Raw genomic sequence first — 144,179 nt, 5'->3', positions numbered from 1 at the left:
CTCTGATTTTGTCTCTATCTCTCTCACAAAGCCATCCTAAATAGAATTCTATCCTTTTTCAGAAAGATTCCCTAAGAAGGACATTCCAGCAAATTCCCCTCAATTACCTGTACTCATATCCAACAATCCCCAATAAATAGCTTATGATCTCTGTACTGGATAAGCCTCAATGAGTTTCCAGGAGCCTCACCAATCAATGCTGGGAAGTTAAAGTTCCAAAGTCCCCTTTGCCCTGTTCCCTCTACCAAACTCAGACATTTCCCAGATGATCTCAGCATGACAAGCCTGCCATAGCCAGCTAAGTGTGACTAGTCCAGCTAAGATCAACACTGGTAGTGGGGAGTTGGGGGATAAGTGAAGGCTGAAAAGTGGCCAATGGCTCACGATGCCCTAAGGCCAAGCTGGGTCACTCACCTCTTATAACTAACAGCTTCTGTCTTGTCACTCAGTACTTTAGCTGTACTTCTTTTCCTCCTCCAGGGCAGGTCCAAAGTGTCAGTCTAGTTGGAGTCTACCAGGTCTTAATAGCATCCTGGGTGTGGGTCATGGCCAGGAAGCATATTTCCAAGGCAGACGCTTAAAATGACTTGTTTAAAACCTCCTAGAGGATGGAAGAAACCCAGCTGGACTTCATGGGCAGGCAGTACCAGGAAGAGACTTACCCTCTGGCAGGGCAGAGCTAGGGGAAGGGGTGTTGTGTTCCCCCAACCCCCACGCTGGGATGTATCCAGACTGAAAATTCACCATCCCTCTGGCAAGAGCCTGGGAGCTGGGCAGGGCTCTCTCGGTCATTCAGAAACAACTGGCATCTGTTTTTCTTGGGTGTGGGAAGGAATCCTTTTGTTGAAGGCATGCTTGGCATTTTCTTGTCCAGAGGCTGGTGCAAGAGATCATGAAAGGTCAGGATCTCATTCCCCTAAAATATAGTCATAGGATCAGAGATTCAGAGCTGCAAGAGACCTTTGAGGCTATTTTGTCTGGCACCTTTACTTTATAGGTGAGGAAACTGAGGCCCAGAGAAGAAATTATATGCCCAAGGTTACACAAGTAATGAGTGGTACACACATGTACATATGTGGATATTGTCTCTAACCAGGTATTTCATTGGCATAGGAAACTCCCAGTGAGGAAATTTCTTCTACCGATGTAGAATGGTCAGAAATACTGAGAGGTGAAGGGACTTACCCAGAGTTATAAAATCAACCCATGTTAAAGTTCCTGAGGCCCTTTCCTTAGATTGGCAAGTCTGTGCCCAGGGTTACCATTTCTACCATTTTCCAGGCCATCCATGCTTATTTCTCTCATGCCTCCTCTTCCAACTCTCTGGACTTATACATCTTTTTCCCAGCAGCCTCTAAAGCCCTGCTCTCCTTCCTTCTCCTACCCCCTTCTTGTTTCCTTTTCTTTTCTTTTTCAGTATGATTTTAGAATTAAGTGTATTACAACTCTTTGGAGCTAGATAATCCATATGTCACATCTATGGCAACATTCTTTGTTAGCCTTGAATATGAAGATTTTCTAGAACACCCCATTTCCCAGTCATCCTGAATAAATGAGTCTAGCAAAAATGCAAAGTTCTATTAAGCCCCTACTTGTAAGATTTTCCTGTGATGTTCAAAACTTTATGTCTTTTTTTTGATATTATTGTCAAAAATTTCCATTTCCTTTTCGAAGAGATGTTCCACCTTCCTTTTCTGTGTTCTCTTCTCTCCTTAGAATGTCAGTCTAAGTCCCCACTGAGGGCAAGGACGGCCTTTTTCGTCCCTATTCCCAGCCTTAAGTACGTGACTGGGGCACAGCAAGCACTTAAGAAATATTTTATCTGACTATCCCTGTGTCTTATGTGGTAGAGCCAGGAATTAACCTCTGTCTTCTGGATTCCCCAGAAAGCACTATACTATGTGTTTCACAGATATGTACATATGTACATGTGTGTGTCTAAGAAAACAGTGCAATGTTAGACTTTAATAACTTAAGCCATTCCATAAGCATTTATTATATGCCTGCTGTGTGCCAGGCACTGTGCTAAGCACTGAGAATACAAAAAGATGCAAAAGATAGTCTTTGCTTTCAAAGAGATCATAATCTAAAGCAGAGACAACGAGCAAATAGAGATGCGCAAACACAGGATGCTGTTAGAAACAATTCTGTAAAGAACAGAGGGAAGACACTAAAATTAAAAGGAGTTGGGAAAATCTTTGGCATTTTAATTGAGACTTAAAGGAAGCCATGGAAGCCAGAAGGTAGAGAGGAGGAGAGGGAGCATTCCAGGCATGGGGGACAGCCAGAGAGAATCCCTAGAGCCAGAGATGGGCAGTCTTGTTTGTGGAACGGTGGGAGACCAGGGGCACTGGGTGTGGGGTATACAGAAAGAAGTAAGGTGTAAGGAGACCGGAAAGGGAGAGAGGGGGCAGGTGGTGAAGGGCTTGGAAGGCCAAAAAGAGCATTTTGCATTTGACCCTAGAGGTGATTCATGGAGTAGGGAGGGGTGGGGTGTGACATGATCCAATCTGCATTTTAGGAAAATCACTTTAGTGACTGGATAGAGGATAGATTAGAGTGAGAAGAGACTTGAGATAGGCAGATCCATCAGCAGCTATTGTTATAATACAAGTATGAGGTGATAAGGGTCTGCCCCAGTGTGGGGACAGTGTCAGCAGAGAGAAGAGGATGTAGGGGAGAGATGCTGCAGAGATGAAATTGACCAGAGATGGTGCTGAGGTGAAACTGACCAGAGATGTTGCAGAGGTGAAATTGACCAGAGGTGTTACTGAGGTGAAACTGACCAGAGATGGTGCTGAGGTGAAACTGACCAGAGATGCTGCAGAGGTGAAACTGACCAGAGATGCTGCAGAGGTGAAACTGGCAGGCATTGGCACCATCTTGGATATGGGGGTGAGAGATAGTGAAGAGTCCAGGATGACTCCTAGCTTATGAGCCTGGGGCCTGGGAGGATGGTAGTACTCTTGACAGCAACAGAGAAGTTTGGAGAGGGGAAGGATTTAGGGAGAAAGATCATGAATTCTGTTTTGGACATGTTGAATTTAAGATGTCTACTGGACATCCAGCTCAAGATGTCTGAGACACTGCTAGAGATAAGAGACTAGTGATCAGTAGACTCTACAGATTCTGTAGCCCATGGTTGCTGAATCTATAGATTTTATTTCTATAACATCTCTTGCTTTGAAGTCTTCTCCAAACTAATCCAACAGGCATTTGTTGTGTTCCTTGGGTGCCAAGCACTATGCTACATGCTACAGTCTTCTTCACTCTAGGACCTTCCCAAAGGACCCTGCATCACCTCCAGATCCAGGATTCTGACCCCACCAGACCCACTGCTAACTGATACTCTCCTCATGAAACTCACCCAGCCCATTATATGGTTCTGTGTGATCTTGCCTTTTGTGAGGTGGGTCTCCTGGGCTTCACAGGGCACAAAATTACCACCTACTAGGAGACTGATCCTCCAGGGTTAGTCTAATCACTGGCCTCCATCCACAGACCTCTCTCTAGCCACAGATGTTTGGCCTGGATTCCTTCCTCAATGGTTAGCATATACTCTTCCCCTCATAAGCAGCCAAGTGACACCGCAGTACATGGAGAGCTGGGCTTGGTGTTAGTAAGACCTGAGTTCATATTCCGCCTCATGCACTCATTACTTGTGTGACTCTGAGCAAATCACTTAATCTCTGTTTGCCTCAATTTCCTCAATTGTAAAATGGGGAAAATAGTGCCTACCTTTTGCAAATGAGACATTTTCAAAAGAGTTAGCACAGTGTCTGGCATACACTGGTTGCTATATAGATGCAGTTCCCTTCCTCCTTTTCCCTTTTCATTGTCTTCCCGTTGCAGAGAGCAATTTAAATAGTGTGAACCTCAGAGAAAAAGAGGTTGTTGGGTAGTATTGGTAAGAAGGAGAGCCTAGAAGTAGTAATAGGAAGTAAGGAAGATCCCACCTCCTCCATCACAACTAATGAGTCAACAGCATGACTAAAAGTGGAGCCAGTGCTGGAAAGGGAGGGCAGGGAGGCTGTCATTAGGAGAGAGCCATATCTCAATGAGAGACAGTAGATGGAAGGAGTGAGAAGCAGATGAAAGAAAGTTTGTTAATTGTGGAGCAGGAATTCCAGAGGACAGGTGGAAGGAACTGGTTAATCTGGAGTAGGGAGTTTGGTTAAGTAGGGGAGTAGGGTTAAGGGAGATGTGGGTGAGGAAAAAAGCATTGGGATGGGGAATAGGATTTGTCCAGTTCTACAATAGCTGGAGGCTCAGAATCTCCCCATTTTACAATTGAGGAATTGAGGCAAACAGATTAAGTATATTATTTACTATAGTAATACAAGAATTACATCCAAATAAGGAGATAAATACCTTCATTGTATGGTCAGATCATTTTATTTGGGACCTGATTGCAACAGAAAAGGGAAAGAGAAATACAGGAGGAAGAAAATGAAGCATTGAGTATGGTGTCACCTCTACCATGAAGCCTTCTCTGATCACCCCAATTCAACTCAATTCAATAAACTTACCTGTATGCCAAGTATACAAAACCTTTGGGATACAAAGACAAAAATGAAGTAGTCTTTGTCCTCAAAGAGCTTCCATTCTACCCAGGGATACAATATGGATACAGGCGAGTAAACAGAAGATCACTTGAGGCTAGAAGAAACACATAGTTATGGGGATCAGGAAGATGTTAATGGAGGAGAGAGAATCTAAGATGAGCATTTAAGGAAATAAAAGTCCTTGTACAGCATACAGGCACTGCTCAACTGGAATTCACAGGGGTTGCCAGCTTGTACCACTCACTAAACTTTTCCAAGCCATTGTAGTTTTCTTGCGTTTATTTTTAGGGAAACATTAACTGATTATTATTACTCATTCTTACATTCATTTGCTCATCAAAACTCCACCTTGAATCCCAGAGACAATGTCACTTTTGACTCTTGTCTAGTTCTTCCCAGTGAAAAATGTACAAGAGATATGGAGAATAAAAGAATCCATGTACATTACCAAAATTATTAGAACAGAATTAAGTAAAATTACAGCACACATCACCAGAGTGATCAAAACAGAATTCAGTAACTTAACACCTCTCCTAGATCACTGCTTTGTCATGGCAGAAGGGTTTATATAGCTCAATGAAACTATGATCTCTGCCATGCAGGATTACCCAAGATAGATCATAGTGGAGAGTTCTGACAAAAGGTGACCCATTGAAGAAAGAAATGGCAAACCACTCCAATACCTTTGCCAAGTAAACCCCATGGACGGTATTAAAATGATAAAAGATATGACACCAGAAGATAAGCTCCTCAGGTCAGAAGGTATCCAATATACACTAGTGGGGAAGAGTGGAGGACAGTGAAAAGTAGCTCCAGAACTAATGAGGGGTCTGGCCAAAAGCAAAAGGAAGCTTAGCTGCAGATGTATCTGGTGACAAAAGGGACGACCGATGCCAAAAAGATCAATATTGCACAGGAACCCAGAATGTAAGATTTATGAACCATGCTAAACTGGATGTACTTAAACAGGAGATAGAATGATTAAACATCAACATCTTGGGTGTCAGTGATGAACTTAAATGGATGGGAATACTACTGTGGGCAAAAATCTCTTGGAAGAAGTGAAGTAGCCCTCATTAAGTCAATAAAAGGGGAAGAAAAGCAGTGTTGGGGCATAATCTCAAAAATGACTGAATGAGATCTGTTCAAATCCAAGGCTGTTTAACATCATTGTAATACAAGTCTCTGCTCCAACACCAATGCCAAAAAGGCCAAAGCTGATCAGTTCTATGAAGACATACAACATCTTTTAGAACTAACAGAAATAACACCCACCCAAAAAGAAGTCATATTCATCACAGGGGATTGGAATGTTAAAGAAGCCAATTAAAAGATAATTGGAATAACAAACAAGTTTGACCTTTGAGGACAAAATAAAGCAGGACAGATTCTAAAAAAGTTTTGTCCAGATGACTCACTGATCCTAATAAGCACTTTTTCCCCCAACAGCTTGAAAGATAGCTCTACACATGAACATCACCAGATGTTCAATATCAAAATCAAATTAATTATATACTTTGCAATCAAAGGTGGGGAAGCTCTATACAGTCAACTAAAATAAGATCTGGAGTTGACTGTGGTTTAAATATTGAATTTCTTATTATAAAATTCAGACTTGAAGAAAGTGGGGAAAAATCACTAGATTGCATAGGTATTACTTAAATAACATGCATTATGAATATGAAATTTAAATGATGAGTAGATTTAAGGGATTAGATTTGGTAGATAGAGAAACTGAAGAACTATATACAGAAGTTCACAATATTTTATAGGAGGCAGCAACAAAAAAAATTCCAAAGAAAAAGAACAAGAAAGCAAAATGGTTGTCCTGTTGATAAGGCTTTACTAATAGCTAAGGAAAGAAAAGGAAAAGACATACCCAACGGAATGCACAACTTCAGAGAATATAAAGGAGATACAGGGTTTTCATAAATGAGTAATACAAAGAAATAGAAGAAAACAATAAAATGGGAAAGAGGAGAAAACTCTTCAAGAAAATTAGAGATACCAAGGGAACTTTTTTCATGCAAAAAATAGGCATACTAAAAGCCCAGAATGGTAGGAACTTAACAGAATTAGAAGAGATTAAGAAATGACAAGAATATGCAGAAAAACGGCACAATAAATATCTTGACATCACTGATAACATTGATGGTGTAATTACTGATCTAAAGTCAGACATCTTGGAGAATGAAGTCAAGTGGGCATTGCTAACAATAAAGCTAGTGGAGGCGATGGGATTCCAGCTGAGCTACTTCAAATCCTAAAAGATGATGCTGTTAAAGTGCTGCTCTCAATATGCCAGCAAATTTGCAAAATTCAACAGTGGCCACTAGATTAGAAAAAAATCAGTTTATGTCTCTAATCCTAAAGAAGGGCAATGCCAAGGAATGTTCAAATTTCCAAACAATTGCACTCATTTCACATACCAGCAAGGGAATCCTTAAGATTCTGCATGTTAGGCTTCAACAGTATATAAACCAAGAATTATCAGAAGAGCAGGCTGGTTTTTGAAGAGGCAGATGAACTAGAAACCAAATTTCCAACATTTGCTGGATTATGAAGAAAGCGAGGGATTTCCAGAAAAAAATCTACTTCTGCTTCATTGGCTACACTAAAGTTTTTGACTTTGTGGGTCACAACAAAATGTGTCAAGTCCTCAAAGAGATGGGAGTACCAGATCATCTTACTTGTCTCCCAAGGAACCTGTATGTGGGTCAAGAAGTAATAGTTAGAACCAAACATGGAAAACCTGATTGGTTTAAAATTGGAAAAGGAGTAAGACAAGGCTGTATATTGTCACTTTATTTTACTTATATACAGAATATATCATGAGAAATGAGAGGCTGGATGAATCAAAAGCTGAAATTAAGGTTGCTGGGAGAAATATCAACAATCTTAGATATGCAGATGATACCACTCTGAAGGCAAAAAGTGAAGAAGAAAGAGCTTCTCTTCTTAGAACAAGTCTCCTGAGTCATCAGCTCTTCTGGTTCAATAACCAAGTAGGGGGCTCTCAGCAATGAGTAATTCATGGATGAAAGTCATCTCCTGAGAATTCCCACATGATCTGCTGGAAGCAAGCAGAAAATATCTGCAAATTCTAGGATGGAGTAGAAGAGATCAAAGGCATACTTGTAACAGATGAAGATGAAGTGGGAATGTGTTCCAAGAATGGATAAAAGCACTATGTGAAGACAGAGATGGGAAATTGAATACCAAGGTCAAGAAATGGCAAGAAGGTCATTTTGGCTGTAACATACAACAGCTACAAGTAATCTTTCCTATCTCAAGTTTTCCTAGTATCTCTTTCCCCCTAGCTTTCTCCAAGGGAGACTTTAATTCTTGCCACTAGGGGAAGCTGAGGTTGGGGCCAGAGGCTAGCAGTCAGTCTGCTTTCCTCAGAGAGAGGGAGTAATACACTAGAATTATATTTATCTGCTCCTTAAATATTATTAGTTTAGGGGAAATAAATTTAAAGTTCCGGCTAAACTTCTGGCCACTATTCTTTATGAGGAAGGAAGGCCCCCCAAGCCTTATAACCAAGACTTAACTTCCTATCTGCCAAATACTTGTTCCACAAGGAACACATGTAACAAATAGCAAAGAACCTCCTTTATCCAAGTTGATAGCAAAATGAAAATCAGAGAAAGTATAAGTATGTAAATATATACCAGACAACATTTTATGTTTCTACTGGGAACAAGGTATTTCAGCTCAACATGACTCCTTGATCTAACAGAAGGGTCAAGTTCCTCACTTTCTTTATTGTAGCAAGCTGAGTATAGGGACGTGATAGAGGCTACCAGCTCCTCTCACATCACCTTCTTCTCAGAGTCTTTCTCTCCCTTTAGCTACTTGAAGAAAGATCAGAATCAGATCTTTCTTGAAGATAGAAACCAGAAGAGCATTGACTCTCTCTTCTTACTCTTGCCACATCTCACACAGGTATGGGGTATTGATCTTTGACGAATGAGGAAGGAATCCCGTCCCAATGCTTAGGTGTATACACACACACACACACACACACACACACACACATACACGCATGTGTATATACATATATACATACATTTATGTGTATATATACATATGGAGAGATATGTATATATACATATATACGCACATATACCTACATGCTTATATACATACATACACATACACACACCTATCACTAAGGCCTAGCACAGTGCATTGCACATAGTAGGCACTTACTGTGAGGATTGAATTAAAGTGTCCCACCAGGATTCAGGAAAGCAGTGTGAATCTGCCTCCTGCTTAAGGACCTGAGGAGGGAGGACCCACAGGGTCAATTGAAATTGAGATCAGCAAAACAAGAACATCTGTTCTGTCCCCATCCTGGCGGCCACCCCTGCTGGGCTCCAGCTGGCCCTGTTCCTGCTCTGACTGAGCCAGTGGGAACCCAGCAGGCCAGGGAACACCCCCTCTTCCTAAATTCTGCTTCTTTCCTGCCTGATTCCCAGATGACTTCTTGAGATCTTAAATGCATTTCTGTTTGGTAAACAAGCTGCCACCTACAGACATGAGAGTACCTATGGGAACCATAGGATTTGTAATTCTTGGCAAGACATGGGATGAGGATAACAGATCATCTACTGAGCTCTCATTTGTAAGAGCTCATTGTTAGAGATAGCCCTTTCTGTTTGCAAAATGCCTCCCTTACACAAAACTGGCCATGTGAGTATTACTGTCATTCTGTTGTTGTACAGTTATGTCTGACTCTTTGTGACCCCTTTTGGGGTTTTTGCCATTTCCTTCTCCAGCTCATTTTACAGATGAGGAAACTGAGGCAGACAGGGTGACATGACTTGCCCAGGGTCACACAGCTAGGAAGTGTCTGAGGCTGGATTTGAACCTACATCTTCCTGACTCCAGGCCTGGTGCTCTACTGTGCCTTCTAGCTGTCTGTCTTTCCTTTTAGTTAAGCTACATAACCCACCCTTTAAGGCACATTCATTTTAATGGAATGTATGTGTCATTGCAATGCTGATAACCATTCAAGCTTGCCAACCAGTATTCTTCTAAATCTATGGGGTCAATAGGCTCTAGGCCAGAAAACAAACACAAATAGACAAGTATGGTCCATAGCAATAACATGGCCTATGTTGGAAGATGATATCTCATGGGGTTCTTGACTTCTGAACATTCTTGACTGAAATTGTAGCTGACTAAAACTTTCATTAAGGGAGGTCTCTTTCAATGCTACATCTATGAACCCATGACCTGGTTCTGAATCTCTTTCCCACAGCACTCACTGACTGGGTCATCTCGGGCAAATCTCTTCATTTCTCTAGGTCTCAATTTTCTGTTAAATGAAGAGGTTGGAGTGGATAAACTTAAGCTTGGATTTGGGGACATGGATTGACCAATATCTTGCAGGCCAGCATGAGCAATAAAGCTCATCTTTAACTTGAGGAAATGATCAGAAATAGAGAAGCTAAATAGCAAGTAAGGGGTACAGTAGAAAGAGCATGATGTTTGGAATCAAGGAACCATGAAACAGTGAAAAGATATTGACTAAGGAGCCAGGTTCAAATCCTACTTCTGACATTTACTACCTGTGTGACTTTGGGCCCACTTAAATTCCCTAGGACTCAGTTTCTGTCAAGTGAGAGTGGGTGCACTAGATGACTGCTGAGGTCTCTTCCCCTTCTCAATCAATAAGCCTTTGACCTAGATTTGAATCTCTACTTCATTTATACCTGTGTGACCTAGGCCACCATTTCATCTTTCTAAGTCTCATTTTCCTCATCTGTAAAATAAAGAGTTTGGATAAGGTGATCTCTGAGTCATCCTCCAGTTCTTCATCTAGAGTCCTATAATTCTAAATTCATTAAATATATCCTCAGGAAGGATGACAGTAAAATTTCCTATCCATGAGCGGCTTTCCAAAGGGTTAAATGCCTACTTGCTGGATATGAGGATGTCATCTTGTCATGAACAGGTCTGGTGATGGACTTGGAGTCAGGAAGACCCATGTGAAAATCTTATCTCAAGCTATGTCACACTGGATGAGTCACTGTCCCTTTTCGACTCAGTTTCCTCATCTATATAAAATGAAGCTAATGTGGTATCATCCAGGTCACTGGGTTGCTCTGAGACTCAACCAAGATAACACACACAAAGTACTTTGCCAACTTTTAAGCATTATGTAAAGGTGAGCAGTGTTGGAGAGGGCATTCTTCTTCTTGGACTGGACAGTGGCTAAGTTCCCTTCTCATCTTTGATACTGGGATTTTATGAGAGTCAAGAACAGGGGATAATAGCTGTATCTCATAATTCTATATCTTGTTGCATTTCCCTAGAGCTAGAGTTTTGTTGTTTTTTTCCCAGCTTGCAGGTAAGGAAACTGAAACAAAGTTGATTCAATTTTACAAATATCTATAAATTATATACAAAAACATATGCATAATATGTTTATGTCATATACAATATAATTACTTATAAATATATCAGTAATATATAATCACATGTAATATATCAAACTATCATATGATAATACAATATGTAATATTCGGCTGGGAATATAAAATGTTCTATATAATCTAATATGTAATCACATTCTACATCAATACATAATCATAATCATGCACATAAATGTTATAAAAAGTAGAACAGTGTTTGCCCTAGGAAAGTGACTTCAACATTTCCATCTCTCATCACCATCCCTTTGCCCATCCTGACCCGATGCCTGGAATCCCCTCCCTCCTCATTTCTGCCTCTTAGAATGCCTAGCTTCCTTCAAAGCTTAGTTCAAGCTAAGCTCCTCCATGAGACCTTTCCTGTTCCCTGCTCGGCTGCAATATCCACATCCTGAAGGTAACTTGTATTTACTTTATAAATAGTTCTATACATGTGTGCTATGTAATAGCTAGAGGGCTTGACTTGAGGACTTTAGGAAGAGGACCGAAGTTCAAATTCTTCCTCAGACCCTTACCAGCTATCAGGACAAGTCCCTTAACCTCTCTGCCCCTCAGTTTTGCCATCTGTCAAATGAGGAGCCTGGATTCCATGACCACAAAGGTCTTTGTCAGTCCTAAATAGACGGCCCTATGCTGCCTCTTTCAGTAGAGTAGAAGCTCGTTGACAATAAGGACAATTTCATTTTTGGATTTATATCCCCAGCATACAGTAGGTACTTAACAAATGCTTGTTAATTGATTATTAAGCATCCTTCTGGATGAACACATTGCAATTCAAACCTAGATCTCCCAATGTCAAGCACTGTGCTATTCCTCCTGTGTCACGCTGCCTTTAGAGTTGGTTCCAGAAAGAAAAACACATAATTTTCCAAAGCAATATGGGATAATAAATAGCTACATTTGTGCACAGGAAAAGAATTCCGGGATCCTCCTGAATGACAAGCCCAAGATGAGTCAGTAGTGGAACAAGTGAGAGAGAGGGGAAGAGAAAAACACTTGCATGAAGGGTGACGAATTTTACGGGGAAAGTGCCAACCACTCCAGGTCGCTTAGAGTGGCCAATTTGCAAATGTCTGCTGCCATGCACTCCCAAGTGTCTTGGGTATAAAACCATTTAGTGGAGGAGAATTTTAATGTAACATAGATTAAATTCTGATATAATTTCCAAATGCTCAGTTGCTCATTCACTGGAATTTTCTCCCCAGGTTGGTAGTCCCTGGATATCTTTAAGTAACTATCAGGATCCCCTCGAATGGCAGAATGGACTTTCTTGATGGTAGAATGCTAAGTACATGGAAAGTAGTGTAGACCTTGGGGGAGGAGCATGGTGGGGCCAAGAGACAGAGAGGGAAACACCTCAATTCTTTGTCACAGCTTATCTTGAGTACAGAGGAAGAGTGGAATCGAGATGGACAAATACACTTTTCTGGCAGAGAAGACTGTGACACCTCTTGGCATAAGTGAGACCAAGGGGCAAAAGACAAGAAGGTCAGGGTCACGGTCAAAGCAAAGTGTCCTTGAGCAAGGAGGAGGCAAGGGGGAAGGGAGGAGAGAGAAGGGGAGGGTAACTCTTCTCCTGACCAGTCAATATAGGGCTAGACTTGAGACCAGGAGTCCTGCTTCTGTTACCTCCTAGCTGCTCGACTCTGGACAAGCCACCCCACTTCAGTTTCCTCATCTTAGAACAAGGACAATGATATCCGTGGCCCCCATCTCATAAGGTTGTTCTGAGATCCAAATAAGTCATGTAAATACTCTACAAGCTTGAAAACATGGTGAGAATGTTAATTATCATTTTCCAATCCAGTTCCCAATGACACAGAGAGTAACTGAGTCATCCTAAATTCCTGAATTTCTCAGCTAATGTTCCTCATTAATTGAGATTCCCAGTTAATAAGACCCTCCTGGTGGCTGCAAACAGAAAAGCATTTAGGAACAGTTTTATTACTAATAATACAACTGGCATTTATATGACAGGTGAAGATTTTCAAAATGCTTTACAGCTTTTGTTTTATTTGATCCTCACAACAACCCTGTGGGGTAGGTACTATTATCCCCATTTTATTAATGAGGAAACTGAGGCTGAGGGATGAAATGATTTGTCCAGGGCATAGCTACTTAGTGCTTGTGACAGGACTTGAGCTCAGAGCTTCCTGACTCAAGTCCAGAGCTCTATCTCCTGTTCTAACTGCCTCTGTTATAGTGTCGGCTCCTTGACTTGCTCCTGGGTGCTTTGTGAAGGGGCACAAGGGTGCAGCCAGTGGCCATTAAAGGCCATATATATATATATGTGTTGGAACCGTGTTTTTGCCAAAACTTCTAAGTCTTGGGCATCCAGAGTCTGGAAGAAGCTGTGGGTGCAGCTGTGTGGTAGTAAGTCTAATATACTATATGATATAATATAATGTAATCTAATGTAATGTAACATATTACTATATATAAAACTATAATACATATATATGTGTACACATATATGTATACATAATGATATATCATTTTATGTATATATATAATGATATATATACACAATGCCTGAGTAAAAACTGCCCACAGAAAATCATGCTCCTTGGTGAGGCTGATCCTCTGTTTGTATGTCTAAGGCTTAGTGAAATATGGCCAACACAGGATGAAAGTCTCATAGGATTCTATTGATGTAGAGCTGGGTGGGGCTCCCATGATCTTCTAGTTCAGTTCTATTGTTTATAGATCCAGAGAGGCTACAGGTCTCAAATTCTGTATGTGGTGGGAGGTGGGATTTTAAACTGGATTCTCTGACACTATATAGCTCTTTCAATGTATTTCATATGAAAAAGAGTTGGGGGTCCCAATGGACTGCAAGCTAAACGAATTATAGGCATGACTCTCACTGAAGTAGGCTCAGGGTAGAGAAAGAGAGGAAGGGAAGGAGGGAGGAAGAAAGGTTGTTGCTGTTTGTCTTTCATTCTCAAAGAGGACACGACATCAGGAAGGTGATGCCATGACTTGCAAATGAGCTGGATTTAAGTGAGGGAGGGCTATACAAAGCCACCAGCCTCACTTTTTTCCTCAGGGTCCAGTGGCAAGATATAGATTAGGATGACTGGAGATGGCTCCCAGGAGGAAGAAAGGAAAGAAGAGTGAGAAAAGAGAAAGGGAGGGAGGATTTGTTAAGTTCCCACTATGTGCTGGTCATTGTGCTGTGTGCTAGGGACACAAAGGAGGGCAAAAGACAGATGCTATTCTGAAGAAGCTCACAGTCTAATGGGGAGACAACATTCAAACTACATACAAACAAGAGGGCTTGAAAGTCTGGTGCAGAAAGAAGCTGGAACCATCAAAATTTTCTTGGCAGGAGAGGTGCAGGATGAATGTGGTATTTAAGGAAAATTGATCAGACCTGTTTTACTAAGGCCAACATGGCCCAGTGGAAAGCACTTTGGTTCTGGAGTCAGAAGACTTGGGTTCAATGCTTAGTTACTGCCTGTAAGACTCTGAACAAGCTACTTGAACTCTCTGGGCCTCAGGGTTCACATCTGCAGAAGGAGTGGGCTGACGCTGATGGCCTGTGAGGGCCCTTTCAGTTCTGGATTGCAGATGCCTCTGGGCCAAAATTGTGATCCGTTTCCCCTTCTCATCCGTTTCCTCTTTCTGTCCAGGTGGCAGTCCAAGAGCGAGTAGACTCCACTCAAACACTTTCTACCAAGCTTCTCTCCTTGGGTATCTGGCATATTTTCTAAATATGCAATACTACTCTCCCCTGCCTCCCTTCATTCACTTGACTTTTGGCTTTTCTGGGAGAAGGCCATGAAGGAAGAAGCAGGAGAGGAGTTTTTGAGATGAATAAGGAGAAAGTGAGTAGGTGAGTTGGAGGGGTTTAGATTAGGGAATTAGAGCAGAGGTCAAATTTGGGGAGGAGAAATCTGACAAAGTTTGGAAGGAGAATAACCTCCACGCCCGGAGGCTGGGTCAGGCTCTGCTCCTAGGTTGTAAGAGAGATATGAATTATCATCATGCTTGCAGATGACACCAAGCTGGGAGGGAGAGTAAATGTGTTGGACATCAGAAGCAAGATACAAAAGGACCATGGCAGGTCAGCCAGTGGAATTGAATATAGGAAGATGGAATCCAATAGGTAGAAATGTAAAGTCTTGCCCTTGGGCACAAAAACTCAACCTCACAATAGAAGATGGAAGAATCATAGACAGACAACAGCTGTTCTGAAAGGGATGTGGGTGCTCAGTGGCCTGCAAGCTCAGTAAGAGTCAGTAGGATGTGGTAGCCACTAAAGCAGATGGGATGTTGGGCTTTAATGAGAGGCATACCTTCTGAGAATAGCTGAGGAAGGAAGAGTCACTTTCAGCTGGAAGGACTGAGGGGGTAGTTCTGGGGGCCCTTCATGGAGCCCTTGGGGAAAGAGGATTTCAACAGGAAGAGATGGGGAAGACAGAGCACATTTCAGGGTTAGGGTGGAAGTATAGTTGTCTAGAGGAAGGTTTAGAGATGAGTGAATAATGATAACTGCATTTTTTAGGGGTTTAGGGGTTTTTAGGGTTCCAAAGCACTTCCCATACTTTTCCACTTGCTTGCATCAGATCATTTATCCAGTGAGTAAAATTCTGGACTGGGTGAAATCCCTAGAGCCATGGGCAGTTTGGGAAGGGTCTCACTCCAAGCACAGAGATTCCGAATGAGTCAGTTCTACTCAAGTTTAAGGATAAAATAAACTATGTGATTGACAAAATTAGGGACTAGTGAGGAAAGTAATTGTTAAAAAGGTCTTTATTTCTTTGTCAGTTATAAATTGCTTCTCGTTTAAATATAGTAATTTGCAGTACTAATTGATGGTTACATGTAGCTGTTTTTAATAAAGAGTTCTATTTCTTTTAAAAACAACAAAAAAATAAAAATTTTAAAAGAGGCTGCTGAGGACACAGTTCCAGAGTTTTCACAAAAACTCAACCTCACAATAGAAGATGGAAGAATCATAGACAGACAACAGCTGTTCTGAAAGGGATGTGGGTGATCAGTGGCCTGCAAGCTCAGTAAGAGTCAGTAGGATGTGGTAGCCACTAAAGCAGATGGGATGTTGGGCTTTAATGAGAGGCATACCTTCTGAGAATAGCTGAGGAAGGAAGAGTCACTTTCAGCTGGAAGGATTGAGGGGATAGTTCTCAAGGAGGACTTGCATTCAAGGCATCACAACATGGGAGAAAGTGCACTGCATTAACGTCAGAGGACCTGCGTTTAAATTCTAGTTCTGCTTGATGGATACTCTTCGGCAAGTCACTTATCTCTCTGGGCCTCACTTTCTTCATCTGTAAAATGAGGGGATTGGACCAGACGAACCCCATCTCTGAATCTGATACTGTGAACTAACCACAATGAGGTCCTTGGCAGCAAGGCAGCCCCTCGGAGAGAGTCCTGCCCCTGGAGTCAGAAGAGTTGGGTTGGAATTCTGTCTTGGACAGACAGACAGACACTTTTGTCCTCGGACACTGCCGCCACCCCAGTGTAGGTCCTCGTGACCTTACTCAGGGAATGTTGCAAGTCCCTTAAGCTATAAGTTTTAACAATAACTGAATAATAATTAATGATTAATTAATTATCATTATAATAATTAATTAATATAATTAATGATAACAATAATAAGGATAATAAAACAGAATTGTTGGGAGGATCAGATGAGTTAAAGTGTTCTGTCAATTCTAGCTACCACCACTATCATCATTCATAAACACTGCCCAGAAGCATGATGTCAACGGCCACCAGCTTACTCATGGGATTAACGAGTGGCTTTTTGTGAGCTCAGCTTTGTCCATTCCAGAGCAATAACTCCGGAGATCAGTTTGTGGAGATGATGGAGGGTTTCCATTTGGATTTGGTCCCAGAGCTGAGGTCTTTCTCAGATATTTCCCCATCTCCTAAAGAGAATATAACTTTCTAGCTACAAAATCAAAATTACAAATTGCCTCGTCAAATTGAGTTCTAATCCCTTGGTGTGACTGGAAAGCATGTGTTAATAGCCCCTGCTTCTCCTCCCTGAGCACCGTCCCATGTTAAGTATATTTGACTCCCACTCAGGGAATCTCTGCTTTCACGGCCCCAATTTTGGAAGTTTAGAAATGAAGACAACTTGGAGTCAGATCACCATGTACATTGACCCTGGAAGTAGTCTCCCAAAGGTATCATTCCTGCAAAAAAAAGCCAACAAAAACAGTAGGACCTTGTTTTCCTTTACAAATAAGAGATTCTGGGTCCTGGATGGCCCACTCACCATTATTCCCTCTAGCCCAGAGGCTCTTAACATTTTATGTGCGTGCATATCATGGTTCCCTTTGGCAAGCAGTCTGGTAAAACCTCTGGATCCCTTCTTAGAATCATGTATAAAATAAAATGCACAGGATTGAAAAGAAAACCAATTATATTGAAAAACAGTTATGAAGATATTAGAAAAAGTTGATGGATCCGAAATGAAGAACCTCTGTCCTGTAATGTACATTGTGAGCTTCTTGTGAGAGGGAATCATTTAACTGGAGTTTATATGTCCCCAGGGCCCATGCTATGCCTTGTACACTTTAGGTGCCTAATATATGCTTGCTGAGTGAAGTAAAATAGAAAATAGCCTGGTAATAGCACAAAGGATTATTGGAAAGTCTTTCAGATGGACAGGTGAGGGGAAAGACTGGAATTGGTATGAGTGATGGCAGACTTGACCTATTGAGCTCCATTTGCTAGAAATGTTATTCCCCTAGGACAGTTACTTTGATCACTATTAAGGGTCATAATTCCATGGCTTATTGAATTGGAATGATTCGAGTACTGGCTTTCCCAAGGACTCTGTGCGAATTAGCCTCTCTGAGGCTCTTTTCTCATCTACAAAACAGAATGACCTAGAAGAGTATGAAGGTTCATTCTAGCTTTAGACCTATGATGTAGCTATGAATTCAAAGGAAAGCACCTTATCAGCCCCTAAAATGAAAAGGCAGCATCATAGGGGGAAAGAGCTCTGGCACTGAAGTCAGGTTCAAATTCTCCCTCTTCTTATAACCTGGGTGAATTTTCACAAGTCACTTCTGCCTAAACCTACATCCTCACCTCTAATATTTGGAGCTGGACTACATGGCCTCTGATGTCCCTTCTGTCTCTAGAGTTACAATCCCAGGAACTTGAAAACTTTCTGCTTAGATTTTTGGTTTTTATGGGTAGAACTTGGGGTCTGTTTAAAGTTAAAATAAATGACAGGTGTACTTTTTTAGGAAGGGGTTGACAAGAATTACATGATCCATCAAAAGATAACTAAGATGCAGCCATGCTTTCCAGGTTCCTCTTCTCATTGACCTTTCTTCTGGATGAAAATACCAAATAGAAAGAATTTCCAGGCTGGTTTTGTCCTCTTTTGGACAAAATGGGGCACATGGAACATTGAGGGAGGCTCAGTGTGTAAAACGAAAGGAACAAGAATTTACTGTACGCCAAGCACTGTGTTAGTGCTTTATAAATATTACTCTATTTGCATCAAATGGTTGCTTTTTCTACAAAAAAATCCAGTGTCTTTCCCTGTGACCTCCCAAGGCCCATTCAGTAGAAATGGCCCCTGTGGTTCTTCAGTTGGGGCAGCTGGAGGTACAGTGGATGGAGTCCTGGGTCTGGAGTCAGGAAGACCTTAGTTCAAATTGGACATCAAACATGTATTAGCTGTGTGACCCTGGGCAAATCTCATAACCCTATTTACTTCAGTTTCCTCATCTGTAAAATGGGGATATAGTCATGGAAGCAACAAACACGAGCTTGGACAGACTTCAGGAGATAGTAAAGGATAGAAGTGTTAGTCTGTGAGGTCATGAAGAGTGGACACGACTGAACGACAAAAATTAAGGGGATAATAACAGCAGCTACCTAGCAGGGTTGTTGTGAAGATCAATTGAGAGTTGTAAAAAGAGCTTAGCATAGCTCCTAGCACATAGCAGGTCTTATATAAATTTTTACTCCTTTTCCTTCCCCTTCAGCTCTGTCTAAGGCACTTTTAACTAAGGGGCAGGAGGAATCCTTATTTCCTCCTCAGAGGCCCCTTTCCTCCAGATGTCAATTGATCAATATTTATTAAGCTCTTACTATGTGCCAGGCATTGTGCTAAATGCTGGGGGTACAAAGAAAGACAAAAAAAATGGTCCATGCTCTCAGAGAGTTCAGCCCCATGAGGGAGAAAAAATAGTGTACAAGCAACTCTAAACATACAAGGCTGATAAAGAGGTGATCAGTGGTAATCTTGGAAGGGAAAGCACTGGCAGGTGGTTTGAGGGGGAGACTCTAGGTGGAAGGCCTTAAGGAAGGCAAGAGGCTGAGGCTGGTGAGGGGGAGCATTCACAGCATGGTAAGATGACTGATGTGAAGGCAGAGAAATGGGATGGAATGTCATGTTGGAGGAACCATGAGGAGACCTTTGTTAGCTGAACTATAGAGCGTTGAAAGGGGAGTCAAGTAGGAAGGTGGGGAAAGTGAGCGTTAGCCAGATTTGGAAGGGTTTTCAATGACAGGATTTCATAGTTGATCATGGAGGTGATCAGAGTCACTGAGGTTCACTGGGGGAAGTAAAGGGATATGGTTAGACTTTGACTGTATGTGCTCCTGACTCGCCACTTGGGGGCAGCTTCCCACCAATTCATTCCAGCTGCTCGGAGCTGAGCATTCAATCATGTCCATGGCTCTGTTTCACTCTTGGCTCACCAAACCAGTGTAGAAAGACATTTTCTAAAGTGTTCCTTGGATGAAATCCTGCTTCCCAGTTCTGGATCTTGCATCGTCAGTATTTCCAAGCTTATTGGAAAACCAGTTGAGAAGTTCTGAAGACATGGAGAGAACCATTATTTATGACTGTGCCCTCTGAAATTGAAGTCTTCCTCACTAGGGTTTGCTTCTCAGAATGAAGAGTAATAGACTCAAGCTTCACAGCTCCAACAGGGACACAGAGTTCCCTGTCTCTGGAGTCTGAGGCTCGAGTTCAAGTCTAGCTTCTGATGCTTCCCATATGGGTGTCCTTGGAAAGGTCAAAATGATAACTGCCTTCCCTAGGTCTATGATTTTATGCCTAGAAGATGGCTTTGTTTGCTTTCTGTTCACCAAACTGGTTAACAAAAAGGGATCCTAGATTTGGAGCGAGCTGGGACTCCATAGGTCATCAAACCTGTCATTTCAGGGATAGATATCAGAATGCGGCTCTGAACCCAGGTCCTCTGACTCCAAATCCATCACTATTCCCACTAAATTAGGCTGACACATTCTCACCACTAAAGGGAGGCCTTGCTCAAAGGCCATGAAGGACAGCTTCTGCTACAAAGACAGAGAGTATGGTCCTAGCAGCCGATAGGGAAGGGACAAAAAGTCCAACCACACAGGAAGGAATGAATCCAAATTCCACATTGATGTAAATACAGTCATCAGGTAAATAACAAACTTCCTGGCTACCCAATTCTGGTACCTCTTCCCTTTGTCAGCACCAGAGGGCAGCACACAAAGATGCTAAAGATGGGATTGAAAATGAGGTCAACCGTGACTTATAATGGGGAGCTGGAACCAAGGGGAAAATCCTGAAAATACTCTCCCTAAGCTTTTCTGTTCTGTCTGAAGCAAATTTAAAACCAGAGGAAATCCCGACCTTGTTGAGGAACTTACTGATTTTACCTGAATGTGTATGGGGCTGTTTTCTTTTAATTCACTCATATTACTCATTAAACCTGCCCTCCACGTGTCCAGAAGTTGGGAAGTAACAGCCCCAGTAAGCATTGCCCAGCTCAGACAATCTCTAGAACATGGTGCTCAGGTCTAGGCACCCCCTTCAGTTAAAAAGGATGCTGACAATTTGGAACTATGACCAAAGGGCTATAAAACTGTGCATACCCTTTGATCCAGCACTACTACTTCTAGGGCTGTATCTTAAAGAGATCATAAAAATGGAAAAAGGACAATGTACTAGGATTATGTACTAAAAAATATTTATAGTAGCTCTTTCTGTGGTGGTCAAGAACCGGAAATCAAGGGGAAGCCCATCAACTGAGGAATGGCTAAACAAGGTGTGGTATGTGAATGCAATGGAATACTATTGCGCTATAAGAAATGATGAACAGGCAGACTTCAGAAAAACCTGGAAAGAGTTATATGAAGTGATGCTGAGTGAGGGGAACAGAACCAGAACATTGTCACAGAAGCAGCCACAGTGTGTGAGGACTGACTTTGACAGACTTATCTCTTCTTAGCAATGCAAGGTTCTAAGACAACTCCAAAGGCTCGTGATGAAAAATGCTAGCCAACATCCAGAGAGAGAACTATGGAGTGTGAATGCAGATTGAAGCACACCACTTGTCCCTCTTTTGTGTGGTTTTGTTTCTTCTTTCTTATGGCTCATTACATTGGTTATAATTCTTCTCTGCAACATGACTAATGTGAAAACGTGTAATGTAAATGTACATGTATGGCACGCTGTCCTGGGGCGGGGGGTGGAGCAAAAGAAAGAAAATTTGGAACTCAAAAGCTTATGGAACTGAATGTTGTAAGCTAAAAATAAATAATTAAAAAATAAAAAGGATGCTGACAAGCTGGAGAGTGTCCAGAAGACAACCGGAACAGTGACAGTCTGAGGACCCATGTCATGGGAAGAAAGTAAGGATGCTTAGCCTGGAGGAAAGGAGACTTCACATTACAACGATGAAATAGTAGAGGGACTATTATGGGCTATTGCTAAACCCTCAGACCAATGGGTGAAAGACCCCAAGAAGTTGCTTTTCTCTCAATTATCAGAATTGTAAAAAAAAAAAAAATGGAATGAATTTTTTCATGAGAGGAGGTCTCCATTAATGAAGGCATCTAAACAAAGGAAGGCTTGGGGTCAGTGTAAGAGAATCAGTAGCATCTAAGGAACAGAGATGATTTTGCCTTTTTATTCCTGTGCCATGGACAATGTCTAGCACTTAGTAGGGGCTTAATAAATAATCCTTGTGCAACAGAAAGAGCACATGTTCTGCGGTCAGAGGCCTCTGAAGTTTGCTGCTTAGATCTTGAGCAAATTAAATTCTCTGGGCCTCAGTTTTATCAATCAAATGACAGGGTTTGGCAATGGTCTCTAAGGTTCTGTCTGGTTTGGGATTTATGAGCCTCTGAATTGGGTTGAATTGAAGATTAGAAGAGACTGGACTCTAAGATTCTACACTCCTTTTGTGTAAAATGTAGATTAGAAATAAGACTTCAGGGTTGGCAACTCTTCTTCTGGACAGAGAGGAGTTAACCATCAACCCTTGAAAAAGAAGCATGAAGTAGTGGCTAGTGGTGAACCTAATGTTAGGAAAACCTGGGTTTGAATCCCACCTTTGACAGTGGCCATGGAACCCTTGTGTCTCCTCTCAAGGCAGCCTAAGTGTAAGAATGTAGTTTATTGGATTGGATTAGGAAAATAATTTATTTGTGAAATTAACTTGAATCCTAGTTAACATTTTCAGGAACAAAGAACCAGGGAAGTTTTTTTCCCCCATATATTGTACTCTCTGAGAAATTCCTAATTCCATACATGCACCATGGCTAGTTTTGGACCCTCCTGGCTTAGAGGGAATGTCAATAGTAACAGTTTCCCTTCCAAACAACAACCCTGAGGCTCCTGCCCCTCTCAAAGTGATTCATTTATTTTTTCTTTTCTATTAAAGGGGTCACCCCCTGACTACCCTCTAAAGAGGCCTATTCACTGAATGGGCATTACCTCACTTTAAGCGAGTACCTGAAAAGGCCTTAGCCTAAAAGGCCAATGTCTCCCAGTGCATCCTGGGTCATCTCCAGTCATCCTGATGAATATGTGATCACTGGATCCAGATGGCTCAGAAGGAGAAAGTGAGACTGGTGACCTTGCACAGCCTCCCTCACTCAAAACAAAGTCAAATACAAGTCACGTGATCATTTCTTTGATGTCATGGTCCTCTTCAAAAACAAAGGACAGACACAACCATGGTGTAGAAAGTTTCTCCATTTGTCCTCTCAGCTTTACTCATTTTGAAACTGGAAATGCTGTCATGGGTCTCATACTTTTTAAGGCAGATGCTGCTTGCATTGGGGGGCCTGAGATGGTGGCATCTTCATTTAAAGCTAACATGTACGCTGTGCCTATGGTCTGCAAAGCACCGCACAAGGGTTGTTTCATTTGATTCACACAACAACCAGGGGGAGGTGGGTGCTACTGTCTCCATTTTGGAGATAAGGAAATGAGGCTGAGGAAGGTTCATACATCCTGACATGAACATCTATGTTCACAGAGAAGTAAATAAAGGCAGATACAAAGAAAATGCCTAGTGATAGGGAATGGTTGCAGAAAGGGATAACTGAGATCAGGAAAGGTCTCATTAATGAGGTATCACTTGAGTTGGCTATAGAAGGGAGTGAGGGGTTCCAAAAGGAAAAGATGAGAAAACACGGAAGGAAAGGATATCCTGTGCAAAGGTGTGGAAGGGGGAGATGATAGTCATCTATGTAATATACGTGAAGTATCTGGCAAACTTAAAAGCACCACATAGAAGGGCTATTATTACTTTCGCTGTTGCTCTGGTGTTCGGCCATGTTCCCAGACTCCTCCTTCACTACTATGAGGACCTCCATCTAGAGAGAGTAGGTGGTTCACCTGGTTCACACCTGGAGCTCTTAGTAGTCCAAACATCCTTCCTCCCCAGGACTGCCAAGTCGACATGAGGCAATGACCACATTCCAGAAGCCCATGCAGGGCATTTTAATTACATAAATCAGAAAAATCAACATTCCCTTTCCATTGCCACCACCCACTCACTCACCCAATAAAACAGTAGAAAACTTGGCTGCCCATCAAGACAGCTAGAAGAGAACACAGCCAATCTATTCCATCAGGAGGGCAGAGAGGAGAAGGAAAGAGAGTTTGGCAAGAAGTTGGGGGGGAGGGTCTTTTTTATTAACATAGACTATCCAGTTCACTGGTGCCAAGACACCAAACGAAAGGGGAGTTGCTGAGATGTCAAGGAAAGCTTCACTGAGTAAATAATGCATTTCAGCTCCATCAACCGATGTACTGAAATCAGCCCCACTTCCCTTCAGTGTGCAGGGTTCCACAGGAGCTGGGGGGGCTCCTTTCCAGAAACATTTAGCAGAGAATCTCCTTGGGAAAAAGCACCACCCTCTTCCCAGTCACAGGCGGAGGATGCTCCTGAGGTGTAAGGCAGTAGGAATGAATGGCATTTTCTAGAGAAAAATAAGGAGAGGGACCTAACCCTTTGGGATCCTTTTTCCCATCCCATATGGATGGCCTCTATCCTGTAGTATTAAAGCTATCACATCCAGGCTCAACATGGCAAGTGCAGAGGCCTTCGCTACCTGGGCACAGACTCTTCCAACATCTTTACAACATGCTAAGGCCTCTCTATCTCCCAGCCCTTAGCATTAACATTTAGCAGCATTTCTCTAATATGGTTTATTCTGAACAATAATGAAAACATCTGTCTACTCTAGCAGGATATAAAATTTAGAGCCAAAAGGGACCTTAGAAGTCGTCCCATCTGACCTCCTCATTTTACAGATGAGGAAACTGAGGCAGTTAGAGGTTAAGGGACTTGCCCAGGGTCACACAGCTAGGAATTATCTATCTGCAGGAAGGGGGTTTGAACTTGGATCTTTCTAGCTCTTAAACCAGCGCTCTATCCACTATACCACTCTACCTCTAGTAAAGTCGCTTCATTTGTTTCACTGTTTTTATATCTGAGATGTGGCCTTCAGTACTTGAGATGATGTTCAGGTACTCTGTGTGAGATGCTGAGGGGCCCAACCTTCCATGAAAGGAAAGAAGCTGTGTGCCACAGGAGAAAGCTCCTATCTGGAGCTTAAGGTTCCCATGTACAACTCAGTCCCTAAGGCCTGAATGGATTTTATTCATTCCCTCCTAAGCAGATGTCAGGAGGTTTCCAAGGGATGCCGTCTCCATCCTTAGCTATGGGCATCCTGGGAAAGGGGAGAGCTGAGCAGCAATGGAGGAGGGAGGGGTCCTTATGCCTCTCTTCTCAGAAGGCATGAAAAAAATCTTGTGGAGCTGGAGGAAGATGAGATAACATTCCTCCCCCGCCCCCCGCTCCTCCAAAGGATGAAAAGGAAAACAGAACCCCAGATAACAATCTGACAGACCCAATGGGAATGACTGGCTTTGGCTACAAGAGTGAAGACAGAGGCGGAGCTTCAGTGATCAAGACGGGGCCACAGTCCTGGCAGGCCTCCAGTCCTCAGGCTTTGTGGCTTGGCAGCCCACTGGGGCACCATCCCACCACTGCCCATCACTGCCTCCCAGAGGACGCCATGATGGAAAACCATAGACCCATTCCAAATGAGTTACAGGTTAGAGAAGTCATCCAGGACTTGGTACCTGGACAGCCCACTCTCATTTACGGGGTCCAGGAAAATGTTGAGTCTTTTTTAAAACTCTTTGAGACTTCTTTCCTAAGTGGAAGAGGGCCCTATTTTTTGGTCACCTCTCTATACAGATTCATTTTAATATCCACTCCCTGGGGTAACCAAGGAAGGCACTCCAAGTGATCTCGATTAGCTTCTAATTTGAACACAGCACCGATACTACACACACAATTTAATGAACAACCACATCCTCCTGTTCTTCCATGCTGTAGGCTTCTCAGGCTTTTTTCACTCCAATAGACGCCATCTTGTTGGAAAACAGTGAGTAAACATATGGCCAGATTTTGTTGGTCTCTGTCCCAGAGAAGGAGTGTAGGATACCTCGGGTCCTGAAAGACAGAGTTCACAACAAAACAAAGGTACATTTAGGTTTACTTTCAAAAATGACGCTCTTACACCTTCCCTTGGCTGGAGGAATGGAAAACTATGGTTAAGAAATGTTGATGAGTTGGGTTGGTTTTCCTGAATTGTTTTGGGGAGTTTTAACATCATTTGTTCCAAGGCAAGGCTCTCTAGGAAGGGGAGAGGAGGATGTATTTGATATGAAAGAAACATAAAAACATTTTGAAAAGAAAATTATATTACTGTAGAGCTCAGGTCTTTAGGATAGAAAACCCCAACACAAACAAGGCCACTATGCTGGCCATGCATTCTTTAAAGTCAATTCAACTCAATTCAATAGAGAGATATTAAGTTTTTACTAGATGCCAGGCATTATGCTGAGGGGTGGGGACATGAAACCAACCAGTCTCTGCTCACCTTCTTTTGTTTGTTCATTCATTCAACAAGCTAACCTCATTGAAGATGCATTTATTAAGTACCACCTCTGGGCTAGGCACTGGGCTAGGTGTTAGTCTGGATACAAAGACTGAGTGAGTCCAAAGGGTTTCCATTACAGACCTGAGTTCAAATCCTGACTGCCACTTACTAACAATCTGACCACAGGTCAGTCACTTAATCTCTATGGATTTTAGTTTCCTCATTTGTAAAATCAGGGGATTGGGCTGGATGACTCTAAGATACCATGATCCTAAGTAAATACCAAGGAGAGGTCAGAGGAGTGGGACCAGACCTCCGCTTTTGCTGATATATACAGACATTCAAGATAAGGAAGCAGCCTCCAAATCCAGAGCTTTCCAGAAAGCTCTGGAGTAAGGCACTAAGATGACCCTGATGGGAGTTAATCTTTATTTCATTCCCTAGAGACACACAGATTCCAGAAGCCCACTCTCCCTACTTAATGGAGACCCTGAGCAGGAAGCAGCCAGGCACAGGAGGAAAGCATGCTCCCACCACTTCATCATTTTTCCCATTTATAAAACAAAGTGTTAGCAGAGTAGATTTCTAAGATGCCTTGATTCTGTGGCTCTAAGAATGGGAGAGCTGGAGGGTGGCTGGGAAGTCACAATCCTTGTCACTTAAAAAGAAAATGGGAACAAGCCTAGTTTTAACGCTGGATAAGACCAAGTTTATGGTGATAGCTACAGAAAAGTAACTCAAAAAGGAGCTGTTGTTGTCAGTCATGTTTAACTCTTCATGACCCCATTTGGAGTTTTCTCAGCACAGACACTGAAGCAGTTTGAAATTTCCTTCTCCAGCTCATTTCACAGATGAAGAAACTGAGGCAAACAGGGTTAAGTGACTTGCCCAGGGTCACACAGCTAGCGTGTGTCCGAGGCCAGACTTGAACTCTGGTCTTCCTGACTCCCGGTTTGGCACTCTATCACTGTGCCATCTAGCTGCCAAGCTCAATGGCTACTCTATACTTTCATTTAACCCTTCCAACTACACAAAGTTTTGAATACTCTGAATTTAAAAGAAAGATGTAGGTTTATAGTGATCGGGATTAGGAGACAGGAGAGCTAGAAGTTAATATAAAATTAATTTGTCTATTTTTACCTATTTCTTTTCATTTGTATTTGAATTCTGGACTTTAAGAAACTGAAAGGGAATATGGTAAAAGAATAAAAATAGCCCTGGATTCAAATCCTGCCTCTAACACTTACGAACCTGTGACCTTGGGAAAATCCTATGTCTCTGAGCCTCAGTACCCTCATCTGTAGAAATGAACGCCCCCACCCCCACCTGTGGCACCTTCCTCCCGTCTGGTCCTCCCTCCCATGTCAGACGTGAGGAAACTGAGGACCAGAGAGGTTACATGATAGGCCCAAGGTCACTGAGGCAGGAAAAGAAGCCAAGCCGAGACCTGAATTCAAGTTCCCTCATTCTAAACCCACTGCTTCTGAGAAGACAGAATCTTTGGAAAGGTCTTCACAAACCCTGACAAACTAAATGAATGTGCTATTACTAACTATTATTGTCAATTTCACATTTCCCTGCCTGGCAACTCAATTCAATAACCATTTATGAAGTGCCCACTATGTGCTAGGCACTTGCTAGGTGCCAAGCAAAGCCTTTGTCAGCTTCTCAGGTACATCTCTGGCTGTGGGAGGAGCTCCAACTGGCACCTTTACTGATCTGACCATTGTGCTGCACCCTTCCCAGAGTTCACTCCTCTCTGGAGGAGATGGAGATGCCTAGGAACAGAAACACTCACTTGTACAATTCTATAACGGGCTTTGCAACCTCCTTGTACTGTCTCAGCTTGGCAGCAACAGCCTCGGGTTTGTCATCCTCTTGCTGGATCAAGGGCTCACCAGTGATGTCATCGATTCCCTGGAAATGCAAGAAAAAGCAGGTGAAAGGTACCTGGCTCCACTCTGCGTATCCAGCACATTGGCAACACACTTGGGGATGGGGGAGGGAGGTGGAGCATAGGGTAGGAAGCTGGGGATCAGCACTGCTGCCCACTCAAGCGCTCTCTGAACCTCACGTTCCAGGGACTCTGATAAACAGGACTCATGGTTCATAGCTTAGTATAACCAAGGCAGTGCCAGATAGAAACTCTCCATCCCAGGTGCCATGTTTTAGGCAGTAAGGTGGGGAGGCAACAGGAGCTGGGCAACTTCCAATTCATTCCATAAACAAGCACTAAGTGCTGATCATATCCCAGGGACTTCGCTGCATGTAGAGAATACAAAGATACAAAGATAAAATAAACAGAAAACAAGCCTTGTGCTCAAGGGCATTGTTCTGGTGGGAAATGGTGAAGCTAGATGGGTTTGCTGTATGAAAACTAGAAACAGAAGAAGGAACAGGGGCTGTCTAGCCTAGGGAAGGGCACAAGATGAGAGCTGTCCTTCAGAAGACTTGCCAGCAGGACGAGGGGCGTGCTTGACCCCTCGGGCAGAATTAGGAGCAATAAGTGGAGGCTGAGGCTGGAAATGTCCCAAGGTATGATGACTGCCTCAGGAGAGGGCAGGTTTGCCCTCAGTGGATCTCTTCAAGCAAAGACTGGGTGGCCACTTACTAGGGATACTGTATATTTTTCTGTAATTCAGTGTACCCCAAACCTTGCAAAACTGGAAGGGCTAAAAACAATTGTAGGGTCCCTCTAATTTATTCTTCTGTCCCCAGAGACTCTCGGTGACACAATGGGTAGAGTGTTGGACTTGAAGGCAGGAAGACCTGAGTGTGAATCCCACCTCAGACACCCACGCACCATCTTTCAGCTTAGTAGAAACTTCACTTTTGTCTCCTAATTTGTATCTAGCAAAAACATCAAGATGAATACAATTGCATTTTTCCAAAAGTACATAGTGGTTTTAGTCCCTGGACGAGGATCTCACATTGAGAATATCACAGTAACAATAAGTAAAAAAAATAAAAATAGCTAGCATTTTTATAGTGCCTACTGCATGCCAGGCTCTGTGCTTAGTGCTTACTTGTTCCTCACGACAACCCTGGGAGGCAGATACTATCATTTTACAATTGAGGACATGGAGACAAACAGTAGTGAAAAGATCCGTCCAAGGTCACACAGCTACTCAGTGTCTGAGGTCCCATTTCAACTTAGGTCTTTCTGATTCCAGGTCTAGCATTCTATCCACTGGAGACCCAGCTGCCAAAAGTTAGGTTCCTACTTATAATAATATTATTATTACTTATTTCTAAAGTCTGCATGATTCTACGTACTCTATCCCCCCTTCCCCCACTGATACTGCTGAAAAGGAAGGAGGTCCTGAAGGACCAGGGGCCATTCTATCTTTTAGGCAGTTTCTTGGGTCACCACGGCCAAATAATTCACCAGCAAGTGATAGATCCTCCTTGCTGTTGCCAAGGCCATCTTCAGGGCCTCCCCAGCACAGGAGAGTTTGGGCTCTGCTGGCAGAGGCCAGGATGAAATCACAAAGAAGCACATTACAGAGAAAAAGGCGTTTAAAATCAAATTTAAGTCATATTCCTGCCCTCTCCCCCTTCTCCAACACTGACCAAGAAGGATAGAGTTCCTTGATGGAGTTCCTACGCTAGGCAAAAATTCTGGGAGTGCTTCCATGTAATGCCAGGCCAGAGAGCAAGAGGAGGTCCAATGCAGCGCTTCTGCTAACTGAATACAGAATCAGGTCCATAGACGCTCTCAGCAGTGACCTGTCATTTTGAGGCATACAAGGACATCCCAAGTTGGACAGCAGAGGACTGCTGATACAGACAAGTTAGGGATAAAGCCAGACCTAACTGCCCACAGAGATAATGCTTTGGCCTTCCACACCAGTGACTCTCGAGGATGCTGGAATTCTCCTTTGAGCCATAAAGTCTTAATCTTTCAGCATGGGACAGAGAGAAGACGCTCAGGACATACATAGAGATTTCAGAGACAAGCAGCTGTGGTCAGCAAAAAGAGACCAGGGGTAAGGAAAGGAAACCAGAAATGACTAAGAAGAAAAAAAATGAAGAGGCCTCTTCAAAGACACAGCCATTTGAATTTCTACCCAAGAAAAGAGTTGATTCCCAGAGGTCTCCTGTCGGTGAGCGACACAAGGTAGTCATGATGTGGAAACTCAAAGGAAAATAATCCCTAAAAAGGTTCAGGTTTTAGGGAGAATCATGCCCTGGCAGATGGAAGGAAATCGAAGAGTAAAAAATCACAGAAAAGAAACTCAACAAGGTTACAGATATTACCAAGGAAGGCAAACTTGAGGGAAAAATGAAACATGCTAAAAACAAGACCAATGAGACCGAGAAGGGCTCCAAAAAGATGGAGCAGGGGTGTTAAATAACAATAATAATACTTTTCCAAAGGTAGAGCAAGGGACAGAGAAGGGGGGGAGGAGGGGAGAGAGAAAGTCAAAGAGAATATGGTGATGGCCATAAGAGACACGGGAGCAAAGCAGGGAGAACCTCCACCGTATGCTTTGATTTTTCCAGTTGTGTCTGACTCTCCATGACCCCCTTTGGGGTATTCTTGGCAGAGACGCTGGGCTGGTTTGCCATTTCCTCCTCCAGCTCATTTTCAGATAAGGAAACTGAGGTAAATGGTGAAATGACTTGCCCTCGCACATAGTAAGTGTCTAAGGCCAGATTTGAACCCAAGAAGATGAGTCCAGGCATGGTAATTTATCTGCTGCACCACTTAGGTGCCCCTCTATTATCCTCTCTCCCTCTCTCTATATACATATATATATATATGTATGTGTGTATATACATATATGTATAACATATACACATACAGTATACATATAATTATACTCTATCTGTAGTACATACATAAAATAAGAGTATAATTTACTCTATTATACTCTACTACAATTTCAAAGCAGCTCAGGGTGCTAAATGGCATTCTAGTTCATCAATAAACGTCAAGTACCTACTTTAGGTGGCCATTGTACTAAGTGTGTGGGACACAAAAAGAGGCAAACGTCCCTGCCCAAAAGGGGCTTACAATCAAATGATCTCAGTATTTCAAGAGACAAATACAGGGTCAGGCTAAATGGCAGCTACTTGAAACAATCTTCTAAGAAGCAATATGGCGCCATGTTAAAAGTAGACCCTGAAGCTGTCAGACCTGGGTCCAATACCCACGTGACCTCGCCAAATCAGTTACTTGCCCTGAGGATCAGTTTCTTCATTTGTAAAAGGAGAGGTATAGACTAAATAGCCTGCTTACCTGCTTACCACAGCCTCAGTCTCCTCTTCTGTGTATGGTGAGGTTGACTTTAGCCCAATGATTCTCAAAGTACACAGACAGATGGTGCCCACCTCCCTTACCTGCACTTGAGGGGGGTTGAACTCCATGTTGTAGACCCTCCCGCTTGGTGGATGAATCCACCTCCGGCTGAGACGGTCTTTGAGTGTTTCAAAAGGAATATTCAAGCTGATCACTAGATCTGGCTGACATATCTTGTCCAGGGCTTCAGCCTGAGTTAACGTCCGAGGAAAGCCTAAACACAAAAGCCAGACACCAAAAAATGAGAATAAGCATTTATCTAGTGCCTACTATGTGCCAGGAACTGAAGAAGTGAGTATTTACAGATGTTGTACTTGATCTTCATAAAACCCTTGTGAAGTAAGTGCTATTACCCCCCCCCCCCCCCCCCATTTTAAAGATGAAAAACTGGAGCAGACAGAAATGAAATGACTTGCCTGGGTTCATACAGATGGTAAATGTCCAAGGCTAGATTTGAACTCAGGTCCTCTCAACTTCAGGCCCAGTACTTTGTGTATGGAGCCATCCCCAGCTACCTCTTAAAAAGCAAGATGTAAGAGCTCTGTGCCAGGGTGGAAACAGTAGGGAGCTCATACACTACCCATAGAAGCCTGGAAACTCATTGGCAATGTGCGGTGCAGAGGGAGGAGAGTCATGTCCAGAGGCAGCAGGACCGTGGTCCAATTGGGGGGAGGAGGACAAGATGCCCTCCACGATCCATTTCAACTCTAAATCCACAAATGATGAATGTGAGAAAGGTACTGGAGAAAGCGCTGGGCCTGGGGTCAGAAAGATATGAGTTCAAATCCTGTCTTTAATTACTAGTAGTGAGACCCTGGGCAAGTGACATAACCTCTGCCTCAGTTTCCTCATCTGTGAAATGGGGATAATAACAGCACCAGCCTCCCAGGCTTGCTGTAAAATGCTTTAGTAGTGTCTAGTGCATAATTAGCACTATATAGATATTAGCTATTATTATTACTATTGTTAAATGGTCAATCATTATTACATAAATTATTAATAAATTTTAATATTCATGATGATTTTAGTCCAAATTATACCTAAGTGGAAATATTTTTAACTCATCTACAAATCGCCGTTTGACTTCATGGAACAGTGGACCAGACTCGGAGTACGGAGTCCAAGTTCAAATGTGGACATATTCTGGCTGTTTTCTTAGCTTTGGATTTGGAATCCTCTAAGCTCTAAACAGATGATCTTGTCACTCCTAATGAGGAAAAATCCACTCGCTCCCACAGCTCATTCCTCTTCCAGGGACCTTGACTTTGGGTGGTTTAGCCTTATATCCAGCAGATAGCTGTCTCTTGGCAACTTCTACTCCCTGTCAGGGGCTCTGCCTTCTTGGCCAGGTAGAACCAGGTTATCACTCTTCTGTAATACCTGCAGGCAACCATGGACTCCTAAATCAAGACAAACAGCCCTGCTTCCTTTGATAATTCTTCAACCCTCTCCCCTCCCCCAATGCCTTCCAGCACCTCTGTCAGGAGGTAGAAAGCATGCGCCACTACGGATTCATTGATTGGTGTTCTTAAGGCTTTCAATTCGATTGGCGCTGTTTAAATTGTTCTTTCTCAGTCCCCCTTAATCTTAGTGCCTTCCCTCTGAGATTTACTCCAGATTATCTTGTCTATATCTTGTCTGTGGAGGTAGCTAGTTGGCAAAGTGGATACAGTGCCGGTCCTGGAGTCAGGAAGACTCGAGTTCAAATTCAGCCTCAGTTATTACTAGCTGTGCATTAAGGGTCTGGGGGCAAGTCATTCAACTCCTGTTTGCCTAAAAGTCCTTTTTGGATCATTGCTTTGTCATGGAGGACGGACTTGTGTAGCTCAATGAAACAATGAACTATGCCATATAGGGTTATCCAAGATGGACAGGTCCCCCACCCCCACAAGGTTATTCTCCAGAGAAGGAAGTAGCAAACCACTCCAGTATCTTTGCCAAGAAAATCCCATGGCACAAAAACAGAATCCCTCTCTTTCAAAATCCTTATAATCCCAGGCACTAGCTCCTTTTCCATTAAAATATCCTTGATCCCCTTAACAGGTAATGATCCCACCTTCATCTAGCTTCACAGCACTGCTTATAGCTTACACTTCTGAAACAAGACAATTGGACTAGATCTGTGCCCATCTTTCAGATTGTAATTCAAATATAACCTGATTTTAAAAATAGCAGACAGGGTTTCCAAATCCTTAAGTGGGGGAAGGCATAAAGGACCTCAGAAAGTAAAGATATAGCAGAGGAATCACTGTCTAATGAACTTAAACAATAGTGAGGCACATTTCTATCACAGTCCAAGCAAAATCCTTTGCTCCCCATGAAGCCGTGCAGTGCTGGCACAAGTATTCTCACGTCTATTTTAAAGATGAGGAAAGTGAAGCTCCGAGATGCTGAGTTCTCTGCCCAGGGTCACACAGCTGAGATGCCTCGAAAGTCAAATGAATTCACACCTGGACTCTATTTTTTTTTCTAATTTATTTATTTTCAGTTTTTCCAATAGTCACTTTCATAAAATTTTCTCCCCATTTCTCCCCTCTGCCCACCACAAGACAGCATGTATTATGATTACCCCTTCCCTCAATCTGCCCTCCCTTCTATCACACCCCTTCCTTCCCTTATCTGTATCTCTTCTATTTTCTTGGAGGACAAGATAGATTTTTATAACCCATTACCCATATTTCTTATTTCCCAGTTGCATGTAAAAACAATTTTTAACATTCATTTTCAAAACTTTGAGTTCCAATTTCTCTCCCTTCCTCCTTCCCCATCCAACTGCACTGAGAAGGCAGGCAATTTGATATATGGGAAAGACTTCCATAAAAGCCATGCTGTGAAAGACTAACTGTATTTCCTTCCATCCTATCCTGCCCCTCATTTATTCTATTCTCTCTTTTGACCCTATCCCTCCTCAAAAGTATTTACTTCTAATTACCTGCTCCTCCCATTTGTGCTCCCTTCTATCATCCTCCACTCCCCACTTATCCCCTTCTCCCTTACTTTCCTATAGTGTAAGATAGATTTTCATAGCAAATTAAGTACTCATGTTATTCCTTCCTTAAGTCAAATGTGATGACAGTAAGGTTCATTTTTTTCCCTCTCATCTCCTCTCTCTTCCCTTCCATTGAAAACAGGTTTTTTTTTTGTCTCTTTTATGTGAGGGATAATTTGCCCCATTCCATTTTTCCCTTTCTCCCAATATACTCCTCTTTCAGTTAATTTTATTTTTTTAGATATCATTCCTTCCTATTCAACTGTGCTCTCTGTCTATATGTATATAATCCCTCCAACTACCCTAGTACTGAGAAAAGTTTCAAGAGTTATAAATATTATCTTTCTATGTAGGAATGTAAATAGTTCAACTTTAGTAAGTCCCTTATGATTTCTCTTTCTTGTTTACTTTTTCATGCTTCTCTTGATTCTTGTGTTTGAAAATCACATTTTCTATTCAGCTCTGGTCTTTTCATCAAGAATGTTTGAAAGTCCTCTACTTCATTTAATGACCATTTTCCCCCCTGAAGTATTATACTCAGTTTTGCTGGGTAGGTGATTCGTGGCTTTAATCCTAGTTCCTTTGACTTCTGGAATATTATATTCCAAGCCCTGTGAACCCTTAATGTAGAAGTTGCTAGATCTTGTGTTGTCCTGATTGTATTTCCACAATACTCAAATTGTTTTTTTTCTGACTGCTTACAATATTTTCTCCTTGACCTGGGGGCTCTGGAATTTGGCTACAATATTCCTAGGAGTTTTCCTTTTGGGATCTCTTTCAGGAGGTGCTCAGTTGATTCTTTCAATATTTATTTTACCCTCTGGTTCTAGAATATCAGGGCAGTTTTCCTTGATAAGTTCTTGAAAGATGATGTCTAGGTTCTTTTTTTGATCATAGCTTTCAGAGAGTCCTATAATTTTTAAATTGTCTCTCTTGGATCTATTTTTCCAGGTCAGTTGTTGTTCCAATGAGATGTTTCACATTATCTTCTATTTTTTCATTCCTTTGGTTTTGTTTTATAATTTCTTGATTTTTCATAAAGTCATTAGCTTCCATCTGCTCCATTCTAATCTTTAAGGAATTATTTTCTTCAGTGAGTTTTTGGTTCTCCTTTTTCATCTGGCCCATTCTGCTTTTTAGGGCATTCTTCTCCTCATTGGCTTTTTGGACCTCTTTTGCCATTTGGGTTAGTCTATTTTTAAAGGTGTTATTTTCTTCAGCATTTTTGGGGGTCTTCTTTAGCAAGTAGTTGACTCATTTTTCATAATTTTCTCTCATTTCTCTTTCCAGTTTTTTCTGTACTTCTCTTACTTGATTTTCAAAATCCTTTCTGAGCTCTTCCATGACCTGAGACCAATTCCTGTTTTTCTTGGAGGCTTTGGATGGAAGAGCTTTGACTTTGTTGTCTTCTGTTTGCATATTTTGGTCTTCCTTGTCACCAAAGTAAGATTCTATAGTCTGATTCTTTTTTCAGTTTTTGCTCATTTCCCCAGCCATGTACTTGACTTTTGAGCTCTTTATCAAGGTAGATCACTGCTTCCAGTGGGGGTAGGGGGTGTACTGTCAGTTGCTGGATTCCCCCACAATCTATGGGCTCAGAGCTGCAGAAACAGTCGCTGCCTCTGCCCCTGCTGCTGCTGTGGCTGCCACAGGTTCCTCTCCCCCCTTTCCCCTGTCACCATAGGGCTGGACCACTCCACTCTTTTCCACTGACCCTCCAATTTTTCCTTGGTGTTTTGGGGTCCTGAAGTCTGGAAACTACCACAGGTTAGAGATTCGGTCTCCCCAAGGCTCACTCAGGTCCTATCTGTGCTGGCAAGGCCCACACTGGACTGTGCCCTGCCTCCTGGGTGGCATGATAGACACTTCCTGGAAACCTTCCAGGCTGTTTTGGGCTGGAGATTTGCTTCACTCCGTCATTCTGTGGGTTCTGCAGCTCCAGAATTTCTTACAGGTATTTGACTGGGCTTGGGGGCACAGCTCTTGAAACTCTGTGCTGTTACTCTGCCATCTTGGCTCTGCCCCCCTCACACCCGGATTCTGCTAAGCCTGTGGATTCTCCAGAGTCCTTTCACATATCCTAAATGAAGAAACTCCATGCAAGGAAGCCCCAGGGTTTACTTCTCACTCAGAACATCATTTCAATAAGTAATAAATTCTTAAGCACCTGTTTTGTACCAAGCAAGATGAAATACTCCCTGCCAGGAGAAGTGTACATTCTATCAATCAATCACGGGCATGTGGCTCTTTTTGTGTCCCCAGCATTTAGTACAGGGCCTGAATCACAGTAGGTATGTAATAAATGTCTATTGATTAATTATTGAGCACTTGCTGCTCACCACTAGGTGCTAGACTCAAAAATGTCAACATGAAAAGTTCCTGCCCTCAAGTTTTATTAATCAATGAAAAATTTACTAAGAGCTTACTATGTATCAGGCACTGGAGTCCTAAGACCATAGGGAACATAGGATCATCTCTTCACAGCTGGCCACATCCAGTCTAATGCCTTCACTTCACAGGAGATAGTCTCTGTCCCCAAGGAACTTGTACTCTACCAAGGAAATTAACTACACATACTTCAATGATCACAAATCAACTCTTTAAAGGAATTTTGAAATCTCTAAGCCTGAGATGGCCAGAATTCTTTCAGTAATAGAATAGTTTCTGTTTTCCTAAGCGTGGAAGGAGTAATTACAATTTCCTCTTTGTCTTCAGGCAAGGTTTCCTTGTTTAGCGTAAGACCCTTCTGAGTGGCAGGGGAAGGGGCTCTCATGAATCTGTTTACCAGGCTTCGTTCTGTTTATTTTTCAGCTTCATGCTTTCTGGGTGCCACCTCTGAACTATTCTGGAGACAATCACCCAGTTAACTTTGGACTTTCAGAAGCTTGTCTCCTTCCCCCTCTCCCAGTCCATCCACTTCCTTATCCAAATATCCCCTGTCCCAAATTCTAATAGCGACTGTATGTCCCCTGTTTATTTTGTAATATTCCTCACCCCAGGTCCCCCTGTTACCATGGAAACTGGATTGCAGTTCTATGGATACATTTCATTAATGCACTTTAAATCTTACTTAGGAAACCAGCTAGAATGGGGTTTCTGGAGTGAAAGTGCACAAAGTGAGACCCACTAATCAATGAGGAAGGATGGGGAGATGTTTTCTCCCCAGGCCACCAATTAAAAAGTTTCTGACTCCCAGAATTTCAGAGTTGGAAGGGACGCCATTGGTCACTTGATCCAACCCTTATGTGAAGCAGGACTCATCTGGCAACATCCTCGCATGGTCATCCAGGCTAATGTGAAGACTATCCCTAAGGGAGAATGCAGCACTTCCACAGCTCAGTTCTGGACACAAGTCCAAGCCTAAATGGGTCTTTTTACAGCTCCTCCCTCCTCCTCCCCAAAGATTTTACCTCCTAGGACCAAGTGGAACAAACCTTCTTCCATTTGGAAAGTGTACAAACATCATCTTGTCCTCTCCCCTGCCCTCCTCGAGACACAATTCATTTGATCAATGTCCTTCCCTAATGTGTTGGCCAAGAAGTCAATAAACATCTATTAAGCACCTACTATGTGCTGGGTACTGTGCTAAGCACCATGGTGCCCAGATGTGGTCTAACTAGGGGAAAACAGGACAATCACCTCCTAGTCCCTAGTCCTTGACACTATGCCCTCCTATAGCTGAAATTCTGGTCTTCCTGCTGCCACATCACAGCTACAGAGTAAATCTTCATGTCCCAAACTGACTGAACACCTCAGGAATGACCTTCAGTACTGAAACAAGGAAGTGGTCTGAAAATGGTCCTGTGATGCCATATGGAGAGAGACCAGAAAGTTCAGTGAGTACCAAGCTGATGTCCAAATGTCACACAGGGAGATTCGGTCACCATCCATCCATTCCTTCAATACAACTAGGGGCTAGGTGCTAGAGGTGTAAACACAAAATGAAAACCGATTCTACCCCCAAGGAATTTCCATTCTGCTCCAGAGAAACAACATACCCAGAGATAAGTGAAATATATACAAAGTAAATTTTGTGAGGTAGGGACGGAGCCAAGAAAGGCCTCAGGACAGGGGTGGGGGTCTCTGGAAAGCTCATGCATTGGCATGGAAGGAGACAGGAGATGGCATGCTGTGGTCAGACTAGCTTGCCTACCTTCCCAGTGATCACGCATCACTCCCTCCTCATGGGCTTTCTGGTCCTATCTCCATATCTTGACCCTGGTTGTCCCCTATGACTGCAAATCCTCTTCTCTCACTTCTGCATTTTAGATTCACTAACTTCCTTCAAGACTAAATTCAAACGCTGTCTCTGACAAGAGATATTTTCTGATCTCCCCGCCTCCCATGACATTCTCTCTTTCTCTCCATATGTATGTATACATATACATGTATTCAATGTATGTATATGTATATATGTGTGTGTATACATGTGTGTGTGTGTGTATTTTATATGCCCACATATGCACATATTGTCTCCCCCAGAGAAAGTAAGCTCTCTGGGGACGTGAAATGCCTTTGTCTTTCTTTATATCTCTAGAGCCCGACACAGTGTCTGCCACACACAAGGCCTTTGATCCTGAAAGACTGAAACACAGTGTGAGTGATGTGGAACACTATGGAATAAACCTAAAAAATCTAATTTGAAGCAGGTTGTGAAAGGCTTTAGATACCATCTAAAAGAAGTCCCATTTTTAACCTTTAAGTAATAGGGAGCCACCTGGGCTCTTTAGTTCCGGAAATTTTTTTTCTCCATATCCCAGAATCAGATCCTCTGCTCTCAGGAATACATCTTTGAAACTCCCACATAGCTGAGACCACTGAATAATTAATATTTACATCAATATAAAGTTTGTTGAACTGAATGTCATCTTTGACCCCACTCTTTCCTTTAGCATATCCAACCTCTCACCAAGAAAGAGTTCCCACCTCACCAGTTCTCCCATGAGTTTCCTCCTCTCAATTCCCAATGCTGCCCCTCTATTTTGGGCCCTTATCCTCTCTCGTTTGGACTACTGCAACCACCATCTAAAAATCTCTCTGCTTCCAGTGGCCTTGGTGGTTTACTACACAGAGTAAAAAGTAGTGGTTACAGAATCAGAGGTCCTGGGTTTGAATTCTGCTTGTGATATGTAGGACCATGAACCAGTCACTTAAGTCGAAGGTCTCAGTTTCCTTGTCAGCAAAAAGAAGGGGAGGGGGGTTAGTTGACCTCTGAGATACCTTCTAACTCTCAATCTAAATCTTAATACTCTATATAAATGCGTATGAAATCATGTTTAAGTCAATATCTCATCATCACCTCAAATGCAAAGATACTCTTTCCAAGCAAATTCAGACATTATCTCGTTTATGGAATCACTGCTCAAGGTCCAGCCCCCTCCTCCATGGCACCATCTACAATCTCCCCAGCTTGAAGTTATTTCTCCAACATTTGATTAGAAGCTTCTTGAGGGCTAGTTCTTTTGCCTCTTTGTATCTCCAGAGCTTAGCACAGTGTCTAGCACACAGAAGGCACTTAACAAATGTTCACTGATTGACTGATCTTACATCATTGCCCATTGTATTCCTGCTAGGCACATACCATAGTCTGTCCTCTACGTAGATTCTTCCTATACAACTCTCTCCATCTCTTCTTCCCTGAGTGGCACCATGCCATGGAGAGAGCACTGGTCTTCAGAGTCAGAAGATCGACATATAAGACCAACTCTACCACTAGCTGGTATGTGACTTCACCTTTTCTAGACCCTAGTTTTTTCACAAACAGGCAGACATGACTGAAACAACTGAACTACAACAAATGTGCCAGGCACTGTGTGGGGTAGACAAAGATAAAGAACTTGCTGCCCATAAGCTTCCACTGGATCGAGGGGCAGAAATAAAAACAAATGAATAAGGAAATAAAGCATATATACTAATTCATATGAAGTAACTGAAAGAGAGAAGGGAGGGCAGGAGAAGATAAGGGAGATTCCCCTCCTAACTGAAAGAAAGATTTCAGGCTGCGTGGTGTCCAGGTGGGCTTTGAAGCAATGTCAGAGATGACACAGATACCTTGATTGCTGTGACTCTGGTAGCAATAGGTTAAGGTCAAATCCCAATTTTAATGAATTCAGCAAAAATAAATGTTTAACCCTAAATTTCAAGCTTTGAAGACATAAATTTGAACTTGGACAAGATGGGGAGAATGATCATAAGAATTGTGGCTATGGAAGATGTAATAGAGAATAAAGGGAAAGATTCCACAGAGAGTGGGAAGGGTCATCGCAGTAAGACAGTGCCGTGATCAGCCGCCATGTTGAGGCCTCAAATCCCTATGGCTGCCCATACTAGGGACTCGATTCACATGTGAGTATGATGTTAAACTCTGGGTACACATACACACAGCTAGTACGTATCAGAGGAAGAATTCAAACCCAAATCTTTCCTCACTCCCAAAGCCAGCCCTTGTGTGTCAGACTAAGGAGCTTAAGATTTAAATGCTGGGAATCCACCACCCAGGGCCTGACCATGTCAGTGACATGACTGGACCTGTATAACATTAGGAAGATTAATCTGGCACCTGTGCCTAGAATGGTTTGGGATCCTAGATCTAGATAATGAGGTCACATTTTGGAAAAACACAAATAACTCATCATTTGAAGGCATCAGGCAAATGTATTTTCTGGGGGTGAAGAGTAAACTGGAGAGATTCTTTGGTTGGCTTCCATTAATCAAGAAATAACATTAAGGTAGGCTTTTAAGAGCTCCGTAAATGAAGATAGGAGAGCTTTGGTTGAACTGCCTGTCTGGAAAGGACATAGCCTCAAGGTAGAATAAGGACTCATTCATTACATTGAGCAAACATTTAGTAATCACCTGCCAAAAGTTTCCAAACTCTCATGTGCTAGGTGACACATCAGAAGATAAAGTCCAGGGTCTGTAATTAAGGATCTTCAAGGTATTATAATCTCCTATCTATCCTCTTCCCAGTAACATGGAGAGTAAAGAAGTAGAGGCATTCTCATTTTATAAAAGAAAAAAGAGTGAGACATGATTGAAAAATGACTAAACAACAAAATTCTAAGGATATTGACAAAAAACACAAGGAGTCCTAATGGGGCCTGGAAACTACTTCATTAAGGAAAGATTAGGGGAAAAGAGAAAGGTTGGCCAAACTAAGACTGCTTCAGCTGGATAAGAACAGACCCAAGGAGGGTCACAAGGAACAAGGAATTAGCCTTCTTCTACACAGAAAAACAATCAATATATGGAATTTACAGGCTCATTTTAAATCAATTGCTAACATCCCTTTTAGTTGTGACTCTGTCCAAAAGTCATTCTCCTTGCCCAAGACAACAAAAGCAAAATATCCATTGGCTGAGTTCTACTTTCTCTCTAGCTTTTCTGAGCATTGTTACCCTCCCCCACAGCAGCCCTACTTACCCCTCTGATTCTCCTCTTTACTACAGCTTGAAAATATCTGTTGTCCTTAGCTTCCCCCCTCCACCCACCGTCAGTTCAATCCAAACTTTAGCATGCCCAGCCTTCATCTTGCAGTATATGCTACATACCATGCTATGGCCTTGTACTTGTCCCCTGTCCTTTGTTTTTTGGTATTGACAGTGCCTATCACATAGTGATCACTTAGCAAAAGCTTGTCCGATGGGTGGCCCTTTCTATCTTTCATATGGATCTGTTTGAAAATACACCTTGGTTAGCAAGTTCCCTAAGCATCTGCACCAGTTCCTGTAAACAAACTCCATCCTCTTTCTCCATCACAACTAAAATCTGAAGATCATGGAGAAACGTTCTTGACAGACTGCTTGGGATCCCTCCTAGTCTGCCACCCCTAGCCCCATTTAGTCTAATGGATCCTACCAACTTTCTTCTGAATATGTCAAAATTGACCCTGTCAAAGTCTGGTCAATGTGTCAGATGATACTTCAACTTTCCCCTTCCTCTCAACCCCAAATTTCAAGATAGGGCAGCTGGTCATTTCCTCTCAATGTTCTCATGACTTCTGCTTCAGCAACCAGCTCCTTCTGACAGACAGGAGTCCAGTTTTTTCTTGTTCATTTTTCTGCCTTTTATTAAGGATTGCCAAAAATGTGTAACTCATGGAATCATAGATTCATATGGTCAGAGCTAGAAGGGATTTTATTTTTTTAATTAATTTATTTTTAGTTTTCAACATTCACTTCCACAAGATTTCGAGTTCCAAATTTTGTCCCCATCTCTCCCCTCCCCCACCCCAAGAGAGTGTGCATTTTGACCACCCCTTCCCCCAATCTGCCCTCCCTTCTATCACCCCTCTTCCTTTTATCCCCTTCCCTTCTATTGCTAGAAGGGATTGTAGAAGGCATTGAGTACAAATTCTTCATCTTACAGATGAGGAAACTGAGACCCAGAGCAGTTAAGAGTCTTGCCCTGGATCACATGGTTAGTAAGTATCTAAGAAAGAACTAGCACTTGGGTCCATCACTACTCCATCACACCTCTGTGGCATGCTCCACCTAAGGGAATCAAGGAAGGAGGGACAGCTCCACTGCAGGAGTGGTGAAGGCAGAGGCAGGGAGAATCAATATTTATAAATACTTAGAGGTGAGAGAGGAATAGAGGAGAGTGGAAAGATAAGGAGCTCAGTTTGGACAAAAAACAGTTCAATTGAAAGGGAGAAGAAAATTCGGGACAAAAAGGTAAATTAGAGACATACCATGAAGGGCCTTAAATGCCAACAAGTCAAAAAGCATTTAAGTGCCTACTATGTGTCATGCACTGTGCTAAATGCTAGAGATACAAAGAAAAGCAAAAAACAATCTCTGACCTCCAGGAGCTCAGACTCTAATAAGGAAGACAAACTAGCCATATATGTGATAAATAGGAAATAATCAACAGAGGGAAAGCACCAGAAGGGGGAGGGGTTGGCACAGTCTTCCTGTAGAAGGTGGGATTTAAACTGGGACTCTGGAGAAGCCTAGAGGTAGAGCAGATGAAATAAAGCATTCCAGGTATGGAGAACAGACAAGGAAAATGTCTGTAGCTGAGAGAGAGAAGACTGTCAAGATGACCAATGTCTCACAGGGAGTTGGTAATAAGAAGGGGAAACTCCAGGAAGAAGATGGTCATCTAGTAGTTTTCTGCATAAAAATTGGGGCAACTAGGTGGTGCAGCGGATAGAGAACCAGTGTAGGAGTCAGGAGGACCTGAGTTCAAATCTCACCTCAGACACTTGACAATTACTAGCTGTGTAACCCCAATTGCCCATTCTGGGTCATCTCCAGTCATCCTGATGAATATCTGGTCACTGGATTCAGATGACTCTGGAGGAGAAGTGAGGCTGGTGACCTGCACAGCCCTCCCTCACTCAAAACAAAGTCAAGTGCAAGTCATGTCATTATTTCTCTGATGGCATGGTCTTCTTCAGTAACAAAGGATGAACACACTCATAGAAATGATCAATAAAAAACATGAGTGGATGACATCCCCCTAAGGAGAATGCAGAGAGAAGGAATGATGGCCAAGAATAAAAATCTATGGATCACAGAGGATGAAGAATTAAAAAGGAAACAGAGAAGTGAAAAAAGAAAAAAGAAGAAAATTCACTATCAAAGGAGGTCAATGATGAGCAAAGGTGCTCAAGAGTGGCTGATGCCACAGAGCAGCCTAAAAGAATTCAGACTGAAAAAAGATCAAGTTATTCACATGGCATGACCTCAACTTCTTGCCATTACCTCCTATGTAAAAACCATGAGAGCAACTTCTCTGTCTTCAGGAAGGAGCAGAAGCAGATGATTTGTCTTGGTCAGTTCAATCATTTTACCAAGCAATCAATTAACAAGCCTTCATTAAGTACCTATTATGGGCCAGGTACTGTGCTAAGATCTGGAGATACAAAGAATGGCAAAAAGACAACTCCAGGTTACAGTCCAATGCGGAGAGACAATATACAAATGATTGTGCATACATGACTGTACATGAAAAGTAGTCTTGGGGGGAAGAAACCATGAGTAGGGGCAGGCAATATTGGGGGAAACATATATCTGATCCCTAGCTCAAGGCCTGGCATTCTAAGAAACACAAAGTTTAGTCACAAAATCACAGAATGTCAGGATTGAAACAGCCTTAGAGTTGTTCAGTCTAGTTCCTTCTCCCATTTTACAGATATGGTAATAGAGGCATAGAGAGGTTAAAGGAGTTTCCTTCAGTTACACAGATTACTAAATAGAATATCCAGGACTCGAACCCAGGAGCTATAACACCAATGCCAGTGAATAGAAGGCTGTGCTTGGAGTCAAGAAGCACTAGTCTCTAATCCCTTTTCTCAAGCATCTCATAATTATGTGATTATGGGCAAATCACTTTATATCTCTAGGACTTGGTTTCCTCATTTGTCAAGTAAAGGGTTTGGGCCAGAAAATCTCCTTGGTGCCTTCCAGCTGCAGATCTCTGAACTCCTCTGAGCCTCAGTCCCCTTATTTGTAAAAGGAGCCTCCACTTGAGAGGCTCAGATGAGATCCCATAAATCAAGCGCTTTGCACATTTTTAAGCACTATTATTATTTCTACTTAAAAACATCTCACAAATACAAAAACCCTAGTCCAGACACCAGGTGATGCAGTGGAAAAAGCATTGGATCAAAGGCCAGGAAGACCCAGGTTGAATGATTTCATCTGTCTTTTTCAGTTTCCTCAACTTTAAAATGGAGATAATTAAAGCACCTCCCTCCACACACTGGCGTGAGGATCAAACAGGCTGAGATTGATAAATCGCTCTTAAACCTCCATATTTTTATAGCTCCCCACTTTGATCATTCCTACAAGCTAAAAATGCCATAAATAAAGATTCCACAAAACAAGGGATAATGACATAGTCATTTTCCCATAATTTATTTTCATTCCACATGTGGGAGAGAGGCAGGCAGTGGGGAGAGCAAGGCCAGAGCCCAGTCTACTTGAAAGTTTCTAAAATGAGGGTTCTATAACCAGTTCTATGCTAAATGAACAGATGCAAGGTAGTCTCCTCCCTCCTCCCACCTGCTGTATTAATAATTTTCCTAAAGCTATGGATCCCTCTCAAGGATATCTATTCATCCATTCATCCATCCATCCATCTATCTATCTATCTATCTATCTATCTATCTATCTATCTATCTATCTATCTATCTATCTATCTATCTATTCATGCATCCATCTATACATATATCTCTCCATCATCCATATATCCACCTAGATTTCGATCAGTCTAGATATTTATGATCTCTCATCTACCTATCAATCTAAATATCCATCCATCACACTAGATATCAGATATCTATCCATCAACCTAGATAGTGACTTAAATTATTGTTCATTTCAATCAATCATGTTCTACTCTCCATGAGCCCATTTGGGGTTTTCTTGGCAAAGATACTAGAGTAGTTTGCCATTTCCTTCTCTAACTCATTTTACAGATGAAGAAACAGAGGCAAACAAAGTAAAGTGACATGCCCAGGGTCACACAGCTACAAGTGTCTGAGGCTGTATTTGGACTCAGGAAGAGGAGCCTTCCTGAATCCAAACCACTGAGCCACCGAGCAGCCCCACTTATCGATGCAGATAGATAAAATCACCAAGGTTTGGTAAAGGCCTCACGACTTAAGTCAGTCTTTCATGCTGGCCTTCTGAAGATGAGGGAAAGTAGTTCACTTCGGTGCATCCCCAACTTTGACAGCTGCCAAGTCAAATCATTTTAAACGTAGAGTGATGCCCCACCCCTATCAGTGGCCCCTGCCCACCTTGTACAGCCCCTCACAAGCTCACACCCAGCCTTAGTATTCCACAATGAATCATGTGCCTCACAGGATTTCAGAAGCCTGGTGTGCTTGTCAGGGGGCTTCAGCTGGGGAGAACCCTGCCCTGGCACATTCTGTATCTCTGGTGTGTCTTGCCCTGTTCTCCATTATTTTCTGAGTTCAGAAAGAAGCTGAAGTGAGAGGTTTTCTCCCCTCCCTTCAGAAGCCCTTACAAAGATCTTGACAAGGACGCTCAGCAGTGCTTTTCAGAGGAAGGATCTCAGAGTGGAGTCGTCATTCCTTCCCAGCATCTGCTGCCTCGCCCCTGCCCATGGCCCTCGAAGATAAACATGCCAAGAAGAGACCTGGGGCAGAGACTCTTACCCACAATCACAGAAAAGAAATGAGAAAACAAAGAAAAAGCTCCCTCGGGAATGATGCCACCACATTCACTTAAATCATAAGAGTACAGCACCTGATCAAAGCAAAGGAGAACCAACCACCCTGTGCGGAATCTAGGCTGGATCCTGGAGTCACAGAGTTATGGGAGTCTGAAATCCAGGCCCTACCACTCACTCCCTAGGGGATGCCCTCTCCAGGCCTTTGTCAAATGATGGAGATTGACCAGCCAATAAGACCGGTCCTTTCCAATGGCAGATCTATGGTTCCCCTAGTCATTTATCTACATGAAGTTATCTGCACCATCAGTAGTTCATTTGATCTCTGCCCTCAGTATGGCTCAGCAGGATTTGGGGAGAGGGGGCCTCCCTTTGACCCCTCAGGAGTATTCCCTGGGTGAATTTGGACAAGGCGAATCATGTACCCCGAGCGTAGACGGTTGGCCTCTAAACTTCAGAGGCCACCTTGAACTTCTAGGAGCCTACAGAGATGAAGAGGGTCACATCCAACAACCAGTCCTCTGTAGCACTTTCTCCTCTCCTCCAAAGAACAACAAGTTAGACACTGTGAGTAGTCTGCAGTCACAGTGCTAGGCAGGAGAACTACGAATTATTTTCACAGTCTCATAGACGAGCGTTTAACTTAAAGAACAAACAAACTCTAACCTTTTTTTGGAGCAGATCTGATTTCAGTCTATTCTGGATCAGCCTAGATTTTACTGATATACAAATGCCCAGAGAGGAAACTCACTCTCCCAGTCTAGACAGGCAACTGTCTCTTCCTTCACACGCCTTCAGGATTGCCTGGAGGTACCAGGAGGGGTGAAGTGACATACTGGGGCAGGGACTGGGGAGCATAGGGAGTAGGGAGGATGGGGGGAGCATAAGGAGGGGCATCACATGTCAGAGAAAGTTCTAGAACGCAGATCTCTTCCTGGTTCTGAGGCTGGCCCCTATACCCTATACCACTTCCTAAAACGTACATTTTTCTAGTGGTTAAGGTGGCCATCAGGAGTACTGACTGTGTTTTAGCTCCTTGATGTCAACATTAGCATATCCTTTTCATAAGCCAGGCTCTGAGGATGCCAGGGCACTCAGACTTGCTGAGAGGAAAAGTCTCTTTTAATAGGTACTGGGCACAGAACATTTTCTTTCTTCTGTCACTATGGAGCTTTAACTGTTCCACAGCCAACTCCCAGAACACCCAGTCTGGATGGGATTTGGGGCTGGAAGGTGTCCATCTGATCCATTTTCCTCATTTTATAGGTGAGGAAACTGAGGATCAGAGAAGAAACCTTGGGTCTTGACAATTTCTTCCTTTTTGCTCAGGACAAGTGACTTCACTGGCAAAAGGAGCTGAAGGTCTATAAAGTCACTGCCTAAGCAAGTCAGTCATTCCCACAACTACCTTCTAGTCTCCAAGAACCCTCTACAACCCCACAGGGATTGAATGACTTGCCCATGGTCACACATCTATCACATGTCACATGTCAGAGGCAGCAGCTCCCTGGAGTCCTAACTCCAAGGCCAAGGCTCTTGGCCTGTATTCAATAGGTGCAAAATAGGTGGCTGATTTGAACTGATGATGAGCCATGATCATAAAGCAAGCAGGGGAAGAGCCAGGATTGGAACTACAGCCCTCAGATTTCAATGACGTCATGACGCACCTCCAAGCCCAACCCAGCGGCTGCCACCCAAGCTATGGCCCCTGGGGAAGCTGCCAGGGTCTACGTCATACAAAAAACCAAGATGGCAGGCAGAAACAAAATATGAGCAAATGGTTTCAACTGTCATGGCCAGAATTCCTCATCTGAGGGCTTTGCTGTTGTCACTGTTGAGTTGAGAGGAACTGCTTTGGATTCCTGTTAGGGAAGTGACCTTGAGCAAGTCACTTGGCATTCATCATCTTTAAAATGGAGAAACTGATGCCTGCAGTATTTACCTGCACATCTTATCATCACTCATTCATTCATTCAACAAACATTTATTAAGGGCCTTTTATATAGTAGACACTTTGCTAAATGCTAGGGATACAAAAAGAAGCAAAAGATGGTCGTTGTCCTCAAGGTGCTTACAATCTACTGGAGAAGGCAAACAAATATATACAAAGAAAACTCTATATAAGATAAATAGGAGATAATCAACAGAGGGAAGGCACTGGAATTAGGAGGAGTTAGAGAAAGCTTCCTGTAGAAGGTAGGATTTGAGTTGAGATTTGTTGAAAACCTCCAACTGATCCTCTCTCCCTCTCTCTCTGTATACATACATATGTGTACACACACACACACACACACACACACACACACACACACACACACACACACACGATTTGCAAGTTGTCTCCCCATTAGCCTGTGAGCCCCTGGAGGGCAAAACCTGCTTTCTGCCTTTTTTTGTGTTCCCAACATTCAGCAAAGTATCTGGTACATAGTGGTGCAAAATGTCTTGACTTCTTTGGGCCTCATTTATAAAATGGAAACTTATAATGGTAGCATCTACCTCACAGTTTTGTTGCAAGGATCAAATGAGATTACATTATCAAGTGCTATACATTAACAGGACTCATTTTGTAAATTCCAAAGCAACACGTCCTCGGTACAAAGAGGTGTCGACTTCCCACATCTCCATGGTGTAATTTCTTGGCTTGGGTCCTCCCTCCCCTGAGTGAAACATTCTGGCCTTGGCACCATACCTGCCCTCCAATGCCAAGAGCTCCAAGGTTCTTTGAGCAGGAGATGTCACAGCAACAAGTTGGGACAATGGAGGGGAAAGAGAGAAGAAAAATGCTTCTGTTTTCCTAATTTGGAAAGCATTCACCCCAGGGAGAAGGAGCCTGGCCAGAGGCCTCCACTCCCCTCCAGGACAGGAAATAAGAGCTTGACCTGATGAGAACTGAAGGCTCCCTTGAAGGACAGGTCCCCAAGCCTTCCCAACAGCTAGGGGAAGATGGTTGTTTTCTTAAACCTTAGTAAAAACTACTTGGAAAGTTTAGGTTGCAAATTGCCCCAAACACCATAAATAGCTGCCATTCAGCTTAGGGATAAATAATATAATCACAACCCATTTGGGATTTTAGGATGGAATTATGCAAGAAAAGGAACTAAACTGTCCATGCTCTCTGACTCGGGAACTGATCCCCTGCATATACACTCTAACGAAGTCAGAGGTAAAAAACAGAAGTCTTCCATGATATCCAAATACTGAAAGCAGCATTTTTGCAGTAGCAAAGAATTGGGGGGGGGGGTACCCTTTGATTGGGGAGTGGATGAATAGGCTGTGAAATAAGAGTGAAATATGGAAAATAACTGGGCAACAACAGAGGACAAGCCATCAACAAGCATTTATTAAGCGCCTACTGTGGCTAAGCTCTTTGGGAGACTCCTGGGATACAAAGACAGCAAGAGAATAATTCTCACCCTCAAGAAGTTTACATTCTTTTGGGAAATACAACACACACGTGCAAATATGTACCAAAAATGGCCAAAATAAGTACTGGGCATTTTGAGGGTAGACGAAATGAGCTTCTGGGAGGCATTTTCCTAAAAGGAACCTTTCCCACAGCCCTTTAAGGCTAGTGGCTAGCACCTCCCTTCTTAGATAACCTCTGCTCTGTGTACTGCCTATATCTTGCTTGTGTATAGTTGTTTGCAGTCTCCCTCGTTAGTCTGTAAGTTCCGTGACCGCAAGGACAAGGTTTATTTTTTAGAGTCACTTATTTTTGCCCTTTTTTGTATACTAGTGCTTAGCACAGAACCTGAGTGAGTGCTTAATACCTAAGTGAGTGCTTAATAAATGCTTGTTGACTCTTAAATAACTTGGAAAAATAAGAGGGATTCAGAGCAACACAAGAAGTTTTCTATGAACTGATGCAAAGTGAAGAAAGCAGACCCAGAAAGACAATACACAGAATGATGACAACGATGTAAAGAAGTAAAAATCCAATAGTGGTTCTGCAAGACAAAGAAGATCTCCTTGCTCTCAGCACAGGCACTGGGTCACTGTATCTAGGGTCTCGGCTTTGACAGTTTTTATTCCAAAGGAAGCCTCCTTTTTTTGGTGGGGGGAGATAGGAGGATATTTCCAGAATTTACTAAGATGTAACAACAAAAGACATCACGATAACTTGGTATTTAGAAGGTCATTTTAAGCTCAGACTTCCCTGAACATAAGTGTTGTCTTCACCCTGGCTTGGTCTGGTCCCAGTTCACTGTAGCTCAATCAGAGGTACAGAGGAGCAACCTTTCTTCACAGTTACTATAGATCAACATTACTAACAGTATTTAAACACAACTTTTATTCTGACTGTCTCTTCCCTCAGGTTCCAAGCTTACTACACCTACCTGAATTCTTCACGTTTTTATAACTATCTAAATCTTCTACTCAAATTCAGATTCGTAGCAGAAGCTGTAAGGGCAGAGAACATGCCAAGTCACACTGTGTTCCAGAGGTCAACAGATGTCATACGCGACAGCCAATAATCTCCATCACCCTAAGCATCCCAATTTCTCCATTTGGCTGGCAGCCCCTTCATTTGTTCTCTCTGACAAATGGTCTCTGTATTACCAAATGTTTATTTAAGCCTTCTGGGCTCATGGTGTCTAAAGCTAGGAAGGTCCTTAAAGGTCAGCCTCTTCAACCTGTCTGTCTTAGGAAGAAAATGAAGCCCAAGGAAGCGTATCATCAAAAGGCTCTCTAGGCTAACCCAACTGGAACCATTAACCGCTTTGGGATGTTCTCAGCACTTGGCCATTTAACCTCTGCTTGGTGACTTCTGACCCAAAAATACCTTTTGAGAAGTGACCCCAAACACTAGGACTCACAAGTCCTGCTGTTGCTGGAGAAGAAAAGCAAATACCGTATTTATTTTGTATGAACGCATTAACTGCAACAATCACAAACAAAAATTACCTACATACATGTACTAAAACAGTATGTACTAAATATGCTGGAAAAACAATTTTCCATAGAAAATTAGATACTTTTCTTTTCTTTTCTTTAACTTTTAACATTTATTTTCACAAAGTTTTGGGTTACAAATTTTCTCCCCTTTTATCCCCTCCCCCCCCAAACCCAAGCATTCTAATTGCCCCTGTGACCGATCTGCTCTCTCTTCTATCCTCCCTCTCTGCCCTTGTCTCCGTCTTCTCTTTTGTCCTGTAGGGCCAGATAGCTTTCTTTACCCCTTAACCTGTATTTCTTATTTCCTAGTGGTAAGAACATTACAGTTGATCCTAAGACTTTGAGTTCCAACTTCTTTAGCTCCCTCCCTCTCCACCCCTTCCCTTGGGAGGACAAGCAAATCAATATAGGCCAAATCTGTGTAGTTTTGCAAATGATTTCCATACTAGTTGTGTTGTATAGGACTAACTATATTTCCCTCCATCCTATCCTGTCCCCCATTACTTCTATTCTCTTATGATCCTTTCCCTCCTCATGAGTGTCGACCTCGGATTGCATTCTCCTCCCCATGCCCTCCCCTCTATCCTCCCCCCCACCCTGCTTGTGCCCTTGTCCCCCACTCTCCTATATTGTGAGATAGATTTTCCTATCAAAATGAGTGTGCATTTTGTTCTTTCCTTTAGTGGAATGTGATGAGAGTAGACCTCATGATTTTCTCTCGCCTCCCCTCTTTATCCCTCCACTAATAAGTCTTTGCTTGCCTCTTTTATGAGAGATAATTTGCCCCATTCGATTTCTCCCTTTCTCTTCCCAATATTTCTCTCTCACTGCTTGATTTCATTTTTTTTTTTAAGATATGATCCCATCCTCTTCAATTCACTCTGTGCACTCTGTCTCTATGTATGTGTGCGTGTGTGCATGTGTGTGTGTGTACTCCCACCCAGTACCCAGATACTGAAATGTTTCAAGAGTTACAAATATTGTCTTTCCATGTAGGAATGTAAACAGTTCAACTTTAGTAAGTCCCTTATGACTTCTCTTTGCTGTTCACCTTTTTATGCTTCTCTTAATTCTTGTGTTTGAAAGTCAAATTTTCTTTTCAGCTCTGGTCTTTTCATCAAGAAAACCTGAAAATCCTCCATTTCATTGAAAGACCATTTTTTCCCCTGAAGTATTATACTCAGTTTTGCTGGGTAGGTGATTCTTGGTTTTAGTCCTAGTTCCTTTGACTTCTGGAATATCCTATTCCATTCCCTTCGATCCCTTAATGTAGAGGGTGCTAGATCTTGTGTTATCCTGATTGTATTTCCACAATACTTGAATTGTTTCTTTCTAGCTGCTTGCAATATTTTCTCTTTGACCTGGGAACGCTGGAATTTGGCCACAATGTTCCTAGGAGTTTCTCTTTTTGGATCTCTTTCATGCGGTGTTCTGTGGATTCCTTGAATATTTATTTTGCCCTCTGGTTCTAGAATCTCAGGGCAGTTTTCCTTGATAATTTCATGGAAGATGATGTCTAGGCTCTTCTTTTGATCATGGTTTTCAGGTAGTCCCATAATTTTTAAATTGTCTCTCCTGAATCTATTTTCCAGGTCAGTTGTTTTTCCAATAAGATATTTCACATTATCTTCCATTTTTCCAATCTTCTCGCTATGTTCTGTGATATCTGTCTTTCTCATAAAGTCCTTAGCGTCCATCTGTGCCATTCTAGTTTTGAAAGAACTATTTTCTTCAGTGAGCTTTTGAATCTCCTTTTCCATATGGCTAATTCTGCTTTTGAAAGCATTCTTCTCCTCATTGGCTTTTTGAACCTCTTTTGCCAATTGAGTTAGGCTAGTTTTCGAGGTGTTAATTTCTTCAACATTTTTTTGGTTCTCCTTTAGCAGGGAGCTAGCTGATCTGCTTTTCATGCTTCTCTTTCATCCCTCTCATTTCTCTTCCCAGTTTTTCCTCCACCTCTCTAACTTGATTTTCAAAATTCTTTTTGAGCTCTTCCATGGCCTGAGCCCATTGGGTGGGCTGGGACACAGAATCCTTGATTTCTGTGTCTTTGTCTGATGGTAAGCATTGTTCTTCCTCATCAGAAAGGAAGGGAGGAAATGTCTGTTCTCCAAGAAAGTAGCCATCAATAGTTTTATTTCTTTTCCCTTTTCTGGGCATTCTCCCCAGTCAGTGACTTGACCTCTGAATATTCTCCTCACACCCACCTCGCCTCCTGGTCCTCCCAGCCAGCGTTTGGGGACTGGGATTCAAATGCTGCTTCCCGCCTTAGGGTTTTTGGCAGGGGCAGGGCTGCTATTCAGTGTGAGAATTAAGTTCAGATGGTCAGGTCGGGGCAGGGCCACCTCTCAGGCTCAGTTCCCTCAGGGGGTTTATGTACAGACCTTCCACAATGGATCCAGGCTCCCGGAAAATTAGATACTTTTAATAAGAAATCCAAAAATTTAGGAAAAAATGTCATGTCTCTGACGTGAAAAGGATTTCTTGCATCATATGAAGTTACATAAAGAACTATGAAGTGTAAAGTCTTACTCAAAAGTAGAAAACACTTACTACTTAAGCATTTGCTACCTGCAGCTACTGATAACTGCACAAAGCAATTCGTATAGTTCCAACTGCAGATAATACCACGGCAAGAATTATCCTTACATCTTAAGACCTCTGAAATCAATTCATTGAGAAACCAAAATCTCCCTAATTTGCATTGCAACTGGATGAAGCAACAAATACAGTTTAAAATGCTCCTTTGATTACATGTGTACTATTAGGCTGTTGAAACTGATATTAGGTACTGTGACCATGTCCCAGAGAAGACATGAAAAAAAGGGATCTCTCTTCCAGTCATGCAGGACAATGGGTGTGGATGGAACACTGACACGCCTACAGATGTGTTGATAAATGTTGCTAACCTGCTTTCCCCACCCCCTTACGTTTTTATTGATTGTAGAAAAAATGGCTTACTGGCAAAGGAGGGGAGAGAGAGAGAGAGAGAGATCACTGGGAAAAAACGGTAAAGGAAAATGGAACAATATCAACACTTATTTATTTTTTAGAGAAAAAAATATTAGTACAGGTTTATTACTTTGCATACTTACTCAAAGTGAAGTTATATTAAAAGAAAACTCCCCAAAACATGCTGAGATATTTTTTTGAAAAATTATATAATAAGGGACCTTTGTATTAAAGTCTACAATGAAAGAGCTCAATTGATGCCAGGATAAAATGGAGGTATGAACAGTGGTTTTAAAAAGTGCTGTATATATATGGTTTTTCAAGCAGCAATCAATTTCATTAAAATCTGTTAAAAGGTCACTGAAAACCTGTGTTATTATGTCAGGAAAGAGAATAAAGAGATTTTACATTACTCAAAACTAACCTACTTTCTCATGCTTAAGAGGACGCCATTTTTTTGGCAATAATTTTTTAAATGGAGTAAATTCATTTTTTTAAAAAAATATCCCTTATAATTTGCATATCTGCTGGATTTTTTTAAATTAAGTAAAGTAATCAATGCAAGATCCTTCAATCCATTCTATGATTTAGAAAAAAAGACTATTTGTTAGTCCCTAGTCATTATACAAAATAATGCCAATTATTTTGCCAAAACTTGCCAATTTAAAAAATATATGTTTTTCAAACAAAATAGAAGAAAATTTAAGATCTTACTTTTTAGTATGAATAGATAAGGAATGTATCAGCCATGGATCAAGAGGAAACGTCTGATCTCACTCCACTTGATAGAGCATTAAACAAATTTAACTTGTGATAGTTCACTGGAGTGAAAAAACAACAAAGCATTTGAACCTGAAATCTTATTGTGGGTGAATAAAAACGTTTCTGCTTTATCAAACAAAGCAGTACACATTAACTGCTATTCTTTGCCATCTAATTTACGAGAAAAAGAGCTTTCTACTGCAGCTATTACAAAGACAAAACATCAATTCCATTTGTGGTTCAAAAATAGTTACAGGAAGCGATATTGTGTGTGACACTGTTTAGGGACGCTGCTCTAAAAAATCACGCATAGCTGGCACCTAATAACATCATGGTTATTTTAGAAGTTGCCAATGCGAACGTTTTAAAAGATTTCATAAAGGTCTTTGTTTTGTATTATAAAAATTACAATAAATTCTTAGTTTTGTATGAATAAAATCTGATGAAAGAAAATTCTTTCCAGAGACTGGATTCTCCAATAAGGAAAGCATGAAAATTACTTTGTAAACAAGCATTTTAAGAAGAAGAAGTCCCCACATTAAGTTTGGAAGTCCCCATCTTGGGGGTAGTAAGGGGACAGTAAGAAGGGAGTGCGGTCAAGGAATGAAAGGACAGTCTTTGCATTGGAAAAGCATGGAGTTGAGGGATGAAGCGTTATGTATGAGGAAGATGGGGCTAGGGATCCATTCTTAACACTACTTGAAAGACCAAGGGGAACCGAGAAATGTCAAAGGACAAATGCCAAAATTGCCAAAAAACAAGAAACCAAGGCCAAAGGTTCCAATTGTTTTTTAAAAAATGGAAGATTACAGAGTACAACAACAGAGTACTTGACTTTGATTCCTGGGAAAATTTCAGAATGAAACATTAAATCAATTGAGCCTTACAACCCTACAAAGTAGGTGGTATTATTACAGCCATTTTACAGGTGAGGAAACGGAGGCAGAAGTTAAGTCTTGCCCAAGGTCACAGGCTAATAAGTATCTGAGACTAGATCTGAACTCTAATTGTGGTTTGAGAATTCCAGTGATCAAACCACTAAGCCATTCTTCCTAATTAACTCCACTCTCCCACTCTCCACAGCAGCTCTTTCAAACCTTTTCATCCCTCACTTCCCATGGCTTGCCTTCTGTGCCCCCCTCTCATCTGAGAAATGCAGCCTCCTATTTTAACTGAAAAAAGAATGAGGGCATTCACTTCCTCACCTCATGTCTCCCAGATGAATTCTACCATCACCTCCTCCTTCACCCTGGCTCCCAAGAAGAGGTGGCCCCCCCCCCTTGCCAAGGCAAGTGATGTCGCTCCACCAGATCTCCTCCAGTAGACCCCTCCCCCAGCTCTATCATCCCCCTCTCACTTTTCTCCATCGTCCACTACTGGCTGCTTCCCTGATGCCTACAAACATGTCCGTGTCTCCCTCATACTCAAAAACCCCTCACTTGACCCTTTCATGCCCACTAAATATCAGCTCATCACTTTCCTGCCTTTTCTGGCTAAATTCTTTGAGAAGGATGTCGAGGTGCCTCCACTTTCCCTCCTCTCATTCTCCTCTTAACTCTTCTTCGACTTGATCATGCCACTGAAACTGCTCTCTCCAGTTACCAGTAATCTCTTAATCACCAAATCCAACAGCCCTTTCCAAGTTAAGTCTTCATCCTTCTTGACCTCTCTGCAGCCTCCAAGGATGTCCACCATCCCCTTCCTCTAAACAGATCCTTTTCTCTCTACGTTTTGGTGGCACTGCTCCCTCCTGCCTCTCTGACCACTCCTTCTCAGTCTCCTCTACTGGATCATCGTTCAGGCCACACCCACTAACCCTCTTCTCTGTGCCCTCTACGCTATTTCACTCAGTGACTGAAGCAGCTCTCATGGATCCAATGATCATGTCTATGCTGACCACTCTCACATTTACTTAGCTGGCCCCAAGCTCTCTGTTGTCCTCCAGTCTCCCACCTCTGATTGCCTTTAAGTCATCTGAAACTGGATGTCCCACAGACATCTTCAACTCAACATGTCCAAAACTGAATGAGCTTTCCCCCAAACCCTCCGCCTTTCCACATTTCTCTATTATTGTTGACAGCTAACATTATCGTCCCCGGCCCAATTCCTCACAATCCAGGAGACACCTGGGACTGCTCTCTCTCTCTCACTTTCCCCCATATCTAATGTGGTGCCAATTTCACCTCTGCAGCATCTCTCGAATCTGCTCCCTTCTCTCCTTAGAATCAGGGACTGCTTTCTGTCTGGTGCCTTTCCTCCTAGCCCAGTGCTTATGATAAGGCCTGGCACACAGTAGGCACTAAATCAAAATTTAATGACTATTGACACAACCAAGGAAGCTTCATTTCCATCTGCTTGGCTGCTGCCTCCTAAGGCTCAGTGGACCTTTCCATCAGACTTGCAGCTGAAATCTCCTCGGGAGACCCTTTAGGGCAGGGCCTGCCTCATTTTTCTCTGAGGTACAGTGCCCTGCATATTAAGGAAGCACTTAACAAACCCTTCTTCATTTCTTTGTTCAATACAGTACTTTAGAGGTTGTCTCAAGAGGGCTCAGTCAGAGCAATACTCTTCTCTCATCCCACTGCCAGGCTTCTGCTGGCTTCTGCCAGAAATCCACATCCCATTCTCAACACCATCTCCTTAGGTAGCTGCTCACCCCACCCCCAACACCTCTCTCTTTAATCAGGAACAAGGGACAAACCCCTCCCCCCAATCCCTCACCCCGGTGCTTCCAAGACAGGGAGGGTTCTTTGGATCCAGGGCCCCTTTAGCAGGCTGGGGAAACCCATGGAGCCCTTATTTATACTGAAATTCAATTATCAAAGTATTTTTAAAAAGCTGATCTTTGGATCCCAGGTTAATGCTTTAGGATTTTAGTCTCTTTGTCCAGGACTGCATATTTTCAAAACAAAGTCAAATGCAAGTCGTGTCATCATTTCTCTGATGACATGGTCTTTTTTGGCAACAAAGGACGAACACAACAACAGGTCCATAAGAAGATATGCAGTCTGCCTGCTTCTGGATATGGGTTAGAGCATGTCAGCCTTGTAGAACCGTTCTTTCTCTTTCCCCTTCTCTAGGTCCCGTACAGAGAAAAAAAATAAAGGATGAACTTTCTGTTACTAATCCAAGATAAATGGTTTCTCTTCCTTAGACAGCAGGCAGGAAGCTATTGCCCAGTGTGTGGATAGAGAATTGGACCTGGAGGCAGAAACATCTAGGTTCCTCTCTCCAAGTCTACAATCTGCAGTGGTGAGGAAGGAGATCATAGGGACTTGGGGGAGGTGGGGATTTATAAACAGTTAGAAACAATCCAGGCACACCCTGAAGGGGGCAAGGAGAAAGCCAATAATAGGTCACTTCTGGAGAGCGCTTTCAAGTATGAAAAAAGGGCTTTTCACATACGTAGATTATCTCATTTGGTCTCAGCTATCCAGTGGGGTAGGTAGTATGGGGTGTTAAGGGGGGGCGTGTGTGTGTGTGTGTGTGCGTGCACACGTGTGTATGTGTGTGTGTGAGTCTGTGTGACATAGAGAGACAGACATGACAGCAGAACAGACAAATGAGATAGATGGACAGAGATGGATAATTAATGGATGAAATGGATAGAAAAACAAATGATAGATATGGATAGACAGAGACAGAGAGACTGATTTAGAGCTAGTAGGAACCTTAAAGGCCACAGAATCATCATTTTAAAGCTAGAAGACAACTCAGAGACCATCTGGTGCAGCATTTTACAGATGAAGACGTGAGGCCAAGGGAAAATAAATGATTTGTTCCTGGTCATACAGGTCCTAAGGGACAAAGGCAGAATTCGAACCAAGGTCTTTTGACTTAAAATCCACTGTCTTATCCCTTGTGTGAATATCTCTAAAACTCTCTATCATGTCCATTTTACCGGTGAGGAAACTGAGGCATGGAGGTTAAGTGACCTGTCCAAAGGCAAGACAAAACATCTGGGGTTGATCTCAGCTCTTCTGTCCTATGATAATTCCTAAAAGTGCTAAGAGTCACTAAATTTAAAAAATCAAGTAAGTCTCCTGACTTTTACCAAGAAAACTGACAAGCACTGAGCACATTAACATGCTTAGGCCCCTGCCATCCTCCCAGGCCCCTAGAGTCCCAGGTGTCCTCCTCACTGCGTCTCTTTCTCTGCTGTCAAGTCTTATTGACCCCACCTCCCCAACATCCTTCGTCTACAACCTCTGATGCCATCCCCACCATGGTACAGGCCCTGGTCACCTCATCCCTCATTTCCTGCAGCAACCTTCTCATTGGCCTCCTTGCCTCCAATCTCTGCTTGCTTCAGTCCATCTTGTACTTGGCTCCCAAGGAGCTCTTCCTAAAGCACAGGTCTCAAGGTCCTTGCACATGGAATGCTCTCCTTCCCTCCTCCTGGTGTCCTTCACCTCTCAGCGCAGAGTCCACCTTCTGTCAGAATTCTTTGGTGCTGCTTTCCTTCCCTCCAAAAACACTGGAGTGAGCTGCCATTTCCTTCTCCAGTTCATTTGACAGATGAGGAAACTGAGGCAAACAGGGTGAAGTGACTTGTCCAAGGTCACACAGTTAGTATCTGAGGCCACATTGGAACCCAGGTCTCCCTGATTCCTGGCCCAGCACTCCATTCATAAATGATTTGTACATAACTGTTTGCTGCCTCCCCGGGTCACGTAAGACTACGAGCTCTTTGAGAGCAGAAACTGGATTTTGTCCTCCTTTACATTCCCAGTGACTACAGAGTGCCTGGCAAATAGTTGGTGCTTAGCAAATACTTTTTGACTTGATGCCTAATGTGATCTGAATGCCACTAACTCCTCTTTCAGACTTCGATTAAGACTGATGATCAATGACTGATAGCATGACTGAAAAAGTGCTTACCTACTGTGCACCCAGGCTCAGTGCTAAGGACTGAAGATACACATGAAAAAAGCACACTTCCTCCTCTCAAAGGATGCCCAGTCTAACTGAGAGACGACATAAAAGATGGTTCGGCTCCAGGGTGGATGGAAGGACCCTATGGAGTCCTTCTGATCCCACGCTGAGCTCTAAACACAGGGCCATAGATTCAGAGCTAGAAAGAACCCCAGAGGACAGCTCATCCACTCCCCTCATTTTACAGAGGAGGAAACCAAGGTCTAGAGTAACTTCCCCAAAACCTCACTGGGTCTTAAGCAGCGGGATCAGAACAAGATCCTAAGTCTTCTGACACTGTGACCTTGAGCTAATGATTTACCTTCTCTAGCCTCAGTTTCCTTCTCTGTAAAATAAAGATGGGCTAGGTGACCTCTGAAGTCCCTTCCAGCCCTGTATCTATGATCTTATCCCAAGAGAGAGTCAAGTGGCACAGGGGATTGACGACTGGATTGAGACTTAGGAAGACCTGTATTTCAAATCTGATTCACATGTAACCTCTATCTGCCTCAGTTTCCTCTTAAGCAAAATGGGTAAGATGATTGTAAGGATCAAATAAGATTATAAGGTACTTTGCGAACTTTAAGTGCTAGTTATTATTGTTATTCTACATGATTATTTATATATATACATAATTATTATCTGTTATTATTATATTCTGATTCCAAGTTCCATCCTTTTCTCACTTGAACCCTCAGCTTCTCCCACTCCACCCCAACCATCTTGCTGCTTCAGACCTTTGTACTAGGACCAAAAGAATCCATGGAAAAATCCAGACAACTGCAGCAACCCCCAAGCACCAACACCTAGGTCAGCGCCTAGACCCAAAGCCAATTGAGTCAGCCCAGATTTGGTCAGGTGTTCACAGCACCAGGGTCACCCCGGAGTAGCCATCACTAATCCAGGCCTTTGGACTAAGAGGAAGTTGGTATTTTTTAATTACTGTGTCTTTCAACCAATTTTCTTCCATTGAGTTTAGCTCCCCTCAATAAAATCTGAATGACCACTGGCTCCCAGAATCATGTTTCTCAAGTCATATTTTCACATAATCTTTGCCTGCTCAAGGCTGCAAAAGTTCAACGTATTCTATTTTCTACCAGCACCTTTCAAACAAAAACTGCAGGTTGCTTAATAATGGTGCTTTAAGAGTCCAACCAAAGGCAGTCCTATTGGGGAAAAGGCCCCATGCCTTCTCTCTTTCAGAAGCCCTGATTTCCTTCAAAGCTCAAATCAAACACATATTACTGGCAGAAGACCCTCGCTGCTTCCCCCAACTGTGGGTGCTGCCTTCACCTCCCCAAAACCCCTCCCCTTATAATTACTGTGAGGCTGCTTTGTACACATTTGCATCTGCACCTGAAGACTCTCCTTGTACAATGTAAGCACCCCACGGGCAGAGGCTGGTTCATAGTAATTTTTGTATCTCAAGACTAGAACGTAGTGGGTATTTAATAAATGTTTGCTGGTTGATTGATAATTCCCTCTTTTAAGGAGTCAAAGGATTTCATTTCGATTTCCTAATTAAATCTAATTATGAGCTCCACATGAAGTGGACAATGCCTCTCCCTGCTAGAGCAAATCAACAAGCATTTATTAAGCTCCTGCTACCCATCAATCCACCAACATTTATTAAGCGCCTACTAGGTGCCAGGGACTGGGCTGAAGGTTTGGGATACAAAGAAGGACAAAGACAGTCCCAGTTCACAGACCAATGAGGGAGCCAATGTGTGAACTACTAGGAGCAAGCAGGCTATAGAAAGGATAATGTGTGGGTCTTCTCAAAAGAAGGCCCCAAAGGTAAGGAGGACCAGAAAAGGAAGCCAGAAGGCAAGAAGTGGAGATGAGGAGGGTTAAAGGTACCAGGCACAAGGGGGACAGTTGGGGAAATGGCTGTGCTGGTGTCTGGAGATGGAAGGTCCTTCTCAAAGTAAGACAGGGAGGCCAGTGTCACTGGCCCCATTGTGGTGAGCCATGTGCTGGGTGTAAGGGGATACTGAGGCAGAGAGCTTATGTTCTACTGGGGCAGAAAACACAAAGATAAGCATGTATATACACATGCACATGTATGTTTATGTAATCATACATGCGTATATAGAGGATGCCCTGCCTGACATTTCAGTGGTATGTGAACTCTTAACGAACAAACTCCCTGCACCAATAGAGAGTGGTGTCTGTTCTGTAGCGTATCATACTAAAGAGCTGCCCCACATGGGCACTGTGGGGTCAGGGTTATACAGTCTGTTCATGCAGGACCTTCAACCCAGGTCTCCTTGATTCTGAGGCCAGTTACCCATGAAGCCTCTGCACAAGAGCATGGGATCCTGGATCTAGAAAGCATCCTGGAGACCCCCTTCCAGATGAAGCAACCAGAGTCAAGGGAGGTTACCCAAGGCCATGGAGAGGAAGCAGAAGAGGCAGGCTATGGACCCTGGACTCTTTTCCATCATTCCATACATACATACACACATATATAATATATATGTACACAGTGTAACATACAGTCATGCTGGGAGGAAGCACCATAACTGGGGGGATTCTCAATGGGCATCACACAGGAGGCAGCAGTGGAGCCCAACAGCTATCCAACAAACCAGAGAGTCATAGGATTCTCTCTTTGGGGCTGGATAAGACCTCAGGAGCCATCTAACCCAGCCCCTTCATTATGCAGACCAGGAAACCGAGGCTCAGAAAAATCACATTATTTGTATTAAAACATCATAGGTCAGTCACGGCCAGTGAATAAGCACTGATTAAACACTTTCTATGTACACTGCTTAACCAATCCCCATGTGCCAGGCGCTGCTATAGGTAGAAAGTGATCCAGTCAGGATATGAACCCAGGCCTTCTGCCTCCAAATCCAGGGCTCTTTCCCTCATGCCACACCAAACAGACCAAAGGTCAAAATGAGTTTGGCACCTATGTCAGACCAGTCTCTACAAGGATACTCTGATGGAAGTGGGGGACAATGGGTGCAGAATACCACATACATCCATCATCAGACTTTTCTAATATTCATTAGTTCTGCTGGATTATTTTTTTTGTCTTCGTCATTCTTTGTTGTAAGTGATGGCTCTCTGGGAAAAGGAGGAGAGAGAGAGAGAACATATAGGATAATGACTATATCCGTTAAAGGTTTAAGGGAATTCCCTGAGGTGGAAATTCCTTCCACAGATGGCACTTCTCTGCAACTTAGTTCTAAGAGAACTACCCAGAGAGCTGAGGGCTTGAGTGATCTGCCCAGGGTGATGCTTTCAGTAAGTGTCAGAGAAGCTGGATTTGATTCCGGGTCTTCCTAGTCTAAAGCATGGTATCTCTCAATCCATTTCCACTGGGAAATGTGGGTGATGTAAAAGCTAAAAGGCAGCAGTATGCCACACACGTGCGTTTATGTACATACGTGTGTACTTAGGTGTGTGCATATTTACAGACATACACATGCATAGACATGTGTATTGTTTGTATAAACATACATATGTAAATTGTGTACACACACACACACACACACACAGAGCATCCTAAAAGTCCTAATGCAGCTTTACGCTTTAATAGTTTAAACCAACAGAAATGGATCCCTCCCTCGCATACTGATGGAGAAAACCACAAACTGACATTAGTGTTGTCTTATATCTTTATTGACTTGGTTAAATATCTCCCAATTATATCTTAATCTGGCTGCACAGCACTCAGGTGTTTTGCCATTGGGAGGGTGACATCTCTGATTTAAACTACCCCAAAGCTGCAAACAGATGTAATCTCATCAACCGTGATGGGGGTAGGAGGGACAGAGTGAAGGCAGCTTGTTCTCCAGCTCAAGGCTGGCCCACACAACCCTCAAGGAGGTGCCCCCCTGACCCCACCCCCAAGCCTGGCTGGCTCAGTGTTTTCTCCTCCCACCCACCATTTGCAGGATGCCCGGCTGCAGAGCCATCTGGATCATGGAGCTTTCTAGTTCTCCATCAGTTTGGATTTCTTTCTTGATCTTCCCTTTGGTCAAACACCTTTCACACCTCCCCCACATGTCTATGCTTATCACACACATGCACACATATGCATACCTGTACATGGACAGCCACACATGCATGCTTATATTATATTTATATACACGCATGTCTGTGTACATATGCACACATATATGTCACCTGAACAAGGGGAATAAACAGAGAACATGGAGACCACACCCTCCTTGGACATGTCAGGGGCAGAGAGCCTCACCGAGTACTTTAAGAAAAGGAAGAAATAAGCCTCAAAGAAAAAGACAAATACACTATGAGAAACAGCTGTGGTTGTGAGAAAGAACATCTCCTGAAATGGAAATCAGAAGACCCAAGTTCAAATCCTGGCTCTGTTATTTACAAGCCAGGTGACTGTAGCCAAATGACATCTCTTTGTTGGACCTCAATTTCCTCATCTGTCAGATGACAAGTTTGAATGAACTTGGAAGCCAGGGTTACCAGCCAGCTCTAAGTCATTCCAGCCATCCATCCAGTCATCCATCTGTCTATCCACCCACATTCATGTACACTTTTTGGCAGGATATCTCTAGCATTAGAGGGTGAGCACTCTGCGGGCAGGAATTGGGTTTCTGGCTTTTTTGGTTTCACATGGTCTGGAGCACAATAAGTGCTTACATGCTGCAAAGATACCAACATGCACTGGCAGAGGGAACTTCCTCACTTGGACGTTCTCCCTATTAATAAAACCACCGATCCCATCCCAAGTCCTAGCCTTGACTAGTCTGTATCAGTGTCTAGGCCCCATCACTGAAAAACTGGAGTTTGACCAAATTAAGGGGAAGACAAAACAGATCACTTGGATAAATTAAAAGATGATTTTAAATGGAAAGAATATTCGTGACGGGCTTGCCTCCCTCACCTTCTGTGACTGATGTGTCTGTAACATATGATGAGCCCGACATACTGTGTTCTCTAATCAGGGTGATTTTCTACTGAAAAGACTCCTACAAGTAAATATCTCTTGTGTAAAATATTAGACAGGTATGCACCCCTCCCCCACTTAAGGAAAAAGTAAGTAAGACTGAGATTTTCCACACTTGGTTAATTCAAGGTGAGGTCGTCATTTATTTGGGCAGAGCTTAGAGTTTCAACTGTGTAGGGATATATGTGGGGCACATGCAGATTTGTCTTGGGGCACTAGGTCATCTGGGGGTGGGGGGCGAGATGGAAAGGGAATAAGCATTTCTGTAGCAGACTGCGCCTAGTGCTTCACAAATATGGTCTCATTTAATTCTCACAACAGCTCTGGGAGGCGGGTGCTATTATTGTCCCCACTTTACAGCAAAAACTGAGGCAGAGGGTAAGTGACTTCTCCGAGGTCACATAGCTCATAAGGGTTCACATTTGAACTCAGACCTTCTGGACTCTTCATGCTCTGCCCACTGAGCCTCCTATTCTGTAATACAGCTAGCCTCTTCAACCTTATTGCACATTATCTCCCACCAAACAATCAACGGCACAGCCACGTCTGCATTCTTGCTGTCACACATCCCATCTCCCATTGCCATGCCTTTGTACTGGCAGACTCCATGCCAGGAATGTCCTCACTTCAATCTCACAGAATCTCTGAATTCCTTCCTGACTCAGCCCAAGCAGCACCTTCTTCAAAAGGTTCTACCTTGTCTCCCTAGTCTCTAGGGCCTTCCCTTCAAAGGTGACTCTGGTATCTTTTTTTTTACCTGTTTTATATAGACTACTATAAGTGCAGGTGTCCCTAGCATTAGGCCATAAACTCCTTGAGGGCAGGGACCATTCATTTTTGTCCTTGCATCTATCCCTAGTGACTAACATAGCACTTGGCATACAGTAGGTGCCTATTAAGTGTTGGTGGGTTGATTCCTAACTCCAGATCTAGCATTCTTTCCACTGTGCTCCACTTGAAATAAAGCAATTTTATAAATTTAACAAGCAGAGGCAATCTCAGGTGAGCATGCTTTGGTATTTTGCTTGAGCAAACCATCTGTGCTAGGATGAGGGCTTTGCCTACACCATACAAGGCTAGAAAAGTCATCCCTTCTTTCAAGGGAAATCTCATTCCCAGGTGTTTCTGTCCATGGAAGACTTGCAAACTGGTAGCAGGTATGGGCCACATAGAGAAGAGAGGTCTGGTGTTAGCGGCATATACGGTTATAAAAAGCAAAATCTAAAAGAACCTTCTCTGTGCCTTTATTTAATTCAGCAAGCATTCATGAAGCACCTACTATGTGTCAGACACTATGCCTGAAAACACAAAGGCAGAAACCTCAAGGGGTTCATACTCCCATGGGGAAGACCAACAGGCAAATAACTGTGTCCAAACAAGCCAGAGAAAGGATGAACTGGTTTCAGGGGGAGCATTAAGAGGACAGGGAGGGCTTGTCTTGGCTCTGCTAGGCCTCTACTAACCAAAGATTCTTGAGGTGGTAACCACGGATACAGATGAAATGCCGATGCCTTTTCTACCCCAGATTTGGGATTCAATTAACCTTGGGATTGTTCCACTTTTCGCCTTTCTTAGTCATTAAAACATTTTGATGTCATATTTTCACATCTATGAGACTTTACATGGAGATACGAAGAAGACCATCCACCAGAGTCTCTAGAAAGTTCTCTTGCCCACACGCCCCACTCACCATCAAGCAACCATGGCTGGACCCGTCTTGACTCCAGTTCCATCATCATTAGCCGTGTTATCACATGATCTGGAATCAAGAGACCTTGTTGGATGTACTGCTTGGCCAGGATACCCAATTCTATTAAACGAAAGAAGGGAGGGGGGAGGAGACAAAGACACATGAAAAGCTTTCCAGTACTGCTCACACCACTTTCAGTCTTTGCTTGATCCTATCTCCCCTCCTCCCATTTTCCCCATTCCATAGGTTGTCCTTGTGGATGTAGTAAAAAATTAAAGTAAGTTGTTACAGCATTTCCAAGTACTGACTTTGGTATCCAATTTGCTGGCAAGGAGTGGCTGGACCTGAGGATTAAATGGTCTACAGGAGCTCCCAACAATGCCATGTACCACTCCTCTGTTGCCTTAAAGTCTCAGAAACATTTCACATTCATAAGGGGTCTAAGTGGAGGAGTCTTCATTAGTAAATGAAATATTGAGGAAATATATTTACCTCTCAATGTCAAACATCAATTCACAGGAAGATAGATCTAGGGTTGAAAGGGACACTGTTGGCATCTGACTCTTCATGACCCCATTTGGGGCTTTCTTGGCAAAGATACTGGAGTGGTTTGCCCTTTCCTTTTCCAGTTTGCTTGACAGATAAGCAAACTGAGGGAAACAGTGTGAAGTGACTCACCTTGCTAAGTGTCTGAGACCACATTTGAGTCTTCCTGACTCCGGGCCCCCAGCCTCTGTGCACTATGGCATCCCCTCGAGGCCCTAGAGGTCACCTATGCAAAGGGTCATGGAATGACAGAAGAGCCAGGGAATGGACATTGACTGATCCCGATTCTTATCAATTTGCCTCTAACAGAACTGAAACGGGGACTGCCTGAACAAATGATTATTAGTGGTTAAACTGGCAGCCGTCTGGAAACTAAGTACCTGAAAAACTTATTAAAAACTTCCTAACAAGAGACACACCGTCTTCTTTCCAGGGAGGAAAGTATCCACTATTATCTCAAGTGGTGAAGCTCAGACGGTCCCATTATGTTCTCATAAAAGACAAAACGCATCCTAAGGACAGTGAACCTGGAAAAGGCTGGAGGAGGAGTCTTGTCTCCCAGGACTTTCAGGTCAGGCTTCATTCCATGGATCTTCACATACAAGAGGTTGGACAGTGAGCTGAAGATGGCTCAGCCCAGGGACTGGTGAGCCCCCTCCCTTGGAAACAAGAGGATGCTTCTCTTCACAACATGCAGACACGGCGCAGAATTCAGAGTAGAGTCACGCTATATCTTGGAAATAGGAAATACCCAAACCTATCCCAGCCTGGTAGCAATTAAGCCTGAGTCATCCACCTAGGAGGCTGCTGCTGCTCGTCTCTTGGGCCCCTGGAAATACGAAGTATTTTTCTATTTAAAGGGAAAAATCTTGGCCTTTATGAAGTAAACACCTACACACCGAGTCTCTGCTTAACTTAGGCTTCAGGTGTGGCAGAGAAAGTGCACTGCAGAGGAACGCCAGTCAAACGTTTTTTAAGTGCCTACTATGTGCCAGGCACTGTGTTAAACAGAAGGAATACAAAAAAAGGCAAAAGATAATCCCTGTCCTCAAGGAGTTCACAATCTGGTCAGGGAGACAATATGAAAACAACTACGGACAAACAAGATAGAGACTGGAGAAACTGGAGATGATCAATACAGAGAAGGTACCAGCACTGGAGGGGGGAGGGAAGGAAGGAAGGGAGGAAGGGAGGGGAGAGAGGGAGAGGAGGGAGGGAAGGGAAGGAAAGAAGGAAGGGAGAGAAGGAAGGAGGAGAGAAGGAAGGGAGGCAGGGAGGAAGGAGAGAAGGAAGGAAGAAAAAGAAAGGGGGGGAGGAAAGAAGGACAGAGGGAGGGAGGTATAAGAAAGGAACTCCCAGGTGAAGAGAATTCCTTTACCAGTGCAGGTCTGCACTTTCTCTGAGACTGACAATCTTAGAGAATTGCCTAGAATACTAAAAAATTAAGTGATTTGCCCACAAGGTTACAGTATGTATCAGGGACAGGACTTGAACCCAGGTCTGTCTAACTCCAGGGCAGTCTCCTTCCATGACAACAAACAAGAATCTCTAATGAGGGGGAATTTTCACAATAAGGGATTAGGGCAAAAGGGGGACTATTGCTCCCAATTTCTAACTGTGCCCCTGTTCTTGACATTATAAGCAATGAATCCTGAAGTCCAAGAGGCTCTTATCTAAAGAAAGGGATGTTTGAAAAAAAAAACTGGACACATAGTAGGTCCTCAATAAGTACCTGTCGAATTGAATTGGTTGTACTAATCAAGAGGATGAATGAATTTTCCAATTTATGGAACAGAAAAAGCTGGCTCCTTGTGGGCAGGAAGTGCTGGATTTTTATCCATGTCCCCAGCACCTAGCACACATGGGGAGCTTAATAAATGCTCATTGACTGGCTGATCCTGTAACTGATATGAAGCTGGATTGTATTTGAATCTATCCAAGAGAACCCAGTTAGCTAGGGCCCGTGGGGCCAGAACGCCTGGTCCAAGCCTCCTCAAGATGATGGCCATAGAGCTGTCCGGCACCTCAGAGAGTAGTCCAACTGCCTCATTTCACAGATGAGGGCAATGCCTTCCCTAACGTCCCACAGATACTAAATGAGAAGCCCTAGGAGGAATTCACAGGACTGGGAGTCTAGTTCAACATTCATCTTACAGGCAACCAAACTGAGACTCAGAATCTTGCCTTCCCCACAGAGCCGCCCATTTGTCTCTAAGTTAACATCCACAAAGGGAAGTTTAAAATTTGTCTCTGTGATCAGGTTCCAGAGAGCACTGCGTCCAGGTCAGGGGCTGCCCCAAGGCCTTTCCACCAGCCCAGCTGCTCCTGGCAGGCCCAGCTCTTCCTCTCTAGAGCAGGAAAAGAAAGAACCACCTCCTCCAACCTGGACAGAGATAACATCAGCCTCCCCTCCCCTTTCTAAAACAGGAAGCCGCTCAGGCCAGAGAGGTTGGAACGTGCCAAGGAGGCTGCTGCTGGAGAGGAGTTCAGAGCTTAGGTGCAAATATCTGGGTCGGAAAAGAGAGAGCCATCCCAGGAAGCCAGGCCCTGGCCACTCTTTTCAGTCTGCCCGAGTGGGCGAGTCCTAGGAAAAACACTGTTATGAAGGAAGAGAATTCTCCAAGTGTGTTCCCTTGGAGGCCCTGAGTGCGGCTCACCAGGCCTGGCCCTGGAATCTCCAACAAAGTTGTGTTCACACACACAGGCCTCCAAACTCACAGGGATAAAAAAGAACATGGAAAATATCTTCTGGCTAACTTGAGGTGCCCAAAATAGGCTGGCAGCATTTAAGTCCTGCTTTCTTTTTTGTTTATTTTCTCATTTCAACAAAAAAGTGTTTGAGATTAAACAGTTGCCCAGGTTTGATTAAGGCCACATGTAAGCAAAGCATCCCTTCCGTAGGGGACGAATTCAGTGTTAGGTTACAAAACATCCCAAGTTATAAGCATGTATACAGCTACAAGCTTGTCAATCTAAAGCTGGAGGGACCTCAAAGGCCACTGAATTCAGACTCATTGTTTTATGAATATAGATACTGAGGCACAGAGTGAAAGTATATAGGGAGTAAGATGTTGGCGGTGGGGTTGGAACTTCCAACCGACCAATCCTGTGATTCCAAAGGTAATGTGTGTTCTGGGTTCTGCAATCATGAGACCACAGCTCTGCTCTACAGACAGATGGCCCAGTGCCTCCAGGAGACAGATCATCGGGGGCCACACCTGTGGAAGGACAATCACAATGACATTCTAACCACATCTTTGGCCAGTCCGCACTAAGTATCTCCCCCAATCTGCTTTGTTCTGCCCTATTAGCCCTAGAGCTGACCTGCCACAGAGAGCTAAGCCTGCAGTCAGAAACACTCAAGCTTAAATCTGGCCTCAGCTGCTTAATAGATGTGTGACCCTGGGCAAATCACTTAACTTCTGTCTGCCTCAGTTTCCTCCTCTGTAAAACGGGGATAAAAATAGCACCTACTTCCCCGGGCTGTTGTGAGGTTCAAATGAGATTGTGTTTATAAAGCATTCTGCAAACCTTAAAGCATATTATTTTATGTAATAATACTTCCATCTGCATGTCACTTCAAAAGTTTGGCAAACCATTTGACATCCATTTTCTCATCTAATCCTCAGGACAATCCTGGGAGATAGGAGACACTGGCAGTATTAGCCACATTCTACAGACTGGGACACTGAGAGGTTAAGTGACTTCCTTAGAGTCATACAGATACCGTATATAGGGAAGCAGAATTTGAATACAAGTCTTCCTGACTCCAAGCCCAGTAATCTACCCATGACCTCAAATCACCTTTCAATATTTCTACAATATTCATTTTAAGAAAAAATAACTGCAACTAATGGCTTATTCTGCTCAATTTCTGTTCAACTCCAATTAAAGGAGGTCCCAGGCTCTTGAAGACTCGGAAAGACTTGGAAATCTTTCTTCTTTGGTCTCTATTTGATTATGAAGAATTATTTAAATTATCCCACAGAACTGGAAGATACTCTTGTCCTTGATCAACTCTCAAAATGTCATGGCTGGTAAAGGGACCAACAAGTAAGATGTTTCACTGGCATAAAACCCTATTTACTCTTTGAAACCAGGCCACTGGAGGGACCCAAATCCACTGAAAAATGAGTGGGCTTCAGGCCACTCTTCATGCCCATTTAGCTAACAGAAATCCAGACCAGGTAGACTCTTAAGGGAGGGTGTTTGAGCCTTATATACCTAATGCCTACCACGACAAGGTGCCTGTGCAAATGGTTGGTGCTTAATAAATGCTAGCAGGATTGAATTCAGGGAATTGGGTGTGACCACAGAAAAGAAAGGCAGTGCTCCAATTTGTCACACCACCACTAAACGAATGGGACAGATGGAAAAACAAATTAATACCCGAAAGGTCACTGATCTCAACATTTCTGAAGCCAAAATGCTTCCACAAACAGCTCTTCGTAATCTGGGAAACTAATTTCCTTCATTGCCTCCTTGGCTCCACCTCTCAGGATCCCTCCAAAACTGAACCAAATGGCTCAGCGGTCCTTCTAGAAGCCCATCCTAGGCCCCTTAATCTTTACTAAGTGTCCTCACAGACCTTCTCAAATCATTTTGTATGTGCTTATGCTTTCCCCTTATAATATAAACTCCTTGAAGGTAGGCATCTTGTTTCCCTTTTGTCTTTGGAACCTGCTCCTAGCACGAGTACCTAGATGATACAGTGGATAAAGTTCAAATCCAGCCTCAGACACTTCCTAGCTGGGTGACCCTGGGCAAGTCACTTCACCCTGTTTGCCTCAATTTCTTCATCTGTCAAATGAACTGGAGAAGGAAATGGCAAACCACTCCGTTATATTATGTTTGCCAAGAAAACGCCAAATGGGATCATGCAGAATTGGGCACAGCTGAACAGCAGCCCCTAGCATGGTGCCTGAAACATTGCAGTTAGCAAATGCTTACTGACTAATTTTCAGTATTACTTGTGTACATACTATATCTCCTCTTTAATAATAACAATAATAACTGGCACTTACAGAACACTTTAAGGTTTGCAAGGTACTTCATGGTAGAATGTGAGTTCCCTGACAGAAGATACCCTCTACAGAGATCCCACTCAAGAGCCTGGCACCTAGAAGTTGATAAATAAATGCTCCCTCATTGAATGAGCTTCCATTTTATATGTTTGAATGAGAGGAGGGGAGGAAAGCAACAGAGAAAACTGAATTATTGTTTAGTCACTTCCTATCAATCCTGGATTTTTTTCTTTTTCAAAATTTAAATCGTAAATATTATTAATAATAGTAACAGCAATATCAATTGATAATTGTATAGCCCTACTCTATATGTCAGTGATGGCTCTTGGGGGGAAGAGAGATATATAAGAAAACGAAGGTGAGTTAAAAAGAAGGATGGAATTTTTTTAAAGTCACTCTAGACGTCATCGTCTATAATCAGGCAAGCGCCATAATACTGAAAATAACAAGGACTGAGTCAGAAACTTTGAGGAGGGAAAGAAGGGAGAGAAAAACAAGGGATACAGGAGGAGAACGGGAAGAGAGGAAGCAAACGGTGGAGGGCACAAGGATGGGGAACTGGGCAACTCGGAGAGAAAAGAGGAAAGCCGAAGCAGAAGAGGATGAGGAGGGAAAGGAAGAGTCAGAGAATGGTGGGCAAGGAAGGAGAGGGAAAAAAGGGAAACAGAGAGAAGAACTGGAGACAGAGAGGAGCAGAGGGAAGCAGCAGGGAGAGAGGGGTCCTGAAGTAAGAGGGGAGTGAAGAGAAGGGGATGGAATCACCACCCCCACTGTTGTTTCAATGACCATGAAAGAGGGATGATGATGATGATGAGAGCGGTGGTGGTATGTAGATAGGGATGATGACGATGGTGGTGTTGATGGGGATGATGGCGATGGTGGCAGTTATGTTGATGGTGGTGGTGGTAGGGGTAGTGATGTTGAATATGATGATGGCTGTGGTGGTAGCAATCATGATGACAGCTAACATTTACATAGCCCTCTCCATGTGCCAGGCACTGCTCTGTACTTTATAAATATCCCATTTGATCCTCACAACTACTCTGAGAGGTAGGCGCTATTATTACCTCCATTTTGCAAGTGAGGAAACTGAGGCAAATAGAGGTTAAGTGACTTATCCAGCATCACACAGCTAGTAAGTGTATGAAGCCAGATTTATACTCAGATATTCCTGACTCCTGAGCTACAGCTGTATCCACTGCACCACCCAGCTACCCCATCTATTCCAAGAATGAGGGAGAAAGGTGAAAAGTTGGTGAGTAGAAGGCTGAGTGGATGACTAGGGCAGAAAATCCTGATGACCAAAAGAGCACACTATGCCTGCTCTATGGGTCATCAGAGGAGAAAGCATTCTTGGGGTCTGCAGTACAAGAGAATAAGTGGTCCTTCAAGTGAACCGAAGCTGAAAGAATTCCATTTTGAAAAGCAGAAAACAGCAATGTCATCCCATCACAAAGTTGGTCCAGTAAAAGGAGCATTGGATTTGGAAATTATAGGACCCCAGTTCAAATCCCAGCTCTGCTGTTCACTCTGGGGGAACCAGGTCACTTCAGCTCCCTGGGCCTCATTTTCCTCCTCCGTAAAATGGACTCAGTGGCCTCAGAGGTCCGTCTAAGCTCCACACCCGCAATCCCATAACCTCTAAACCCCACCTGAAGACTCCTTAAGACCAAGAACAGCAAGACGTCACAGAAGAGGAGAGGCCTCAGGAAAAGTGGGCGTCACATTGCCAGGAACCCCTGAAATTCACCCTCTAAGGACATAAGCGAATGGTTACATTTTAACCTGCTTCAGGGTCTAGAAGCAGTTTGGGACGAGGAAGCCCAGACTCCCAGCTTCCCTTTGCAAAAATGGACAAAGAGCTAGAATCGCTGCATGAAGCTAGAATGCTTGACTTCGAGTCTCCGGAAGGTCTGGATTCAAATATTACCTCTTGGAACCACAAGAGCAAAGACTGAACACTGGCAGGAATCTCAAAGGCCACCAAGCCCCAAAGGACCAACCTACCTCCCTTTACAGATAAGGAAACTGAGGTGCATAAGTTAAATGACTTGCCCAGAACCATTCAACCAGAAATGTGAGGCAGAACACATCAGCTGTGTGACCAAAAGCAAGTTACTTCAACCCCTTAATATTCACTTACTTGCCTGTAAAAGGGTTAATAATAATTTCAGGACCAACTTTCCAGGGTTGCTGTAAAGATCATATTATACATTAGCCTTCACAAACATCAAGTTAATATTGCTGCTGCTACTAATTTATCCTGGCATGCCTTGGAAAATTAAAATTGTTATTACGGTCAAAGCACTACGTTCCTGTGACACACACAACGCTTTCTAGTTGTGTGTGCAAGCGTTATTGTTGTTTAACAACAAGCAAACAAGAGCTACCCTCCCCCCCCCAACCTCGTCCAAGAGGGAACATTCCACTGAATTCTCTACTTCTAGGAAGAGATTCCGGAAATGCCTGAAAAGACCAAAAAGGGAAGCTGGGGGCATCCCCACTACACTGAGAAATGATGACCTGCCTGGGCTGTGATCTGCCTCTGCTGATTCCGGGCTTGGCCTGGCTGAGCTATGAGGCCCCAGCCAACTCCAGACTGATAGCATTAATCTTCGGCAGGTGGAGGGGCTGGCCCTCTACCATTCCCACAGAAGGCCTTGGTGGCCAGTAACTGCACTCTACAGCACCCAAAGAGGGAAAACAAAACCCTAATTCTCAGAAATGCTTTCCTTATCATGCACTGAGGACTCTCCAAAGATGATAAAACTGGTTTTCTTCTTTAAATGCAAGCCAAGATGCTAAACCCTCTCTCATCCAGAGATAAACAGAAGAAATTCTATTTTAAGTGGAAAAGGAGGCCTTCGGGCGTTTGGTGGAGATGACTCACTGGAGTGAGCTGCCCAGGATCCATCCACCCTTCCAACAGCACCCATCCTTTCACACATGCTTCTCTCATCCCTAAAGACATGAGTTTAGGAAAAAACCAACTAGTCTCCAAATCTTTTCTGTTGTTGCTGTTAGGGGTGGGTGCAGGAGGCCAGAGAGAAGGAGAAAGGAAAGAAAGGAAAGAGGAAGAAGAGGATATAATCTAGCCATCAATAAATGGGGAACATGGGAGGGGCTGCCTGAGGGAGACATCTTCCTCATCAGATGACGCAGCAAGCTTGGAAGGTGTGTGCATGGGAATGGGGGGAGTGTTAGACATTTTAAAGTTGACTTTTGTGAGAGGCACGAGGAGCCCATCGACAAACAAATGGTGGGGGGCTCTGGATGTTTTTTCACTGAAAGTTTCTTGAGGTCAGGAAGGGTCTCATTGTTGTCTCTCCATCTCCCAGCCCCAGCACGGTGCTTGGCACATGAATCTGTGAGATCCTGGGGAAGCCACTTAACCTCTCTCTTCTCAGCTGAAAAGTTAGATGTTATACGATAACTCCCCAAAGTCTTAAGTAAGGTGTAAACTTTGATGGCCTGACACTGAATGAGGACTTTTGAAACATCCCATATCTCCACTACTCACCTCTCAAGGTTATGAAAAGGAAAAAGATACTTCGAACTGCAGATCACTAGAGAACTCCACACTAATTATTAATGACGATGTCCCAATCCGATTCTACATTCCCACAAGCTACATGACCCACTGTAAGGTATGGCTCAGGCACAACCATCTCAATGGAACTTTGTCTAACTTGTACAACGGCCTCCCTCCCAAACTACTTCATCTGTATTTTTATTTCTTCATTTTACTCTGACGCAATATGTATTCATATTTTACATATGTACATATATATGTACATATGTATGTTTTCTCCCCTGTAAGCCCCTGAGGACAGGGACGGTTTCTTTTTCTGTACTACTATTCCTAGCACCTGGCATGTGCTAGGACCTGATTAGCCGCCACACTGTCTGGTTAAACAGGCTTCTCCATCATCAAAGGGAGAAAGCAATGGAAGAATTCTGGGTCTGAAGGTGGAGAACTGGGATCTGAATACCTCTCTGCTTCTTCCTGTCTGAGGGCAGATCTGGGCGAGGGGGGAACCTGAAGCACTTGTCTCTCCCTGGGCCAGAGTTTCTGAGATATAAAATGAGAAGTGTGGGGTTCTGTCAGTGAAACCATCTTCAATAACCAATAACTAAATGACAGAGATTTGGTCCAGATTCAGGGACAGTGCAGCATAGCGGAGACAGTTGATCCAAGAGGAATCAGGAAGGCCTAGGTTCAGCTCTCCCCTCTGACACATACTGGCTGGGTGGGGAACCACTGGAAATCAGAGGAAAAACACGGAAACTTTCCCAAATGAAACACCTGGAAAGAAGCAGGAGGAGAGGGGAGGACCCTGGGCAAGTTCCTTCATTGCCCTGGCCCTCACCATTTCCTCCTCCACAAAATGAGTGGCTTGGGTTAGATGACCCCAAATGTTCCTTCCAATTCTCAACCTACCACCCTTTCCTATCTATGATCTCCCACACTACCATGAAGGACCCCCTCCTCAGTAAAGCCAACAGCCTCCTATTGCCTCTGGGAGCAAATACAAAATCCTCAGTTAGCATTCAAAGCTCCTTCCTACTTTTTCAGTCTTCTTACACCTTACCCTTAGCCCATTCTCTCATCCAGTGACACTGGATGACCCACAAACAAGACGCCAGCTCCTGACTCTCCAGATGCCCTCATCTGACTCCTCACCTCCTTGACTTTAAGTCCCCACTGAAATCCCACTTTCTACAGGAAGCCTTCCCCAACGCAGTCTAATTCCAGTGCCTTCCCTTGGTTAATTCTATTGATTCTGTACATGGCTAGCTTTGTATATACTGGTTTGCATCTTGTCTCCCCAAGAGATCGTGAGCTCCTGGAGGGCAAGCACTGTCTTCTGCCTCTGTTAGTATCTCCCCTGCTTAGCATAAAGTAGACACTGGAAAAATGTTTTCTGATTGATTAATGAAGATAAGATCCTACCACTAATCGGTAAGTCCTGGGGTGTTGCTTAAGGCTCATATGATTATAGATGCAGAGCTAGAAGCAACTGGAGATGTGCAATCTAAACTTCATTTTACAAATGAGAACAAATGAGAGGACAGAAGTATTTAAGTGACTTTCCCAAAGTCACACAGGTAAATCAATGCAAAATGGGATTCCAATTCAAGACCTCTGACTCCAAACTACACTACGAAGGCAATAAGTGAACTGCTCGGTATAATATAGGGCATATCAGAGGTAGGATATGAACCTGCCTCTCTATCCCAAATCCCAACACTCCCTCCACTATTCACACTGCCCTATGTGACTTTTAGTTGACCAGATTACTTGATTAACCAGAACATCTATTTCCTTACTACTCTAGATTCACAGCAGGATATATACATCAAGGCACTCTTGAACCACTCTATCACTCCTGAAGGCGATCGTCTCCTCCCCGAGCTGGTTCCCAAGGACAAGCACAGTGACCCATTTGTCACCAAATCAAGGCCAGACTTGACCTCCCAACAGGAAGAGATGTGTTCTTCCAAAGAGGATGCTCTTCCTGAAATTCTCTATGAGTCCTGAATATTAAGAAGTAATATGAATCACTTCTTAGCCATGCTGCAGCTCTCAAGATAAAAGGGGAGAGGCAGAAGGCGGGTTCCAGCAACCCTGATGGGTCATGCTCTGATTCCAATGGGCATAAGAAAGTGGAGGTTCCTCTTCCCCCCTATGTAAAGCACTTCAGTGTTTGCAAGGTTAACTCATTTCATCTACAGAAACTAGAAGTAACAGTCCCCATTAAAACAACAACTGAAGGTGGTATAATGCACTGACAGGGTCTGGAGTCAAAGAATCTGCTCCTTAATATCTGCTGCTTTGCAAGAGCAATTGAGTCATCATCTCTGGGCCTCAGATTCCTCAACTGTAAAATGGGTGGACTGGACCAGAAGACTTCTAGGTCCCCTTCAGGTCTGAAGCGATGACGCTCTAAAGCTGACAGCTTTATTCGCAACAATCCTATGAGGTAGGGAGTGTTGTTTTGGGGATAGCCTATTTTACAGATGGGGAAACTGAACCTCAGCAAGGGTAAATGATTTGCCCAAGATCACACAGAACGCCATCAGAATCTGGATCTGAATACACGTCTCTTGGGCATAAATCCAGCTTCTCCTCCTCACATTGCACTGGGGAAGCTTTCTTTACCTATTGGGTATCGTGGACCCCTTGGGCGGTACTTGGGGAAGGCGCCTGCTGAGGAGCCCTTTCTCAAGATGTTTTGTTGCCTATACTCATAATAGAAAGAAAGGCTACCATTCTGATTAGAATGAGATAAAAATAAAGATGTGCCATCCTCTGTCCACGTGCCCAGGTGCCACAAAATCTATGCATGAACTCAAATGAAGAATCTCCATACTGGACTACGTTTCCTGCTAAGTCATCATCCTGTGGCCAGGGATCAAATCGGTCAACAAGCATTTATGAAGCACCTCCAATATTCCAGGCTGAAGGCAACTAGATGGCTCAGTGGATTGAGCACTGAGCCTGGAATCAGGAAGACCTGAGTTCAAATCTGGCCTCAGACACTTACTATGTTCAAGGGCAAGTCACTTCACCCTGTCTGCCTCAGTTTCCTCATCTGTAAAATGAGATGGAGAAGGAAATGGCAAACTGCTCCAGTATCTCTGTCAAGATAACCCCAAATTGGGGTCACAGAGACTCAGACACAACTGAAAAAGAATTGAACAACAAAATGCCAGACCCAAAGCTACTTCTAAAGAAAGGGAATAAGCAAACAGCTTGCATGGTCCCCAAGAGGAGACGGGTATAGGCAGGCTCCTCCCTCCTGTCTTTGCTGAGGTGGAGGCTGAATAGGAAACTCCACCGAGGAGGTCAGACTGGTTAATGTGTGCTAAGCTCTGCTGACTTACTCTTGCAGCCCTTTTTTATAGGAAAGGAAGATATTTAATAAGAATCAAAGGTGATATAAAAATAAAAGAAATTAACTTTTGAAAGCTGACTTCAAAATCATAAAGCTCTCAAGTCTGTTGACTGTTTGCCACCCAGAAACATGCATTTCCAAGCTCTGGTTTCCAAGGAAGTACGAAGGGCTTGCATTCGCTTCGAAGACCTCAAGTGGCAATGTCCAAATTAGTTCAGAATAAAATAAATACATTAAAAAGAAGAAGAAGAAATGCTCCATGCCTCCCTCTACCTCTGGGAATCCTGGTATTCCTGCACAGCTCAGGGCTCCCCTTCCTCCTTCCTCCATTTGAGAACCTTCTCTTCACCTCAGTTTTCCCTAAACTCTACTTAGGTCCATGGGTTGTTTCCCCTCAGTAGAATGTAAGTTTCTTGAAGACAGGCATTGTTTTTGTTAATCCCCAGAGAAGAGTAAAGTAACCTGGCTCACACTAGCTAATTTTTTTTTTCTTTAGAAACTGGGCATCCTTCTCTCACCCCAGCTGGAAGGATAGTGGCTCAAGGTCCAGCGCCATGGCTGCTGAGCACATCATCTCTGAGACGGATCCGCTCAGCCCTCCTTGGGCAGCCTTGTGGCCTTGGCTTCTGCTGCCGGACTTGGTGCGGACAGACGGCTAGACAGGCCTGCGCAGGGGCATCAGCCCAGACTGGACACTTAACAAATATTCGTTGGGCTGTTATTACTTCCAAAAGACCTGGTCTTAGAAGGGAGACAATGTTTCCTTGGTCTTTTCATCCCTCACACAGCACTTGACGCACAGTAGGCACTTGCCAAATCGATGCATTGACCTGAGAAGACTCTCGAAGTTGTACCATCACCAGCTTCCCCCTCCTACCCTTTTGGGCAACCAGTTTTGTCCAAAGGAAATATTATTTTCTGAAAAAGGCTGCTGTTGTTTTTTCAGCTTAGTAACTCAGCTCAGAACAGAAGCAGAGTTCTGGCAGTTTAGACACCAGAAGCCTGGCCTGAGTCACTCTTCAATGAGTCACTTATTGGTAAATCAGTGATTCTCTAAGTCAAAAGTCTGAATATAACTAAGTTCCTCCCCCACCTCCCTTCAACCTGTCATCCACACAACTGCCAAGCTCCTATTCGTAAAGCCAAAACCTGGTCCTGTCATGCCAGCCCCCAGAAGCTCCAGGGGATCCCCTCTGACTGGCAGTCTGGCTCCAAACAACCTTTCTGTATTTATTTCACATTTCCATCTCTCTGAAACTCTACCTCCATTCAAGACTCACATCAATTGGTTCCTTCTATGAGGCCTTTTCTCCTCCCTGTCCCTCTTCCCCCCAAAAAAAATTACTTCAAATTTACTTGGTTTAAATTTTGTACTGACTTAAAAGTGTCCATTTTGCATTCCTTCTCCCTCTGCCCACTGGACTATAAGCTGCCCAGGGCAGCGTCAGCCGCATAGTAGATACCTAATAATAATTTGTGGGGCTGGATGGGTGACACACACCTGTAACTCCTATTCTCTACACTAAGCTGTCACTGACAGGGTGAGCCCCAAGGAGCAAGGGGTCACCATGCAAACCAGACAAGGGCAGAAATTGTACAGATCAATGCTTCAGGAAGTACCCAGCAGCAGTAGGGAGGAGTCCCAAAGGGCTTGGGTGCACTTTCAGCTTGAACTGGGGGAGGGTAATAGGGAGACCCAGTCTCCTAAACAAATAATTTGTTGAACAAACGACCAAGAAAAAAGATATCTCAAAATGGATGGTGGAGCTGAAGGTGCTTCTGATAAACTCCGGCAAAGCAGTCATGCACTATTCAAAGTTCAGAGTAAGTTACTCTGGTAAACCAATGCCACCTTTGTAACCCCGTCAGCTAGCATGGTGCCTGGCACATCAGCAGCACATAACGAATGCTGTATGAGTGACTGACTGCTAATTACAAAACCGGCTCACAGTGTCCCTCTCCTCTTCCTTTCTTATCAACTCTTTGGCCAGTGAGAAGGCACCCCACCCATGGCACACCTTAACTACCCCTTCAGAAGTCTGGGGGCTTAGTGCAAATGAAGGCCCCACCTCAGCTTTCAGACACCAGTGAAGCCATTCAAAGTCTAGGATGGAAGGAGGTGGGGAGAAAAGCTCCCAACAATCACAGATCTGAATTAGAAATGAGCGATCCATCCAAATTTGCCCAAGATCATAAAACTAGTCATGCAGGAAGACACAGCATGGTCCAGGGCTTAAAATATTAGAGTTACCAAGATCTAGGTTCCAATCCCCTCTCCAACACTTGCTAACCACCTGTCAAGTCACATTTCTCTAAGACTCAGCTTCCTTTTCTGTAAAACGGCGATGATAATACCCATCATATTTATCTCACAGGAAGTCTATGAAGAGCATAGATTTAAAGACAAAAGAGGTCTTCGGGGCCAGCTAGTCCAATATCCACATTAAGAGGTAAAGAAAATCAAGCCAAGAGAAAGAAGGGTCTTGGTCAAGGTCCTATAGGCAGTGAGTGGCAGGAGGCATTCACAGATCCTAGAGCTAAAGGTGAAAGGGAACTCAAGAGCCCATCTAGTCCCACCTCCTCATTTTACAGACAAGGAAACTGAGGGCAAAGTAACTTCCCCAAGAGAAGACAGGTAGTAAGCACCAGAGTCACCCAGACCCCACCATTGCCTTTCTTTGTATGGTATACGGTGCCTGGCACATAGTAGGTGCTTAATGAATGTTTGTTGACTGCTTGATTTTAAAGAATCTTCCAAAAATCACAGTAGGGTATTTGTCTAAGAAAGTCTGTTCTCCACCGATCATTCCATCTTTCAGTCTCTGATACTGCATATCTGGTCTCATCCACCTTTCGGGGATGTTGATTGATACACATTAGGGCACACTGCAGAAGATATCAGGTTTTGCTGCATTCCTTTGCAGAATCACTCCCCTTATAATCAGCAACCAAAGAGGGGTAGGGACTGATTCGTGGGGGGTTTTTTCTTAGCATATCATACAAGCAGGCTCCTTCCACTTCCACAGGCCCCTGGGCTGCACACAGTTCTCAGCCTTGCCAAGTCCATAGGCCCTTGTCAGCTGCCCAGCTTGTGGGCTTCTGCGCTAGCTTGGCTGCTTCCTCTGGATCAGCACGATCTCAGTTTCTTCTCCCCAGCACCATCTGCTCAGGCAGGACAACTTGTGAACACCGCCACTGACACTGCTTCCATCTTTCCATCAGCTTTTTGGCAATGTCCTCCAGAGGGCAGATAATAAGAACACTCCAAACATTTGCCTCTCAGCATCTCCCTGCTGCCATCTTGCAAAAGGCAGCATAAAGTTTGGGGAAGGAGTAGAGGGTCGACAAATCTCCAGACCTCAAGAGCCAGGGATCTCAAATCGCAGCAAGTCCAGTCTGAACATGAGAAATAATAGTCCAGTCTCCACCATTCCCCAAGAGTGGCCACCTCAGCCCTTGCTCAAACAAAGGAACTCACTGTAATGGAAACAACTTTTTTTTTTAATTGTAGAGAAGAAAACAGAAGGAAGGCCAGCAAGGAGCACAGACAGGAAGGGCAGTTTTGAAAGCTACTGAGTTTATTATATATGTGAAAAGCAAGTGATTTAAAATAAGGATCTGCAGTTTCTCATATGGTCCTCTTTAGAAAAAACACTTTGACTACATATGTGGAAATACCCATTAGTTAAGAATAAAAATAAACTTTAAAAAAAAACCAGTTAATTAGGGGGAGAAAGGGAACCAAGGCAACCCATTCCTATTTGGGATGTCTGATACCTCTCAGCTGGCCAGAGGTGCTCCCAACTCAACTCAGTACCTCCGTACGTTCTTATCTAATTAAAACCTGTTTCTCACAAACTGTGCCCTGATGAGATAGCACCAATTATGAGGAAGTTTTTCCCCTTCCCAGCAAGCCTAAATCTGCCTTCCCTGAAAATTCCATTGAGGGTTTGGGGGATATAATCATACTGTCAGGATCTTCTACATAATTTCCTTTTAGAAATTATTATGGTACTTTGGACAGTAACAAACTTCATTCAAAGATACTGAAAGGGCCATAAGAACCTTCAAGTAGTTGTGGTCATATTAAATTCTGGCACTACCAAGAGTTACATATAAAGACATGTTGAAAGAAACATACCTTCAAAGATGATCTGGCTGTATCTTGAGCACATCGTCTGGCACACAGTAAGTGCTTAATAAAGGCTACGTGACTGATTAAAGTGTTTTTGTTACTTTTTTAAGATAAATTTCCTTTCATAAACCAGAAAATGAAATTTGGTCAAGTTTTTTTGATGGAAAACTTTCAAATGGACCGCTGGTGTTCTGTTATACTGCATAATGAAGTTCTAGAATGTAGCTCTCTAAACTGCCAACAACCCAACACATTTGAAATTACAGGACCCTTGCATCATAATAAGTCAAACTTGAGAGCTGGTGTTTTATTTCCACATCTGCTCACTAACCAGGTGACCTTGAGCAAGTCATTACTCTGACAGAGCTCACAGTTCAGAAGGCCTTCAGACATTATCTAGTCCAGTTACTCTGAGGACAAAGTCTCAAACTCAGAAATTTCCCTCTCTTGAGCAAACACCGGAAGCATTCCTAAAACTATCTTTGGTCTTTATTGCCTGGAATTTAAAGCCCTCCAAAACCTGCTCCTCACCTCTATCTTTCTATCTTCAGTTTTGTTTTATTTAACTCCCCTTCATTTACTCTGCCTTCTAGTCAAACTGACCTACTGTGGGTCTTAGAGTCAGGAAGACCAGAGTTCAAATGTAGCCATTGACCCGTGACCCTATGCAAGTCCTTGAATCTCAGCCTCTATTTATTTCTATAAAACAGGTTGATAACAGCAGCACCTACCTTTACAAAGTTGTTGTGATGATCTAATCAGCCACCTTCCGTATAGCACTTTGCAAAATATACAATTAAGTATGCTACAAAGGCCAGCTGCTTCTAACTAGGTGTCACTAGCCTAGGCTTTCCATCCCCTACTTCTGTGCCTGGAATGCTCTCACCTCACCCTGGCCTCTTAGAGTCCTTAGTTTTCTTTTAGATTCAACCCTTGCCTTGTGTTCCAAAGAGGTCTCAGCCATGCTACTTCTTACTGCTCCCTCTTGAAATTGCATTGTATCATTCTGTAGAGGTGCATCCATCTTGTATCCCATCATCACACCATTACAGAATCAGCATTGACTTTGGCACCGGATAACCTCAGAGCAAAATGAGCTAAATTTGAAATCCGAGGCTTTAACTGTGACACTTTAACCTGTGTATCCTTGGTCCAAGTTTATAAGTCCTATTACAGGCCTCAGTTTCCTAAACTGCTAAATAACTGCTGGGCAGCTAGGTGGCATAGTGGATAGAGTGCCAGGCCTGGAGTCAAGAAGAGTCATCTTTCTGGGTGCAAATCTGACCTTAGACTCCTACTAGCTGTGTGGCCCTGGGCAAGTCACTCAGCCCTATTTGCCTCAGTTTTCTCATCTGTAAAATGAACTGGAAAAGGAAATAGCAAACCACTCCAGTATCTTTGCCAAAAAACTCCATATGGGGTCCCAAAGAGTCAGACACAAATTTTAAAAACCACTGAATAACAAGATGGCTGCTAAGTTCTCTCTCAGTCCTAAATCTATGACCCTATGATCCCTAAAGGTAGGGAATGTTTCCATTTTATCCTGGTATTACAGGTACTTAGCACATACGAAACACTTCCTATTTCTCAAATTAAAATTAGATCCAAAGCTCTCATTTGGCAGATTAGAAAATTGAGACCCGGAGAGACTGGCTTGCCAAGGTCACACAGGAGGAAGAGGGCCAATATCTGAACACAAAATTTCTGTCTCCCCAACAGAGATGCAGCAGGTACATGTAGGGAAAACAACACACAATCAAGAAGATCATAAGGACTGGTTTCAAATTTCTACTCTTCTATTTACAACCTGTATAATATTTCACACCTCATTTTCCTGCCATCAGGCCTCAGTTTCCTAAAATGGAGGCAGGGGTAGAAGAAATAACCTCTAAAGATCCTTCCCAAGTCCTCTGATCTATGATCCCCTGGTCCCAACTCAAATTGAGAGCTTGTGATTTTTCCATCAACCCATAACTGTGTCTTACTGGCACAATCCTCCAAGGATGCTTGGAATGTAATCTTCTGGGGGACAGACCCCCTGACCTACCCTCTAGAATTTTGAGCTCTTAATCAAAGAAAATGTAAAACTGGTCCCTGGGTTCATCTAGAGGAAAAGGCTTTCTCTATTTAGGCGCTATTGGGAATCATTTCTGGTATGATGTGATGGTCAAGGATCTGAATTCCAGCACCATCCTAAGCAGTCATCTCATCCAGTCTGTACCTGACAAACAGTCCAACCTCAATAGTGGTTTACTTGTAGGATGACTCCAATAAAAGGGACGCTAATGACACCAATCAACCTACAGACACCTACAATGACCTAGCATTTTTACCTGGTGTCGTTCCCACATGTGCCTCTTTGCACCTGCTCCTAGTCATGCCCTCTAGGACCAAACAGACCACGTCCAATCTCTTTTCCAGATGACAGACAGCCCACCACATACCAGAAGATGACTCAAATGTCTCCCTAACTCTTGTCTCTAGGTTAAATCTGCCACTTCACCTAACTCATTCTTCCCTGGCAAGGACTCTCAATGTCAGCAGTCTCCTCTGAACACTCTTCTACTCATCAGTGTCCTTCCCAAGCTAGAAGGCCCAGAACTGAAGATGGTGCACCAGAGGCGGTCAGAACTGGGCCGAATACAAGGGGCCTATCAGTTCCTTCTCCTGTGAAGCCCTGCCTCTCCTAATGCAGCCCCTCCTCCATTCAAGATTCATCTTGCCATATTACCCAAAATTTCAACCCCACACAAAGCATCTTGGCTCTGACGTCACATCCAAACTCTCCTCTATTTTCACCTTTTTTCCATCTTATCCATCTGTCTAAGTAAATTAGGAAGGCTGAAAAGGTGACAAGGCTACTTAGCAGTAAAGGAAGCTAACTGGCTGCTTTCTAAAAATGGAGACAAAGGTGAATGAATCACATAACTCTGTTTGGAAATAATTATTTTGTTGAGCCATTCCAACTATGACCCAAAGAGAGCTGGGAAAACCATGGTGGGTGGGCATAAGAATGCTGTAACACACTAGCAAGGTGATGACGCATTCCAACTTATCACCAAGAACATATATAAACAGAAATGGGCCAGAGATCAAGAGAAAGGCTTCCGGCATTGGGCAGAGCCTGGAGGGAGGATTTATGCAAGAATCACCCGGGGTTAGTACTGCAGAACATTCAATGCTGGCAAAGCTGTGGAGAAACTGGTTCATCCATCCGTAAACCTGTAGGATCTTTTTGGGTGGAAACCCTCACAATGTTCAGTAAAAGGCATAAAATTAATCCTACCCTTTGACCCAGTAAGTCCATTGCAAGGAATATACCCTTAGAGTATTATCAAAGAAACCCAACCATAAATAAAGCTGACAGTTCAAAGATTTTCATAGCAATGTTACTTAGCATTGCCAAGAACAAAACAAAACTGGAATCAACCTAAATATTCAACACTAGGTGGATAATTGAATAAATTATAATACATTAATGAAATTAAATACTTTAACATAATTAAGACCAACAAGTAGGAGTAATATCAAAAAATCGGGAAATACTTTAATGAAATTACACAAGGGAAGAAGGGAGCAGAACGAGGCTAGAGTACACACTGGTCATAGTCATAGAAGAGAAAATGGGAAAGAATTAACCAAGAATTCCGATGGATGCTTGGAGAAGTAATTGGAAAATGATGGCCCTTGGGGGTCGAATTTTATTGGCTTAAATAGAAATATTTCAAAGCAAGTTTAATTTATTGTATTTATGTTCAGTGCCCCCAAACAATGCTCTAAGACAACCTTTATATTTTTGATTTATAATTATTGGTCTGGGCCTTAGATTCACTTGACACAGGGAACTCTCCAGTGAGGAATCTCTCTCTACCAACGCACATGGGCCTTCTCTATCACTGGGTCTTAGGAAGTTGCCTGGGATAAACAAAGTCACACAGGTGGTGTTAGAAGCAAGACTTAAGTCAACTTCTTTGTCTACATTGCTTCCCTTAGTAATTTATAATGTTATTAAAAAGTAATCAACGAGCATTTATTAAGTATCAGCTATGTGCACACTGGAGAGAACACAGGGCCTCACGTCAAAAAGACTCATATTCGTGAATTCAAATCGAGTCTTGTGTCAAAAAGACTCATATTCATGAGTTCAAATCCAGTCTCAGACATTTCCTAGCTGTGACCCTGGGCAAGTCACTTAACCCTGTTTGTCTCAGGTTCCTCATCTGTAAAATGAGCTGAAGAGCCAAGAAAATCCCAAAGGGGATCAAAAATAGTCAGACATGACTGAAAAACAACTAAACAACAACCTGAGTGAAGCACTGGGGGTAAAAGAAAAATCAAAACACAGTCCCTGCTCCGAAGAAGCCTCCAGTCTAATGTACCAGGAAGAACCAGGCAGGATAAATGGGGGATGATCCCATGAGAACATATGCATGGGCCGCACTCTGCACCACTGGGTGAAGGGAAGATTTATCCCACGGGAAGCACAAAGCCCACAGGGGAAGCCAGCTTCCATGTTGGAAACAAACCAACTGAGTATGAGCTGGGCAGTAAAGTATTTCACCATGACAGGGCAGATGAGGAACCAGCAACATCTGGTAGTGAGGTGCCAGGGAACCGAAGTTATGTTTCAACCTGACCCTGTGGTTTCCAAATGAGCCCCACCATGCCCTCTGGCACAGGCCCAAGGGCCAGAAGATCACATTCCATTGATTTCCCCCTTTCAAAAGAGGGAACAATTTATATCACCTCATGGCTCCTAGCCAAACAGCAATGGTAGTTACTAACCAGCCACAGCAGCCCTCACTTTCCAATTCCTTTTTAAGGAGTTTTTCTTTCATTGGAAAGGCATTGTGCCAGAGTGCAGAAAGAGCTAGCTTCAGAACCTAGAAGCTCAGGGTTCAAAGTCTCACCTCTGAGCCATCTGGGCAAGGCACCTAACACCTTTTGCCCAAGCAATCCTTTAAGGGTAAACTTTGCAGAGAAGGTGGCAACCTGCCTCAGTAGAGGGACGATCCCCATCCGGGCCTCCCTGTATCAACAAAATCCCCAATCTAGTCCCAGTCTCTATTATCCCTTCATACCATTTCCCTTAGCACCCAACACGATATGGCACCCCGAAGTCAGGCAGTTCTGCCTTTGTCTGAACCACAATATAACAGCTTACATTTCTAGGGCATTTGAAGGTTTGCAAATGATTACTTCACATGATTTGACCCTGAAAATAGCCCGAGGAGGCGGATTATCCTTATTATTATTATTTTTATTATTTTCCAGGCTCCCAAACAAGGGGGTGGGGAATCACCAAGGGATAGAGCCAAATTTCAAGCATCACCCCTGGCCCCTGCCTTATTCCCTTCATTCTCAAAGCACTTTGTCAGGAGGGAGGGGAGGGAAGAGGAGGGGCTCCCCAGTTGTGTCTAGGGTTGGCCCACTCTGGGGAAGGGTAGACACAGTCTGGACAACACAGGGAGAGTTCCTGAATGGCCAGTAGAGGAGCACATGCCTCACATGCTGTCTCACTTCCGAAGACTTAGAGCTACACGCTCAGGACACACTGGCTGCACTTCAGGTGAACAGATACTGATCCACATACATCATGATGAACTTCTGCTCTGAGTGACCCAAGAAGCTGCCAGACTCCCAACACACTTCTGGAAACATGTGCTCATCACTTTCTGCAGCTTCAGGTGCTCCAGGATGAGCCCTGGGTCCAGCCTCCCAGCCTGGCCCCTGCCACATCCCTGAACTCTGAGTCAAAGTTGCCCTCCATGGCCCCCAAGCAAAGTCACCCAGGAACCACCACTACTACTGCATGCACTGAACTGTATCATCCTTATTTTACAAAAGGGGAAACTGATGCTAAGGGAAGCCCAGAGTCACACAACTACCTAGTAAGAGTTGGAGGCAGTATGTGAACTGAGGTCTTTCTGACTCCAAGGCACCCTCAGCACCTGGAAACAAAAAGCAAGAGGTAGGGGAGAGTGGTAGGATCGGAAGGGACTACTAAGTCCATCTGGTCCAACTCCAAACTAAGAAGCTCCTTGAGTTCACCCCTGACAAGTCTTCGAACTTCTCAAAAAATTCCAAGAAGAGGGGCTCACTTCCTACCGAGGAGCTCCTGTGTCTCCTGGAGAGAGGTATAATTCTTAGGAAGCTTGTCTGTGAAACCCAAATCTGAGTCTCTGAAACTTCCATTCCACTGTTCCCTGAGGGGGACGGGCGGCATGGCTAACCAGGGCAAGGCCAGGTAGAAAGCACAGTGGCTTAGGCACCTGAGGAGACTTTACTACCTGTGCAGACTTGAGGAGGCTCCTTCTCTTCTGTGGGCCTCAGTTTCCCCTTTAATGAGGCCAAAGCCCTTAGGGCCCCTCCTAGCTTTAAATCCTAAATTGACCTCAGAAGGCAGTTTGCTCATTTTTACCAGCTTGGTGTTTCTGTACAAGGCACACGATGTGTGAAGCTGTGCAGAGCAGCTGGGTCATAGAGATCCAGGCATGGTCTAAAGTCAAATCTGAAGAAAGGCGACTGAAGCAATCCCAGGCCCACCTAGAAACACAGCTCTTCATCCTTCACTGTTGCTTGGTTGGTTTCTTTTGATCCAGATGTGGGAGGAAAGACTGTCTCCTAAGGCACACAGGACCTGTTCTAAAATGTAGTGTATGAGAGAGCTGCCTGGGGCCCTAAGAAGTTAAGACTTGTACAGGCTCATATAGTCTATATCATGTGTTCCGGGCATGACTAGATCCCCAGGTCTCCTGGATCTCTGGGCAGGCCACCATGCTGACCCCCTGACCCTTTATAAAATCAGCAGCTTCCTTCTGCACCCTGTCAACTCTTAATAACAAGCCTTCCATCCAAGGGACTGCTCTGATAGCAGCCATCCCCTTAATTCTAGAGATGAAAAGTCTCATCCCTCTAATTCAGCCAGGCTCCCCGAGGTACAGGCTTCCCAAAACTACAAACTCATTAAGTCCACACCGTGTTCATAGCATTAAGGATAGGGAATCCGGCAATTAAATGTAATCCCTGAAGAGACCTACACTCTAAGAAAGGGGTTGAGACATCCACAAATAATTACAAAACAAATTAGAATACTGTGGAAAGTCATGACTTACTGCCTCTGACAAGGTATGTTCTTTGAAAAGCAGCTCAGTGTAGAGAGAAGTGCACTGAACTTGGAATCATGTAAGACCTGAGTTCAAATCTCATCTCTGATCCACTACATTCTGTTCCACCATGGACAAGTCACTTACTTCCATAAGCCTCAGTTTCCCCACTGTAAAAGACTGGCAATACTTTTAACACCAGCCTTCATAAGGCTGAAACAAGATAATCTACACAAAACCCTTTGTTCATCTTAGAATAAATTAATCAATTCCAGCTCCAGTCTTTCCATGGGCCACCCCCCACGCCTGGAATGCAGTGCTTCCTTACCTCCAACTCACAGAATCTCTCCCCTTCTTTGAGATCCAGCTCAAACACCGCCTTCTATAGGAAGCCTTTGCTAATTCCCTGCTATGGGGAATCCCCAACTGCTATGGCCCTCCCCATACTCCAGTCACCTTGGATTCGGGTGTTCTACATTTACCTTCTTAATATTTGTTCCATACATACTTCTCTATATCCTGATTGTCTCCTGTTACAGTGGAAGCTCCTTGGGGGCAGGGATTATTTCATTCCTTTGCTTTGTATCTCTAGTAGCTAGCACAGTGGAAGCATATAGCAAGCACTCAATATGAGATCATTAATTAAGTTCCGGATTGAGAAGTCCATCAACACAAATTTATTAAGTGCCTACCATGTGTCAGGCACTGTGCTAGGTATCACTGTGTGATACACAGACAGATGATGAAATAAACTCTAAATAAACTCAAGGATCCCCCCAAAGCTCTGGAGGCCACTCTGTCTGATGCTTTTAATACCTGTGAGCTCGAAGGTCCATCTGTGGTGCTTCATTCTCTTTACAAAGCAGCCCACTACCCCTCCCAGACTCACAGGGCCCTGATGGGTTGGGCATGCTATGCCTTGAAGGTTCACCTGTCATTGATCATGGGGTTCCTGGCATGAAACATTGCCAGGAGGAGGCTGGGACTGCCAAGCTTAGTCCGTATGGCATTGAGGAGCACTGGAGCAGTGAGGACACCCCAGGGCAGCTCAGCCTCCCTCCTTCTTCAAACTGCCAGATCTAGATCCACCTCATTGCCTCGGTACCCATTCAATGGACACAACACTAATGGACTGACTCAATGGGACTGAGCTAGAATAGTCTGTAGGGGCCTTTCCATCTCTAAATCTAGGATAATTAATATAATTAATTGTATTCTGGCTGCATTCCATATCTTCTTGTCATCATGCCTTCTCAATATGTCTTGACTTTGACCAGTGGTGAACAGATCAAAGGTCAGACAGAAGGACGGTGCAGAATTATAGCACAAGTGACCTTCCATTAGAATGCCAGATCTGGGAGGATCCTTTGTCTTTATACCTGTATCACACAGCACAGCTCTTAGCACATAGCAGGCGCTTAATAAAAGGGAGTTGGTTGATTGGCATTTTTCTGTTTACTTCTCTGTATAAATGCTGTTTCCCTGAAGTGGAATGGAAGCGACTTGAGGACAGGGCCAGTTTCATTTCTGTTTTCCTATCAAGCACAAGGCACAAACAGAAGGTACTTAATAGATGCCTACTGATTGAACTGACTGTGTAGAGGTTTCCTCTCAATAAAATGGGAAGGCCTTGAGGACAGGAATTGCTCTCCTCTTTCGTCACCACAGACACCACTGAGATGACTTAGCTGCCTTCTCCCTCTGTCCTTGTGCCACTGCTTATTTTTCCCAGAACCTCCAGGTTGAGGAAGGGCCCAGGATGGCCAGCTTTCATTCTCCCATTACATTTCAGCTCCTTTTTCTAAGTTCTCTTCCCTCACTAGAAGGCCAGGCCCCCAGGGCAGGGGATCTTTCTCTTTGCACCTATTTGTATCCCCAGCACTTCACCTGGCATACAGTAAGTGCTTAAGAGATGCCTGCTGAGTCAACTTGATTTAAAAAATGCTCATAGGCTTTTTTTTTCCTTTGCAGCCCAGGAGTTTAGCATGCTAGGGAAAGTCTGTAAGTACTTGGTGAAGTGAAATCAGCAGAAGTGAGTTTCTAATGGATATGCCAGAAATAACACAAGCCTGAACAGGTCTGACTAGGCTGGAAAGTCTAAGAACCATTAAACAGTCTCTCTCTGCCTGAGGACCAGTCCAGCACTGAGAGGCACATCCCTAGCAACCGAGTGATAGGTGGGGAAATTCTGTGGCCAAGGCAACCCACAGAAGAAGGAAAATCAAGATGCTTCTCAGTCCTGCAGGACTCTTTTCTGTCAGTCTTTTCAGAGGCAGAGCAGAGAATGAAAAGAATCATGAAACTGTTGGAAGCACCTAGCATCAGCATGGGCTGTGTCGTAAGGAGATGAGTGCCCTGTCTGGTGGTATACAAGCAGAGACTACATGATCACACAGAGATGTGTGGAGATTTCAATACAGTGGAAGAAGCCCAAACTCTGAGATTCTATAGACGATCTCAGTGATTTGTCTTTTCAATGGCTTTTTGTGGTTTTATATCTGAAGAACAGATCTGACAGCCTTGCATGTAAACCTTTGAAATGAGATGGGAGAGTGGCTCTGTCATTTGTACTTTCCTGTGGGTTGCTTGTGACCGTAAACAACCTGGACAGATAGCCACACTTTGGAAACTCCAGGAGCTGCGATTTGGCTCATATAAACATAAGTAGTCCCTCCACCTATGACAATTACAACCCTCTGTGCCTTCGCACACTTGCATTTGGTGGTCACCACCTTGCTCTAAAGTCCTGAACCCTCTGCACCAAGCTAGGCTGATCCTCAGACCATGGACACAGAGAATCAACCCATCACTGGTCCTGTAACTGAAGGAGTCCCAGCTTGGAAGAAACTGCCCATGCTTGTACTCTGCTGGGAGGGCCTGGGAGAGCCCAGGGCCACCTCCCCAAACCAGCTGGAAGCTGCCTCAGGGTAGGGAGTGGTTTGTATTTATATGTCCAGTGCCTGGCACAGAGGATGCCTGAAACCAATGTTTGTGAAGTCACTGCTTGTTCAAAGAAAGGGTTTAGTAGGAGAACCAGTGAGGATATCATACCAGCTGGGATTTATATGGTGCTTTAAGGCTTACAAGAATTTTACCCATATCTCATCTGATCCACATGACAATCCTGACTGGCCTTATTTTTATCCACATTTTACAAACGAGGAAAATAAGGTAGACAGAGGTTAAATGACTTGCCCAAGGTCATACGGCTGGAATGTGCCTGGGACTGGATTTGAACTTAGGTCTTCCTGACTCCAGTCTCCAGCCTCACATGGCTTATAGTGTAAATACTTTCACACACATACAACTAAAAAAATCATTTCCATACTCCCTTTAGAAAAATATATTGCCTATGGCTTGAGACATCACTTAAAAAGAGAACAGTAGGGGAGTGGTGCAGGGTATGGTTTTACGAATTCACCTATATAAGGAATTCCAAGTATGGAAACTCCCCCAGATAACGTAGACCAGCCACTCCTTTGTGATCAAGTCTTAGCTTCCTAAGATACAGAGTAGTTAAAAGGCTTGCCCAACACCATGCAGCCAGCATGTCAGAATCTGGGCTTGAAGTTAAGTCTTGCCCGACTTCAAGGCCAGCCCCCAATCCACTCCACCACGCTAATTTCCCCTTGTGCTTTAGACACCTAACATCTGTGATGCAGCTGTTTAAAAAATGTTAATATGATTTTCCTTCAATCTTTTCAGGATCTCTGATTTCCCCAGCATGGGTCTATACCCTATCCCCAAGAGACCTCGGAGAAGAAGGAGGAAGAGGATGCTTTCCAGATCACGCAGCACTTCTGATATATTATTCTTGTTATCATTATTATTAGACTCAAGCCTCATGACAATTCTGTGGATTTAAGAAAGGTTGTAACCCTGTTGTTACATATGAGGAAACTGAGGCTCAGGGAATTGTGATGATTGACTAATTTACCCAGAGCGTACATGTCAGAGGCAAGGGCTGAACCCAGGTCTTCCTGACTAAGAGGCCAGCTCACTCTCTCAGCATCTCCATAATGGGAGCCCCCAGGTAGGCCATGGCATGATTTCCAAGGGCTCACCATTAGGAGACAGGGTCATGGCTCACACCCTGCAATGGCCCCCTCAAAGATGTGTTTCTTGTCCCCATCCTTCATCCACGATCAATGGATCCTCCCCCACCACACACACTTCTCTTTCTGGTGTCAGCAGCTCTTTGCAAGCTCTCAACCTGCTCCTGGCAGGGCAGTTATAATCCAACCATGGGGTGCGAGCTTTAGTAGCCTGATAGGCAGCATTCCCTCTCCTCACCCCGACCCTAGCCCCTATAGCATATCTTGGCTGGGTCTGACCTTCCAGGGCCCCAGGCTCTTCCCTTTTTCCCTTGGACAAAGTACGTCACAGAATGAGGAGAGAAGTATGGGTAGACATCTCACTATGTGATTTCCTGGCAAACCCTCTCCCTTCTGAACTTCACTATTTCTGCCTCCTTCCAATCTGCCAAACTTCATGAACTCAGTGTCCTCTTCGACTATCCCCTCCATCCCTCAACTGCCACATCCCTTTTCCATCTCCATCGCATCTTTCACCTGCTGTCCTTTTTTCAGTTGTCACACAGCATTCTAGTTCAGGCCTCATCACCCCTCACCTAAACTACCAAGGCAGACTCCTAACTGACTGCCTGGCTTCAAATCTCTCCCCAAGTGGCCAGAGGAGTATTCCTAAAGCACACTTCTCATAATGTCACACCTTGGAATCCCAACCTCAATGAATTCAGCGGCTAGTACCTCGAAAATCTAGTAACATTTCTTCTTTATCTCATCTAATTTCTATTTCTGCCCTTCACAATGTACATATTCATACAAAATGTATAGGGTAATATTGGTACATACTGTATGTAATTTATAAATAAATAGGCACACATGCTCAAAAATGTCTTAGCAATAGTCACATTATTTAAAAAGTTTGGAGACTTCTGTGCCATCTACCACACCACACTGCCTCTCAAGCTGGTCCAATATCCACTGTTGTTGGTTAGAGCTAGCAAATGAATCACACTGGCTATTCTTATCACAATCAGTTTGGGGACATGTTAACAAGGAAGCAGCGACAATGCTGATTCTGAAAGTTAGAAGGAAAAAAATAAACCACACCAAAGCAAAACCCCCTCTATATAGACTATGGCAGAAGACTCAAGATGGAATCTCTTCTTCTGCGGGTACCTTTCCCTGTTCCCTCCCTCTATCCCAAACCCAACATGTGCCTTTCCTCTGAGATCACTGCCTGTTACACTGTATGTATCTTATACATAGTTGAGGCACGTTGTGTCCCCCTGCACCATTAGACTATAAGCTCTATGAGGATAGAAATAATGTTTTTTCCTTTATCTCTTCAGTGATCAGTACAGTGCCTGGCACATAGTAGGCTTGTTGACTGAGAAGTCCAGTACACCTTGAAAAAAGAAGGTCATGGGATTATGGATTTAGGGCTGGAAGGACATAGAGTTCACCGAGGCCATCCTCATTTTCAAGATGATGGAACTTGGGCCCTTTGAGCAGTGATCTCCCTAAGGGAGGTGAAATTTCTTGCCTGAGATCAAACTTGGAATGGGAAGTCGCAAAGGCTGATTTGAAGAGGGATCTCCTGACTCCAAATTCTAACATCTTTCCCTGCCCCACATTAAACCAGATTTAATGAAGAGAGGAAAGAGCCTGAGATCATAAAAGCCGCCTTTGCAATGACACCTATGGGTTTAACCGGGGTTCTCTTTACTAAGTATCCTGGGAGCCGGAGAATGTCCCCACTACACAAATGGGAGACTCAAAGATGTGCCCACACTCTCCCGCTAACTCCAAGACCACACAGGACATGGCCACCATACACAGTGCCTTGTAAGAAGCCTCACAAGAACATAGCCCTGAATTCCTCACTTGGGCAGCTAGCCAACAGAAGGTGCTGAGATAAAGAAACACGGGTCAACAAGAAGTCATTTCCACTCTAGCCCCAGGTACCTGAGAGCTAGCCCCCCAAATGGAGTACAGCCATCTCAGGGGAATGATCTCCCCTGCAGGCAGATCTTAGCCCTTCACAATGGAGCATACTCAGCCAAAGGCCATGTGATATAGAAGGATCACCACCAGACTTGGAAGTCAGGAGACATGGGGTCAAGTCCTATCTCTCCCACGTGAATGAACGAATGAATGAATGAATGAAACATGAATTAAGCAGCTAGGTCTCACACTGGAAACAGCACTGGCTCTGGAGTCAGGAAGACCTGAGTTCAAATTCAGCCTCCAACGCTAACTGTATGACCCCAAAGAAGTCACCTAACTTGTTTGTCTCAGTTTCCTCAACTGAAAAAATGACAATTATTACAGCATCTATTTCTCAGGGTTGTCTGAAGGATCAAATGAGATATTTTCAAAGCATTTAGCACAGTACCTGGTACATAGTAGGTGCAATGTAAATGCTTATTCCACCTTTCTGTTTATCAAGCATTTAATATGTGCCAAGCAAGTGCTAAGTACTCAGAACATAAATACGAAAAGCATGCAAGTATCTGCCCTGAGAAGTTTACCTTCTAACAGAAGACAACACATAGAGGGGAGGGGTGGCCTTGGAGAGGCCTTCTGGACTGGAGATCAAAGGGTCATTGAGCAGAGGCTCAAAGTCATAGACGGAGAAGCTTACACAGCAATAACAGCATGGACTCAACTACGATTCCGAAAGCTAGAGGTGAAACTGGGTCAGAAGCTCATTGGCAAACTCAAGACGTTGGCTTAATTCAGCAATTCTTACAGCGATCTTGGGACTTAGAAGTCCCCAAGATCTTTTCAATGTCAAACTATATTCATAATAAGACTAAATTGTTTTAATTTCTAATACCATAAGCATCAAAAGATACAACCCAGAAAAACAACAGGTCTTTTAGGGGATCTTCAATAACTATTGAGAGTATAAAGGGATCCTGACACCATGAAGTATGAGAACTGCTAGTTTTAGGTGGCGTCTAATGTCCTACCAGCTCTAATGTTCTCTAACTCAGAGACGATGAACTTAAGGCACGCTGGTCACAAGCCTGACAAAGCGCTAAGACCACAGGCAATGCTGCCTGCTGCCCAACCTTGGGGCAGGTGAGAAAATCTTTGATTTCTTGATTATCATTCTTCATCCCAACTCCTCTGCAGTGGGACTGATAGGTTACTCTGACTAAGAGGCGCTTCTTAACTCTCCAGTTGACCAACTAGTATATTACTTGGAAATTGAGGGCAAAATCGTTCAAATATAATACCAGTCACTCCTAGTGAGATCACAGGAAGTCACGCAAGGCAGAACTTTTGAATTCTAATCCTAAAGGACCTTGGCATCAAAGATCTAAAGCTAGAAGAGATCTTAGAGGCCACTGAGGCCAACACTCTCATTTCACAGAGAAGGAAACTGAGGCCCCTAGAGGTTAAGTGACTTGTCCAGGGTCACACTGCTAGAAGATAGCTGAGATGGGATTTGAACCCATGGCCCTCCTGATTCCAAGTCCAAAGTTCAACCCAAAGGCTTCAAGTGAAAAAAAGCAAAGCACACAGGGCAAGACAAGGGTCTTACTATACATACCTTTAAAATTACTACTTCTACCTCTACTATCTAAACTAAGATTCTATAATCTTATCACCAGATAGACTTGGAGGTCCCATCTACCCCTTCTGATCCTATGATATGAAATGTTGTCATGAACAACAAGAATTAACAGATGTAGAAAAAACTTCTGACAAACCACAACACTCACTCCTATGAAAAACCCTAGAAAGCTTAGAAATAAATGGAGTTTTCCTTAAAATGATGAGTAGTATTTATCTAAAACCATTAGCACCCACTATCTTTAATGGGGATAAGCCAGATAAGATTGGGGTGAAACAAGGATGACCCTTATCGTCACTATCATTCAATATTGTTTTAGAAATGCTAGCTATAGCATTAAGGGAAGAAAAAGAAACTGAAGGAATTAGAAGAGGCAAAGAAGAAACAAGAGCTGTCATTCTCTGCAGATGACAGGAGGGTATACTTAGAGAATTCGAGAGAATCAACTAAAAAACTGGTTGAAATGAACAACTTCAGCAAAGCTGCTGGACATAAAATAAATCTACATAAATCACCAGCATTTCTGTATGTTACTAACAAAGTCCAGCAGGAAGAGACAGAAAGAGAAATTCCATTTAAAGTAACTGGAGACAATATAAACTACTTGGGAGTCTACAAGACAAATCCAAGAACTATGTGAACACAATACAAAACACTTTTCACACAAGTAAAGCCAAATTTAAACAATTTGAGAAATGGTAATTGCTTACTGGTAGGCTAAACCAATATAACAAAAATGACAATTCTGTAAATTAATTTACTTATTACAAAAATAAGTATTTTATAGAGCTAGAAAAAATCATAACACAATTAATCTGGAAGACCAAAGGTCAAGGAGAGAATCAATGAGAAAAAAATGTGAAGATGATTCCTCAGCACAAATCTCAAACTATTACAAAGTGGTCACGTCAGAACAATCGGGTACTGGTGAAGACACGGAGTGGTGGATGAGTAGCACTTATCAGATACACAACAGTGGGACTAACTAGGAGTAAATAACCATAGTAATCTAGTGTTTGACAAACCCAAAGATCCAAGTTTTAGGGACAAGAGCTCACTACTTGACAAAATTGCACCAAGGTCAGCTATCACACTGATGGTAAATTCTTCAACTTGAAAAGGCTACAAGCCAAGACCAAAATGGAGGGAGTGTTGGTGCAGGATTTTCTGTTTGCAGATGATTGTGCACTCGATGCAGCCTCAGAAGCTGACGCAACTAAGTATGGGTCAATTCTCTGCTGTCTGGGCTAGTTTTGACCTAACAATTAACACCAAAAAAAACCCACAGGTGCTCCATCAGTCACCACCACACCATCTATCCTTGGAATCATCAGATACAGCAAATGGAGAAGTTTTGAATGCTGTGGATAAGTTCACTTACCTTGGTAGTGTACTTTCCAGGGATGTATCTAATGAGGTTGACACATGCGTTGCCAGAGCTAGCTCAGTGTTTGGGAGGCTCCGAAGTATGGAATAGAAGAGGTGTTAGACTGACTACCAAAAGGAAGGTCTACAGAGTCGATGTACTGACCTCACTGTTGTATGCCTGTGAAACCTGGACAGTCAACCAGTGCCAGGCCAGGAAACTGAATCGCTTCCATTTGAACTGTCTTAGGAAGATTCTGAAGATCATTAGGCAGGATAAGGTACCAGACACTGAAGTCCTTGCTTGAGCTGAACTGCCAAGCATTCAAACTATGCTTCAGAGAGCGCAACTCTGATGGGCTGGCCGTATAGTTCAAACGCAAAACATACGCTTGTCAAAGAGACTATTTTACAGAGAACCCACATAGGGCAAATGCTCATATGGTGCTCAGAAGGGAAACAAGGACACTCTCCAGGTCTCTCTTAAGAACTCTGGAACTGATTGTGTGACATGGGAGACACTGGCACAGGATCATTAATCATGACGTACCCACATCAGAAAGTATGCTGTGCTCTATGAGCAAAGCAGAACTGAAACAGCTCAAAGGAAGCGCAGGATGCACAAGTTTGGAGAATCCACCCCAAATGTTCACATAGGCTATTTATGCCCAACCTGTGGTAGAGCATTCTGAGCTCAAATTGGTCTGACGAGTCATAGTTGGGCACACTGAAACTTGGCTCTAGCATAATGATGTCATTTTGGTCCTCTTCGAGAACAAAGGACATCAACCAGGTAGAGACCAACAACTCATACTGTATACCAAGATAAGGTCAAAATGATTTAGACATAAAGGTATTACTGAATAAGTAAATCAGAGGAACATGGAATATTTTGCCTGTCAAATCTACAGATAAGAGAAAAATTTGTGAAGAAAAAGAAATAGATAGCATTACGAGATGTAAAATGGATAATCGTGATTACATCATATTAAAAAAGGCTTTGCATAAACAAAACCAATGCAGCCAAGATGAGAAGGGAAACAGGACATGGGGGGGCGGGATTTTTTTTTAACAACACATTTCTCTGAGGAAGGCCTCATTTCTCAAATAGAGAACAGTCAAATTTATGAGAATACAAGTCATTTCCCAATTGCTAATAGTCAAAGGTAGTTTTCAGCAGAAATCCAAGCTATCTACACTTATATTAAAAATGCTCTAAATCACGACTGATTACAGAAATGCAAAATCAAACAACTCTGAGGTACTACCTCCCACTTATCAGATTAGTTAATATAAAAGAAAAGAAAAATGACAAATGTTGGAGGGGACGTGGAAAAATAGGACACTAATGCACTGTTGGTAGTGCTGTGAACTGATTCAACCATTCTGAAGGTCAATTTGGAACTATGCTTCGAAGGGCTATTAAATTCTGCATAAACTTCTACCCAGAAATACCACTACTAGGTCTGTATTCCAAAGAGATCAAATTTTTAAAAGGACCTATATTGTGGGGGCAAAATATTGGAAACTGAAGGGACACCCATCAATTTGGGAATGGCTGAACAAGTTGCGGTATATGATTGTGATGGAATATTGCTGTGCTATAAGAAATGATGAGCAGGATATTTTCAGAAAAACCTGAGAAGACTTGTCTGAACTGATGCAAAATGAAATGAGAGAAGCAGAACTTTGTACACAGTAACGGCAATACTGTACTCTGATCATCTGTGAATGACTTAGCTCTTCTCAACAATACATGATCCAAAATAATTGTGAAGGACTTAGGACAAAAAATACTATCCATCCCCACAGAAAACACTGATGTTACATGAATGCTAATTGAAACCTCCCTTTTTTAATTTATTATTGAGGTTGTTTTAGTCTATGTTTTCTTTTACAACATGGCTAATATGGAAATGTCAAGCATGACTATGTATGCATAAACTAAATCAAATTGCTTGCTTCTTAAGGTGGGAAGGAAAGGGAGGAAAATAATTTGGAACTTAAAATTTTAAGAAATAAATGTTAAAAAATTTTTGTTTACATGGAATTGAGAGAAAATAAAATAAAAATTAAATGGAAAAAAAGAAATGTCATCATAAGCTGTGAGTTCCCTGAAAGCAGAGACTGTCTTATTGAAACTTAACCTCACCTCCAATTCGTAGCACAGCGCCCTGTACCTGGTAACAACAATGATGATAGCAAACTAGAACAGAATTGTTACTTGGCTATTTTGATCCATGTCCATTAAACAGAAGATGAAAAGAATAAAAATTAAAATTGTAGCTGACATCTAGGCATCACTCCAAAGTTATAGACATTGTCCCCTTTGATCCTCATAACTCTGAGTAGTGGGTGCTAACACGTACTATCCTCATTTTATGTTGCTAATATATTTCCAACTAAGATAATAATTGTACAGTGCTTAGTACAAGTGCCGAGAACATAGTAGGTACTTAATAAATGCTTATTCCTTTCAGTTAGGGAACAGGCTCAGAAAGGTGTAAGCTACTAAGAGGAAGAGACTGATGCAGGAATTAAACCAGGGATTCTTGACTCCAAATCCACCTTTCCACTACACCAAGCAGCCGTCTTTATTGAATAATTAAATATATGAAATTCAAGGTATAGGAGGGTTCTGCATGGCCATCTGGTCTACTCTCTGCCTGAATAATAATAATGAGCATCTGTGTAGCTCTTTAAGGTTTGCAAAGCACCTATGACATCTCCAACAACGGTCATCTTGTCTTTGCTGGGAGTCCTGGAGGGAAGGCCTAGACCCTCAGTCCTGTGGCTGCTCATTCCATTTAGTTATAGCTGTTAGGAAGCGCTCCCTGACCTCAGATGCTCATGGGCTCATTGACCTTAGAAACCATTTAATCTAACCCCTTCATTTCACAGATGGGGAGCCTGAGGCCCAGGGAAGCTGAAGGATGAGTCCAAGCTCACACAGGAAGTAAGCATCAGAGGATGTTTTGTGCCCAAGTACCCTGTGCTTGTAAGGCCAGGGCTTTTCCCACTGCACTAGGCTGATATTCACTGTTCGTTCTGCTTTCCATGGACAAGCAGCTTAAGTCCACTGCCCCTTCCACAAGACAGCCCTTGAGGTACCTAAAGGTGATGAGCACATACTCCCTGAGTCTCTTCAATCGATCCTCAGGAAGCATTTTCCCTTCTCCTGATCATTCACCCTTTTCTAGATACACCATCATTTGTCAGTTCCCCCCTCTATCCCACCCCCCCACCACCAAAGACCTAAACAGACTGTCTTCCTTGGTCTCCATGGCCAAAAACATTCATCACCTGATGGCCAACCTTCTGGCAATGGACCTCCCTCACTTGCTGAGGCAGGAACTTGGATGACAGTCACACAATTCATCACTGAATTTGGCCTTGGAGCCCCTCCAACGTGGACAGATGTCTCAGAGCTGTGAGTTCATTGGCAGAGCCAAAGATGAGGAGGAGGTGACATTGGACAAGATAGCTTTAGGAGGTAATATACAGCTAATATAACAACTTCCATTAATATAGATCTTTAAAGAGTGCTTTGCCTACAGTTTTTTTCTGGATAAATGACAGCTAAGGAATAAAGGCCAATTCAGCTCTAGCATCAAGAGGCAGTATACTGCAGCAAAACTGGGACTAGATTTGAAGTCAGAGGATGCAGGATCAAATCCCACCCTAGTTACTTGCTCTCTGTAAGATCCTAAGCAACTCAAAAGACCACATTGTTTTAGATCTGGAAGACCCTTATAAAGGACCATCGCATCCAATACCTTCATTTTGCAGATGAAGAAATGTAACTCTGGGCCTCAGTTTCCTCATCTGTAGAATGAGAGATTAAATGCCTTCCATCTCTAAATCTATGATCATTAATGACTTCTTCCCCATCTATTTTGTTCCAGATGATGGGAATACAGAGACAAAAACTCAACAACAATCCTTATTGGTGGGAAACATGAACTAGTGTGAGAAACAATAGATGGCAAGATACAGGCACTGCATTTCACCCTCAAGAAACTAAATCCTGAGGAGGGTCAATCTTTATTTTCTCTATGCTAAGTTGAATTTGATCTCATTCGATTCTCAAAACCATCCAAAACTCATGTTATTAGCACAATTTTACTGATAAGGAAACCGAGGAGATGCCAAACTTGAACTCATGAAGATCTGGGATTTGAATCCCATCTCAGACAACAGCGGGATGACCCTGGGGAAGTCACCTCACCACTCTCTGCCTCAGTTTCCTTATCTGTAAAATAAGGAGGTTGAGCTCAATTACCTTTAAGGTCCCTCCCAGTTCTGAAATCCATGATCTATGACCCTGTTGCTTGGGTTGAGGGCTTCAGTCCCACACTCTCTAGTCTGTATACACCAAAATCTCATAGATGAATGTTCACCTGAGGGTTTTCCTCCCAATCAACAAGCATTTATTTAGTACCTACTATTTATCAAACTTTGTGTGAAATACTTAATAGGGAGAAAAAGACAAAAATGAATCAGTTCCAGCCTTCAATGAGTTTGCATCCCACCTGGGGAAAAAACCAGTATGTAGCTAAGAATAGATCAAATATATATGAAATAAATGCAAGATACTACATGGGATAAGCCAATCAGCAAGCATTTTTTAAGTGCTTACTGAATTCCAGGCACTGTGCTAAGAGCAACTGGATACAAAGAAAGGCAAAGAGAGTCCCTACCCTCAGTCAGAAGGAGTCAGGTCCCATAAAGCTCAAATATACAACCAATATAGATCTAAGGCCTGGAATATCACCCGAGTTTAATAAGAAACTAACAGCATGTTCCTTTTAAAGTCACAGCTGAAAAGCTTAGCAGGGTGCAGTGGCAGCATTTCCAATGCCATGGATGAAAGCCCATATATCAGAAACTCGGGAAGAGAAGGTGTCTTTGGCACCGTCCTGAGGGAGGGTTCAAATGTCAGGATAAAAGGACCCATGTCTCTTATGGCTCGTGCCTGGCACAGATGGCAAACCCCATGGAGTCAGTCAGTCACTCAAACAAGCACTGATCAAGCATTTGCTTTCTGCCTTCATGCTGGGGGAGATAGAGAAAGGGAGAAACAAAGGAGTTTGTGAACTGTTTGAGCTAGAGGGTGGCTACGAAAATGACAAGCCCTCTCAAGATGGCAGCTTTGGCCAACAGAAAGAGCCGGGCTGCTGCCTTGGAGGAGTGGTATCCGGCAGGAAGAGACCAGAAGACCTGGGTCAGTCCCACGTATGACTCTGACTCCCTGGGTGACCCTGGGGAAGATATCAAAGCTCCCTGGGTCTCTTTCCTCACATGCAAAATGAGTGCCCCTCTGGCTTTTGATCTAGGATTCTCTACACCACAGGAGTCAGCTGACCACTCACTGGGAAGGAGGTAGAGGGCATGCTTGCTCCGGGTAGATGGATGACCACTCTGAGATCCTCACTCAAGGCCCTGGGAACTGCTCTGGAGCCACCGAGAGGCCAAGGCAGTCTCAGATTTGTCTTTGCATCTAACTTCCAGCACCCGGGTCTGGGCTTTACAGTAAGCAAAAACTGTATAGATCTATGTAAAGATCTATTAATTTAACAGGTATTTAACCTTTACCTCATACAGTTTTAAGGGGCCATCCCTCATCAGGAACTGATGGAAAACATACTGTTCCTCAAAATATATTGTTCTGCTATCTTCAAAAAATCAGTTTGAGATCTGAAAAAGGCAAAGTTGTCTGGGTTCTTAGGCAACAGGAGGCCCACAGTGCACAGAGTTCCAGGCCTGGAGGCAGGAAGATCCGAGCTCAAATCAAACCCCAGACACTTACTAGCTGGGTGATGCTGAACAAAGTCTGCCAGACTCAGTTTCCTCATCTGTAAAATGAAGAAAATAAGAGCACCTCCCTCTCAGGGTTACTGTGAGTATCCAATGAGGTAATACTTGTAAAGAGCTTACTTAGTACAGTGTTCGGCACATAGACAGGGTTTAAAAATGCTTTTTTCCTATCATGTACAGATAGATATGTGTGTGAGTGTAACATATACAAGACATATAACACAAACACATGCACATAACACATGTATCTATGCACATTCACAAACATGTAATAGATATGCAATACGGTAAAGGTGACTTCATAAATTCATACATGTGCACATATATAAAAATAGAAATGCATGTTTACGTATATAGATAAATACGTAACACACATATAAACTAACAATCAAAAAGTCACCTAATTTGCAAGTTGGACAGGATCTGGACTTCAGTGGCCTATGACTAAAAGCGGGATCAGCACAGTGCCTGGTGTAAAAGCAGTCCGCTGATGACTGAGGCAGGGATGCAAATCTAGCCATCTAGACAGTCTCTTCCTGTCGATCTCCAGGGAGGGCAAACTCACCTCATCACAAGGTGCTCCATTCCCCTTAGGGATGGCATTCTCATTGCTTTTTTTTACAGCATCAAGCCTAAATCCCTTCCCTCCTTAAAACAAGAGAAAGGTTTTCCTCTTCTAGAATCCCATGGAAAAAGGCAATAAATCCCAGTAAGACTGTTCTGTGTTAAAAACCAACGTCTGACAGCCACAATACCATATGGATTGTTCTACTGATCACCAGCATCACTAATAAGCAAAGTAGATGATATTTCTGTTTTACGCTTCGCCAAGTGCTTTTCTTAGACTGTAAATTCCCAGAAGACAGGGACCTTTTCATTTTTGTCATCTAGGTAGATCAGTGGATAGAGCACCAGGGTGACCTGAGTTCAAACGCAGCCTCAGCCACTTACTAGCCATGTGATGTTGGACAAAGTCACCTCACCCTGTTTGCCTCAGTTTCCTCATCTGTAAAATGAGCTGGAGAAGGAAATGGCCAACCGCTCCAGTATCTTTGCCAAGAAAGTCCCAAATGGGGTCACGAGGAGTCATACATAACTGAACAGTAAATATTTAATGGTAAGCACAATGATAGAAAAGACTTAATATGAGTTGTGCTGATTCACTGATAAAAATACCTTGTAAGCTAAGGAATCCAACTGTTATCAGCTCCATTTCGCAGAGAAGGAAACTCAGCTTTATAAAGTTGAATGACTTGCCCAAAGCTGCTCAGCTGAAATTGGAAAAAGTTGAGTACAGGTGGAATTGGAACCCAAGGCTCTTAAGTCTGAGTTCAGTGTTCTGGGTTACGTCTCAATGATTCTTTCAGTAAGAAAACCTATTTTCTGACCCAAAAAAGGCTTTCCAGACAACCTATGAAAAATCAACAAAATTCCTCAAGGACCTGAGAGTTCATTCACTCAGGAATTCTTTGCATCACTGAGGCAGATATATAATTCACACTAACTACAAAAAGTACCTCCTGAAAATCAGAACATTTTAACGACTCTTCCTTGGTCACACAGCCAGGGAGTGTCCAAGGTGAGGATGGAGCCTGAATCTTTCTAATACTGTCAATGGTGCTTTGCTGCCTCTGAAAGAGAAGCCTTGTAGAAAAAAAAAGGAAAAGAGAAGCTACTGAAGAAGGCTCCCTCTCAGCAGCAGCAGCCATAACGGATCCCTCCTTTCTATGGGCTCTGCTAAGATTTTATACCACTTCTGCCCTTTTATATTACACTGAATTATACCCTTCTGTACATCTCTTATTCCCACAGAGGGACAGTGTGGCATGGTAGAGTGTTGGTCTTGGAGTCAAAGTTGTTCAATCATGACCGATTTCATGACCCATTTGGGGTTTATCTTGGCAGAATACTGGAATGGTGTGCCATTTCCTTCTCCAGCTCATTTTACAGATGAGGAAACTGAGGCAAACAGGATGAAGCTGCCCAGGGTCACACAGCTAGGAAGTATCTGAGGCTGGATTTGAACTCAGGAAGATGAGTCTCCCTTCTCCCTCCCTTCTCCCTCCCTTCTCACCTCCCACATCCCCTTGAGACAGCCCAGCAAGCTCTCCAGCCCAAAGTTCATGTACTTTTCCTGGTCTGACTATCTCTACCCACTCAATGACAGGGTCCAGATGCTGTTATTTTTCCCAGGACAAGGACAATGAGGTTAATCTGAAACCCACAAGGCCTGGCAAAGACCAGAAAATGGCTAATGTGTCCCAACCTCCCCCACCCCCCAGCCTTGGTACTCAGGATACTCCTCCCTGTCCCATGCCTCTATAAGTATCTAGCAGGTTCTGCCTCATAGAATCCCCTTTTTTGCTCAGCTCAAACTACAGCAAACCTTTCCCCCTAAGGCTACACATCCTCCTACTCTGTAGAGAGATTTATATAAGTGAACATGAACTCCTTGGGGGCCTTCCTAGCACCCAGTAATATAGATTAATAATGTATTAATAATGCTTCTTGGTAGATTCTGCAGATCAACCCTACCTAGGTTTCTTATAACCAGCTTTCCTGTCCTTTCCCATCCTGGAAAGACCCAAGTCTGGTGTCAATACCTTCCTAAAATGGGGGGCCCTAAACGGGGGTCAAAACATTGCTAAGACCCTGAAGACCACTCATTTTCTGCTGCTGATCCTGCCAAGTGTGGCAAACATGGCTAAAGTGGAAATTTGCTTTCTAATGGAGTTTGTTTTTCTTGCCTTCCAAGGGGGAGTGACGGGAGGGGAAGAATTTGGAACTGAAAAAAAATTAAAAGTCTCTGTGGTTTAAATAAATAAATAATTTACAGTGGTCCCCAAAGGCTTTGGAAACCATTCCTTAAGGTCCATCTTTGGTGCCAGCCTTCCCTGATGACCTCCACTGAGAAGGCGCCCTCCTCAGGGATCTCAAAGCACTCTTTGGAGCTTTCTAAGTATTTTCGACCTTCTCTCCACTGTGTAGTAACATCATTAATAATAGTAAAGAGAATAACTCACAATAAACCAACAAGCAGCCAAGTACTCCCTCCCAGTCAGAGCCTCCCCCCACTCCCCTAAGCACTGGAGACACAAAACATTATCTCATTTAAGCCTCACCTCTGCCCTGCAGGACAGGTACTCTAATTCTCTCTGTTTTACAGATGAGGAAATGGAGGGCCAGAGGTAAAAGAAGCTGCCCAAGGTCAGCCAGGGAGTGAGTAGCCAAGTTGGGATTTGAACTCAGAACCTCAAATCCAGATCCAGTCATACTTTCATTACACCACACTGTCTGGCTCCGGACAGCAAGAGGCCACGTCAAAGTGCCCAGACTCCAGGTTCAGCTCTGTCAATGACTTATTTTGCATTGTTGAGCAAGTCAACTCAAAAGAGGAGGCTGGAGCTGTTGGTCTCTGGCAGCATTGAAACCAGAACAAACTGCAGAGACTCTTAAGGTACCCATCGATATCAAGGTATTTCCTCAGTACCCTGTAGAGAAAACAGGGCTGGACAAAGTAATGGTCAAGAACTTATACCCAACGGGTCATGAAAAGACTTTTTGAAATCCCCTCTACCCTTAGACACCACCTTTACTGAGGTCTAATATCTGCAAATAGAGACAGTTTGGTATGGTGCAGAGTGCTAGACCTGGCCTCAGGAAGATCTGAGTTCGAGAGCTCTCTCTAATCCTTACTATGTAACCCTGGCCAAGACATTTTACCAACCTGGGCCTCAGTTTCCCTTATCTGTAAAATGGGGGTAATAATAGCACCTCATTCACAGGGTTGTTTTGATGATGGAATATTAGAAGTAAAGCACTTTAAAAACCTTTAGTGCTACAGAAACGTGAGCTTATAAGACTATCAGAATTCTATCCCCTGCTCCCGGAGGGCAGGAGTCATTTCATTTTGGGTCTCTGTATTACCAAGGCCTAGAATAATGCCAGGCACATCATTAGTAATAACAGATTTAGAGCTGCAAGGGACTTTGGAGGGCATGTAACTACATTCCCCTCAATTTACTACATGAGGAAACTGAGGCAGGGAGTTTCAGTAACTTTTTCAGGATCATACAGTTAATAAGTACCTGAGGAAGGATTTGAACCCATGGCTATCGAACATCCAATACTCCCTGGTGCCTCCCACTCAGTGAATGCTTATTGACTGATAGTAGAAGATAAGCTCGCTGAGGACAAACTTGTTTCACCTTTGTCTTTGTATCTTAGGTTCTGGCAGTCAGTCAATAAGCACATACTACTGAGCACTTACTATGTGCCAGGCACTGTACTAATCCTGTTGGGCTCATGAAAGATACTTAGTAAATGCTGGCTGTCTATGGCCTTAATGAGATCCTTGGCAAGACACAGAAAGGAGATACTTTGCTTCTAATTTCCCAAGACCAAGAAAACAATCAACAGACAGAAAAGTAAATAGGATGTTTTCTGGTTTGCAACAATCATCTCTCCTTGCTTAGATAAGGAGGGGAATGAAGAAGAAAATACCAGCCCCCGAAACCCCCACAGATCCCAAGTAAATGCCACTTGTGAGTCAACTACTGACCCTCCCCTTCTTGTCCGGTTTCCACTGTAAGACAAAACGCATTTGATATCGGCGCTCCAACAGACAAAAAAAGTGAGGTCTTTGACATCTCTCCTCATTTCCTATTCTAGTGGGAAAGTATGTAATAAAATGCTGAAAAAAAGAAAGGGGGATGAAGGAAAGAGGAGAAATAGAAGGAGAAGGCAGGTGGCAAGGAGGTAAAATCCCGAGGAAGGGCTGACAAACATCCATCTTCTTCCCCAATCCTACTCCCTCTCCTTCGACCTCCCCATAAGCAGAGAGGCTACAAGCCCTGAAAAGCAGCAGGCTAGCCTGTACAAACAGCTTCCTGCTGGAAGAAAGCCTGTCATCACACTCAGCCATGGGGAGTGTTAAGATACTGGCCATAACCCACGCCAGCTGTGGCCTCCCTTCCCCTCCCCTCCTAGGCTTCCCATGACTAGAGGTGAAACCTGACCCAAACACACATCCCTTGGGCTTGGAAGTCAGTAAGTTCACTCCCCCAGTTTTTAATACATACTGAAAAAATCATGGTAGATTCAGCATGGAGACAATTCATCTGTACATGAAATTCATTTCTTTTCTTTTCTCTTTCTTTTTTTTAAAGCCAAGTCATTTTACCAAGCAATGTCCACAACACAAAATCTCAGACCAAGCATGATAGATGTTCCTTCTCCCTTTTGTGCCCAGGGAAGCATGGGTACCCTTGCTTAATCTGGTTGGGGGGCACACAAAAAGAACTCCAGATGTATCTCCCCATTCCACTTCTGATAAGTCATGCAGTCTTCCTCTCTCTCTGACTCCCAACCCATCACTTCCCACCCACCGCACCCTCATCCCCAAGCAAAAACCAAACGAAAAAAAGAACACTAACATGAAACTCTCTGGCTATAATTTGCAGCAAGTATGGTACAGCCTCTGGTTTAAATACCACCACTGGCCATTACTGATTGGGCAAGTCACTTTACCTCACCTGGACGTAGTTTCCTCATCCGTATAATGGAGGAGTTGGATTATGGCCTCTGGGGTCCCTTCCAGCTTTAGACCTATGATGTGTTTCCATATCACTTAGGAACTGTGGTATCCCATGGGCAAGTCGCATGCCACCAAGGACCCCTGAAGAAGGGATGCATTACTCAAGCCAACACTAAAAGCTCCCTGCTGGTCCAAGTATTTCCAATCATTCCACCACCCTTCTCAAGAATTCCCAGGAAAGTTGTAATGAATCAAAAAAAGATCAGGCCTGAGGTTAGAACTTTCCATAATTTCTAGTTCTTTCTGAAGTTGTTTACACCTGAACACTGAACAAAAACGCCTTTCAGAAACAGAGGAATGCCAAGAGTTAACTCCGGGAGAGGAGGAGAGCCCTCCCTCCACGTGTTTCCACACCAACCTGATCAGGAGGGAATCTTCTCCCTTCAGGTGGTAGGGGCTCTCAGCCCACGGGCCTCCTCCACTGGGCAAGCCAGACAGTGGGACAGGCTCTGAGATTCCGAGCTAAAGAGGGCCTCACAAGAGTTCGGCCCCTCCATTTATCTTAGGGATGAAGAAACAGGCTCCAACGAGCAGTTTAGTAAATGTTGACCCACTGCTTGGCCCGGCCCAAATTCGCAGCTGGGGACCAAGTTTTCTACAGACTTCTCTTTCTCAGTGACTTCACTGAGACAACGAAGTACTTGTCGGATGTTAGAAGCTGCCTAGGGCATTTCGAGGTTAAGAGACTGGCACATACGTGTCACACAGTCAGTATGTGTTGGAGGCAGGAGGTGAATTTCTGAGTTCCTGGCCGCCTCTCAGGTTCGGGAGAGTCGGGGTCCTTTCAGAGGACGGAGGAAAAAAGGGCTTTTGAGTGAAGGAGAAGGCAGCGTTCAGGAGCCAGCCGCGGCCAGCTGAGGTCAGAGAAAAAGCGGCAGCGGACTTCTGCGGGTTTTTCCAGGAGAGGCAGGATTAGCCTTGGGGCTGGACAGAGGGGATGCTCCCCCCAACCCACCCCCCAAGATATCCAGCCGCAGACTTCCATCCCTGCAAACCGTGCTGTTCCCCGGGCCTCCGGCAGCCCTCCCCAGAGACTCCTCCCCATTTCCCCAGTTCCAAGTCGGGTACGGTTAATCCGCAGCCTTGGCTGCCAGGCAGGCCGGACGCTGGTTGGCTGCATGCGCCCCGGCACGTACGAGGGGAAGGAGGCGGGAGGGCTAGCGATGCGAGGGGTCATTTTCTCTTTCAATCACACGCGCGCGCGCGCGCACAAACACGCCGAGACACACACAGACACACAGACACACGCACGCACACACACCCCACCCCACCCCCCGGCTCCCTCTCTACTCACCCGTGTCTGTCCGGATGTTCTCCCGTAGAAAGTGGCCGCTGGAGAGGTGCTGGAGCCCGAAGCTGTCCGCGATTCTCTGGCACACGGTCCCTTTGCCTGAGCCCGGGGGGCCCAGGATCACGGCCCGGAGGAGTTTGGAAGCCATCACCTCTCGGGAAGGCGAAGATAGGCGCCCCGCGACACCCGGGACGGATGGAAAAGCCCAGAACTCTTCTGCCCTTCCCCGCCTCGGTCCCCCTCCGGTGGGCCACCGCGTCGCTGCCCCTGGAAGACAGAACGAGACTTGGTGTCCACCACCCCCGCGCCTGGCACACGCGGCCCCCAGCTGCCCTCCACGCCACCCCAGTCCAGCCTGGCTTTATCCCCTGGCCCCCCTGCGTAGGGCTGGGAGGGAACGCTGAGCCCCGCCGGGTCAGAAGGCAGCTCAACCCAGCCCCTCTGCTCCCACCCCCAACACTCCCCGAGTGCGGAACCAGCGCTTGGGAATCCCAGAGCGCTGTCCCAAGCCCCAGGAAGGATGCACCCACGAGCCCTGCCCGGGACCAGCCAGCCCCACGCACCCCTCCGGTGCCCTTCGGGTTCTCTGCCTCCGGCCGTCTAGCCCAGTGTGTGTGCAGGGGGGGTCCCTCCTCTCTTCCCACCCAGTTCTCGCACGTGGGCAGCGTTAACTAAGCAGCGCTTCGTCGAGCCCTCCCGTGGCCCCTCCCCGCCTCTGTCCCCGCCTGCTGCCGCGACCGCTGCCCACCGGCCGTGGGAACTCGCCCAGGAGTTCCAGTGGCGGCGGCGGGTAGGCGGGAGGGGGGCGGCGCTCCCACCTCCAAGCTGTGATTGATCCGGGGCACTCGTCCGCCTGCCGGGCCCCTCTCCCGATAGGGGGGAAGGGGAGAGGGCGGAGCCCCAACTCACCGACTTAGGGATGAGGATGGGGGTGGGAAGGAAGGAGGCTTAAAAAAAAAAACAGCCTTAAGAAAACACCTCGGTGGCTAATGAGCAGTCGAGGGGCGGTGAGCTAGTGCAGTCGGCGCGGCGCCCTGTACTCGGGCCGCCCCGACCCTCTTGCCCAGCTAGGGAGCACCGCATGCCCCATCGCCACCCCCACCCCATGCCTCCTGAAGCAAGACCTCGTACTTGTCATAAATCTGGAGCTTGGCAGAGACAAATATCTCATTTTACAGACGAGGAAACTGAGGTTCTGAGATGTTGTCATATGTTCACGGTCACATAGGTAGTAAGTGTCAGAGGCAAGATTCGAACCCGAGTTTTCCAGACTCCCAAATCCATCTCACTAACCCTTGAGACAAACTAGCTTTGTCGATGTTTGCCCCCCTACCCTCCCCCTTTTCCCTTCCTTTCTCCTCCCCTTTATTCCTACCTGTTTTTGTCAGTTCCTCTCCTTTACCCACCGCTCTCCTCCCCGCCTCTAAGCCAAACTGGTTTGGTCGTTCTCATCCCTCGCCAGCAGTCTGGGTCAATATCATTCCCCCTCCCATTGGGCGAGGTAGAGCCCCGCCCCAAAACTATTTCTCACCTTAACCCCAGGGCCAGGTAGCGGGGTTCGAGTCTGTTGCGGTGCTAGGACGGGTTGGGAGGATCTGTTGCACCTTCAGCCTCAGGGCTATGGGACACACCCCTACAGGGTGAGAGGCTAGAAGAGGGAGGGAAACTCTTTTCTGTCTTCTTTCTGCCCTGGGCACTACCAGCCCCCATACCCCCATTTCCCCACTCCTAGCCCCCTTCTCACCCCATCCACCTTCACTTCCTCACGTTCCCCCACCACCCCCAGCACGCCGGGCCCAATTTCACGTTCCCCATCCCAGAACCTCTACCCTAGTTCCTCCAGTCGCTCCGCAGGCCCAGCCCCCCAGCAACCCCCGGGCCAGCCCTCGCCCTTGCCCGGCTAGAACCCTGTCCCAAGTCATGGGAGCCACCACCAGTGGTGTGGAGCTGGGGGGAGGCAGGATCTGGTGCTGGCTGCCAGGGCTGCAATGGAAAGAGCCGCGTTCCTAGAATGTACCCCCGCTGGAACTCGGAACGCCAAGGCCCTTAGAAACATTGTTGCACGCGGCAGCCGGGTTCTAGAGCCCAAGTCGTGGAACGCCTTAGGGCGCTGGGAGGCCTGGGCGGTGAATCTTAGTGGGGCCGGCGGCCTTGGAGCCTCACCGCCAAGTATCACCCCGTTTCTCCGGGAAAGTGAGTGTCGAAAAGAGACCACCCAACTCGAAATGAACTTGTGGCATCGGAGGCCGGCTGCAGCCCGCAGGCCCTTCGAGGCCTGGCCCTTTAAAGGGCTGTGTCTGGGGGGTGGATCGGTAACACCCCCTAATGGGAACGGATGCTGGCGCTGGAGCGGAGCTTCTCCGGGTGCAGCGGTGGCGACCGCAGCTGCAGCCCAGCAGCGCCTCCTAACACATCCCCCGGCGGGGAGCGGTGGCTACACGCCCTGGGCCTCTGCCCTCCCTGGCAAGCCAGCTAGACCCCCTCCCCCGCTAACGCCACCCCACCCCACCCCCGCGCCTCCGCCCACCGGAGCTGGGGAGCCCAGCTAACTAACTACGCTGGCTGCTGCCTCCTCTGCGATCTGCCCTCTTCTTTCCTTCTCAATGGGGTATTCCACAGCCGCACGATGGCCGCCCTGGGGTCCTGGAGGCAGTGAGACAGCAAAACGGGAGACAACCCAGGGGTTCCTCAAGTTTAACGGAAGAGGACCCTGAACGCCCGACCTGCAGATCCTTTCTAGTCCCCTGGCCAGCCCGTTGGAACTCGTCTTCCTTTTAGGAGGGACAACTAGGTGGTACAATAGAGTGATAAGCCTGAAGTCTGGAAGATCTAAGTTCAAATCCAGCCTTAGCCACTTAATAGCTGAGTGACTCTAGGTAAGTCACTTAACCCAGTTTGCCTCAGTTTCCTCATCTGTAAAATGAACTGGAGAAGAAAATGGCAAACCACTCCAGTATCTCTGCCAAGAAAAACCCAAATGAAATTTGGAACTCAAAATCTTATAAAAGGGAATGCTGAAAACTATCTTTATGTGTAGTTGGGAAAAAATAAAATGCTATTAAATGAGAGAAAAAAGAAAGAAATGAAACCTCAAATGGAATCACAGAGTCAGACAGGACTAAACAACTTCCCTTTAGACAGGGCTTCTTCACCTAGGGGTCCAAGGATGCACTGATAGAGAAAAAGAAATACATCTTTATTTCAGTACAATTGCTATGAGTTTTATTTTTTGTGTTTTAAAACATTATTCAAAGAAGGCGTCTCAGGTTTCACCAGACACTCAAAGGGATCTCTAACACAAAAAGGTTAAGAATCCCTGCTTTGGGAACTTTGGGCAGAACAAGCCCCGTCCCCTGCCCCCTCCCCCACCCCCCATATGAAGCAGCTCTTGAAAACACCTTACAGAGCACTGTTGGATGCTAGGGAAGCCTGGAAGTCGAGATATTAACCAGCAGTCGTATTTCCTGTTAAATATGTTTAGATGTTAACCAAATATATGACTTCCACCAGCCCAAGAAGGGGAGTGCTATATTTTACAGATAATGATCAATAATTGCTAACATTTATATAGCGCTTTGCAAGACCCTTGACACATATCTCATTTGATCCTCATGACTCCCCTGGGAGGTATGTGCATTTTTTAAAAAAATTTATTTAATACTTTTAGTTTTCAATATTCAGTTCTACAAGATTTGGAGTTCTGAATTTCTCCCCCTTCTTCTCTCCCCTCCCCAAGATAGCATATCCCCATTTTGCAGATGAATAAACTGAAGCAGACAGAGTGACTTGCTTGGAGTTCCATGCAAGTAAGTGTCTGGAGCACGACTGAGAGCCTATATGTCTTCCATTGGGGAAAGAGTTGTAGTACCTTAAACAGTAAGCATCTACTTTGAGCCTAGATATTGGGAAATCCATCAATAAGCAATTACTAAACCCTTCTTATGTGCCAGACTCCCCATGGAGACACCAGTACGATATCAAGCAAACAACCAACCAAAAATCTCTACTCTCAAGCTTAAGGGGATCCTTTACATCACCATGCTAGCTAGGCTAATGAGCTGAGTAACCCAGCTAGCTGGGTCCTCATTAGGCAGCTCAGTCTGCTCCTGTCTGTGTTCGTCCTTCGTTTTCAAATAGGGTCATGACATCAGAGAAATGATGACATGGCTTGCACTTGACTTGGTTTTGAGTGAGGGAGGGTTGCACAAGGTCACCAACCTCACTTTCCCCTCCTGAGCCATCTGGATCCAGTGATCAGATATTCATCAGGATGACTGGAGAAGGCCCAGGATGCAATAGGAGACCTTGGCCTATTCAGGTACTCATTTAGAGCAAGATAATGCTCATTCAGTGAATAGGCCTCTTTAAAAAGTAATCAGAGAATGACCCCTTTAATGAGCAAAAGAAAAAAATAAGTAAATCAAGTTGGGAGGGAAAGAGCAACAGTCACTATTGATAATCACTCTGAAGCCAGGAGGGTCCCAAAAAGAGCCATTAAGTGGAGTTTGGGCAGGGATTTATTGTTGTGCAAGGTATGGGCTTCAGAGGGCACTGGGTTTAAGGTTTTGGGAAAGACAAGAAAGAGAGAAAGAAGGAAGAGAGGAAAAGAGAGAGAAAGAAAGAAAAGAAAAGAAAGGAAGGAAGGATGGAAGGAAGAAGGAAAGAAGGACAGAAGGAAAGAAAAGAAAGGAATCCAACTAGCTGGGTAACTCAGCTCATTAACTCCTTTCTGGTCCCACCCCACCCCCCCTTCTCTCCAAAGAAAGGTAAATTTGGATGGCCTGAGAATGCCCAGTTAACTTGGGGTTTACTGGTTAGATTTCTTTCTTTCTTGATTCTTTCCTGATTACTTCTTAAAGAGGCGTGTTCACTGAATGGGCATTACCTCACTCTAAGTGAGTACCTGAAAAGGTCTTAGCCTAAAAAGGCCAAGGTCTCCCATTGCATCCTGGGCCATCTCCGGTCATCCTGATGAATATCTGGTCACTGGATCCAGATGGCTCAGAAGGAGAAAGTGAGGCTGATGACCTTGTATAGCCCTCCCTCACTCAAAACAAAGTCAAGTGCAAGTCATGTCATCATTTCTCTGATGGTGTGGTTCTTGAAAACGAAGGACTAACACAGACACAGCTAGGCTAATGCTAGGCCCTAGGAATTACAAGACAAAAGTGAGATAGTCTCAACCCTCAAAGCACTTTCTGGTCTTGGGAATAGGATACAAGAGGTTCACAAGTAAATACAATCTAAGTAGCAAGAGCTATTTTCAATAGGACTTAAAGAGAGGCAAGAACAGACATCTCGAGAATCTCCTCCCTCTACTCTTGCTCAAGGGAGATGCTGTGAGTTGATGTAGCTATAAGGTTAGAAAGATAGGTTGTAGACTAGTTGTAAAGGTCTTAAAGGCCAGACAGAGGAGTTTGTATTTGACCCTAGAGGTAAAAACCAACAGGTCTTTTCAGTTACTTCTTTCAAAATCATTCAACTTGATGTACAAAAATATCGTAGCAGTTCTTTTTTGTGGTGGCAAAGAATTAGAAATGGAGGGAATGCCCATTGATTGGGGAATGGCTGAACAAGTTGTGGTATATGAATGGAATGGAATACTATTGTCCTACAAGAAATGATGAGCAGGGGAACTTTAGAAAAACCTGAAAAGATTTACATTAACTGAGGCTGAGTGAAGTGAACAGAACCAGGAGAACACTGTACACAGTAACAGTAACATTATTCAATGATCAGCTATGATAGACAATTCTTCTCAGCAATACAATCATCCAAGACAACTCCAAAAGACTCATAATGGAAAATGCTGTCCCCTTCCAGAGAAAGAACTATGGAGTCTGAATGCAGATAGAAACAGACTGTATATTTTTTCTTTTCATGGTTTTCCCTCTTGTTCTGATTCTTCTTTCACAACATGACTAATGTGGAAATATGATTAATATGATTGTACCTCTATAATCTATATCAGATTGCTTCCTGTCTTAGGGAGGAGAAAAATTTCATAATGGCATAAAAACAGTAATTGTTGAAGACTATCTTTAGATATAATTCAAAAATAAAATACTATTAGGTGGAATTAAAAAAACACAAAATCATTAACCTTAAAAAAAACAGCTAAGAAAGCTTTCTTAGAAATGTACTGGGACATAGAGATGGTCCTGGCTTCTTGACAAATATGCTCAAGAAGCTTCAGTTCTGGCCACTTCTTCCCAGCTTGGAAAAGTTTCAAGACGTGGGCCCAGTCATGGACTTTGTGCCCTTTGGCTGAGAACCAGTGTCATCACCAGACGAGCTTCGAGCTTAGGAGGAGGGTAAGATAGAGATGCAGATAGAGATGATCCTCAGAAGCGTTCTGTAATGATATAATGTTTCTTCTATGCATGTCAACAAGACTTGCTAGCTATTCAGCTGTCACAATATTTATAATAAATAGCTTTGAAGTAAGGAGACACTGTGGTACAAGGGAAAGAACCCAGGCTATAGAGTCAGCAAACCCAGGTTCAAATCCCACCACTTGTGTTCACCATCTGTGTGATCTTGAGAAAATCCCCTCCCTAGACCTCAGTTTCTCTACCTGTATGAGAGGATTGCACTAGATGGCTCCTAAAGTCCCAGTTCTAGGTCTATGATCATCCTGGTATTAGTGCTTTGCCCCTTCATTCCTCAAAGCTCAGTTCCACCTTTCCTCACTTTTCTTATACAGCCTTTCTCTCACATAAAACTCCATTTCCTGTCTCCATTACTTTTCACTGCCTGAATATTATCTGCGTATACTTACTTGTGTAAATACCAGGTGTCCCTTGCCCCTCCAAAAGAGCCTAAAGGCCCTTCAGGACAGGCACTATTTATTTAATTTGACTTTGTAAACCCAGCACCTAACTCGGTGTCTGGCATGTAGCAAACAAAATGCTGTTTTGAATTTATTTTTAAATTTACCTCTCTCTGTTTGTACTATTTCTCCTCAGTATAATGTAAGCTGTATGCCTTGCCTTAAACCATGGTGGGACTTTAGATGCTTAATAAATGCTTCTTGAATTTACTTGGTTTGAGGGGATCAAGGAAAGCTTCCTGGAAGAAGTGTTTAAATTGGTGTTTAAGAGAAGGGTAGGAATTCAGCAGGAAAGTATTGAAAGACTAGGAAAAAAACAACATGAGAGGGAAAGAGTTGTAGTCAGTCTCATCATTGAACTATACCTGGAGATCATCTAGTGGCTACATTCAAACTTAACCCCTCTGATTGTACAAAACTCTTGGGGGGTAGTGAGGGTTTTTTTTATTTCTCTATTATATGATATGCATGTATATATGTGTGTGTATGTATACATATGTGTACACATACATATATACACATGTATATAACTACACACATATACACACATACATATATATCTACACACTTATATACACATACACACATACACATATATATATGAAGGATGTGGAAAGAGCTTTTGGGAATTACACATACATATACATACATACGTATTATATATACATATATATGTGTGTGTATGTACTTCTGTGTGTATATAGTGATGTGTACCCTCTCCCACAGCTTCTTTGCAGAGGTAGGAAACTATGAGTGTGGATCTCTGCACACAATGGCAGTCTTCTTCATTATGTGTGTTAGTTTTTCTGAACTTTTCCCCCATCTTTTTCATACTATGTATACTGAGGGAAGAAGGAACAATCCTTAGAACCTTCACATTTTTCCTTCCAGGAGGATTACACAGAATTCTTGCCTGCTGCCAATCTAACATGTGCGACTTGAGAAGATTATCTTTAGCCAGGCCTAACTGAGGGTCTGATTGTGGGTGACAAAGAAAACCTCTTCTAAATGACTGTGGATCCTGAAGAATTGCTGGGCTGGGACTGGATTCAAATACTGAGGGACTGCCACTTGGTGGAGATCAGTCTCTTTTCCCACCTGTCAAATGAGGAAAGAACTGCTCTGAGATGTAGGCTTGGGAGGGGGTGGGGTGAAGGGGTCAGATGGCTATATTTTCTCATCCAGTCACCATTTGTCTGTAAACAAATGTGTTCCTTTTGGTTTTTTTTCCCTATGATTTTGGGTAAAGTAGTATTCAGAGATAAAATTGTCCAGGTAGCAACCTTGTGAATTTGGGATATTCTGTGGATCCATCCAGAAGTCAATATTCAATAAGCATTTGTTAAGCACCTACTATGTGTCTAAATGCTGGGGATACAAAGGCAAAAGACAGTTCCTGCATTCAAAGAGCTCACAGTCTAATGGGAGAAAACACCCCATAAAAAGACGATGAAAGACAGGGGTCAGTACCCAGCCTGGGACTATGATGGGGTTATCTATCTAGGGAGGGAAATGATGAGGTGACTGCCTCAGGGCACCCTCCTTAGATGAAGGTTGTAGAGGGAGCTCTTGGGCATCCTCTTCCACCCTCTCCAACCAAAGGGAGAGAGGGACCTTTAGATGCCCCACCCATGATTGGAGTCAGAATCTGTTGGAGTTGTAGTGGCTAATGACAGAGAAAGTGCCGACAGATAATTGAGGGCAGTCACAAGAAAGATTGTTGGCTTGAGGAATCATCATCCCCTCTTGTGATGGAGAGAAGAACTGACTCTGAACTCAGGGAAGCCTCAGATCCTCAGAGCCTGGCTGAAAGCTACACATAAGGAGAACTTTGTGAGCACTTCCCAAAGGGAGAAAAGTTCTTCCAGGAGTGGGAGTTTCAAGCTACCCCTTTGCCACATAAGTTTTCAAGATGTGCACCTTTAAGGGTAAGCCCACTCTGTAGGAATCCTGTGTGTACAAGGGGAGAGTGGACCTTCAATTTCTTTGGAGAAATGTCTATATGACTATTGTTGTTGCTATGTATTCTCAATAAATCCTTTTTCTAAAAGTGGATGGAGTTCAAATGATTCTGATTGATAAAGGAATGATACCAGTGTGGGCTCGGGAGCTAAAACAAACATGAGAAACCACATCCTCTCAGGATTTCCTGTAGAAACTGGAGGAGAGCGATAGACAGCTGCCCTCTGGGGACAGAACTTGCCAGTACAAGTGGAAGTTGGGAAGTGAGAGGGTCATGCTACATTTGCTATAGGGAATGGCTCTCTGGGAAGGGAGGGAAAAGGTATTATTAGAAAATGTAGTAATGGAAAATAAAGATAAAAATGAAACAAAAGAAATGGATTTAAAAAAAATCATTGCCCATGCCAATCATTATACCAAAGGTCCTCCCCTAAAAGGTATGGTTGTCTCCCCTCCCCTGGTCTTCTGCCTGCTTCCAGCATGCTATTAACACTTCTCATGGAGCTCTAGCAACTCTTACCAGGTCCAAGAGGCAGCTTCCAGCCCCTTAGGGGTGGTTAGGTGAAAGAAGTTTCTAGCAGTTATTGCTTCCTCGTGTTCACTTGCATTTAGTCACATCCTACTCTTTGTGACACCGTTTGGGGTTTTCCTGGAAGAGATACTGGAGTGGTTTGCCCTTTCCTTCTGCAGCTTATTTTAGATGAGGAAATTGAGACAGAATTAAGTGCCTTGCTCAGGGTCCCACAGCTGGGAAGTATGTAAGGCCAGATTTGAAATTAGGTCTTCCTGACTCCAGTTCTGTGCCACCGTGCCACCTACCTGCCCCATCATATATTGGAGCTAAGGCTTAACCTGAAGTAAGAATACATCCTGCACAGATGTTATGGTGCAGGTATTAGAGGCTTGTGAGTCTCGAATCCCAGGGGGCCCATAGAACCATGATTGCTTCTTGGCTGGGTGGGACTCTACTAGAGTGTTTGGGGGCTGAGAAGTGGGCAAGGAGGAGGAGGATGGTGACACTTTCTTATAAAACTATCTCAAAGAGACTTATGATTCATGTAATAATGACAATAACAATAACTATTTCTATTCCTCTTTAAGATCTAATTGGTTCCCATAGTTTATCTCCCCATTGAGGTAGGTGCTATTATCCCCTTTTATGGAGGAGGAGAAGAGGAATTTTATGAGACCGAGAGGGATTAAATGGTGACCCAGAATCACCCTACATCCTACAGAAATTGATCATTCTAAAAGTGAAACACAACAGAAAAAAAGGGGAGGGAGGGAATGGGTCAAGATCTACATATAGAGCAATGACAAAGAAATTGCTTAGCGGAGGAAATGCAAATTTGCGACTTTAGAAGCTGTAATTCCACAAGGAACACAAAGAACCTAAAGGGAATAAATAAATATAAAATTATGAATCAAAGAGCAAACATTTGGAAAAGACAGAAAGGGAAGATAATTACTAAAGAAAACAAAGTAAAGAAATCATTTTTGGAAAAAGGTACATAAAATGAAAAAAAAGAAGTTGAAATGGAGGAAAAGATATAGGATTTTAATTACCTACTTAACCTGGTGAAAAAAACAAGGGAAGAAAAGAGGAGAATAAGATAACTAAGTTGTATCTCTGTTCATCCTTCGTTGCCGAAGAAGACCACGCTATCAGAGAAATGATGACATGACTTGCACTTGACTTCGTTTTGAATGAGGGGGCTGTGCAGGTTACCAGCCTCACTTCTCCTCCAGAGTCATCTGAATCCAGTGACCAGATATTCATCAGGATGACTGGAGATGACCCAGGATGAGGCAATTGTGGTTAAGTGACTTGCCCAAGGTCACACAGCTAGTGAGTGTCAAGTGTCTGAGGTGACATTTGAACTCAGGTCCTCCTGACTCCTGCACTGGTACTCTATCCACTGCACCACCTAGCTGCCCGAGAAGATAACTAAGTCAAAGGAAGAAAGAAAGAGGAATCAATATATGAGGTACAACTATAAAGCTATGGAAAGGGACATAAATGGGAGGGCAGATTAAGGGTAAAGGGGAAGAGTTTGTAGGAATAATACTGTGTTAAGGCAAATTCATAAAAAAAAATTGTAGGGCAAAATATTGTCCTAAAAGAGAAAGAACAACAACAATAATTCATTCATAATGAATTCCTAATTCATTTTTAAAAGAAAAGAAATATTGCAGAAGCAAATGGAGGAAAAGCTAAACCTAACTCATATATTTAAATGTGAATGAATTAAATAATCTCATAAAAAGAAATAATGATAGACTGGACATCTGTTGATTACAAGAAACACACCTAAAAAAAACTCACAGATATACACAGAATAAATATGAGAGGCTTGAACAAAATTTGCTATACCTCCTATAAATCCCTAAATGCAGGAGTTAGAATCATGCTGTCACACACAACAAAAACAAAAGTTACAATATAATAGAAATTAACAAGGAAATTACATTATGCTGAAAGGAACAATAAACAAATCAATATCAATGCAAATTATATGTTCTAAATCTAAATTCATAAAGTAAATTCTAAATTTATAAATTCATAAAGTAAAAATTGTCTGAATTGCAAGAAGACAAAGAGTAATACAGAAATAGTAGGAGACTTTAGTTTCTCTCTCTTAGATTTGGACAAATCTAACAGAAAGGTAAACCAAAAGGAAAATATAGAATTGCACAAGCTGCTTAGAGAAAACAGAGCTAAAAGTCTGTGGCATCATCTTTAGTGGCCCCATTTAGAAGGGACATATTTCCCAGTGCCATGTGAAACGTTTTTTAAAAAATGAAACATGTTTCAGGACACAGAGATATTACAAATAAATGTAAAATAAGACAGAAATAACAAACATATCCTTTATGGACCATAATGTACTAAAAAATTGTTAGTTCATAGAGCACAAGCAAAAGAAAGATATCCAAATAGAGATTTAACAATGAAATATTTGGTAATAAGTGGATAAAAGAACAAATCATAGAAACAATCAATAAATATATGAAGAACAATACTAATATGAAACAATACGCCAACATTTCTGAGATGCAACTAGAGCAGTCTTCTGGGGAAAAAAATCCCTAAAAACATATATTAGCAAGACAAAAAGAATAATGAATTAATTATTCATTTTTAAAAATTAGAAACTCAACAAATAAATAATCTGAAAATAAGTACAAAAGATGAGATGCTGAAAATAGAAAACAAAATTTAAAAGTAGGAAATCAAAAAGAATGTAGGAAAGATAGCTAAAACTAAAAAATTATTTTTTTTGTTCTGTATACGCTTTAATATTCGTAAAGACCTTTACAGATATTATCACATTTTGACCTCATAATGACCTTGGGAGTAGGTATTAACATTAACCCTGTTTTTAAAAAGATTTATTTATTCATTCATTTTAGTTTTCAATGTTCACTTTTATAAGATTTTGAGTTCCCAATTTTTTTCTCCCTCCCTCCCTCCCTCTCTCCCAAAATGACAAGCAATCCAATATAGCCTATATATATGCAATCATATTAAATATATTTCCACATTAGTCACATTGTGAAAGAGGAATCAGAACAAAAGAGAAAAACCATGAGAAAGAAAAAACAAAAAAAGGGAAAATAAAATGCTTTGATCTGCATTCAGACTCCATAGTTCTTTCTCTGTATGTAGATAGCATTTTCCATCATGAGCCCTAAAAGATGATGCTTAAAAAGACTGATACAATTAATAAGCCTTTAGGAAACCTGATTAAAAATAAGAGCATAGAAAATCAAATCAATACAATAATAAATTTAGAAAATGAAATCAAGACAAATTCAGAAGAATTGAACTTATGTATAATAATTTGCAAACAAAATAAGAATAAAAATAGAGGATCACCCTAAAAATATAAAATACTGAAATTAACAGAGGTCCAACACTTAAATAATCACATCTTTGAAAATGAAATGAAACTCGGTGTAAAGGCAGTATCAAAATATAGGAAAGGGAGGGAAAGGGGATGTACTCTTGGTCTTGATGTCCTTAAAAGAGAATTCTATCAAACTTTTAAAGATTAATTGGTATTAATAACACAAATTATTCTCAAAACTTGAAAAAGAAAACATTCTTTCAGAAACTCCTATTACGAGACAATGTAGTCTTAATACCTAAACTAGGTAAGAAACAAGCAAAAAAGGAAATTATAGAACAACATAATTAATTAATATCAGTTCAAAAATTAGATCAACGTAATCAAATTAAAAACAAAATATTTCAAACTGCATGACAATTTCAGGAGACACAGAAAAAGTTTTTGACAAAGTACAATGCTAATTTTTGCTAAAATCCCAATAAAATACAGGCTCAGATCTTTTTTTTAATATCATAAAAATACCCATTTATAACCAGAAGCAAGCATCCTATACAATAAGAGTACACTATAAGCTTTCCAAATAAATGTGGGAGTAAAAATAAGAACATTTATTCTCCTTGCTATTATTTGGCATAGTCTTAGAAATATTATCAGTAGCAATAAAACAAAAGAAATTAAAGATATAAAGTTAGGCAAAGAGGAGATAAAACTTCACTACTGCTGCTGACATTATGATCACTTAGAAAATCTTAGGAAAGCAGTAAAGATACTTTGATAAAGATACAAAGATAGTTCCTTCAATATTTCAGGGTACAAAATAAAGATGGAAAAATCAACAGCATTTCTGTATTACAATAATAAAATCCAAGAGACAATTATAGAAAATTCTACTTTTAAAAAAAACTACAAAAACACACACAAAAAAATAGTGGTCAATCTACAAAAGCATATGATCTATTTTTGTATAGATTCCATTACAAAGTGCTCTTTAAATAAAAAACTTCAAGATGTTAGACAGCTAATCACCTAAGCTCTCCCAAAATCCCCTCCAAACAACTTTAATATAACACCTCAAAATAATTTCTGTAGTGTCAAGACCAGCAAAATGGCAAGGTGAAATAATTTTCTGGCCCAAAACAACTTAGAATGATGGCAGGAAGAGTCTGCCTCACTAGGGTATGAGTGAAGCACAGTCCAGTGCAGGCCACAGCAAGTTAGCTGAGCCCCCACAAGCCAGCCATTGACCTTGGAAGCAATGGAGTCAGTGACTGCAGATGCAGCTTCTGGAGTTCTCATTCCACATATGGTAAAGGGGTCTGACAGCTGCTCGGAAGGAGATTACAGGGGTTCTTTTGCTGGCAGTGGACTCAGTACTATGTTGCATTGCCCACATATAGTTCATGGTAACTGTCATAGAGCAAGGAAGAACACTAACAGGAGCGGGGACCCTTGGCAAAGTTCCAGAGCAAAAAAGAATGCTTGTGGTAGCTCAATGACCAAAGCACAGGCCACTAGAGCAGTGACCACATCTCTCCTCAGATCATACCACCTTTGAAGAAATAAAAGATTACAGACCCCCAGAACTAGATCTGAGAGCAGCAGCAAAAAAGATCCGAAACTTGGGACATACCTTACCCCACATGACCCCATGAGTAGAGCACAACTTTAATATCAAGATAGAAATCAAGAAACAGTCTAGAAAAAATGAGCAAACAGCAAAAAAAAGAACCTTGCCATGGAAGATAAAAACACAATCTTAGAAGAACACAATAAAATCAAAGCAACTGCAGGCAAAATATCAAGGAAAAATGTGAACAGGTTTCAGGACCAAAAAGAACTCATGAAAGGGCTCAAAAGGAATTTGAAAAACCAAATAAAAGAGGTACAGCAAAAATTGGGAAAAGAAATTAGAGTAATGCAAGAAAATCATAAAAAAGTCAAAGCTTGATAAAGGAGATACAAAAAATCAGTGAAGAAGGGAAAAAATGCAAAATAGGCCAAAAAGTAAAAGAGGCACAAAAATTCACAGAAGAGAAGAACTCCTGTAAAAGCAGAACTAGCCCAATGGAAAAGAAGGTACAAAAGCTCATTGGAAAAGATAATTCCTTAAAAATTAGAATTGGGCAAGTGTAACCTAATGACTCCATGAGACATCAAGAAACAATAAAATGAAATCAAAAGAATGAAAAAATAGAAGAAAATGTGAAATATCTCTTTGGAAACACAATTGACAAAGAAAATAGATTGAAGACAGATAATTAAAAATTATTACAGTATCTGAGACCCATGATCAAAAAAAAGAATCTAGGCATCATCTTTCAAGAAACTATCAAGGAAAACTCATCTGATATTCTAGAACCAGAAAGCAAACTAAAAATGGAAAAAAAATCTATCCATCACCTCCTGAAAGAAATCCCAAAATGAAAAGTTCTAGGAATATTATGGTCAAACCAGAGCTCCCAGGTCAAGGAAAAAATATTGCAAGTGAAAGAAAAAAGAAAGGGAGAGAAAGAAAGGGAGGGGGGAAAGAGAAAGAAAGAAAGGAAGGAAGAGAGAAAGAGAGAGAGAGAGAGAAAGGAAAGAAGGAATAACACAAGATTTAGATTCTACATTAAAACATTGGAATGTGATATTCTAGACGGTAAAGTAGCTAGAATTACAACCAAGAATCATCTACCCAGCAAAACTGAGTATAATCCTTCAGGGGAAAAAAGTTCTTTTAATAAAATTGAGGACTTTTAGGTATTCCTGATGTAAAGACAATATAGTATTGCTGAATAGAAAATTTTACTTTTAAATACAAGACTCAAGAAAAGCCTAAAAAGCAAAGAGAAAAGAAAAATCATAAAGGATTCAATAAGGTTAGACAATTTGCATTCCTACCTGGGAAGATGATACTTGTAATCCTAAGAACTTTCTCATTATTAGGTCAGTCAGAAGGAATATACAAAAACAGAGGTCACGGATATGAGTTGACAACTATGCTGAAGTAATATTCAAAAAGAAAAAAAAGTAAGAAAAGAGGGATGCACTGAAAAAGGGGAGAAGAAAGAAGTAAAAATGGAGTAAATTATCTTACATAAAAGAGGCACAAAAGAACTTTTACAGTGCCGGGTGGGGTGGTAGGCATCAAGTGATCCTTACTCTCAACAGAATTGGCTCAAAGAAGGCATAACATACATGATCAGTTGAGGATAGAACCCTACAGAGATGTGGAAGGAGGGGTATGAAAGAACAGCAGGCTGATGGAAAGAAGGGTACATTGAAAGAGGCAGTGGTCAGAATCAAAACACTTTTGAGGAGGGAAAGGATGAAAGGAGAGAAAGGGAAGGATAAACAAAGAGGAAAGAAGGATAGAGAGAAATGCACAATAATCATAACTGTGATTATATAACATGTACTCACTCATAAAATGGAAATGAGTAAGAGAATCCTACAATATGTTGTGTACAAGAAACATACTTCAAGCAGAGAGACACAAACAGAGTAAAGGTAAAGGACTGAAGTAAAATCTGCTATGCTTTAACTGGAGTTTAACAAAAACAACAAATGGGTAGCAATTATGATTTCAGACAAAGCAAAGGGGAAAAGAAATCTAATTAAAAGAGATAAGGAGGGAAACTATTGTTAAAAGGAAATTGTAAAAGGTGCCATAGACAATGAAGCAATATCAATACTAAACATATATACATCAAATGGAATAGTATCCAAATTCCTAAAGGAAAAGTTACATGAATTACAGGAGGAAATAGACAGAAACTACGGTTATGGAGGACCTCAACTTTGCCCTCTCAGAACTGGGTAAATCTAACCAAAAAATAAACAAGAAAAAAAGGTAAGGAGATTCATAGAATTTTAGAAAAGTTAGATATGATAGACCTCTGGAGAAAACTGAATTGGAGCAGAAAGGTATATAGCTTTTTCTCAGTGTAACATTGCACCTGCATAAAAATTTGATCATGTATTGGAGCAGAAAAATCTTAGAAACAAGTGCAGAAAAATAAAAATATTAAATATATCCTGTTTAGATTATAATGCAATAAAAGTACATTTAATAAAGAACCATGGAAACAGACTAAAAATTAATTGAAAACTAAATAATTTAATCCTTAAGTATGAGTCAGTCGAAGAACAAATCATAGAAGTAATCAGTTTTATTATAGAGAATGACCACAATAAGATAACATACCAAAATTTATGGGATGCAGCCAAAGCAACACTTAAGGGGAAATGTATATCTCTAAATGCATACATAAACAAAATAGTGAAAGAGAAGATCAATGAATTCAGCATGCAATTAAAAAAAAAAACTCGAAAGAGAGCAAATTTAAAACCCCGAATTAAACACCAAATTGAAAATCCTGAAAATCAAAGCAGAAGTTAATAAAATTGAAAGTAAGAAGACTATTAAACTAATAAGTAAAACCAGGAGCAAGTTTTATGAAAAAAAAACAATAAAATATATAAAGCATTAATTAATTTGATTTTAAAAAAAAGAAAAGCAAATTTACAAGTATCAAAAATGAGAAGGGTGAATTTGCCACCAAGAACATGAAATCAAAGGAATTATTAGAAGCTCTTTTGACCAATTATATGCCAATAAATCTAACAATTCAATTGAAATGGATGAATATTTACAACAACATAAATTTCCCAGTTTAACAGAAGAGAAAATAGAATATTTAAATAGCCTTATATTTGAAAAATAAATTGAACATGCCATTAATGACTTAGTTTCACAAAAAAAAAATCCCTAGGACCAGATGGATTCGCAAGTGAATTCTACCAAACATTTGAAGAACAATTAATTCTAATGCTATATAAACTATTTGGGAAAATAGACAATGAAAGAATCCTTCCAAATTCCTTCTATGACACAAATATGGCATAAACCAGAAAAAGAAAAAAAAAACAGAAAAAGAAAACTACAGACTAACTTCCTTAATGAATATTGATGCAAAATTTTTGAATGTAATGTCAGAAATGGCAGCAATACATCACAAAGATCACACACTATGACCAGATGGGATTTATAGTGGCAGTGCAGGGCTGATTTAATATTACAAAAATTATCAGCATAACCGACAAATTATCAATAACAAAACCAATAGAATTCATATGATTATCTCAATAGGTGCAGGAAAAACTTTTGACAAAATACAGCACTCAATCTTACTATAAAAGTTAGAAAGCAGAGGAATAAATGGAGGTTTCCTTAAAATGATAAGTAGTATCTATCTAAAACCATCAGCAATCATTTTCTGTAATGGTAATATGTAAGAAATCTTCCCAATAAGGTGAAGGGCAAAGCAAAGATGTCCATTATCACAACTATTATTCAATATTGTACTAGAAATGCTAAGAAAATAAAAAATAAATGGAATAAATTAGAAAAGGAAATGTGGAAACAAAATCTTTGCAGATGATATGAACGTACATTTAGAGAATCCTAGAGAATTAACTAAAAGAAAAAACTAGTTGAAATAATTAACAACTTCAGCAAAGTTACAGGATATAAAATAAACTCACATGAATCATCAGCAGTTTTACATATTGCCAAAAAAGTCCAACAGCAAGAGATAAAAGAGAAAATCTATTTAAAATAACTGTGGACAAAATAAACTTCTTGGGAGTCTATCTGCTAAGATCAACCCCAGAACTATATGAACACAATCACAAAACACTTTTCACAGAAACAAAGGCATATCTAAACAGTTGGGAAAATATTAATTGCTTATGGGCAGGCCTGACCAACATAATAAAAATGACAATTCTACCTAAGTTGATATATTTATTTAGGACCATATCAATCAAACTACTAAAAATTATTTTATAGAGCTAAAGAAAATAATAACAAAATTCATCTGGAAGTACAAAAGATAAGAAAATATTAAGGGAATGAATTAAGAAACATGTGGAGGAAAGTAGCTTAGCCATATCTGATGTCAAACCATATTACACAGCAGTGATCATCCAAACAATCTAGTGCTGGCTAAGAAATAGAGTAGTGTATCAGTGGAAAAGATTAGGTACACAATAGTGTACCTATTTAGTAACAAAGAACCATAGTAACCTAGTGTTTGACAAATCCAAAGATCTAAAATTTGAGAACAAGAAATCACTATTTAACAAAATTGCTGAGACAACTGGAAAGCAGTTTGAGAGAAACTAGGTATAGACCAACATCTCACACAATATGCCAAGATAAAGTCAAAATGGGTACATGGTTTAGACATAAAAAGGTGATACCATAAGCAAACTAAGGGACATGGAATAGTTTATCTTTCAGATCTATGGATAAGGGAAGAATTTATGATCAGACAAGAGATAAAGATCAGTATGGGATATAAAATTGATAATTTGGATTACATTAAATTAAAAAGATTTTGCATACACAAAACCAATGCAACCAAGATTAGAAGGAAAGCAGAAAACTAGGGAAAATATTATAGCAAGTTTCTCTGATAAAAGCCTTATTTCTCAAATATATTGAGGACTGAGTCCAATTTAAAGTAATATAAGTCATTCCTCAGTTGATAAATGGTCAAAGGATATGAACAGGTAGTTCTCAGAAAAAAATCAAAGTCATCTATAGTCATATTTTTAAAAATACTCTGAATCACAATTGATTAGAGAAATGCACTTAAAAACAACTCTGAGGTACCACCTCACACCATTAGATTGGCTACCATGAGAGAAAAGGAAAACAACAAATGCTGGAGGGGATGTGGAAAAATTGGGATACTAATGACCTGTTGGTGAAGTTATGAACACTCTGGAGAACAATTTGAAACCATTCCCAAAGGGGTATCAAACTCTGCATACCCTTTGACTCAGCAATACCACTACTAGGTCTGTATCTCAAAGAGATCAAACAAAAAGGAAAAGGACCTCCGTGTACAAAAAAAATTTACAACAGCTCTTTCTTCGGTAGCAAAAGATTGGAAATTGAGGGGATGACCATCAACTAGGGAATGACTGAACAAGTTGTGATATATGATTGTGAAAGAATAATATTGCGCTGTAAGAAATAACAAGCAGAAAGCTTTCAGGAAAAACTTACATGAACTGATACAAAGTGAAGTGAACAGAACCAGGAGAACATTGTACACAGTAATAGCAACATTGTAACAATGATCAACTGTGAATGACTTAGCTATTTTCAACAATACAATGATCTAAGATAATTCCAAAGGACTCATGATGAAAAAAATTCTATCCACCTCCAAAGAAAGAACTGAGTATGAGTGCAGATCAAAGCATGTTGTTTAAATTTTATTTTTCTTGGCTTCTTTTTGAGGGGAGAAGTCTGTGTTTTCTTTCACATTATGACTAATATAGAAATGTATTTTGCATGATTGATTGATATAACCCATATCAAACTGTCAGTGAGGAGAGAAGGGAGGGAGGGTGGGAGACAATTTGGCAAAATTTTAAAAATGCTTAAAATTGTTTTTACATGTAATTGCAAAAAAGAAAAGATGTAAGCAAAGAAATCAAGCATTTAAGTAGCTGGAGGACTATCTAGCGCTTATGACTGATCTATGCAAATGAAATAAAAATGACAACGCAATCAAAGTTAATTTATGGGTTAATGCTATACCAAACTACCAAAGGGATTTTTAGAGCTAGATGAAATAATAGAAAAACTCATCTGGAGGACCAAAAGATTTAGAATATCAAAGGAAATAATGAAAAAGGAAGAAAATGTAAATAGAAGAGTACTTCCAAACCTCAACCTATATTATAAAGTAGCAGTTATTAAACTCATTTGATGTTAGTTTAAAAAAATAGAGAAGCAGATAAATGGAGAGAATGAGACAAGTGATAGTAAAAAAAAATAATGCAACTCAATAATGTAGTGTTTGATAAATTTCAAAACAAAAATTACTTAGGAAAAGACTACTTGTTTTATGAGAACTTCTGGGAAAATGGCAAAGTAGTCAGGCAGAAGCTGGGCTTAGACTAACACCTTACATCATATTCTACATTAAATTCAAAATGGATATGTGATCTGAATATTAAAGATCATGCCTTAAAAAATAGAAGAGAAGCAGTTCTTATACAAACTTCCACAATTATGGTAGGAGATATATTCTAAATTCAACATACAATTCTGAAAGTTAAAATGGATGATTTTTTAAAAAGAAATGTTTAGTAAAAAAAATATTGGATATCAATGCAACCAACTAAACATGCTTAGTAATGATTTACATATGTTAACTCCTTTTTAACATTAATTTTAATATTTTTATTTAGTTTTAAATAGTATTATATTATTATATATAAATATACACATAATATTTTATTTTGAGTTCCAAATTCTCTCCCTCCCTCCAGTCATTCAGAAGGCAAGCAAAATGATACTCATTACACATATAAAGTGAAAAACAGTATGCTTCAATTTGCACTTAAGAGTTCATCAGTTCTCTCTCTCTCTCTCTCTCTCTCTCTCTCTCTCTCTCTCTCTCTCTCTCTCTCTCTCTCTCTCTCTCTGGAAATGGATAGTATTTTTCATCATGAGTCCTCTGGAATTGTCTTGGATCATTGTATCAATCAGAATAACTAAGTCTTTCACAGCTCATCCTTGTTACATTATTTCAGTTATTGTGTACTTTCTCCTGGTTCTGCTCATTTGACTTTGTATCAGTTTATACAAATCTTCTGAGATTTTTCTGAAACAATTCTCCTTGTCATTTCTTATAGCACAATAGTATTCCATTGCAATCATATATCACAACTTGTTCAGCCATTACCCTACTGATGGACATCCCCTCAATTTCCAATCTTCTGCTACCACAGAAAGAGCTGATATAAATATTTTTGTATGTAGAGGTCCTTTTCCTTTTTGTTTGATCTCTTTGGGATACAGAGCTAGTAATTCTGGGTCAAAAGGTACGTGTAGCCCTTTGGGAATAGCTCCAAATTATTCTCCAGAATGGTATAAATAGCTTTGATTTCTTTTTTGGAAAACTGACTGTTCATATCCTTTGACTATCAATTGGGTTTTACTTTTATAAAACAGATTATTTTGATTGCATGAAAATTAAAAAAAATAACTTTGGCACAAACAAAATTAACCTATCTAGAATAACAAAGGAAGCAATTGAATGGGGAAAAAATTTCTATGGGAAATTAGTCAGTTAAAAGTTTAGTGTCCCCAGTACTTTTAGGCAACTGATATAACAGATACCAGATGCCTTTAGGCAAGCAACAGATTTTACATGTTTGTGTAGTTGTATGTATGTATGCAGTATATATGTATATGTATATATACATACATATGCAAATGCATATATGTATGACTAAAAGCCCTTCCCAAGAGATAAGTGGTTGAAGGATATGAACAGCTCTCAAAAAATATTGTAACTATTACAACCATATAAAAGCATGCTCCAAATCACTGGTATTAAGAGAAATGCAAATCACCACAACCTTGTTGTTTCACCTCACACCCAGAAAATGGACAAAACCCCAAAAGACAAAAGATGGGTGATAGTATTAGAAGGATTATGGAAAGATAGGCACACTAAGGCATTGTTGAGGAAGCTATGAATTACTAAAGCCATTTTGAAAAGCAATTGGAACTTTGCAAATAAAATGCCTGAAATGTCTATATTCTTTGATCCAGAGATACTGATGGGTATATTCCCCAAAAATCTCAAAGAAAAAATATCCAAAATGTTTATATCAGCACTTTTTGTGGTGGCAAAGAACTAGAAACAAAGTAGATGCCTATTGATGGAGGAATAGTTAAATAAATTGTTGTTTACGAATGCAATAGGATAGTACTGTGGTGTAGGAAATGACAAATATAATGAATATAGAAAAGAATGCAAAAATTTATAGAATTTTATGCAGAATGAAGTAAACTAAGCCAAGAAAACATACCTATAAACAAACATACCTAAAAACAAAGCCTATAAAAATGTAAGTGGAAAAAATAACCACACAAAACAATTGAAAGTGAATGTTGTACAATTATAAAGAATAAGCATGTCTGGCCCCAAAAGAGAAATAAGGCATTATTGGCAGGTATAGGAGGTCCATAGACATGGAACATGGAACACATTTGCAGATTTTTTTGAGGTATTGATCAAAAGAAGCTTATTGTTTTCATTTTCCTTTTTTTCTCTTAAAAATGCAGGAAATTCAGAAAATCTTAGGGAAATATAAGTTATGTAAAAACAAACAACATTAACAAATTTTTTTAAAGGAAACTGAAAAGGAGTTAGTCAACAAATGAAAAATGGAAAGGGTATTAACATTTCCAATCTGTTTTCTCCATCAGTGACAGTGGAACCACTTTACTGCCATCATCATCATCATCATATCAAAAGCTAGCAAATATATGAAACTTTAAGGTGTGCAAAATGTCTTACATCTCACATGATACCCTCACCCTGCCAGACAGAAGCTATTACTCCCATATCACATGTAAGGAAACTGAAGCAAACAGCGGTTAAGTGACGTGCCCAGGGCCACACAGATAGTAAATATCTGAGGCTGGATTTAAATTCAGGTCTTCCTAACTCCAGGCCCAACTATTACTATCTGCCAGTTGCCTATATTCAATCTAATATTATTTTAGTCATATGAAGAAGTAGAAAAAGCACCAATGAAAACAAAAAAAAATTGCAAAAAGCAGTTGAAGCAGACCAAGCACTTAATGAGGAAATCCATACTGGAGGGAGACAAATTTTGAGGGCATTGAAGATTTGATTCTCAAAAGATTGGAGAGAAAGATAACAAATAATTTGGGAAGGGGGTGGAGATGACCCTACAATTTGCTTCTATATTTACAGGACACTAAGGTCATTATTGAAAAGAGATGGGAAAGAAAATGTAAATAACTACCCTATACACCAGCTTTCTCAACTCTACAAAAATCTTTACAAGAATAATCTACATCTGTATTGAGGAAATCTTTCACTTGAGATGTAAGAAAAATCACTGATACCAAGCCGGAAGAGACCTCAGAATTTATCCCAAGCATCTCCCTGAACAGAGACCCAGGTTTTTGTCAGTTCTATTCTTTTGGGAATACTTTATGGATGCAGGTCATGGAGTATCACAGTCTTCAAAGAATTAACATTGCAGAACACCCCAAGAGCAATGGGAAGATGGGCAGTGGACACAGATAGGCAAAAGTGTATGACCAGAGAAGAATTGTACAGAAACTTTGCAAAAGTCATGATCAAAAAACTGATGACTGGAAAACTGGCTGGTCATGTACTGAGAGCAAGGTGTGGGAGCAACATCCACCAGGTAGACTTGGCTTGGTTTTTCCCCTAAAAGGCAAGGAAGCTGTACCTGAGATTTGATTGGCTTCCGTCCCATATGACCCTTTCTCTCCTCTGATGCTGCCCCCACCATGCAGGTTCTCATCACCTTGTACCTGGACTATTGTAATACCCAGTGGTGGGTCCACCTACCTCATATCTCCCCATTCCAATCCATCTTCCATTCAGCCACCAAAGCAATTTCTCCCACTCAGTAAATTCCAGTGGCTCTCTGTTACACCCAGCATCAAATATAAATGTTCTGTCTAGCATTCAAAGCCCTTCCTAACCCAGGTCCCTCCTACCTTTCCAGTCTTCTTACATCTCATTCCATGACTCTTTGATCCAGGAACCCTGGCCTCTTGGTGATTCCTCACACATTACATCCATTTCTTAACTCCATGCATTTTCATTGGCCATTCTCCATGTCTGGAATACTTCCCTCCTGACCCCTTGATCCCCCAACCTCCTTCAGGTCTCTGTTTAAATTCTACCATGTACAAGGAGCTTTTCAATGCCCCCCTCAATGGTAGTACTTTCTCACCGAGGTTACCTCCAATTCATATTGTCTATATCTGTGGTCTCCTTCATTGGAAAGTGAACTCTTTCAGGACAGGGGTTATTTTTGCCTTCCTATTTCCAGGATTAGTGCAGTGCTTGGCAAATAGAATATATTTATTTAAATGCTTGTTGACCTCACTTGACCAGGGTAAATCTCCAGTCAGTGATGTAGCCCCTGAAGAGTCAGTCCCCTTCAGACTTGGCAGATGTCCCATTTCCTTTGAGATAACATGCCCTGCCCTCCTGACCACATCTTTTTGTATGTAGACAACTGGAGTAGCATATGCCTTGAGTCAATATTGTATCCTTGCTGAACATCCTTACCATTCTAAGGCTAAGTAAATCTCCTTTGGTTAACTGGTTTTTTTTTTCTTAAGGAATAGGTTGGTCTGTAGGAAAGACTCACGGTCTGCTTTACTGGCCCAGTCTTAAGGGATCATAAATTGACAGGACTGAGAAGGGACCAACTTCCTCTTTTTACAAACAGTAAAGCTGTGGGCCAGAGACAATAAGTGTATGGCCAAGGTCATGCAGTCATTGAGTGAGAGTCATGAGACTAAAACCAAAGCCTTTGGACTTTCCATCCAGGCTCTTTTTAGCCTGACGTGCTACTGAAGGCTTTGTGAGTCGATGAAAGACCCAACTATCAGTTTATTATTTCCAGATCACTTCTGTTTAAGTGTAAATCTATTACCTGGTAGGCATAGTACATTAACATGTTACAACCTTACAGTGTCTTCCTTAACTAGATTACCTCCAAAGGATAGTAGGGCTGGAAAGGGGCCATAAACTGGAGATGTCTGAGTAAAAATAGTTCACACTTACATGGTGTTAAGTGTTCCACAGTACTTTCCTAATAACAACAACCCCATGAGATAAGTTATAGAGTATTACATCCATTTGATGGATGAGGAGACTGAACTTCAGAGACATTCAATGACTTGACCAGGATTACAAAGCTAGTCAATGTCCAACGTGGGATTTGAACCCAGTTATCTTGACTCCAAAGCCTATATTTTTCCATTGTGGCCAAAAAACTGACGTTCTTTCTGTTGCTCACAAGCAGCTTTCCTATGGTCTTTCCTTTGCACAGGCTGACCACCCTACATTCATCCTCATTTCCAGAATACACACCCTCCTCATTCCCTCCCTTCCAGATGAATGTCTCTTCCATGAAGATGTAACTCCAATACTACCTTCTCTACAAAGTCATTTCAACACAACATTCCTATCCACCTACTAGTGCCTTCCCTTCCTATTTTCCTTGTATTTAACTCTTTTTTTAGTTTATTCTATTTATATTAGTTTTTAATTTATTCTTTAAATGCTATAAAAAATTGCTTTAAAAATTATTTTGTATATATTTATAGAAGGGAAGCTAGATAGCACAGTGGAGAGGCCTGAAAATCAAGAAAACTCACCTTCCGAAGTGACACTTTCTAGCAGTGTGACCCTAGGCAAGTCACTTAACCCTGTTGCCTCCTCTGTAAAATGAGCTGGAGAAGGAAATGGCAAACCACTCCAGTATCTTTGCCAAGAAAACCCCAAAAGGGATCCCAAAGAGTCAGATACAATTGACCAGCAACAAAATATGGTTATATATGGACATATTGTCTCCCAGATGACACGTCGTAAGCTCCTCAAGGGCAGGGAAGGTTATGGTGGAGATTCTTTTGGTGTGTGGATTGGACTAGCCACCAGGTAGCTGAAGTCTCTTCCTAGTTCCTGATTCCATGATTCTCTGAGGGCCTGTTTAGTCTTAGTCTAAGTGTTTTGTCATTCTTGATAGACTGACTGAAGCATCATGTTCTCTGGAGGTCTGGAACCAGGAATGTTCATTTTGTGTTCTACCCACGAAGTTAGGACACCTCCCTCAATACACGTGTAACAGCTCCCAGAATGTTTTACCTATAAAACAGAGAAGGAATTGAGAGAAATGGGACCCTTGTTTGTTTTTTTTGCCTGCTTTCCACCTTATAAAATACACAGAGGATAAAAAAATAGATATGAAAATAAATAAGTTCACATCCCTTAGTGTTTACCTGGTATGAACTACCATTTGCTCACCATAAAAAATTGGCTATTTGCAAACCTTGCCTAGTGGTGGTCAGTGTGGGTCTGGCTGGTTCAGGGAGAAAAAGAAGATGCTGAGCTTTCTTTTATGGTCTCTTCCACAATAAAACATTTTGGAAGAAAACATAAATCCTGGGCAGAAAGGTGATTTTAGCCATGACTCAGGTGGGCCATTCAAACAAATCTCTGAGGATTTCCTTGGTGCATTTCCCCTTTGCATTGCACAGGATAAAAATATATGCTGCTTTCCATAGATATATTTAATTGTGGGTCACTCAAAGAAACTGATGGGTGAATGGGCCACAGCACTTTACTAATGATTGATTAAAAGATAGGCAAGAGATTGAGTAAATAAAAAGGAAGTAGGCAGGACATATGGTCATGTGGTCAGAGTAAGTGATTAGGGATTAACCCTTGTCCTGTTGGCACCCACCCTATTTCAAGGAAGGAGCTCGGAGTGTTGAAAGAACATCCTGTGCAGAGCATGGACAAGAGTTCCGTAGGAACTGTTGGAGCTGTTGGTTCATTCTGTTCCAGTGAGTCTAGGAGATCACAGGTCTTTTGACTTCCTCAGTACAAATGCAAACTCTCTCACCTATACTTGGTTTTCTCTTCTGTATGCAAGGTTGGCTCTATCTTTTTTCCAAGCTCTTGCATGCACCTTCTTACCTGAAATTCATTATTTCTAAAACTGGACTTCCTTGTCCTCAAAGCCCACTCCACTTTCTGAAATCTCTATTTCTGCTGCTGTCAAGTTGACAAGCATTTATTAAGCACCTATTATGTGCTTGGCAATAAGCTTAGCTCTAGAAATGCAAAGAAAGAAAAGAAGACAGCCCTTGCTCCCAAGAAATTCACATTCTAATGGAAAGAAGGGCACAAAAACAACTGTATGAAAATAAGACACAGATAGGGTCAATTGGAGATCGACTTCAGAGAAAAGAAGGATCAGGAAAGACTTCTTGCAGAAAGTACCACCATTCTACTAGTCAACCCAGTTGATAAAGTCGAGGTCATCTCCAACTCTTGTCTCCTTCACCCGCCATAACCCTTTAGGATTCCTTCCCTCCACTCCACTCTTTCCATACCTCCTGCTACTAACCTGGTCAACGACTTCATTATGTCTTCTATAGATTATTTCAATACCTTCTTAGCCAATTTAATCATCTCCAGTATCAAGACATTTGAAGCGACCTGAAACAGAATCCAAAAAAGGGACCAGAAAGAAATAAAACCCATGGCCCCAAAGGTTTGTGCACAAATACTGGCAGGTTGTTTTTGGCAGTATGTAGACAGGGGCTCATGAGTTACAATTTTAGCAGTGTAGACCCAGAGCATAGCCTAAAACTCATGATAGCAGTTAACCCTCTGAGGACCCAACCTTTAAGTGGAAATTCAGAGAGGGGGAGGAAGGATAAAGGACTGCGTGCCAAGCACTATGCCACTTGCCTGACAAATATTTCATTTGATCCTCATGACAACCCTGGGAAGTAGGTGTTTTTATGAAATCCATTTTGTAGTTGAGAAAAATAAGGCAAGCAAGTTAATTAAGGCATGCAAAGAGTCACCTAGCTAGTTAGTTTCTGAGGCTGGATTTGAACTCAGATCTTCCTGACTCCATGCCCTGCCTTATATTTATTGTACCACATAGCTGTCCATGGGACTTCGTTGATATAAGACCACTTAGTAAACATACATGAAGCACCTACTGTGTGCCAAGTACCGTACTGAACACTAGAGATACAAAGAAAGGCAAAAGGCAGTCTCTGCCACCAAGGAACTCACAGTCTAATGGGGAAACAAGATCCATTTAAGAAGAAAGACTGAATGGGAGACCAGGAAGACCTACTGTAAGAAGTGGCATTTAAGATGAGTTTTGAAAGAAGCCGTCAACGTCAAGACCTGAAAGTGAGGAGGCTGAACATTCCAAACATGGGGGGGATGGCCAGTGTAAAGATATAGAGACAGAGTATCATGGGAGAGGAACAGCAAGGAGACTGGATCATTGAATATGTGAAGAGGACCAAGGCACGAAAAAGTTAGAAAAGTGTCCAGACAGGCTTCATTCTTTCGAAATGTCCTATCTAGCCACCATGTCTCATAGACCAGAAACCAAGCCAAGGAAGATTTAACCCTTCTGTGTCCCAACTGTCACCCTGGAGCCCTGCTACCACAGTGAGCTAAGTAACCTACTTCATCTAGACCTCTACTCCAACTTCATTCCCCATTGACATCCTTACCCCCTCTCCCTCTTTTTAAACCATCATGCCAGCACTCTGCCTATCCTCCTTATCTCCCTGCTTCTAGAACATGGACTCCCTCATTAGGACCTTGGGTTCTGACAGGTGAGCATTTGTTTTATCTTGCACATCACCTGCACAACCATTTCCAAAATCATTTACAGAATATACATACCCCACACTTCTAGTTCCCCTTTATGTATTTCTTCTCTCATCAGAATGTGAATTCCTTGAGGGCACAACTATCTTGCTTGCTTGTTTTTGTATTCCCAGAACTTAGCACCGTGCCACGTGTATTGTGAGTATAACTCTTGGCTCAAAGGGCCAGTTGCATGGGCCTCACTGATACATATCAATGACCCACACCTGCATGAAGAGCAGGAAGCATTGGTGAGAGGAAGAGAGATTTGTCTCTTCTGGCCTCCAGCTTGTAAAGAAAAGATGAACATTTCCAACCTCTCTTCAGGTCACTGAACAAAGAAAGAGACTGGTAAGAAATGAACATGGGAGGAGAAAGAAGTCTCTGTGATTCTATATTCCCAGATTGTTATACTAGGGTTCAAGGAATTTCCACTTGGCTGAAATCTGGGACTCTCTCCCTGGTGGAAATGAGGAATCTCAGTGCCCAGAGGGAGAGCTCATTTACTCTCTGTATTGTCTGGTATGTATTCTCCTTTGCATATTTTCTATGATTTCTGCTTTCCTATCATTTTGGATAGATGAGTTTCTTTGCTATATGCTAGATGTATTCCTTGTGGAACTGGTATTTGGTGAGAAGGAAGTTAAGCCTTAGATATAGGTTGAAATACTCGTTCCCAAATAAGAAACAGCAATCAGACGGCATGGCTTGAACCTGGATACTACTAAATATAATAATATTTAAGGGACTGCATGTAAGTATGTGTATATACATATACGCACATATGTATATATATACACACACATATATATGAATGTATGAATATATATGTGTGTATGTATGTGTGTGTATGTCGACAGATATGCCTATTCTTGTCTCACTATGAGTTTTACTTTGACAGGCTAATGTGTACTTATATAACCTACAGGGACCAAAACCAAAACATCACCCACAAACCACCACTCCCTTTACATAAGTGATTAATAAATGCAATTAAAATTAATCTATTTGTATAGTTAGTGAGTCAATTAGACAGTCTTTATCCCACTTTCCACTTCTGGAACCATAATAAAAAGTTGCTCCTGCAGAGGGTGAGTGTGCTTACCTATTTCCCTAGAGTCCTCTTCAGTGTCCACCTTACTTTTTAAATCAGAGTATCTCTTTCTACCCACCACTTCCCTTTGTGTCTTGTTTCTCCCTATTAGAATGCTTTCATATTTGCAACAAAGCATACTACTCACTTTCCAGTCAAGGGGTGATGGGCTCAGGTACAGAATGACAATTACAGTTTTGGACACTGGAAATATGTACATTTGGGCTTCTGCATTCATTCATTAAATCTCCAATTATACCGATTTTTTTAGACAAAAGAAAATCATGGCAAATGATCACATAGTTGGATAGCAGCTTCAAACAACATCAAAACACAGACATTAGAGCAAATTAGTTGTGTACATATACGTCATGGTAGTTGTAGCTGGGATGGATTTTCACACAGACACTGTCGTTGCTGCCATCATCATCATCATCAATCAGAAAAAAGTGGGAAGCAGGTGAGTGAGACAGGCAAATGAGACCAGGGAGCCTGGCTTCCCTGGCTAACACTCCAGGGGTTAGAAAAGAAGGCTGTGGACTGGATCCTAGACAGCTCATCAACCAACAACCTGATGTTTCCATCCAATCTGCTTTCTGTTCCTCTGGCCAGTCTCAAATTTTCTCCATTTAATCAGTTCCAGTCAAAACCTCAGCTCCAGTCTTCTCATCTGCACCATCCCTTGCTTGTGAGCACCAGATAAGCAACAGCTACCAGACATTACTCTCCTCCCTGCTACCATGTCCAACTAAGCAAAGGGCAGTCCTGGCCAACACATATATCAGACAATGTGGACTCCCAGAGCAGGGTTCCTTCCTCTTTCCTCCTTCCTCCTCTTGCAGCTGCCTGGATTCTGTTCTGATGTTGCATTTAAAGCCAACGATATCTGGAAGGACCTGCAGGTTTGGTCGACCTACCCCTATGACGCTAGCCTTCAGTCTTCCTGCATTTCACAGACATCTGTGGGGGAGGAGTTACATTCCCCAAAGGCATCACTGGTTCCAAAAAGAACTCATTTGTACAATTTTATAGAGAACTGTGGTAGAAGCACTACTTCATGAAATAGTGAGAACCAGTGGACAGGAGGGAAATCATTTATAGAAAGCTTAGCTTCACTTGCCAGACCATACTGAGGGCATTTAAGGATGAAGCTGGAAAGGGGACCACAAACAGGAAAAGTTAAAAAGATCTTCCGTGAGCATTTTGGCTTGATATAAATTTTATTTGATTTTTATTTGGAACTTAACAAGAAAATTTAAGGGAAAGGAGGGAAAATTCCCATGTACAAAGAACAGAAAAATAAGATTCAAGGGGAGACTGAATCTTTATAGTTTATAGAAATATATTCTTATATACATAGATAAATGTGTATAAATTCTTCTGTGTGTATATATACTTGTGTAGACACACACACACACATATATATACCTACATATAGCAGCACCTGTAACTAGCATTTATTAAGCACCTACTATGTCACAGCATCATGCTAAGTGCCAGGGATACAAATAAAGATGAAAAAATAGTCCTTATTTTTAAGGAGCTCACGATCTAATGGGAGAAAAACATGCCAAGAGCTATGTACGTGCAAAGTCTGCACAGAATAAATGGGAAGAAATCTCATTGGGAAAAAGCTTATAACCCTACACACACACACACACACACACACACACACACACACACACACACACACGGTGTATATTGTATCTAGACAATAATTTGGATCACTAGTCACACGAGATGAAGAGGCTGGATTGGATTTCCTCTGGGAAATTGCAGTGAAGTTTTGTTGTTTTTTAGATGACTCCAAGCTTTCCCTTGAATCAAAGACCTGTCTTTTTAATAATACCTCCCTTGTCTGCGCCTCAGTTCCCTCATCCATAATAGGAGGAGGTTAGATTAGGTGGCCTCTCAGTTTTCTTCCAGCTCTAACTCTGGGATTTGATGAATCAAGAATGA

General features: G+C 42.5%; 2 protein-coding genes across 5 annotated transcripts in view; both read right to left on the bottom strand.

Annotated features, from left to right (window-relative positions):
• Positions 1–501, bottom strand: part of DNAJC6 (DnaJ heat shock protein family (Hsp40) member C6) — a 197,954-nt gene extending 197,453 nt beyond the window's left edge. The window contains exon 1 of the mRNA XM_072649751.1: positions 415–501. The gene's annotated coding sequence lies outside the window, so the exon portion shown is untranslated. The remainder of the gene's footprint in view (positions 1–414) is intronic.
• A 25,057-nt stretch (positions 502–25,558) lies between these two features.
• AK4 (adenylate kinase 4) lies at positions 25,559–114,437 on the bottom strand. 4 transcript variants are annotated; one of them, XM_072649747.1, is made up of 7 exons: positions 114,348–114,437; positions 113,716–113,832; positions 112,188–112,451; positions 66,792–66,911; positions 31,544–31,716; positions 27,996–28,114; positions 25,559–25,767 (listed from the first exon to the last, which is right to left on the bottom strand). In XM_072649747.1, exons 3-7 carry the CDS (start codon positions 112,330–112,332, stop codon positions 25,656–25,658), a joined length of 669 nt encoding a protein of 222 aa, XP_072505848.1. In that variant the 5' UTR covers positions 112,333–112,451; positions 113,716–113,832; positions 114,348–114,437; the 3' UTR covers positions 25,559–25,655. The 4 variants fall into 4 exon arrangements, with proteins under 4 accessions (XP_072505848.1, XP_072505847.1, XP_072505850.1 ...); XM_072649746.1 differs by lacking the exon at positions 114,348–114,437 and adding an exon at positions 114,014–114,199; XM_072649749.1 differs by lacking the exons at positions 113,716–113,832; positions 114,348–114,437 and adding an exon at positions 113,560–113,619.
• Between the last annotated feature and the right edge of the window lie 29,742 nt (positions 114,438–144,179).

The sequence above is a fragment of the Notamacropus eugenii genome, chromosome 2 (assembly GCF_028372415.1).
Source record: "Notamacropus eugenii isolate mMacEug1 chromosome 2, mMacEug1.pri_v2, whole genome shotgun sequence".
Taxonomy (NCBI): Eukaryota; Metazoa; Chordata; class Mammalia; order Diprotodontia; family Macropodidae; genus Notamacropus; species Notamacropus eugenii.
This window is presented reverse-complemented; position numbering and strand designations above follow the sequence as displayed.

Coding starts and splice junctions, on each gene's coding strand:
- AK4 (XM_072649747.1), bottom strand. CDS start 112,332: ATGGCTTCCAAACTCCTCCGGGCCGTGATCCTGGGCCCCCCGGGCTCA. Junction 28,115..31,543: donor TCAACCCCCCTCAAGTGCAG/GTAAGGGAGGTG, acceptor TTGCATTTCCAG/GGAATCGATGACATCACTGG. Junction 25,768..27,995: donor CCCGTTATAGAATTGTACAA/GTGAGTGTTTCT, acceptor TCTGTCTTTCAG/GACCCGAGGTATCCTACACT.